The sequence below is a fragment of the Sminthopsis crassicaudata genome, chromosome 1, assembly GCF_048593235.1.
Source record: "Sminthopsis crassicaudata isolate SCR6 chromosome 1, ASM4859323v1, whole genome shotgun sequence".
Lineage (NCBI taxonomy): Eukaryota > Metazoa > Chordata > Mammalia > Dasyuromorphia > Dasyuridae > Sminthopsis > Sminthopsis crassicaudata.
Genome location: NC_133617.1, coordinates 586,765,785 through 586,909,963, shown reverse-complemented (window position 1 = coordinate 586,909,963; position 144,179 = coordinate 586,765,785). Strand labels below are relative to the sequence as shown.

The following is a 144,179-nucleotide window of genomic DNA, read 5'->3' as shown; positions in this document are numbered from 1 at the left end:
AGTGAGATCACTCTGTGAAATAATTCCCAGAAAGATGTTGGTCAAAACTTCATACCTGTTGGGGTGGGACTGGAGGAAGGAAATCTGGAAAGAAACACCACAGCAACTTGTCCCAGGAGAAGAGTTAAGCTTGTTATCTAGGAAGGAAGTACACATCCCCATATCAGTGCCCCGAGGCAATACCCTGTTTGACGTAACTTATGACTCTGGAAATAACGTTGGATAAAGCATCAGATTGAACAGCGTTATTCTGGTTCTTGCTCTTTCCCTAATATCCTTGAGTAAAGTACAACAAATTCTAAGTCTCAGTTTCTCCACTGATAAAATGGAGGGAATATCTGTAAGTTTTCTGACAGCTCTATGACTCAATAGCACTGATTTTTTTCTTCCTGTTTGGTGCCACAGATAGCCTGACACATAGTAGGTCCTTAATAAATGCTGGTTGATTAAGTGGTTGATTGATTATAACAAAGTAGGTCCTTACAACTCAAAATTATAGTCAGGCTTAACATCCCTTTTGTAAATGGTACCTAGAAAGTACTATAGACCTTACATCTCAGTAACTCCTCTATGATATAACCATACATTATGCCATTTCTCCCCACCCTCCCTGCCCCACGAAATTCTTGGAAGAGTTTTCCAGAAGACAAAAGACCAATCCTGAGCCATGTGGCAAAGATCCAGTAATCTTGTAACCTTGAAACATCACAATTCAAATCAATGGAAAAATATTTAGTAAATGCCTACTATGTGCAAGACCCTGTGTTTGGTGCAAAGGATACAAAAGCAGAAAGAAAATTGTCTTGACCCTCTACAAAGACTATACTGTCTACTGGGCATTACAATATGTACAGAAATAAATAAGACACAAAATAGAAGGTGGTAGGACAAAGGAGAAATCAAATGAAGTCCTACAGGAATATTTGAAGAAAAAGGAAATGTTGCTGTCATGGAATCAAGGAAGGCTGAACTGGGGAAGTTATATCTGACTGAAGCCACAAAGAAAACAATGTCACGCCTTCAAAAAAATTATTAGATTTAGATTCTGAGAACCTGAGTTCAAATCACAAACTCTGCTCTCTATTACCCCATAAATTAAGTCTCAGTTTCTTTATCTATAAAATGTAGTTAAACTAAATAATCTCCTGATAATAAACCAGCCCTGCATTCCTGGTATAAATCCCCCTTGGTCATAATGTATTATCCTGCTGATAAGTCACTGGAATCTCTTTGCTAATATGTTATTTAAAATTTTTGCATCAATATTCATTAAGAAGATTGGTTTGTAATTTTCTTTTTCTGTTTTGGCTCTTCTTGGTTTAGGTATTAGTACCATATTTCTGTCATAGAAGGAAGTTTGATATGTTTTGGAAGACATTTATTAAAGGAATCTAAGTCATGTTTTATGCTATTGAATTAAATGCTCTTTTTATCATCAACAAACAAGAAATACAATAGGATCTTGTATTCTCTTTTCCTTTTGGTCAATTGTATGAAGGTCAAGAAGTGGTCTTCTGTGGAATACAGGAGAATTATGATGTTAAAAAGATGGGATTGAAAGGCCTCATTTCTAAAATATATAGAAAATTGGTTCAAATTTGTAACTGATAAATGGTCAAAGGATATGAACAGACAATTTTCAGGAAAAGAAACTAAAATGATTTCTAGTCATGTAAAAAATGTTCTAAATCACTACTGATCAAAAAATGTAAATTAAGACAACTCTGAGGTACTACTACATATCTCTCAGATTGGCTAAGATGACAAGAAAAGATAATGATAAATGTTGGAAGGAATGTAGGAAAACTGGAACATTAATACATTGTAGGTGGAGTTGTGAACCATTCTGGATCCAACCATTCTGGAGGGCAATTTGGAACTATGCCCAGAATGCTATCAAACTGTGTATACTCTTTGATCCAGCAATGTCTCTATTGGACCTGTATCTCAAAGAGATCATAAAAAAGGGAAAAGGACCCACATATGCAAAAATATTTGTAGTAGCCCTTTTTGTAGTGGCAAGGAACTGGAAACTGATGCATGCCCAACAATTGGAGAATAGCTGAATAAGTTATGATATATGAATGTTATGGAATATTATTGTTCTATGAGAAATGATGAGCAACTTAATTTCAGAAAAACCTATACAGACTTCCATGAATTGATGCTAAGTGAGTAGAACCAAGAGAACATTGTACATAGTAACAAGATTGTGATGGTAGTACATAGTAACATATGTGATGACCTACTGTGATGGACTTGACTCTTTCCAACAATGAGGTGATTAAAAAAATTTTTCTAATAGATTTGTGATGAAAAATGCTATCTGCTTCCAGAAAGATGACCATGGAGAGACTGAATGTGGATTACAACATAGTTTTTTCACTTTTTTATTGTTGTTTGCTTGCTGCCTTCTGGGTTTTTTCTCAATTTTAATCTGTTTTTTCTTGTGCAGCATGATAAATGTGGAAATATGTATAGAAGAATTGAACATGTTTAACATATATTGGATTACTTGCCAAGGGAGTGGGGAAATGGAGGGAGAAAAATTTGGAACACAAGGTTTTACAAAGATGTCTTTGCATGTATTTTGAAAATAAAAAGCTATTATTTAAAAAAAATAAACAATTTGCCTTAAATTTTTTTTAACTTAAAAAATTTAAAAAATAAAACCAATTCTTAAGTTTTATTAATTAGTTTTCTTAGTTTCAATTTTACTAATCTCTCCTTTAAGTTTCATAATTTTTAATTTAGTATTTAATTAGGGGTTTTTAATTTGTTCTTTTTCTAGTTGTTTTAGTTGCATACCCAATTCATTGATCTCCTGTTTCTCTATTTTATTCATGTAACTATTTAGATATATGAAATTTCTCCTAAGAACTGCTTTGGTTGCATCTCTTAGGTTCTGGTATGTTGTCTCATTCTCTCGAATGAAATTATGGGTTGTTTCTATGAGTTGATGTTTGACCCATTGACTATTTTTTTTTTGAGACAATTGGAGTCAAGTGACTTGCCCAGGGTCATATAGCTAGGAAGTATTAAGTATCTGAGGCCAGATTTGAACTCAGATCCTCCTGATTTCAGGGCTGGTGTTCTATCCCTGGCACCATCTAGCTGCCCTATCCACTCACTATTTAAAATTAGATTATTTAATTTCCAATTGGTTGTTAATATATCTTTCCCTGACCCTTCATTTTAATTTTTATTGTGACTTGGTCTGAAAAGGAAACATTTTACTATTTCTGTCTTTTTACATCTAATTGTGAGATTTTTATGCCCTAATATATAGCCAATTTTTTTGTAGGTGCCATGTACTGCTTAGGAAAAAAATGTATTCCTTTCTGTTCCTATTCAATTTTCTCCAGTGATCTATCAATTCTAGGATTTTATTAACTCCGTAGTTTCTTTCTTGCTTATTTTGTGATTAGATTTGTCTAATTCTGAGAGGGGAAGATTGAAATCCCCCACTAATATAGTTTTGCTATCTATTTCTTCCTGTAACTTGCTTAATATCTTCTCTAAAAATATAGATGCTCTACTAGTGGGTGCATAAACATTTAGTTTATGGTACCCTTTAACAAGATGTAGTTTCTTTCCTTATCTCTTTCATTTAGATCTACTTTTATTTTTGCTTTATCTGACCTCAGAATTGCTACTCCTGCTTTTTTTGCTTCATCTGAAGCATAATAAATTCTGCTCCAGTCTTTTACCTTTACTCTGTAAGTAAAGCAAAACTCTGTTTCAAATGCGTTTCTTGTAAACAACATATTGTAGAATTCAGTTTTTTAATCCACCCTACTACTTGCTTTCATTTTATGGGAGAGTTCATCCCATTCATATTCGCAGTTATGATTACCAGCTCTGTATTTCCTTCCATCCTGTTTTCTTCCCTGTATATACTTTTGTTCTCTCTTTCCACCCTATCCCTCCTTAGTAGTGTTTTGTTTTTAGCCTACCCTACTCACTACCTGCCTTATCTTCTATTACCCCCTACCTTTTTCTCCTAGTGTTTCTGCTCTTCCTTTTATCCAGCTCCTCCCTTTTCTTTCCCCTTCCTTCTCCTACTTCTATATAGGATAAGATACATCCAACTGAATCATTAATTATTCCCTTCCTGAGCCAAAACTGATAAAATTAAGCTTAAGACAATGTTCATTCTCCTCTCTTTCCCCCCTCTTTTGTAATAGGTCTTTTGTGCCTCTTAATGTGATCTAATTCATCCTATTATACCTCCCCTGTTCCTCTTCTTCCAGTACAATCCCTTTTCTGTCCTTAATGGTTTTTTCCTTGATATCATCACATCAGAGTAAATTCACAACATACCCTCCATTCATGTGATGCCCCCTTTAACTGCTCCCAAACTATATACAGTTCTTAGGAGTTATAGATATCATTTTCCCATCTAGAGATGTAAACAGTTTAACCTTTAAATAAATATATATCCCCCCCCAATTTATCATCCTAAGATTCTCTTGAGTCCTATGTTTGAAGATCAAATTTTCTGTTTATTTCTGTTTTGTTTTTTTTTCAAAAGAAATTATTAAGTCTCTTATTTCTTTGCATGGTTGGATATTTCCATCTCCTCCCCTGAAAAATAATGCTCAATCCAGCTGGGTAGTTAATTCTTGGTTGTAACCTCTGGTCCTCTGCCTTCTAGAATATGGTGTTCCAGATACTTGATACTTTATTGTTGACACTGCCAGATCCTGGGTAATCCTGATTGTTTCTCCTTGATACCTGAATTACTTTTGTTTGGCAGCTTGCAATATTTTTTCCTTGAGACTATAGTTCTGGAGTTTTGCAACAATGTTCCTTGGGGTTTTCTTTGTGGGATCTCTTTCCAGAGCTGATCAATTGATTCTTTTAATGACTATTTTCCCCTCTAGTTCTAATATATTAGGATAATTTTTCTTGATGCTTTCTTGAAAGAATCAGGCTCTTTTTTGGTCATGGCCTTCAGGTAGCCCAATCTTTTTAAAATTATTTTTCCTGGATCCATTTTCTAGGTTGACTGTTTTTCCAATGAGGTATTTTACATTTTCTTCCATTTTTTTTTTAGTTTGTTTGACTGATCCTTGATGTCTCATAGAATAATTAGCTTCCATTTGCCCCATTGTAGTTTTTTAATGTGTGATTTTCTTCAGTTATATTTTGTATCTCTTTTTCCATTTGATTAATTCTACTTTTCAAAGTATTGCTTTCTTTAATAGATTTTTTTTTTTTTGCATTTGGTCTATTGTGTTTTTTTAAGAAATTGATTTCTTCAGTGGGGTTTTTTTGTTTTGTTTTGTTTTGTTTTTTGCATTTGGCCAATTGTATTTTTAAATGAATTGTCTTCCTTTTCCAAGCTGTTGATTCTTTCTTGCATATCTTTCATTTCTTTTCTCATTTTTTTCTTCTACCTTTCTTATTTAAAATCTTTTATGAACACTACCATCTAGCCTCTTTGATATTGGAAACCAATCTTTGAGATTTTTCTCTGTGGATATTTTGTCCTCTTCTGAGTTGGTATTTTGATCTTCCCTGTCACCATGGTAGCTTTCTATGGTCAAGATGCTTTTCTGTTTCTTGCTCATTTTCTTTCCTTTTCTTTTTGTATTTCCCTTTTTGTGACTTTTAAGTTGAGCTCTGTTCCTGGGATAAAGTGGGTGCTGTCCCAAGCTTCTTGTGCAGCACTGTGTTTTGGCTTTGAGCACAGGGGTCCCTTATGTCTTTAGGGGGTAGCTTTACCTACCTTTCCAGGAAACAGCCTGGTTTTCTAGAATTTGTTTCTGGGTTGGTACTGGAGGCTAACCCATTGATCTGCTCTACTACTGAATCGAGACTGAGGTCTCAATTGTTGATTTGCTGTAAGTAAGACCCTCTCATTGGCTTTGTCAGACTCCATCTGAGCTGGGTTGAACACTCTTTTCACCACAATGAGGCTGATCTTTCTTGAAGTGCTTCCAATCTATCTTAAGCCAGAGAGTGGTTTCATTCTGTCAGATTCTATCTAGAGGCTTAGTTTCATGTGGCTTTTTGAGGGAAACTGGGAGAACTCAAGCAGCTTCCTGGCTTCATTCCATCATCTTAGCTCTGCCCTTGGAACTCCCTAAACTAAATAATCTCAAAGTTCCTTTCTAGCTCTAAATTCATGATCCTATAAAATATTCTCAGCCTTCCTAATGAGCTAGGTGGTTCAGTGAATAGAGTGCCAGTCCTGGAGTCAGGAAGATATGAGTTCAAATTTGGTCTCATAATTATTAACTGTGCAATCCCAGGCAAGTCACTTAATATCTGCTCCAGTTTCATCAGTTGTAAAATGATGATGATAATAGTACCTTCCTCCCAAGGTTGTTGTGAGGATCAAGTGAGATAATATTTGTAAAGCACTTAGCACAATGCCTATAGGCATTTTATAAATGCTTATTCCAACCAGCCAGCCCTGATGGACGACAAAGGACCAGTTGTCTTATTCATCTCTTCCACAAGTGGTAAGAAGTGGTTAAATGAAAGATTTCCCATGCATTTAGAGAAAGAAACTGGACCCACTGAAAAGAAACATGTAAATCTTAGCACCTGATTAATTGCTCACTGTGCTGTCATTTTTGAGGTTGTGTAAAGTTTATGTACATTACTTATGTTGGTCATGTTATTGTTGTCGAGTTATTCAGTATTTGTAATGTTCCTGACCACAAATAGCCTGTAAGAAATACAAGCTGGAGTGAATAATCTCTTTGTTTTAGATATGGGCACATTGTTGATGAGGGGGGAAGTCTTCTTAGATTGAGAGCTTTGAAGATAGAAAGTTGTAAACATTCCCTTACTAGCCAGCCACATCACTCCACGCCAGTATTGGGTGACACTCCTCTTAGCAGATCAAAATACAGACTAAGCCAGCAACTATTATTGATTAACTAATCACATGTCCCAGGGAAGGAAGTTTGGGGGTGCTGTGCTTATAAACATTAAGCTAGAAATAGCCTCAATCTTTTGCTCCACACAATAGATTGGCCAAGAAACCCAAACAGCAGGTGGGTCACCTGTAAACACAGAACAACCTTCTCCCAGGTAACAGGCCACTCCCTTGGACCAGGGTTGTATCTACCAAAACAACCAAGAAAGACAGTCAATTCAGTCACAATTCAGATCAATTCAATCTCCAAAACAGACAAACAAGTTGTTCATATCACTCTGGAGAGCTCTGTTCTTCACATTTATGACATTATGTCAACATAGGTTGAGGCTGGGTCTGTGCCATTAGGGCCACAAAACCATACAAAGCATCCCTGTGGGTTTCATATTGATTTAGGAAACCACATGTTATCATTATTTATGTTGTATTGTATTTTAATTTATTTTGTTAGGTTTTCCTCAATTACATTTTAATCTAATTCAGGCTTCATTGTAAGTTTTTAACACTTCTGGTCTACACATACAAATCTTCCATTTAATTCAGACTAAAAACCACACATGTGCTACCCAGAGGCTAAAAATGTCCTGTGCCTCAAAAGGAAAAGAGAGACAAGGTGCCCTTGATGGTGACATCAAGCAAAGACAAGAAAGACGCCTGTCCCAGCTCAAGAGTTTCTTTGTCACATAAATGATCATGGACACTGTGAGACTATTTTGTTCCATGCATAACTTAAAAATCAATCCCAGCAGCAGAGAGAAACAGAGAGACAGAGGGAGACAAAGACAGAGATGAAGATAGAGACAGAGAACAGGGAGAGGAAGAGAGTGAGTGAGAGAGGGAAAAAGGAAGGAAGGAAGGAAGGAAAGAAAAAGAAAGAAAGGAAAGATGGGAGGGGGAATAAGAGACAGGCAGGCAGGCAGAGACAGACGCACAGAAGAAGGCTCAGGGAATACTAACAAAGAAAGCATGACTTTGGTGGTAAAGACCATTGTCATGGAAAAGACTAGACTCCTAGAGCTCTAAGGAGACTCAGCACAGAACAAACTGCCCAGAACACACAAATAATTAATATCCTGAATGAAAACAAGATTGGGATGCTTTTGGTAAGGAGGAACTTTATGTAGCCAACTTCCAAATATTTTCTTTTCCCTCCCCTACCTCCTAACCATGGTACAGTACAAATTGTCATTTTATAGTCCCTTTGAAATGCCAAGTGTTTTCTACTACTTTAATTCCAAGTGTTGCATAAGACAATGATTTCCAGAAGGCTTTCACAGGAGTAAGGTCTATTTGTCCCTTTTCTGCTTATCAATACTCAACATGATACTTATTGCATTAAAAAAAAGACAGTATTCTTTTGAAGCTAAATAGTATTGACAAGAGAATGCCCAGTAAGGAAACTCTTTCTACCAATGACAATTTATGCTCTTAGAGGGCTGTCCAGGATGCTAAGTTCAGTGACTTTCCTGGAGTTATACAACCTGTATGTCTTAGAGACAGGATTTGCATCCAGGTCTTCTTGATTCCAAGCTCAGTGCCCTATCCACTATACCATACCACTTAAGTGAGAAAACTTCCTTCCCATCTTTCTATAGAGAACTCAGGGTAGAGGAAAAAAACTCAAAGAGAATGGGGGCATATGTAGGATGTATGATATGTAAGATAAGAGCCAATATATGTGAAGTTGGAGTACTTTGAAGCAGAGCCATAACAAAGATTTCTAGTACCTGGGGGCAAATTCAGTCAACCAGGGGTGGTAGAATTAGGATGATAAAATGAATGTTCTGTTGTATAGTTTAGATGGACAGAGAGATAGAGATCAGCGGAGCTGAAGATATATAAGAGCTGGGAGGTCAGGGTAATCTAAGAGGGGAGGAGTCAGAGAGAAAACTGGGCCAGATACTGGACTTACTGGAGAAAAAGTATGACCTTGAGGGTCTCGCAGAAACAAGGGTCTAGTCGGGGAAATATGAACTTTAAAGAAGAAGAAATAGTTGTTGAATAACAGTGGCAAAAGAAAAGTCTGAAGATATTAACAAAGACCAAGGAATATGTCATATCTGACTTTTTGGTCCTGCATGTAATGAGTATGAGGATATGAACAGACAGCCTCAGAGAGGAGGAAGAGGAGGAGGAGGAGGAAGAGAAGGAGAAGAAGAGAAGGAAGAAGAGAAGGAAGAAAGAAAAAAGAAAGAAGAAAAAAGCACAAGAAGAAGAAATTTTCTTGAGATCAAATCATGCCTCAGACTCTTCCTTGTTATGTGATCCTGTGCAAGTCTCTTAAGTTTTTTGGCCTCAATTTATTCATCTATAAAATGAATTAGAGAAGAAAATAGTAAACCACTCCAGTATCTTTGCCAAGAAAACTCCAAAGGGTGTTGTAAAGAGTCAGACATGATTGAAACAACTGAATACCACAGATATCAAAATTTTTCTTAGGGGAAAAAAAGTCACAGACTCCAGGTTAAGAACTTCAGAACTAGTGAGATAACATCCCAGAGCCTGTAAAAAGGAATGGGACAGTGAGAGAGCTGAAGAGGAAGAGATTATGCCCCCAGTACATCAGCAACTGGAGCCAAGCTCTAACTGCCCTGTGCTAGTTCTGACCCCACTTACAAGTCAAATTGGTATCATGACTATATAAGCATAATAGAAAAAAGATTAGTTGGCATGTCATTTTGCTAATTTATTTTCCTTAAGAGAAAAGAGTAAAACTATTATAAGGGGGTAATTATGAAAACAATTTGGTATTGGCTAAGAAATAGAGTGGTAGATCAGTGGAACAGATGAGGTACAAGTTACATTATAATAAACAACCATAATAATCTAGTATAAGATAAACCCAAAAATCTAAGCTTTTGGAACAAAAATTCATTTGACAAGAACAGCTGACAAAACTAGAAAACAATATAGCAGAAAACAGGCTTAAACTAACATCTCACAACCTCTACCAAGAAAAGGTCAAAATGGATATATGATTTAAAAATAAATAATTACATCATAAGTAAATTGAGAGGTCATGCAACAATTTCTGTCTGATTAATGGATAAGGAAAAAATTAGAAACACAGAAAATATAGGGAACACTAAAAAATGTAAAATTGATAATTTTGATTATATAAAATGAAAACTTCTTTGCCCAAACAAAAGCAATGCAATAAAAATTATAAGGAAAGCAGAAAACTGGGGGAAATTTTGCGATTAGTATCTGATAAAGGCCTCATTTCTCAACTATATGGAGAACTTAGTCAAATTTATAAAACAAAAATACAAGAACATGAACAGGCAATTTTGAGACAAAGAAATCAAAATTATTTAGACATATGAAAAAATGCTCTAAATCACTATTAATCAGAGAAGTGCAAATTAAGACAACTCTGAGCACCTCCCACTGACTAAATGACTCAGACTGACTAAATGACAAAAAAAAAAAAAAGAAAAATGTTGGCTGTGAGAAGTAATATGGGAAAATTGGGATAATAATGAGCTATTGATGGAGTTGTGAACTGATCCAACCATTGTGGAAAGCAACTTGGAATTATGCCCAAAGGACTATAAAATTGCATACCCTTTGATTCAGTAAAATCATGGGTAGGTCTATTTCCCAAAGACATACAAAAAAGGGGGAAAGGACCTATTTGAACAAAAATATTTATAACAACTCTTTTTATGGTGGCTAAGAATTAGAAATCAAAGGGATGCTCATCAGTTTTGGAACGTCTAACAAGTTGTGGTATATGATTGTAATGGAATATTATTGTGCTACAAGAAATGATGAGCTCATTGCTTTTAGAAAAACACGGATAGACTTGCATGAAATAATGAAGGGTGAAATGAACAGAACAAGAAGAACATATTGTAATAGCAATATTTTTTAAGAACAATATTGAATAACTAAGTCATTTTGACTACTATAAACACCTAAATTAACTATAAAGGACCCATGAAGGAAGATGTTAGCTTCATCCAGAGAAAGAACTGAAATATAGAAATATGTATAGAATTATTTTATATGTGTATATATTTATATTTTGTATATAATTGTAGTCATCTCTAGGTCAGGAGAAGGGAAGAAAAAAGAAAAAAAGTTACATGATAACTTTATTATATATTTTAAAGGAATAGTAAGTTGTACATAATGAATTTGCAGTTTCATGTGTAGCCATCTTTCTTATTCTACTTTGTTATGGAAATGCTTGTTTTATTTCATAAATTTAAAATAAACAATTTTTAAAGAAAACCATTGAAGAAAATTGAGAAAGGAGAAAGCATTAGCAACTGGGAAAAGAGCAAGACCTTGAAACAAGATCAGTATTCTAGGAAACAAAAGTCAGGAAAGCATTCAACCCACCAGAGTGGAGACACTTTCTGGAATGGCAACTGCTTACTAATTTTTACTTTGGGAATAGCCATGGAACTTTATTTTATATCTTTGGAAATACACTGAGTCCCAAAATGCCAGTTATCAGAGTAGTCTTGCTACTGAAAAGAGTAACGCCCAACTATTGAATGGAATTCAACATGAGAAGATAAAGAATCATATGTTACTGCCATGGAATTCAAGTTATTCCACCATTGTCATTTTAGCTAAGTCTAGTTCTCATCACCAACCTTTTGAGTGATAATCCTCCCTCTTTAATTTTGTAACCGCATGTATGTTATCGTCATGAGTCTTCTGCTCAGTGATCGTGCCTACACAAGCATACCTTCAAGTTTAGGTAAGCTAGATCAAATGCCAACACCCTAAACCATCTGCTCCCTCAGGTCCCTCATTGTGTTGGGACATCTCCACCGGAATTTAAGCCATTTGATTAACCTCCCTAACCCACCTCACCTGGTTAATCATATCACATTATTAGTGGGGTTCTTCAGACTCATCCATCTATTGAGTTAAATAGAGAGAGCAAGGTGAGTGGAGAAATTGAGAAAGTGAGAAATTGAGTCTGTAAAGAATGACTTACTAAGAGCTTTCTTTATAATTCTCTAAAATTGTAATCATACTATCTTATTTGCATTTCTTACATGAAAAGTATTGAATATGAATGTTTTCTTCTAGGCTAAAATTGAGTTGATATCTCGAAAATTGCAAAGAAGAATAGAAAACATCAGGTTACTCGGAATAACTTGCCAAAAGTATCCACTTTACAATGGGAAGTGATTGAGAAATCTGAATCAAAACTCCTGACTTATTTTTGTAAGAATATTCTGGAAGCAGCTAGGTGAAATAGTGGATAAAATGGTGGGCTATGAGTTAGGAAGATCTAAGTTCAAATCCAGCCCCAAATACTTACTGGATGTGTCTCAGAGCATGTCGCAACTTATGTCTCTTCACAGGTGGTGAGAATCAAATGAGATAATAATTTGTAGACCATTTAGTACAGTGCTCAGTATTTAAATGCTTGTTTCCTTTCCATCTTAATGTCATAACTCTCCTCAAAATGGCCCAGTACCTTAGTCTCACCTCAGATCTCTGTTTCAATAATCATAGCATTATACCAATTATTTCTTTTTTTTTTCCCTGAGGCTGGGGTTAAGTGACTTGCCCAGGGTCACACAGCTAGGAAGTGTTAAGTGTCTGAGACCACATTTGAACTCGGGTCCTCCTGAATTCAAGGCTGGTGCTCTATCCACTGTGCCACTAGCTGCCCCCCCCCCCAATTATTTCCAATTCAGAAACTGTCAAATGCTGTTATTATTATTATTTTAACAATGGCTCTGCCTTTGCTTCAACTGAGTTAAGAATTTGTGAATAAGCAAATAATTAAGCTGAGTAATGGTTCACATCAGTGAGGATATCCTGAAGCAGATACCGGAAAGACTTTGGTGCTCAAGACTAGCCAGACTTCTTGTGGATCAACAAGTGACTTGTTCCTTTTCCACAACAGCAATCAGCCTTGCTGAACTAATGGACTGTTATCTTATTATTCCCCCCAACCAGCTCTATCCAAATCTTTGAGAATTTATAAAACAACAAGAATATATTTTGGATGCTGTGATAGAAATAATATCTACTCAGTCTTGTGGATTTAGTTATATTTTCCTAAAAGGTAGAGAAACTATCTTGACTTGTTCCAAGTGGCTGATAAGGCTTCCTGGTTGTCTAGTTACTAAAATGGCCAGTTCATGGAAAGTCGGTGCCATATCTTTGAATTAGTACACACTTCTGACCATTTATGCTTCCCTATGGGGACCAGAACTCTATTATTCTTTCTAAATAGCTTTTCCATATTTTTGATTACCCAATAAAGAAAGATGACTTTTGGACATAGATATAATTAATCTCCTCCAGCCCTTCATTATTCTGTCCACAGTGAAGGGTCAGCCATGGCTTCAGGTTCTTTCCCCTCAGAGGGTCCCATACACTGCAGAGAAATAGCTCAGATGCCATTCCTTTCTGTCACCATGGTTTAAACAATTCCATTGCACTGTCAAGAGTCTGTATTTTTTATTCAAACTCAACTTTACCTCTACAAAGGATAATATTTAGTAGGAATTTGGGATGTGGATCAAAGTGGAGACCTGCTACTATAATTGTAGTTGTAAGGTACATGCCAAAGAGCACATAGGCTGGAGTAGCTTGGCCACATTGGTTGAAAAAGAATCCCCCAAATTTGGAAATATCAGAATCATCAAGCATCTCAAAGCTTAATAAATGCTGACTTGATTAGAAGTATCTTTTCTGGGGTAGTAGTTCTTGATCTCTTTTCTATTCTGGATCCTTTTGGCAGCATGGTAAACCTATGAACCCTTTCTCAGAAGTTTTTAAATGCACAAAATTAAATGCATAAAGGAAACCAATTACATGGAAACACAGCTGTCATCATAAATATTCTTATATAGTGAACATACATATATATGTGCATGTGTATGTATATGTACATATATACCCCATATAAACTTTTCTTGGCAAAGATTGATCATTCCCTCTGATTCCTTAGTGCTAACTCTATATGTAAGGCTAACTTCCTCTCCTTTGCTTTTTTAATTGATTGCCAACCCAACATTCTACCCATTATCAAATGCTCCAATTTAGAGGAAGAAGAGAAAGAGACTCTTCTTTTCTTTATTCTGCTTCTGGACTTTTCCACCATAACTCACACCTTCTCACAGAGGAATATCTCTCTACCATATTGACCCCTTTCTTTCATTTTTGAGTTCCTTGGTGGGCTTCCATTTTAGGAAATGGCCCAGGATAGCCAGGCTTCTTTCCCTTGTCTAAGCTTTTCCCTTTCCAGATTGTGCCCTCTCCATACTTCCCTTTTTCCGTTCCCTTTTTTTGTGTTGTCTTCCCATCATTAGAGTGGAAGTTCCTTGAGGGCAGGAACTAATTTTTTTCTTATAGTTGTATCCCCAGTGCTTAGTATAGTAATATACACTTAAACTGTTTGTTCTCAGACTCCCTGACTTATTGACAAGGATAAGGGGAAGATAATAAAACCAGATGGTGAATGAACAAATCCCAAAACTTGGAGGAGGAAAAAATCTTAAAGAAGGTCAAAGGAAGTCTTTGCCTTCACATCATGAGGGCAACTTTTGAGTGGAATAATCAAAAAAGTATTAACATACATAAATGTTCCTTCTTTATTGCCACAGATATAGAAACAGGCTCATAACCACATTTCTTTATTACTAGAAAGAAATACATAATGGAAGGTATAGTGGAAAGAACTTTGGAATCAGAGGATCTAGATTCAATTCCTACTTCTGATGCCTATTCCCTGTGTAAGCCTAGGCAAGTCACTTGGGCAAATCATTTAATATCCCTGGACTTCAGTTTCCACATTTAAAAAATAAAAGGGTCAAATTAAATGGCCTCTGAGATTCTCTTCCATCTTCAGATTCATGAACGTATCAGAACCTAAAGATGGCTGAAAGATGGAGGGCAGAAAAGATTTTCCCACTGGGATATTATAGGGAGGCTATTAACAATTTAGCATTTCTAGTTCATGTGAAGAGGTTATTTCCATTTGCTAAAGAGAAGTGCAGAGCTGGTATTTTCTAAGACTGATTCTCCCTCCACAGGGTGGGGAACTATATTTCCTAAACTCCCATAGAACAAACAGCCAATGTGTGCTTATGATGAAGAAACAGACTGGATTGCAGCAGGTAAACCTTCTTTTTCTCATCACTAAAAAGACAGATATTTGGCAAACCATCTGTTGGATCCTAAGATTTCCATTTTTCTTGCTTTAAACAGAAAATGAAGGTCATGATCCTGGATACAAACTAGTCTTAGCTGGTAAAAGAAAGGCAAGTAGCCAATATAAATATTATAGCAAAGAATTGAACCAGAGAGGGAGGGGAAAAATGAGAAAAAGATTAGCACCCCTTCACCCCCAAGAAAAGCTTTCTAAAAATGAAATTCTTTGCCAAGGAAAGCTATACATGCAATACCTCAATTTAATCAGGTTGAATTTGGCCTCTAACATATATATATATATATATATATATATATATATATATACCAACTCCCAATATACCTCTGTGCAAATCGGAGAAAAGAAACTCTTTGTAGAGCCAACTGAAATAAAGCACAGTATTGTCTTAAAAAGGCAACACTCATGGGTCCCACCCTTCCAGGTGGTAGTCATGAGTAGTAGTAATCACCTACAGCCTGGAAATCCTCTTCCTTCACCTGTAAAGGCTGCACCACCAATCCTCATTTGATTCTTAGAGGACATAACTCAGCCTTTGAGAGAACTAGATCTTTGGTGCCAAAAAGCTGAAATGCAATTTGTCATATTGTCAAACTCAGACATGCAGTTTTGCCTTATGTGAGACCAACTTGAGACTTTTCCTAAACTTCTCACCACACATAACATTGAACTAGCAAAACATTTTAGTATCTTTTTTCCCTCACAGACTTTTTCTAAAGGGAAAGTATCAGCCTAACTAATGGAAAAAAGTGTTTTAATCTTTTGAATTATTAAGAATTGGAATGGTTCACCTGAAAGACATGGCATTCCACCATTAAAAAAGTTTAGGCAAGGTGAAGGTGACCAATCATTTTTCAGGAGTGTTGTAGAAGTTGTTAAACATTAGATTGGGGATTGGACTACATAACTTTGAAAGTCTCTTTCAATTTTAAGGATTTAGGATTTGGGGGATGGAGATGGAAAGAAACCTAATAGTGTTGGAGAAATTTAGAACTGGAAGAGAAACCTTAGACTTGGGCTAGTCCAGAGATTGGCAAATGGCCAAATACAGCTGTCCCTACTTTTGTACAATCTGGCCAGCTGTGGATGGTTTTTACATTTGAAAATACAATAAAATGAAATACATATATATAATAGAAATGTATAACAAATAATAGTAAATATAATAATATAAATATATAATTAAATAAAAAGGTTTTATTTTAAAATGTGAAAAACCATTCTTAGCTTACCAGGCTATATAAAAACAGGCAATGGGCTGGATTTAGCCAATAGGACATAGTTTGCAGACCTTTATCTAATCCAATGTCCTCATTTTACAGGTGAGAAAACTAGAACAATAGAGATAACAATACAAACATAATTATTTGAATGAAGATTTTACCTTTGCATGGAATTGATCATTTTTCTATCAAATACAAATAATTACCAGCCCTGAAGTCAGGAGGACCCGAGTTCAAATCTGGTCTCAGACACTTAACACTTCCTAGCTGTGTGACCCTGGGCAAGTCACTTAACTCCAGCCTCAGGAAAAAAAATACAAATAATTTATGGTATGAAAATAATGCATTATTACTATTATTCATGTAATTATACCTCTCTCTGATAATTCTTTATATCATTCAAGTATATTCAAGGGAAGTAATTCCCCTCAATTATTCTGAGAATGATGCTTTGAAACTTTCTTCACCCAAATCCTATGGGACCTTACCTATTTTCCTAAAATCCTTTCTTTTCTCTTCACTTTTTTCTCTCTTCTTTCCTGTTTTCCTCCATATGTTTCTTTAATTTCAATCTTCCATTTTTTTCACAAATGGCAGAGTGGAAAAAGCCCTTTCTGGTTGAAGTGTCCAAAGGCTTAGATTTGACTTCCTGTTCCACCATAGGCTGCCTTTGTGAGGTAGATTCCTGCTTTTACCAATAAAATGAGTATGTTGAACTTTAACACCTTTGTCCCTTTCTAAACCTTAAATCACTGGTCCTATGATCGAAGGTCTTTTCCATCTCAATGTCTCCAGGTTTTTGACTGTTTTCTCCTTTAAACTCTCTTCTCTTAACCGTTTGGTTCAGGATAAATGTCCATCTCAGCTGTTGTCCAGAGAATTTTACATTACTTTCTAAGCTAAGCAATCTGCTAAAGCTTCTCCCATTCTAAAGATAAATGCATCCTACTCTTTTTCTTTTAGCTCTTTTGTCCATCACCTTCATTTGGCTTCAATCTTACATGTAGTTTAATTTTAAATGTTTGGTAGATTTCATTGTGAAAGATCCCGTTTCAGAAACAAAACTGCTGGGGTGTGGGGGTGAGTGGTAGGAGGGGGATTTAGCGAATGGCTGTTTAAGGGGTAATAAAATAATAATGTGCTAAGTGACCCCCTAGTGGTTAAATGTGTTAATGCACTTTTTTGAGCCCTGCTTGGAGAAAGAAGGAGCGTTATGACATAGCTTAGAGCAAAACCTCTTAAACTGTGGGATCGCAAGTCCAGATAGTCTTGTAATGTGGGGGTCATAAAAAATTTGGCAACAGTAAAAAGTTTCTGAATATTCTACATCCTACAATATTAAATATTCTTCCAAAATTTAATTTGTTATGTAAAAATATCCATCTCATTAGCATGCAAATTTCTTTCCTCTTTAATAAATGGTAAAATTATATATATATATATATATATATATATATATATATATATATATATATATATATATATATATATATATATATATATATATATATATATATACCAAAGAACTGTTTTAAAATAAATTTCCTACATAAATATTGCACATATTTAACAAATATTAGATTACCTGCTGTCTAGAAAGGAAGTAGGGGAGAAGGGAGGGAGAAAAATATGGAATACAAAGTTTTGCAAGGGTGACTATGCATCTATTTTGAAAATAAAAAATTATTATTTAAAAATAAAATAAATTTCTTTATGATTTATTATAGTATTTTTTTTGTTTACCTATATCATATACCTGGAGACATATAAAATTTTCTCAGGTGAAAAGAAGTCACGAATGAAAAAAGTAGAATACACAGATAGACAAGGAGCATTTATTAAAAGCAGAAGAAAAGGAATAAGCACCTACTATGTTCTGATCACTGTGATAAGTGCTTTCATTTGATCCACAGAAAAATGCTTTGAGTTAGGTACTCATATAAACCCCTTTTTACTGTTAAGGAAACTGAGGCAAAAGTTAAGATACTTTCCCAGGAATACCCAGCTAGTAAATATCTAAGGTTGAATTTGAACTCAGTTCTTTTTTTTAAGAGGTTGTACAATATATGTAAAAAGACTTGAAGAAACCTAGGGTCATTTGAGATGTGGCAACAGCCCAAGAGTTCCCCATATACCATTGTCCCTAAACAGTATAAATTCAAGGTAACTTTAAAAAAAATTATAACCAAACCCTAAAACATATTAAGTTAGGTCAAGAATCTAAAACTATTACCACCTTGACATAATTACTTCCCATTTCCAAGTTGACTGGAACTAATAATAATAGCCATAAACTGGAACTAACAATAATATTTAAAATAATATATAGCCTTTATATGGTGTCTACAATGTGCCGAACACTGTGCTAAGATCTTTACAAATATTACTTCCTGTGATCTTTACAACAACCCTGGGAGGTAGATGCTATTATTGTCTTTATTTTATAATTGAAAAAAATTGAGACAAACAAAAAGGTTGTGATTTGTCCGAGATCAAACAGCTAGCAAGGGAACTTAGGGAAATGAATTCTCCCTCTGAAATCCAAAATTATCTTTGTTGTACAATTTGGGGCTTTTCTCATCAGAGTTTTTCAAGTAATGCTAGAAAGATTCTGAGACACGTTGGCAGTTTTTTGGTCTTTACCATTGGGGTGATCAAAGCAAAAAGTCCTTGCATAGCTTCAGCTTTCATTTGTGAAAGCCACTAGGGCCAGAACTAAAGTCTCATCTTTCTGAGTTCAAATTAGGTTTCTAGCTATGTGACCCTGAATTAATTATATTACTCTGTTTACCTCAATTGCCTCATTTGTTAAATAAGCTGGAGAAGGAAATGGCAAACCATTCCAGTATCTTAGCCAAGAAAACCCCAAATGGGTAAAACAAACAAACAAACAAAAACAAACATTGAAATTTCAACTAAACTGCAACATGAGGTTAGATCTCTGAAAATCAGGAAGAGGAACTACCTGATAGTCTCAGAATTTGAGTCAAACTCAGGAAATTGAAACCCTCTTCCTAAAGTTGTCTACTCAACATCCAGCCCATCAAACTACTTCCCTTCAAGAGATAAGGTAGCAGAGTAAAGGGAGATCCAACCCAAAGTCAAGAAGAACAGAATTCAAGTCTTGCTTCTAAGACACATTGACTGGGTGACCCTGAACAAGCAAATTAAATTTTCAGTGTCCCCTGGCAACTCTCTAAAATTGTACATTGAAGAGAGAGTACCAGGTCTGAATTGTATGAGAGATTTGCTTGCTGAGACCTCCCTAGATCAAAGAAATCAGAAATTTCTCTCCCACAAAAAACAAACAAACAAAAAAACAAAAAAACCCTCTTTTTCACTTACTCCATTTACAGCCAACTAGACTATTCTCCCTTCCTATGAATAGACCCATGCCTGCACCTTGACTCATGTCATAATGTAAAGCTAGAACAGGTAGCTCCTCTGTTCTCCATCCCTTCTGGTAAAAGTCAATGCCCTTCTTTAGATCCAAGTCAGGTCCCATTTCCTCTATGAAGTCTTTGTCTCCAACCAAATGTGCTCTCTCTGTCTTCAAATTCTCATGGCTCTTTTCTTTAAACCTCTCTTTTATATTTATCAAACTTGATCTTCTATTTTACTTATTTCTGTTTTTGCCCCTAGCCATTCACCTGCAAGTTTCATTAGATTATTGTTGTTCATCCTTAATTGTTGAAGAGAACCACTCGCATCCAGGGATTGGTCTTCACTTGTGAGTGAATTGGATTTAAATGAGACAAGTCATCAGCCACACTCTTTGTAAGCTGTATGAGAACAAAGACCATGTTTTATTTATCCCTACATTTCCCCTCTATTAGCCTCCCCCTTTCCTTTCTCCTTTCTCCTCCTACTTTCTTGTAGGGTGAGACAAGTTTTTCTGTGAAGCTAAATATGTCTGATATTCTCTCTTTGAGCCAAATCTGTTGAGAATAAGATTCACACAATGTTCATCCCCTAGCCCTACATTTCCAAGTACTTAGCAAAGTTCCTCTCATCTATGAGGCATTTAATAACTGTTAAATTCAAAATAGGAACTTTTTTGTTGTCCACTCACTCTAGTTTGAAAGGAAAAAGCAAAAAAGAGAGGAGACTGGTTTGGATTTCTCTTAGCTGTTCAAAAAACCTTAATAATGCTCTATTACTCCATAGAGAAGGGAAAAAGTCTCTCAGTCATCCCTGTTCTAAATTTTCCCCAGTGCCTGAGATCGGCACTGTAACTTGGAATCACAGATTCATAGGTGTTGGGAAAGACTTTAGAAATCATTTAGTCTTCAATATGCACCTAAGGCAATAATCCAACTAAAATATCAGGATGATATCTGGTAATCCAGCTTCTGCCTGAATGCCCCCAATAATAAGTGAATCTTATTCCTTTGTTTGCACTTTATGTCGCTTTTAAAAGTTATGTTCCTCTGAGCCAAAACTTTTCTCCCTGTAATTGACCCTAGTTCTCTCTGGAGGTACAGAACAAGTGGGCTGTCTTTTCCAGATTAAAGCCCTTCAAATAATGGACAACAGCTATCATGTCTCTATTTGACTTTTTTTCCAAGTTAGATATCCATAGATTGAACAAGTCTTTTTTTTTCCCCTTCTGTTTCAAAAGCTCTTTTCAAAAAGCTATCAAGGAGTGAAATGATACCCCTACATAGAGCAGGAAAATCACCATCCTCATGTAGCCACTAACCCTATTGTTATCGCTACCTACATTGAGCCTACATACAGCAGATCTTTTTTGTTCCTGTTCCACCTTAGGCATAGTATCATTCTGTCCCCTCCTTGCCAAAGAGTGTTTGTTTGTTTGGGTTTGGGAAAAGTGTTTTGGATTTTGTTGTTGTTGTTGTTGTTGTTGTTGTTATTTTGCAAAGGAATCAAGGTTAAGTGGCTTGCCCAGGCTCACACAGCTAGTAAGTTTCTGAGTTCATTTGAACTCAAAGTCCTGACTCCACGCTGATTCTCCATCCTCTGGGCTGGGGCTGCTTTCCATCTCTCTTCGTCCTCCCCACCAGTGCCATACTGTGCGGCCTCCCACCAAAACAATCTCGTCCTTTAAAACTGGCAGATACGTCCCCAAAGGGAAAACTGACTAGTGAGTTTCAGTTTAGAGATTGACACTTAAAATGAACAGAAATATAGGTATAGAAAGAAATGGGAAGACAAAATAGGAAAGCATGAGGTAATCCTTGATAGCAAAATACAAGTGGGTCTATTTTTCCATCCCAAAATGTCCTCAAGAACAGCCTGGTCCAGTGGAAAGAGGAATCGAATAGAACAAGAGGACCTGGTTTATTGTTTACTATATCTTTGGTCTTGAGCAAATTAGGTGGGATTTCTGAGCCTAGGTTTTCTTATCTGTAATAAGAAAGTTAAGCTAGATTACAATATCTTCTAGGTTTAAATCTGGGTCCCCATCTTCCTTTATTTACCCTCCTTCCTATGGAATCTCTACTCCACAAACCCCTTCAAAATGGTGTCCTCAAATTTCTTCCCTTTCTTATATTATTATTAATAATAATAACAATAATTACATGTATATAGTACCTACTATATGTTTGGCTTTCTGCTAAATATTTGTTAGAAATCTTACTTAATTTGATCCTCTCAACAGCCCGGGAAGGTAGTTAAGATTATTATCCTCATTTCACAATTGGGAAAACTGAGGCAGACAGAGTTGATTTGTCCAAGGTGACACAATTACTAAATACCTGAGACTGGATTTGAATTCAGATATTCCTGATTCCAGGCCCAGTACTTTAGCTACTGGGCCATCAACTACATATATTAAAAACCTCTTGAAAAAAAAGAACAAATTTCTTTATATTGAAGAATAAAATAATGGTTAAGGGCTTGATGTGTTATTCTCCCAAGTGTCTTTCCCTTGAAACAGAGGAGGAAGCATTAAATCAAAGTCATGAATCTCAAGTGATATAATTTAAGGGATCAGTCAGCCAGCTTCAGAAGCAATCTGTTGATCAGAATGACTTTTAGACAACCCTGAAATCCTATCTTAAGAGGCAGTCACTTACTCAATTCGATCATAAGGCTCACTGAGTACCATCAAATAGTCCAGGTCCCTCCTCCTCTGAAGAATTCTTTCTGTTGGAGGTCACTCACAGGTGTTTAAGGCACATGGCCAAAGAGAAGACTGAGAAATAGAAAATATACTTGGAGTATCTGGACTTAGCTATTGGACTCCTGGAAAAGAGATCTTTTTCCAAAGGAGACTTATAAGACAAACACTGTGCCTCTGGTTACTGAGTTTCTATTGTTTATAATTTTAAAATATATTTTATGTAAATATAATAGGTAAATAAATATAATAGGTAAATATATTTATAAGTAAACATAAATATGTTTATATATACTTACATTTATATTGCATCAATTAAGCATTACTATATCAATATATATGTTAAATCTAATAAATACATATAATTGAAACTGTTCATAACCATATTCATTTATAATTATATCAATAATCAATTATAATATATAAAAACAATCATAATCAATTGTGTTATATGATAATTATAATTGCTATTGTTTATCAATAACTAATTGATAAATTATAAATGTATTAAATTACACCATTTTTTATTTCTGCAGTATGAAATAATGATGGTAGAGGCTATACCTTCTAATAAGAATTCTTACATGTTTAAGTTAGCTCAAGATCAAAATAAATTATCTCCAGCATTTAAGAAAGGACAACCTGATGACACATATCCAAACAAAGCATTCATGAGCTAAATAACCAACACAGGCAAACAGAACACACTCTACTCTTGGATCAGTATCCAGGTACAATCCCTTTTGTACTCTGGAGTATCCTTTTTCTTCCCAATATCCCAAAGGCCTTGTCGTTTCATGTATCAGGGAAGAAGCCAAATTTCAAATAAGGACAAGAACAAATTCCTCTCCAGTTGGCATGAAGGTACAATCCCACAGTTAATGGCTAAGTCTGGAATATCAGGCATTATCCACTGCTTCAGTTAGGAAGCCAGGTTCCAGGGCCATTGGTCTGTTTCCAAATGGTGATTCCCTCCCTCTGTTCCTACATATTGTCTTATATCCTGTTCTCCTCATAAGGGAGGATATACATGCCTACTATCTAAACCTAACCTTGGTTGGACATGGTTAGTTGGATACTGCCCAACTAATTGATTATATGTTTATTTATAATCACTTTTTTTTTCCTGAGAAGTAGCTGAAACTTCATTTTTAAATGCCCTGTGGTCATAGAACCTATTTCGCCCTAAGAGACACACCAGAGGAAGCAGATGGACCCCTATCAAGGGAGAGACTAAAACATCCATGTCCTTAATTAAGCCCTAGGATTCATATGCCATAGGTCAGTGCTTCTGGGTCAAATGATATTCTATGCACACATGGGGCTGCTCGACTACATTGCTTCCTGCTGGCCCAGATTCCTACTGACATCCTCCTACGTTCAAATGTCTGTAGGATTAATTGCCTCTAGGTCTCATACTCACTTCTACTACAATATTACTTTTAACATTAACTTTAAATTTTTAAAATATGTTTAATGTAAATACAGATATTGGCTGCAAGGGTTGCCTAAACACTCTCTTTCCTCTTCAAAGAGGAATCACTCTCTAGTAGGAGATTTAGTCTGAAATATTTTCCAGCCATAACAGATTTGCCCAAACCCATTCATTTGGGTTTTTTCTTTCATTTGGGAGGGGAAGAGGCAGGCAGGCATGGGAAGATGAAGCACAAGAAAGCTAACTGACTCACAGGAAGGAATCTGATAAAGTGGAAAGAGCTCAGAGAAGGATCTTAAGAGGCCTGGATCCTAAGTTCCCCTATGCTACTTATAAATTGTGGGACTTCAGCTTTCTGGGTCTCGGTTCCTTATGAAATGAGGGGACTGGACCAGATGACACAAAAAGCCCTTTACAGCTCTGAAACTCTAGATAAATTTTGGTCCTATGTTCCCCAATCTGATTCATCAATCAGCAATAACTTACAAAATAAAAAATGAATTTAATTTTTTAAATTGATATAAAGTACCTACTATGTGCCAAGCATTCTGCAAGACATTGGAGGGCTGCAAATGAAAAAAAATTTAACAATCCTTACTCACCACCCAACTTTCTGGATGATCTAATTTATTATCCCCCTCCCCCCCCCAAAAAAATCTTTTGCTGGTTCTCTCCTTACAAAAGACTGCAGTGTGCACAATCCAACCGTTTTCACTATATTACCAAGCCATACAGTCTGAAACCCCATTCACATAGTTTCCCTGTGGGTGTCTAACACACACAGAGAAGGAAATCACACATTGTGGATCCCCCAGCTACAGCCCAACAGCCTAGAAGAAAGCATGGCAAGAATACAAGTAAAACCTTGATGGGACCTGAGAGAGCTACCCTGATACTCAAACTGGGGCGCGAATCCCCCTCCCAACTGGCTAATTGACTCAGCTGGCTGATGATTTTACAACCCCAAAAGAGGTTCTCTAATTGCAAGAATGAAAAGTGCCAAACTGATTTTAAACCTCAGGGCAGACGGGCTCAGTGCCGCCAGGAGAGTATTTGGGGAAAGAGCTATTTTAAAAGAGAGCTCCTATGGGTATAAGGATACTTTTCCGTCTAGACTCCTAGGAACACCTGTTGTTCACTCATCCTACCCCGGGCCCAACCCCACCCCACCCCCTCCTTAGAGCAGCTTGGCCAAGGCACCCCAGGCTGCCAGAGAGTGTCTCACAGAGAACATGTGAACAGCATATGGGAGGGGGGAGGGGAGGCAGGCAGGAACAGGGGCACCACAGGGAAGGGCCACTGTCCAGTATTTTCATTCTCCTCCTTCCACTCAGCTTCTCAAGCCTTATAACTCACCTAAGGACAGAGGAAGAGTGCAATAGAAAAATAAACCTATCACCTTACTATGCAAAGAGCATCTCAAACAATTCACATCCTTAATCAAGGATTTCTAAGAAAGATAGTATCTTCTTGCTGAGTTTAAGATACCTTTGGACCTGTTTTTTATTTTATTCAATCAATATAGAGAATAGACAAATAATTAAATAACAAGCAAATAAATACATGGGCAAATAAACAAATGATGAATGAATAGAATCAATATAGAGAAACTCCTTGTGTCCCAATATGCCATTCTCTTTCTCAGTGAGTTCCAGCAGCCACTTATTATGTCTACTATCAATTCTTAACTCCTCTGGTTGATATTTCTATTAGATGGTGAAGTCCTTGATAATAGAGCCTTCCTTTTTATCCCTAATACCTAGTACAGTGCCTGAAACACAGGAGGTGATTAATAAATGTTTATCAATTGGCTGTCTGATCTCGATAATCCTCTTCTTACTTTTCTAGTCTTCTTATATATTATTCCCTTCAAACAGCTCTCTATCCAGCTACATTGACCTACTGGCTTTTCCTTGAATAAGACATGCATGTCTGTTATACCTCATGTCTGGAATATTTTAGCTCTTCACCTCAATATCAGAGTTTCAAACTTCAAATCTCAGCTCAAATCCTACCTTCCACAGGGACCTTTCCCAATTCTACCAGCTTCTAGCACCTTTCCCTTCAAGTTACCTTTCATCTGCTTTGTATAAATCTTGCACGTTCTGCCATGTTTCCCCTCTGTTAGAATGTAGGCTCTCTGAGGGTAGGGATTCTTTGGGGTACCTTGTGCGTGTTATCCATATTTTAATCATGTTTCAGTCATGTCTGATTCTTTGTAATCCTTGGGTTTCCTTGGCAAAGATATAGGAATGGTTTGCCATTTCCTGCTCCAGCTCATTTTACATTTGGGGAAACTGAGTCAAACAATTTTAAGTGATCTGCACAGGATCACATAGCAAATAAGTGTCAGAGACCAGGTTTGAACTCAGATCTTTCTGACTCTGGGCTTGACACTCTAGACCTGTTGCCATCTACCTGTGGATAGCCAGTGCTTAATAAATGTTTGTTGACTAAACTGATTGATTTTTCAAAGTGCCATGTGCTTTCAGCAAAAACTTATAGCCTTAGGAACAATGAGCAAAGGAAATATAAATAAAAAACAATCATGGGAAAGTAAATTTCAAAGGCGTCTTGGAGAATATTTTGTGGAATCAAAAGATTTCAGAGTTGTAATGAAGGGGGCTTATGACATTAAAGTCTTCAGAATCAGCAGCATATTGAGAAGGCAATAAAGGTTCTCTAGCCTGAGCTCTTCCCCAAAATGGAGGCACAAAGAGGAAGTAACCAATGGAAAAAGAGGGCTGGCATAGGGAAGGGATGTTCTGGGGTGAAAAGTAACAAGGGAAGATGTTTGCAACCCTAGGCACTGAAGGATGTTCTAAGCTGAGACTGACTGAAATAAAACTGAAATAAGAAGTCTGAGGAAAAAGAAACAGAATTAGATTGAATTATCATTTTTTTGGGCAGTAGATGGGACAGTGGATAGAGTGCCAGACCTGGAATCAGACTCTTCTTCCCAAATTCAAATCTGGTCTCAGACAATTACTAACCATGTGATCCTGGCCAAGTTGCTTTACCCTGTTTGTCTCAGTTTCCCCATGTGTAAGATGAGCTGGAGAAGGAAATGGCAATCCAGTATCTTTGCCAAGAAAACCCCAAATGGGGTCATAATGAGTCAGACACATGTGAACAATCAATCACTTCTTTAATCTTGGAAGCTATATCTCTGAAGTCTAATCATATTAACATTTTTGACTGCCTATTAAGATTGAAATCTAAAGTCTTAAAATCTTTTCAAAGATACTATTGTCTAACCATTCAATTTTCTAACTTGTATTATAAGCAAAGTCGATTTATTGAACCCAATATTGAATTTTATCTTTTTAAAGATATTGCCCAGTATTCTTAAGTGTCAAGATTGTTTGGAATCCTGATTTTATTATTCACTGTTTTAGCTATCCCTATCTAAGTTGGTGTCATCTGCAAATTTTATAAAAATGTTTCTATTCAAATCAATGAGAAAAAATGTAAACAGCCCAGATTCCTGGGATGCTTCACTAGAAAACATTTTTCATGGTGCCACAGAATCATTAATGAGTATTCTGAGTGACTAGAAGGTTGAAGGTATCCTTAAAAGAAAAAAAAAAAAAGATGTTCAGAAGAAGAGTAAGTAGAGAGTTGCTATGGGGGAGGAATAATGCATTCTGTTTGACATATTGAGTTTGACATGCCTACAGAAAATCTAGTTTGAAATGTTTAATAGGTAGTTCATGACATGATACTAGTACTCAAGGGAAAAATGAGAGTTAGACATATAGATAAGAGAATCATCTGTATAGCAATGATAATCGGAATGATGGGAGCTGATGAGGTCACCAAAGAAAAGAGTAAAGAAAGACAAAAGAACTCAGTGCAGGACCTTGAGATATATCTGATGACCAGGGTCAGCACATAGATAATAATACATACAACAGAAGAAACTAAGAAAGATCAGTCAAGCAGATAAGAGAACTAAGTAAAAACAGTTTTAGAAAAACCCAAAGGGAAGAGAATATTCAGGAGGATAGAGCAATTGACAGTGCCAAATGATGCAGTTAGGTCAAGAAGAATAATCTTGGGTAATGGTCTCCAGATTTGAACATTAAAATATTATTTATTTCTTTAAATAGAATAATTGAATGAAGAAGTCTAAAACTAGAATGCAAAGGGCTGAAAAGAAAGTAGGAGAAGAAGTAGACATAACAAAAGTAATTTTCCCCCAAGGGGTTTGGTTGTGAAAAGGTAGAAATATATAGGAAAATACCTTAAAAGAGACTGGAAGACTAAACGATGGTCTTGGTTTTGGAGATTTTTTTTAAAGCGAGGAAGAGATGGATTTCTAGAATATGGAGAAGGAGACAGTTGATAAAACTTAAAGATTAGAGAGAAAAAGTATGACTGTGGAGACAAGAAAAGGAAAGAAGCAATACAACAATAAATCTGTATCCCCAAAAGATCAAAAAGGGGGGATGTACAAAAATGTTTATAGCAAGTCTTTTTATGATGGTAACAAATTGGAAATTGAAGTGATGCCCAATGATTGGGCAATGGCTAACCCAGTTGTGACATAAGATTGCAATGGGATACTATTGTGGGAAATGACAATCAAGAAGCTCTCAGAAAAATTGGAAAGACATAGTAACTGATGCGAAGTGAAGTGAGCAAAACCAGGAGAATATTATACAAAATAACAACAATATTGTAACAATAATCAACTCTGAATGACTTAGTTTATACAATGATCTAAGACAATTCCAAAGGACTTATGATGAAAAATGGTATCCATTTCCAGAGAAAGAACCAATGGAAAAGAAGCAGTTAGGTGGCTCAGTGGATAGAGCACCAGCCCTGAAGTTGAGAGGATCTGAGTTCAAATCTGGTGTCGGACACTTAACATTTCCTAACTATGTGATCTTGGGCAAGTCACTTAATCCCAATTGCCTCAACAACAAAAAAGGAACTGATGGAGTGAATGTAGATTGAAGGATACTTTTTTCTTAATTTTTCTTGGGGGGGGTTATGTTTTTTTATACCATTAATAGAACTTAACCCCAATTACCTCAACAACAAAAAAAAAAAAGAACTGATGGAGTGAATGCAGATTGAAGCATACTTTTTTCTTAATTTTCTTTATTTTTCTTGTGGGAGAGAGAGGTTGTCTGTGTTTTCTTTTACAACATGACTAATATAGAAATTAAAGAAGAAGAAATAGGAGAATGTGATTAAGAGCACATTTAGAAAAGTTGACCTTGTTAAAAAGGAAAACCCATTAAAGATTCAAATAAAAAAAAATAAATGGTTAAGGATGGTTTTTAAGGAATCTTAAGATGGAATTGTCATTAAAACAAGTTGAGAAGTCATTAGCTGCTTAACTTTAGCAGAGTTCCAACAGATGACTGCATAATTAAAGTACTCTGTCACTACTATATTATGTCTCAATGTTTAGTTATTGATCTCTTCCCTGAATTCTTCATCTATTTTCTTTTTATGTCCAAGTATTCTGTGTTATACTATAAGGAAGAAGTTATTTGTCCCTTCATTTATCTTCCCTCAAATATTCTGAATTATACTCCTTCCTTAGGTTCCCAAATTTTATCACATGAGTAAGTATACTTTCTTAGTTTCTAATGTTATTCTACTACCTTTTTCTTATAAATAAGATTTAAGTTCCAACTATGCTTTCTAATCAAGAACCTCATTCACCAACTTTTAATGGTACCTAGAAAGCCAAATTTTCATCCTTGAGTTAAAATCTTTCTTATTGCTAAATCTTTGTGCATTTGTAAATAGTTATCTAAGGTAATGTGTTTTATGATTGCCTCTTTTCTTCAATTTTCTTCAATTTTCTTCCTATGAGCTTTCTCAACAGATTGTGTTTCTAAATAACTAATTCATCTGGCCAACTTATAATTTCTCTTATCATGCATAGATGGATATGGATATGTACAGCTATAAATATGTATTGTGTATACTTAATATATTACATGCATACATACATATATGTATACAAAGGAAAATGTGTATATGTGTACCCATATGTACATGTGTGTATAGTCTGATCCCTTTTTTTCTTAGCTTAAATCTCCTTTGATTTGCAAGATAATGATCTTTGTTAGATGTATTCCATCTCTGATCAGGATCCTGTCCTATGTTTAAAATCATTTTTGAGAAATCCAATTTCTATTTTCAGATACCACTTTCTCAAATAATATTTTCTTTTCTGTATCCCTTGCCTTCAATAGGCAACAATGAGGAAAATACAGCTTGTGCCATTATATGGTCTTTACTTTCTTGTCCAAGACTTTGTTATCTTTGACAATACTTTTTTATATTTCTTCTGGCAGGATCCTTTCTACACACTTGAATAATCAGAAGTGAGCAGGGAGTCATCTGTTCTGATAAATTTGGGGAGGATCTGTTATGTCCTGTATACTTATTCCAGGAAGATAACCACCCTTTCCATTTTGGGAGTCAGGTCAAAAAATAGCTGCCTTGGTTCCCATCAACAGGGAGTCACCAACCATCAGTACTCTTCTTCCTCTTACTGGATGATCTCCCACCTGACAGCACCTGTTCATCTGCATTATTATTCCTTGAAGGACAAGCAGCTGCTTCCTCCTCAATGCATTCAGCTCCCTCCTCCTCAGAAACATTTGTTTCTTAGCTCTGTGTTCAGTGAGCTTTTTAAGTAATTTTCTTCTAACCTTCAATTTCCTAAAACAGATCAAAATTCCTCTCTTACCTAACAGATCCTTTTTTCTACTTGGTATTCACAATAAAGACTTCCTTTGGGAGTATTTTTGGGGCTTTGGTTTGTTTGGGTCTTTTTTTAGAAACACTTCATTGCCCCTGAAAACCTGGTGAGGCATTCCTAGTGTTCCTGCCCTTTCTCTCCTAGGTATGCATGCACTTTGAATATAAGTAGCAAGTCTTTTAATTTTATAAATGAGGAAACCAAGGCCCAGACCAATGAAAGGCTTTGTCCAAGCTAACACAGCTGCTCAGAAGACAAAGACAGAACTGGAACACAACTCATCTAAATCTCAGCCCTCGATTCAGTTCACTGAACCAAATGGTCAACATAGTACCAATAAATTGTGTTTCATATGATAGGAAAGGGAGAGGAGCACAGTGGTATAGTGGGGAAAGTACTGGCTCACAGGAAAAAGGGATCTGGTTTCTGATCTACACTGTCACGTAATAATAATAGCTAATATTTATTTATAACACACTACTATGTGCCAGGTCCTATGCTAAATGCTTTACAAATACTTTCACATTTGATCCTCATAACTACTCAGGGAGGTAGGTGCTAATGTATGATTTCCATTTAATATAGTAAAGGAAACTGAGCCAAATAAAAACCAAGATAGAAATTAAAGTACCCAGGGTCACACATATAATAAGTGTTTAAGGCTGTATTCGAACTTAAATCTTCCTGATTCCAAGTTTCAAGCTTTATCCACTCTGCCAAAAAGCTGCCTTCATTTAATTCTCCACTTCATTTTCAAAGACATTTAAAGACCTGGATAACTGAAAAAGTTATATATAAACCAGTCCTGTAACATTAATGTGAAAAACAACTGATGGAGAGTTTGTATATCGCACTGCTCCCTTGAGGTATTAAACATACCAGAAAGTAGTCTCCAATTCATTGGGTGAGACCTCTATAACAAACTTACGGAGAGACATGAGAAAGAATTGCATAAGAGGAAATGAGGAGGATTTCTAATTTGCTTCAGTGAAAGGAGTATTTATTTGAAAGAGATCAGTGGTTTCAACCAAATTAAACTGAATTTCCATCCTTGGAAAATACTATGGCACTAGGATGGGAGGTAAATCCCAAGAATGTCATCAAAGAATACTGGGGGTATGGGTGGTATTTATTGATTGAAGATCAAGGGTACTTGGGGTCAGAAGGCCAGGATTGAAATACTGCTTCTGACATCTACTACAAATATTACACTGGGCAAGTTCCTTTATACCTGTGAGTCTTTAGTTTTTGTTGGTTTTTTTTTATTTGTAAAACAAAGTGGTTATAATTGGGGTGAAATGAGATAATAAATCACCTCACAAACCTTAAACCTTAGCAAATACCATCATTGTTGTTGTTGCTATTATATTATTATTATTATTATTTGTTACTGATGCCTTTGAGGTTTGGCATCAAATGATGAGACTGATGTTCAGGCATCAAATGTCAGGGTTAAGTCATGTGAAGAATTCACAATAGCTTTTCTCTTTGGCGAAAGGTAAGTAGATTTAGGAGAAGAGGTACAGACAAAATGAAAAGATCAAATAGACACCAGGAATGAGAAATATAAAATAGATTTGGGAAAGCAATTTAAATTTAGGATGTTCTCTTTCTACTTTAACCTGCCCTGTGTTCACAATCCTGTCACTAGAGCAATATTTTTTTTTCAGTGAGGGCCCAAGAAAAGAAATGTGATTTTACAACATAGATAAGAAAACATAGAAGCCAAGCTGTGACTCGAATTGGGACTCTCAACTGTGCCACAGGCTTCTTTTTGTTGTTGTTATTGATGTGCATCAGTCTATATCATGTGACTCCTAGATTCATTACTTTTCCCATTTATAAAATAAAAATGATAATCTGGACCTACTCTTGGGCAAACTAATTACAATCAAGCAATCTGAATAGCAATGTCTATGGAAATGTTTACTGTTGATTTATTATACTGCTAATAACTTATTGTGATGATTATTGAAATGTAGATTGATATTAACATTTAGTGTGCCATCTAAGCCACCCAAGTGATTATCATGGATTAATTATTTGAGCAATAACAGCAATTCATCATCATCATTATCATCATACTTAAATGGTAATGATTTCTAATACATGATCATCTGTATTCTCCACATAATAAGAGTATCACTAACCTATTATGGTGGAGATAATAACTAATAATAGAATCATAATTATTCCTAATTGTGGCTCATTATTGGTATCAAGATCTCCAACTCCCCCAAATCATCAAAACTTAGACTAAAGAAAACCTTCTGGAAGTCTAGGAGGGATAAGTGGCTGCATTCAACTATTCCATAAAAGCAGAACACTCTACATTTGATTGTATGTCTCTGAATAAAATTGAATTTGCCCTTTGGGGGTAATTCAGATGCTGCTTGTCCAGCCTCTGTCAATCATCCCTCACTGATGTTTGTAGCCTAGGATTCAGTTCTTCATTTCAGTTGTCAGGGAATTTTCTTCATGGAAAGGAAGCACATTAAAATACCAAATTACAGTATTTACATATTTCGTGCTTTTACCAACCATGTTCCCATAGCAACAACATCTATTTGCTCCCTGCCTTATTCTGAGTTATTTTCCTTCGTGAGCCATGTTTTCTCAGTGAAACAAACATTTTGCCCTCCTAAGTGACTGTTTTTCTGTTTGTTATTTCTTTTCTACCAGATTCATTTCCTGGTTGCATCTTCTCTGTGATAACTTTATCCATCTAAGGAGTGGTCACTGATGGACTTCTCTTAGGCAGGAGTTAGGAGCCTCTTGGATTTAGTGACTTATTTCTATGCTTTTCCCTTCTCACGCAGTTTCATGGGAGAGCAAAAGAGTTTTGAGATTGAGAAAAAGGGAGGTGAGCATAGACTCAAGAGCTCTTGGCTGTTTGCTGAAAGTCTACCCTCTAAGTAGAAACTTGCCTAAGAGTAGTTTAACAAATGGAAACATGGCAAACCATCACATGTACTTCAAACAATCACATGTACTTTCTCATTCTAAGTCAGACAAGCACTTCTGACAAAGACTCTCCCCTTAGTGACCAGGAAATAAGACTGGCTCTCCTCTGTGTTCCAAAGAAGTCCCTGGGATTGAGAACCTACTTCTAGATAAAAAGCATTCATTCAAACCAAGATTTGGAACCTAGTTTAGTAATTTGTTATGTTAGAATTTTGGCTCTTGCAACAAAAAGTCTCTGCTTTAGTAGAGTGGAGCCTAGTTCTCCTAAACAGAAGAAGTTGCACCTTCAAACTTCTCAAGTCTCCATACTCAAGGGCCAGTGAAGCAATATTGAACAGTAATCGTGGGGGATCAGCAGGGAACAACAAACAAGTTTCCAGCTGGGACAGAGATTACACACAATTTAAGATCACTAGGAAGAGAGCCTGATGTGACAGTTTCACCAGAAGACAACAGCAGTGATACAGCCCTGACATGAGTCTTGATCATATTTGTTCTCTATATGTTTGTTCTTCCCCTCATGTCTTTTTATGTATAAAAATCCATTAAAATTCTACATTTAAAAATATATGTATTAAAAATAGAATTTCAAACTATATGACAAAAAAGGATGTTTATATGTGGGTACTCCCACATTTATAGGAGAACTGTTGTATTGCTACTTTTCTTGTGCTATTTCAATAAATGTCTTTATTGGAAGACTTGGAAGACTAGCTTATTTATTTTATTATTATTTATTTGTTTGAGCTGATGGCATTCCACTTGCTAATAGGATCCCACTTCCCCAGTGTAAGAGAACTGAGCAGACAAAAAGACTACAGGAGGGAGGCTTTGAACCACAGTTTCAGGATAGTCCTTACTCACACCCAGATGAACCTAGTGCATAGTCTCTCAAGAATAGACAAGAGACACCAGGGTACCTGAAAACCAGCTGTTCTCAACATCTGACTCAGTATCTTCCCTTCCTTCCAGTAACAGTAACAGAAAGAATTGTATTCCCCTATATTACAAGACCCAAATAAATGCTGGGTCTCTATACAATCAGGGAAATTACCTCAAATTTCATCTCAAAAACAAGCAATAGAAATTGAAAGAAGAGTTAAAAGAGAAGAGAAGAGTTTTCCCATACATATCACCAGAAAAACTTAGGGAATTCTACAGAGCTCAGAGGTACCCAGGTATGAGATTGGACTGGGTTCATTCCTGAGTAGCCCATTTCTAATGAGAGTGGGCTTCTTTTTCTTTACACTTTTTGTTTCTTAACAGATCACCACCCTAGCATCCGGGGCACCATGCTAATTAGAGCTCACAAAGTGTAGGAATTCCCCCAAAGGGGAACATAATAAAGGTACAAGGTGTATAGTATGACAAAGGCAGGGGGGCAAGTAATTTATTCCTACTCACAAAAAGAAATGTTAAGCATAAAGGATCTGTGTGTATATTAAAAGAATAATTAGAAAAGAATTAAGAAATTTGACTTATAACACCCTTACACTGAGTTGGTAGTGGAATATTTACGCCTTGTCAAATCACCATTTCATGAGATATCAGGCAGAGTTCACTTTCTTCTGGTGCTACTCCCTGCTTTCAGATGATCATCCTCCCCTGCAGCAGCCTTGTCCGCCACAAAAATATCCTATTCTCAATCCCACTTTTCCTGTTCCCTTTTATGTCTTTTCTTTCTTCATTAAAACACAAGTTCCTTGAATTTTCTTGTATTTGTGTTCTTTATCATTTAGCGCACTGCCTAGCACACAGTAAGCACCAATATATGTTCTATTTTTTGACCTATTTATCTACTTACCTACCCATCTATGTCTGCATGACCAGCTATTTAAAGCAATTTTGCATCATTGCTAATCAAGCAATTTACATGTTACTTCAGCTGGACATTGTAAAATAGCCCAAAATGAGTAAATCTCCTTTCTTGTGACTTCCTTCTGAAGAAGCTTCCTTTGCTACCAGCCTTCTCCTAGCAACCACAATAGTAATCATTCAATCCAGTGGACATTGTCCCCACTGCTCTCTTTGGACCTTTGGTCCTCTTGAGCTTTCAGAGTCACCTAGTCAAAGAAAGGAAAATTTCAAAAGCAGTGTATTCCAATCCAGGCTCGGGCTTGCTAATTCAGGATGTGTGCTCAGGATTGCAGAGAGGCTAGGTGGGGGCTAGAAGCAATCATTCTCCCTACTTCTCTCCTGACTGAAAACATGGTCCCAAACAGCTCACGGGCTTCACAGCCAGAAAAGGAGACACTAAAGTGTGGGTCACCCCTACTGTGATCTTAAGTCATCAGTTCATTCAGCTCAATAATTAAATAGAGGGCTCCGTGCTAGCATGAAAAAAAAAAAAAAAGCATCAGAGACTCTCATGGAGGGAAGCAGACCCTCAAACTCTAAAATAGTTGACCAGAAGCATTCAAGAATATTTGTGAATAAGCCTCACAAGAATAAGATTCCGAGCTTCAAGGGACTTCAGAAACCCTGATCTAATTTCTTCACTGTACAAATAAGGAACCTTGGATCATTTCAGAGATCACACAACAAATAGCATCAGAGGCAAGATAAAAAGTCCATGTGCCGTGACTCCATAATCAGAATTTTGGCATGCCCACAGTGATTGCTCACTTTTTGACTTGTGACTACTCTAGGGAAATTCTCTGCACAGAATCACACATATACCTTGTCCCTAAATCTCAGGATCCAAACAAATGCCTGTAAAATTCTGCCATTAGTACAGAGGGCTACAATCCTAGGATTTAGTGTATAGAAGGAAAAAAAGAAAGAAAGAAAAAGAAACAGAGAGGATGTATGGAAAAAACCCAAGAGAGTTCCCCAAGGCAGAGGGGAAAGAGAAGACCCAAATTGAAATCCTAACTCTGATGCTTATCCCCTGCGTGAATTTGGGAAAGTCATTGTATTTTCCTGGCCTTCAGTTTTCTTATCTGTAAAATGAAAGAGTTAATAGCCTAAGGTAGTGCCTGCCAGCCCTAAATCAGCATTGATGCTAGGAATTAAAACCCAGGCAGCAGAGGGCTGATTTGCTGTTCTATCTTAGCTATAGATAACATTACTGCCCACATATCCTGAACAAGATGGGGAAAAACCTGCCTCCTAACAAGCTGGAGCTGTTTCACCGGGCTCTTCATTTTCAGAGTATAAAGATGAGCCCCACTGCTCTGTAGAATTTAAGACTTCATTCCCTCTAAGATCCCCAGCATGAGAAATAGCCACGCCTAAAGGATATGACAAGATGAGGACTTGGTTAGTTACAATCCAGTGCAGAGGAAAGCTACTAAAAAGATTAATCACTCCCAACCAGTAGGTTGGGGAAAGATATTTCTTTGAAGCTTTGAAGGATGAGAGATGAAGCACCAAGGGAGAGCTGGGTTAATAGAAAGATGGACTTCCACTGCCTTTGGCCAGGCCAAAGGAGAGAAGGGTAATTTGATAGTGATTTATATTCATTTGTCCACTTGGTTCAGGCGACTTTCATGAGAAATCTCTTGTCACATACTCTATATTACATTCCCTTTTCACAGGTGTAAATAAAGAAAATGGTTTGGAAACTAGATGAGGTTTCCCCAATTTACAGAGATTGATGGAAAGTAACTCAGCATGTTCATTCAAACCATATAGAATATGATGCTACAGATGTTGTTTCTCTTTCCAAATTATTTTAAAACTAGAAAAGAATAAACTACTGATAAAAGGAGAAAGAAGGATTCCATTTTTTTAAATTTTCCTGCCTTATAATACTTATATATGCTGGACATTGTGACGTATTCCTGTAATCAAGCTGAGGAATTAGTAGCTGATTAGTTGTTTACACAAAGTCTTGTACCAGAATGACAGATCCCTGGGAGTGTGAGGTCACCAGTCTATCTAAGGAGGGGCAAATCAGCCAAATTAGACATGGAACATTTCAAAGATTCTCTGCCAATCAATGGTGAGATCAGGCCTCTGAATGACTACTGCACTTCCAGTCTGGGTGATATAAGGAAAGCTAATCTCAAAAATTAATAAAGTAAGAAATATGATGTAGATGTAAGACTCTGAGGTTGGGGGAGGGGGAGATGGTTTAGGTGGAAAAGGGGGGCATTTTTAGTCAGATAGCCAGGAAGTGGTCATTTTATTTTGCTGTCTATACCACAATAGGACTCCTGTCTTTGTGCTATACCACTAGCATTAATGGCTTAAATGGTATTTCTGAATATCTCTTTGGCCCCCGCACATCTGAAAATCAATTCCTGGGACAGAGAAGTTACTGGCTAGCAAATCACCAAGAGTGGACATTTGGACACAGTAACCATGTTTTCCAAACTAAGCAATGGGACACAGAGAATATTATTGTGTTCTGCAAAGCTTCGTTTAAAATACTTTCTTTTCTTGTAGTCACGGTATCCTGTTGCCAGGCACACATACACAGCCCCTTATTTCTTCCCTGGCATCCTCATCCTTCCAACCAATCAAATGCATGCATTCACTCATGCTCACCCAGAAACAGCAAGCCAATGAGTGCATCCCCATCCTATGGCACAAAGCAACGTAGTACATCAGGTTCTGAACCAGCATAATCTGTCTCGTGTGGTCTTTGGAGGCATGCAACGACTATTTTTTATAGTGCAGTAGTAGATCATGGCAAAGATAACCCTATCTCAGACAGCTAAAATTACAATTGCTCACCAAGCCCCTTCAGATTTAAATCTTTCATCTGCTGTCCACTGCAATTCATATCCATATTATGACAGCCACAGTCACTTTCTGAGTACCAAATAAGTGACAGGAGAGGGGAAATGTTCCTTTCCTCTAGAATTGTGTGTGGACTTTATGCAAAGAAAAAAAGACTCAGTTAAGTAATAAATACTATCAGCAATGGAAACATTAGGAGCAATCAATAAGTGTGTTTTGTAAAGGTGAGAGACTACAGCTCTGAAGAACCTCTAACTGTCTAGGATGTCTTTTCTCATCTGCCTTGGCAGAGGCAGGTCATGCCAAGGCGTGCCCTTTTCCAGAAGGCATACCAGTAACCACAACTGGAACGGGAAAATCCTCCCACAGCTGCATCGCTGCAGGCTCTCTTCTCCCCCCACATTCGTATGTTTTGGTCACACCTCTTTTCAGGGCGATGTAGTCAGCTCAGTTCTCACCCTGGGGCAGCCACAAGGGTACCCTTGCATTTGGTCATGACAGCTGACTTCCCCTTCACAGGACAGAGAAGAATAGAGAACAACATGTACTCTTGCTTCCATGTCTTTGATCCAAACTCAGGATTCAGGAAAGCATCACTAAGTATACTGGGCATAACTATAAAGTTATAAGTTCCCCAAGTTGGCTGTTCCCCAAGCCACCGGGGAACATTAGACCCTTAATTTTATGACTATGTAGTCACACTGAATCTGCATCCTTTCACAGAAATATATTACAAAAAATAGAAACTCTTTTGTTCCATCATGGATGAGAAAACTACTATCTTAACAGCTTTCTCTACAGGATTTTATCAACTTGCTCAAAAGTCTGGCTTCTTCCCCTGAACTTCTTTTCACTGAAATAACCTCAGCCAAACAAAGGACTTAGTGAAAATGTTTCAGGTTTCATCAAAAGGGGCAATATCTGAAACAGACATAGACAAATAGCATCCAGACTCACAGGTTTACATACAGAATGGCCAGATATTCATAATTTTTCTCATTTATCCTTTGCTTTTGGACTGTATTCCTCCTGTCTAATTACTATATTTCAGAGTCTGATTTCTTTCACCTTCTATCATCAGTCAGAAACAATGCTACCTAAGCCATCACCTACCACTGAAGTCTCACCTGTTCCTTATCTCTTTCTGAAGGAGTCAGAGAGTTATGTCCTACTCCAATGGACTCAATACCTAAATGCCTTCCAGAGAATTATTTCTCTTGACTTTTTGATAACCCCTATTACATGCCTTCTTTCCTGAATGGGTACATCTCTATTCCTTGAAGTTTCTCATCTTTTTCATTTTCAATAATTTCTTAGATTTCTATTCTTTGGCCAAACCTCCCTGCAGCTACATATGTTTCAAAATTTTCCTTTTATTTTCAATTTACTCTGGTATTCTTAGCTTTGGGGCTTTTAGAACATTTTTCATGCTCTCATCTTCCCTCTGCTTCCCTTCCAGCTACTCCTGGGTCTCATTTTTCATGGCCTACCCTTTGCCCATTTCCAAAACAAATTTACTTTCTGAACCATAGAAGGTCCTAATGAGATAAATAGCTCCTGTAATCTTTTTATGTCTGCCCCAAGTCAAAGAATCAAGAATGATAGAGAGCTAAAAGGGACTCAAGTAACCACCTAATCGATTCATTTATTATACAAGTTAGGAAACTGAGGCCCAAAGAGATAAAACAATTTGCCCCAAATCAAATGCCTGTTATCTAAAACATGTGTACTTGCAATTTAATAGTTCTCACTCTCTTCCTTATAAGACTGAAGAAATGCAAAGGAAATTTTTCTCTTATTATTGGTGGAAATTATTCATTATTATTATCGTGAATTTTAAGTGACAAATTACATATAATTACACATATATAATTATACGTAATCAATTATATAAAAAGTATCATAAACTGAGGCAACGAGGTTGTTCAATGGATAGGGTACCAGACCTGAAAACAGGAAGACTCATACTTCAAAATTCATATCTAGTCTCAGACTGGCTATGTGACTCTAAAGAAGTCACTTAACCCTGTTTGCCTCAGTTGCCTCAACTGTAAACTGAGCTGGAGAAGGAAATGGCAAGCTACTATAGTATGTTTGCCTAGAAAACCCCAAAAGGGAGGGTCCACAAAAAGTTGGACATGACTGAAAAATTATTCAAAAACAACAAAAAAATTATTATAAAGTAAAAGTTATCTTCTACTGAGGAGAATTGTATAGTGTATAGAGAGCATTGAACTTGGATTTGAATCTCACGACAGATACTGTGTGACTACAAATAAGTCACTTTTCCTTTATTAAAATGTTTTATGAGTCTGTTTCCTCACCTATAAAATGGAGATAATAATAGCACCCACTTAAAGAGTTGCTGTAAAGATCAAATGAGATCATCTTTATAAAGTGTTTTACAAACCTTAAAGCACTATATAAAGTCACCCTGATTCTTCTGTTGTGAACTCTAGTGATAACAAAATGCAAAATATTCCCAGGCATCTGATTATATTAATGAAAACCTGGTGGAGTGATAAAAGTGGTAATCCCAACTGGATTAACTTACCTTCATTTACTACATGATTTGATAGTCATCTCTGTTTTGTTAATAAACTAAGCACTAAATACATTTCTCAGAAAGGCAATAAAAAACTAGAGGACGGTTCAGTAGGATCTAGGACTTATGACTCATAAGAAGTGGTGATCTTATGCAGGCTGTTCTAGGACCAGGGGTATAGAGATCCTAGGATACTAGCATTTGCCATAGTTGTAACAGACTCAAGATAATAGTTTAGAATCACAGATAGGAATTGTGGGACTTGTGCTGGAAAGACTTACATGAAATGATGCAAAATGAAGTGAGCAGAACCAGAAAAAGATTATATACAGTGATAGCAATATTGTATAATGATGATCTGTGAATGAATTTAGCTATTCTTAGCAACAATAATCAACTTTTAATGACTTAGTTATACATGATCTTAGACAATCCCAAAGGACTTATTTTGAAAAATGCTATCCACCTCCAGAGAAAGAACTAATGGAGTCTGAATGCACATGGAAGCATACTATTTTTAACTTTATTTTTCTTGTTTTATTTCATTTGGGAGAAAGGGAATCTGTGTTTTCTTTAACAAAATAGCTAATAAACAATTGGACAGACTATATATTGGCTGCTACACAATGATGTCAATTTAGTTCTCTCCAATAACAATGGACAACATCCAGCCAACTAATATAAAATTATGTTTTGCATAACTGCACACTTATAATCTATATCTTCTCAAAGAGGGAAAAGACAGGGATTTTAGGACTCAATTTAAAAAAAAATCTTAAAATTGTTTTTACACATAATTGGAAAAAATAAAATAGAAAAATTTTCATTAAGAAAAAAAAACAGAATTGTGGGGTTTAGAAGTAGAAGGACTTTAGAAGTTTAACCCCCTCATTTTATAGATCATAGACCTAGAACCAGGGTCAGAGATCATCCACCACCTTCACTTTACAGATGAGGAAACTTCAGTCCAAAGAAATGAAGTAATTTGTCTAAGGTTACATGGCGTCAGAGAACACATTTAGACCCAGGTTCTCTGACTTCAGAGCCAGTGTTCTTCTATTTGGATTGAGACCCAAGAGTGAGAAGATTTATAAAAGGATTCATGAATAATAAGTGGTAGATCTGGGATACTAATCCAGATCATCCAGATCCCAAATCCAATGTATTTTTCACTATGCCACTATACCGTAAACCTTGGATTATATCAAGCCAAGAAAGACAAGAAAGGTGACTTAATAACGTCAATATAGGATGTGCTGATGCCCCAGAGTGAATGATGGGGAGCTCAAGGATATGTTGGAGCCAACTCAGACTAGCTTGTAAAAGCTAATTGCTAAATTTTCAATATAAACATTTACATCTCAGAAATTAACCAAAGCTACAAATTAGGGCTTGGTTTATTATTTTATTGATTGAATTTAAGAAAGTGATAAAGAAAAATGTTGATAATGCAGATTAAAATCAACAGTGTGCATTAGGTACATCTTTTATTTTTAGAGCTAATTGTTAGACATTTACTAGCACATCCCGGGTCAAATATGATGACCCCCAAGAAGCCAGAGATAAAGATAGAGCTTCCAAGGATCCAAAAGTAGCGACTTCTAGAAGGGGCAAAGGAAATGATTCCATGAGTATTCCAAGGCAAGTTGAAATTTAAAAGTTATTTAACTATGCATGCTCTTTGACTCAATTATAGAGCTACTTGGCCAATAATAGAAAGAGGTCAAACAAAGAAGAAAAGTATCTATCTATACAAAAATATTTATAGCATCTCCTTTTATAGAAGCCAACAACTGTATTAAGGGACTGTCCTCCAATTATGGAATGGATAAATAAATTTGGGCATATGATTTAATAGATATTGTGCCATAAAAATAATAAATGGCAGTTTTAGAGAAAAATGAAAAGACCTCTGTGAACTGATACAGAGTGAACTAAACAAAACTAGGAGAAGAATTTATGGGGCAGGGGGCAATTGTGAACCTGCAAAAGACTTCAAAACACTGATTTATAAATCACAAGTCCAGAGAAATGATGATGAAACATGCTAGTCACCTCCTGCAAAAGAGGAGATGGACTAAAAATGAAGAATGAAACACATTTTTGAACAAGGATGATGTGGGAATTTATTTTGTTGGACTATGCATATTTATTTGGAGAATATTTTCAAATTGTTTGATGGTGAAAAAGTGGGCAGGGAAGATAATAAATGCCTACACAATTAATTCATTATTTATTCATATATTAATTTCACAAGTATTTATAATTTCTCCATTCCATCTAATTCTATCCCCACCCCTTCTGTCCCATTGAACAATTTTCTTTATTTAAGACAAACAAACTCAGGAAAAGAATCTTTAGTGGCTTAAATAAAAACATATTTCAATCAATGGAATTATATTTTGAAAGAAAATAATAAAACTAATCTCAGAGGATCTGATATTCCCTTTAGCCCCCAGACCTACCTACTCATAGCAGTCAATCCTATTTTACTTCAGGCTAGGAACATGAATACCTTTATCTAACTTCTAAACCAGAAGGTGATAATCAAAGAAAATAAGAATGGGAGCTTAGTGTCTCCAAAACTGTACCAGTCAAGCTAGTCTATAACAAAATTTTGCTTACCTTGGATTAAAAGATGGGAGCTCAGCAGAGCTCTTCCTGACTTTCTTTTTTTTTCCTCACAAAAGGACTAACTCAATTTAATTTAGTAAACATTGTTTGCCCAGGACAAGAACAAAGGCCAAAATACATCCAAAAAAAAAAAAAAGAGGAAGAAGGCTAATAGCTTTCAGGATCATGCCCACTTATGTTTCATTTACTATATATAATAAAAATATATAAAATTAATTTATAATTTCTTCTAAGTTTATATGTTTCTATCTTAATTTATTTTAAATATATCTCCTTATAGCTACTAGCAATAAGGATAACATTTAAACTCATATTTATACACATATTGAACTCATATTTACTCATACTTACATAGTGAGTGGCAACATAGTGAATATATAAAGAACTTCTCATAAAGACTCCTGGATTCCAAATTCACCACTGGTGTATTTCAGCTATGTGATCCTGAGCATGTCACTTAACTTAATAGATTTAATTTTCGAAGCTCGTAAAATGCAGAATAATTGCTAATCTATTTTAGGAAAGTGTTTCTTCTTTGGAAATTCTTTATAACAATGAAATTACAGATCCAGATCTTCCTGCCCAAAATGGTGAATATAATACTTCAAAATACACAAAGAACTCTCCTTAAACCTATTCCATGAAGTCAATAATGCCAATGTTATAATTTACAGAAAACTAACTATGTCTAAAAGGGAGGGAGCTAATGAAACAAGATCATATAGCCAGTTAGTTAGAGCAAGATTCAAATCCAAGTCTTTAGACTCCAAATCCAGACAACCTGAAGAAAGGCTGCGTATTTATTGCACAAAGAGAAGAGGCTAAGAATGAAGTTGGAAAACTTAATTAGAAAACAAAACAAGTGAAAGAACAGGTAAAATAATACCTGAAACTCAAGAAAAAAAATCTAAAATTTTACAAAGTGCTTTGCAGACAAGATCTCATTTTATCCTCAAAATAATCCTCTGAGGTAGATATGTTGCAGATGAAATTCCTATTTTACTACTGAGGAAATTGAGTCTCAGAAACTGAGGGATTTGGCCAGAATCACTCTATTCATAAGTGTCAGAGACAGGATTTGAATCCAGTTCTTTCTGACTCCAGCTCCAACATGATTTCTACAAAGCTTGTGAGGCATCTGAAGACAGCCCAAAACCAAGGTGGGTTTCTAGAGGATAGCTCTTGTGGCATCACAGATTATTTGTCAGTTGAGTTCAACTAGACTGTCATAAGGGATACCTTTTCATAATCTGTGGCAAAAAAATTAATAATAAACTCTATGTAGAGAATCCTCAGATTCTATTTCTAGGTTCAACCTGTCCCCTGAACTCCTGGCAAACCTTTAAAACTTGCTATGACCCATGCTTATCCACATACTCTAATGTCACTTCAGACTCAATATGTCCAAAATTGAGCTGATCATCTTTCCCCAAAATGTGATCCTCCTTCTGGCTACTTCTCTCTCTTTTTGTCTCTGTCTCTGTCTCTGTCTCTGTCTCTGTCTCTGTCTCTGTCTCTCTCTCTCTCTCTCTCTCTCTCTCTCTCTCTCTCTCTCTCTCTCACACACACACACACACACACACACACACACACACACACACACAGAGTTCAGTTCTCTTTAATTCTTCCCACTCTCTGATCCAAATTCCTACCTAGTCTTTAATTACTGAATGGTTGTTGCTATAAAGAACTGAGAAAGACCTACCTTGAAAAAGTCAAGTCACTGCATCTAGGGCCATCACCAGTTGCACTGACCTATGTCTCTGCATAGACTCTGATGACTCTGGAGGATATAATGAAGCTGGTAACTTTGCACAACTTTCTCTCACTTAAATCCAATTCATTTGCTAATCAAGACATCACTTTCCTGATGTCATTAGTCCTCTAAGAGAATAAAGAACAAACAACAACAAAAACCATTCCCTCATCTTCTATGTCTTTCCTAGTCTCTAAATTTTCTTGATACTGCCTCCATAATACCTCTCCTTTTCAGTTTCATTGCTATAATTTAAGTTCAGACCATCATTTCCTCTTCTTGGAACTAGTGCAAGAAATCCTTTTTTTCTTTGTCTTTATTATTTCTTCCTTCTCTCAATCTAATCCTTCATTGTTAGGTATAATACATAACTTCACTACTCAAAAATCATCAATGGCTTTCTGTGGCCCACAAAGTAACAGATTTTTCTTTTAGTTTGATATTCTAAGTCCTTCAAATCCACTTTGCAGTTTTCTTTTGCCCTGCCTCAGGTACTCTGTAAAATTTGATCCTTCACCCCTCCTTCTGACACTTGCTATGCTACCCTGCCTTCAAAATTTTGTTCATCCCATTCCTTATCTATGGAATATTGCTTGATAATTTCCCTAATTCTCTTCCTCTGAAGTGCAACCCATGCTTGTTAGACCCAGATAAAATATATAATCTTCTATGAATGCTTCCTTGAGCTTCAAAATTATCCCTCTCTAACTCTATTGCCATTTGACAACACTCAGAACTTAGCAATTCCTTTCTAAAATCTTATCTTATTTTTGTTTATCTTCTTTCTCATTCCTTTCTGAACATATCTTTTCCCTTCTTCTCCTGCCCAATGAGCTTTCCCTTGTTTAAAAAAAAAAAAAAAGGATTGAAAAGAACAGTTTGACAAAGCCAACCAAAACACTAACCACATCCAACAATATTACATATGCATTATATATACTATACTTACATTATATATACTATACTTACATTATACTTATATATATACTATACTTATAATCTCTGAAATAAAGGAAGAGAGACACAATTTCTCAAACCTTATGCATATGGTGTTGATCATTATGATTACACTACTTTTAGTCTCATTTTTCTTCTTTCCATTTTTTGTTATTGTCATTCTATATATCACTTTCTTCTTCATCAGTTCATATAAGCCTTTCTCCATGGCAGTCTCATTTCTATTATACTCATTTCTTTTCATGTATTATCTCTTCTACTGGATTTTAACTCCTTAAAGAGAAAGAAACTTTTCTTATTATGCCTTCTTGACTTTTCTTCTTTATTTCTAATGGAAGAGAGAAAAAAAAAACTAAGAAGATGCTCTTGAGATCCATTTCAATCAGAAAATCCATAGGCCAAATATCAACACAAAAAGTTTCCTTTTATTACTTAATTTCTTTATATCATATTTCTTTCATTATTACCACAACTCATAGAGAGCAGAAATATCCCCCAAGAGGTCTGAATATTCGTTGATAATACACAGATAAGACTATACCACTAAGATCAAATCCCACAGAAGGAAAGCAGAAGGGACTAAACAAACTCTCACTTGCCCTAAAGAAAAGACAGAAACATCAATCAATCAACAAGCATATATGAAGCCCCTACTCTAAGCCAACTAATGTGCTCTAGGTTGGGGATACAAGTACAAAAAATGAAATTATCCCTATGCACAAGATCATTTATGATTTAACATAATGGTATCTATGGGAAAACTTGACTGGTTCTGGACCTGGTCTTAATCTATTATTATTGACAAGATTCTATGACTTCTGGCAAGGACATTTGAGAAAACAGGAAAGGTCTCAGAAGTGTTTGTTGAGGTCCCAGATGCTGCTGGCAATGGGAAGCATCATCAACATTTCCCAGTCCTTTCATTGTTTTTCTTCCTAAAACCTCAAAAAACCTGCAGTACAGTCCAACACTCAAGAATTCCCCAGGATCACACACACACACACACACACACACACACACACACACACACACACACACTCCATTGGGTTGTTTTGTTCTCCCTTCTTCTGACACACCATTCTGTCACAACAAACAGTACAGTGGGCCAACCTAAATGCAGTTCAGGCTTTGTTTCATTGCTCACTGGCATCTTGGTGTCTTCCCATGAGCTAATAGTCTTTTGAAAATCAAAGGTACTTAATACACATTTTCTGTTTTTTTGTTGTCTGCGTTAATGTTGTTGGTTGAATCCCAGAAATTACTACATGACCAGAATAATCAAGCAATATATAACCAACTTGGCTTTCTCAGATGTTCTGGGTATACATTATTTTTATGAGCTTCATCATTTAAAATATTAATCTTGTCTAATATGCTCCACAGATTAATTCTACTCTGAATCCAGCCAATTTATATTACAGTAGCTATAATCCCATAGCATTTTGCTTAACAAATGGATTTGGATAGATGTAGACTTCAGCTTTTTTAACTGCGGTTCACAACCCCATATTAGGTCTCATAAGTAAATGTGGGGGATCATGAAATATGATTTATTACTAGTAAATGTTTGATCTGTATACCTACATATATATATATATATATATATGTATATATTCACATACACACATACACACACACACACACACACACACACACACACACACACACACACACCTAGGATCATGTAAAAATCTCTGAGGCAAAAAGGATCACCAGTTTAAAAAGTTTAAGAAGCCCTAGTACAGATTGAATATCTGTTGAGCAGCTATCTGATACAGGGTATAGAGCTTTAAGCCTGGAGCCAGGAAGTCTGAATTCAAACCCAGCCTCAAATACTTACTAGCTGTGTGACCCTGTGCAAATCACTTCACCCTGTTTGCCTCAGTTTCCTCATCTATAAAATGAGCTGGAAAAGGAAACTCCAGTTTCTTTGCCAAGAAAAAGTTAAATAGAATCACAAAGAGTTGGATACAACTGAACAATAGACTGTACACAGGGATATGTCTCCAGACTCATAAGCCAATGTTATCATAAACCAATAACTGGTTACCCTGCGATCATTTTTCTTGCTGTCAAGATGTCAGAGTCCAGCATGAAGAGCCACAAGTCAGCTCATTTAAATAGTTCTTGGTTTTAGGCTTTTGTTAAATTATACGTACATAAGTGTTACATGTATAATGTGTGGGGTAGGGGGTGATTTCACTCACTTCATAATCATCTCCTTTGCACTTGTTACATTGGATCTAATCCCAGATACATTTGTGTTTTGTCTTACTACAGTGGAGGATGCATACCTAATAAAGGGCAGTCTCCATGTCAGAGTTGAACTGAATTATACATATGGTGTTTTATATACATACACACACATATGCAATATCCTAATGTAGGACTAGCTTGTAGTGAAGCATTTTACTTTAAGAAAACAAAGAAAGACTATAAAAACAATTACTTACTTTAAATTTATGGTTGGAAGGATGATGCTTGAGTCCTAAATGTGAACTTATTTCCTGCATCTCTATGTCTCACTTTTCTCTCTGACTAGTTCTTTATCCACTGTACCAGGTTGGCACTCACTATGTAACACACTATGCAGCAAACATGAACTTAAAATATCATTATTATGATAGATCTCCAAAATGCAGCACGCTCAGGAATGGGCCCAGTGGTAGTATAACATATGTAGAAATGGTTCTGTTTGGTTCTGATTGGAAAGGACTATGTCTGAAGCATGTGACTCTTGATGTTTTTGAGACAGAATATCAAGAATACCAGACTACACCTTGGAGTAAGTTAAGGAAAGTACCATAAAGTTCTATTGAACATCTCACTTTGACCTGATTTCTTTTCCCCCATGCAGGAATGCATGTTATTTATGTTACTTGAATAATTAAGATAGGAAGGGGAGTTAAAAGAAAGGAGAGAAATAAAGTATGTTTCACTTAGGAAACAAAAACTTTACCCTGAAAACCCTTAGAGTGAAATGATAAAAATGTAATACCCAAAACAGAGTTGTCACTTGAGTAAAAACTGACCAAAACAAGAGCAGCAATAAATTGAAAAGCTCACACATTCTTCTACATGAAATTTTTTAGCATAATTATTTTAGATAGTAGCATAAAATAAAACCTTAAAACCTTAGAGAGCTGCAAATCTTAAGGAGCTACATGAATGGCAGTTATTATTGTTACTGTTATTATTATAAATTATAAATTTTTTGGAAACAGATACTGAAGTTTCTAGCTCTTCCACTTTTCCTTTCCTAGGTGTTATTCAGGCAAGGAATCTTACATTTCTTCCTATGTTCTGCTTTATAGACTCTATTCTACAAGAAACACAGTATCATTTATTTTTCAGTTCTGGACACAAATCTTTATGTGGTACTTGTCTTTATGCTCCTTTATGAAATGATAATGATAATGATGGTAATAATGGTCACAGTGGTGACCATAATTTCATTGATGAGACCAAGCCACTCACCTTGCAAGCTTGCCTTTATCTTGCTTTAGAATTTTTAGTCTCCTTTGCTGGATCTTAGATCTTCATGTTTAAACTTTTATATTTATTGTGGGCCTTATAGCTCTTTTGTTTTCCCTTTCCTTCATTTTCCAAAAATACTTTGTGTTCAATGACTCACCATTGGATTGCTTCTGTGGCTTGCATAGCCATTCAATTGAATATTCTCTCTTAATTTAGAGCTGTTTTCATTCAGGCTGCTTCTAATTTTGCTGAAGGACCTGTATGTGGCCTGCAATTAATTTATTTTTAAAACATTTTCTTTCTTTCCTTCTGTCTTCTTCTTGAATTACTCAATCTGATATCTATCAGCTTATACTCTGAGTCAAATGTTGCTCTAGCAAAAAGAAAATAACATTTTTGCGTGTTTTCTTTACTTTGCAGACTTACTTTATTAATAATTATAACATAGCCATGTTATTGTCATATTGTTGTTGTTCAGTCATGTCTGAAACTTCGTGATCCTATTTGGGGTTTTCTTGATGAAGAGACTGAAGTAATTTGCTATTCTTTGTCTAGTTCATTTTGCAATTGAAGAAACTGAGGCAAACAGGGTGAAATGACTTGCTCAAGGTCACATAGCTAGTAAGTGTTTGAGGCCAGATTTCAACTCAGGTCTTCTTCACTCCATGCCCTGGCATTCTATCTATTGAGCCATACTATTAATCATATTAAAAGACAGATACATTCAGGACCACCACAGTGTCATACATTCAAGTTCATTCTGAAGTGATCGTTAATTCTACCACCACTATCCCAAGAAGTAATAATAATTTAGGATACAGACCAAAGATAACATTTAGCTCCTGGTGTGAAAAATAAGAATCTTTCATATTACTATTATCAGAATTTACTATTTGTTTTTACTACTTGGTTCATCTTGTGTGGACCTCTGAATGAAGGGTGCTGAGATTAGGACCTGAATTTGTCACCCCATTTCATCCCATTTCCTGGTATTTTCAGTGTTTGGTATCTTGCCATCTTCTACATTTTCCCTTTCTGTACATTGTGTCAAGATTCTAAGCTTGAGAGGGTTCTTTCCCTTCTTCTCATCCTTTCTCCCTTTCATGAATATGCCCACCATTTCTGGAAAGAAGATAGGAAGGAAGGAAGGAAGGAAGGAAGGAAGGAAGGAAGGAAGGAAGGAAGGAAGGAAGGAAGGAAGGAAGGAAGGAAGGAAGGAAGGAAGGAAGGAAGGAAGGAAGGAAGGAAGGAAGGAAGGAAGGAAGGAAGGAAGGAAGGAAGGAAGGAAGGAAGGAAGGGGAAAGTGGAAGGAGGGAAGAAAAGAGAGTGACAGGGGAGGAATAGAGAAAGGAGGAAAGAGATAAGAGAGAGGAGGAAGAATAAGAATACAAGGAGAAAATGAATAAGTATTATAATACCATGTCTAGCTTCAGAGAAGAAATAGGAAAATTCACTTTTCTCCCTTCTTTAGAATACTGTATGCACTCTCAGATTTGACTGATGCATTCTATTATTTAGGAAACTAATTTTTTTCTCCTTTTTGTTCTTTCTTACAGGGATGTAAGGGAGGGATGTAGTTAGAAATGAAAATAATTTAAAAACAAAAATCAATAATATTTAAAATCAAACACACATTTTTAAAAATGGGACTGAATAAATTGAGTTTTCTCTACAATCCAATGAAAAAGTTAGGTAAGATGTGAAAAAGTCTGAGGTTTTTTTTGTTTTTCTTTTATGGGGTGTTTAGAGTACCTGTTTGCAAAATTTGGGTTGTGTTTAGACACAGATACTATAAAATCTGCTGCTCCTCGATTGTCATTTGTGACTCCCAAAAAATTTCCATTTAGTTTCTTATGCTGACCTGTGATACAACAAAACTGAGATGGAGAAAGTCAAGATGTGAAAGAGATAAATGTATATTACAGCAATTGGAATATAAAAAAAATTCTAATTCTTAAAAAAAAACTTTAAAGAATGGGTAGAATAATGGTGAGCCAGGAGTCTAGGAAAATTTGTCTTTGAGTTCAAATCTGGCCTCAGATTATCTGCGTGATTCTGGGCAAATCATTTCACCCTTCTTGCCTCAGTTTCCATATATATATTGAGCTGGATAAGAAAATAACAAACTATTCCTGTGTCTTTGTCAAGAAAATTCCAGATGGGGTCATGAAGAGTTGGACACTATTAAACAACAACAGAAAATGGGTAGGAATTCTTACTCAAAGAAAAAGCCACTTTCCTCATGATTAATAATAATTCACACTTATATAGATCTTTATAGTGAATAAAACACTTTCAATCATTCAATCAACAAGTACTTATTAAACCCCTACTATGTGCCAGGGACATGTTAAGTGCCTGTGACACAAAGGTAAAGAAGAAAATTGACCCTTCTTTTAAGGATCTTATATTCTATTAATGACTATCTTCAGAAGAATCTCCTAAGACAGAAAAAAAGATCATTATCCCCAGTTCACAAGAGAACTCAGAGTAATTCTGAGTACCCACAATCCCACAGCTGGCAAACTGACTCAAACCCAGGTCTTCTAATTCTAATTCTAAATTCTGTTCTGCCACATAATACCACACTGCTTCTCCATAGGAAAGTCAGGGAGATGACGAGAGTCCTCCTCAAGGAGATGTGAAAAGAACTGCCTAAAATTTAAGTATAGGATAACAAAGGGTGAGTTTTTTAGGGGGAAAAAAAAAGTTAAATTGATCAGGAATTAGAGCATGCTGCAGACTGTTTAAAAGCAGTGAAGTCATTAGAAAAGTCTGTAAAGGTTTTATTTTTTTACTTGATATTTTCCACCAACACTAAATTTGAAGTTTTCTTCATCTATAAACATTGACACATTCTAGAATGAAAGAAAGAAAGGTCATATTTTTGTAAGAAGCAGTAAAATTCATGCAAATCCTTCCCACACGCTTCAATATGAGGATTTCTCAGATCTTATTCAACAATGAAAGCCTAAAATTCAAGTAAGTGGAAGGAAAGTTTTAGAGAAAACAGCAAGGTGAGAGAGGTATATAGATCTCTTTAGATAATTGGATTTTGTCTTTGTGTCCTTGGGTCTGATCTGCTTCTATCCCCATCAAAGTATAATAGGAGAGACTACCAACTAATGAAACAGAGGAAAGTTTCTGAAAAACATTAAGATGAAACAAGGTTCACAGATATAATTAGATAATTGGATCTTTGTGTCTGTGTACTTCTGTCTATTACTTGAACTCCACCAACCAAAAAAGGTCTGGAAAACTTAGTGTCCAGGATGATAAAGGAAGGTACCTGGATATTAGCAGCAAAGTAAAATATGAAATACAGAATCCCACTGTATCTGTTTCAATTGTCTTGTATTACAAAAAGGGAGTCACAGTGGTTAGCCAAGAAAGAGAGCACTGTTGTCTTTTTCTAATAAATAATATTTTCCCCAATTACATGTAAAAACAATTTGTCTTGTTAACATTTAATTTTTAAAATTTTTGAATTTCTAATTTTCTCCCACCTTCTCTCCCCTCCTCCCTCCCTTAGATGGTAAGGAATTTGATATAGGTTTTATATATATGCAATCATGAAAAATATATTTCTATATTAGTTTGTGTTGTTTAAAAAGAAAGGAAAAAATGAAAAAATAAATAAAGTGAAAAATAGCATGTTTTTATCTGCATTCAGAGTCTATCAGGTCTTTCTCTGGAGGTGGATAGCATTTTTCATCATGATTACTTTAGGGCTCTCTTGGATCAGTGTATTACTGAGAAGAGCTAAATCATTCATCAATGATCATCATATAGTATTGCTATTACTGTGTAAAACGTTCTCCTGGTTCTTCTCTTTGCATCATTCATGCAAGTCTTTCCAGGCTTTCTGAAATCAACCTGCTTGATATTTCTTCTAGAACAATAGTATTTCATTACTGTTATATACTACAACTTGTGGGGTTTTTTAAATTATTATAGCTTTTTATTTACAAGATATATACATGGGTAATTTTTCAGCATTGATAATTGTAAAACCTTTTGTTCCAACTTTTCCCCTCCTTCCCTCCACCCCTTCCCCCAGATGGCAGGTTGATCAATATATGTTAAATATACCACAACTTGTTTAGTCATTCCCCAACTGATGAGCATCCTCTCAATTTCCAATTCTTTGCCACCACAAAAAATAGCTGCAATAAGTATTTTTATACAATTAGCTCCCCCCCCCTCACACACACTTTAAAAAAAAATTTCTTTGGGATACAGACCTAATGGTGGTATTGCCGAATCAAATGATATGTGCAGTTTTGTGCCCTTTCGGTGCAGTTCCAAATAGAAAGCTGCTTTCAAAAGGAAATGGGCCACAAAACTTGTTATCAATTCTATTATCTATTTTCACTGGTTTTCGGTGGCTGTTCCCATGTCTAGAATTCCCTTCTTCTTCATCTCTACCTCTTGTCTTCCTTCAAGACCTAGCAAAAATCCTACCTTCTATAAGAAGCCTTTCTTCATTTCCCTTATTACTAGTGTCTTCACTCTGTTAATTATCTTCAATTTATCCCATCTCTATCTTATATAAAGTTGTTTGCATGTTGTCTCTTCCATTAAATTGTGAGTTCCTTGAGGACACTAACTGCCTTTTTCTTTATTTGTGTTTTCAGCACTTAACACAGTATCTGGGCACATAGTAGGAGTTTAATAAATATTTGCTTATTTGACTTCAAAAATGTATGGGAGTCAAGGAGAATTTGTCTGTGATCTGCAGAAATTCTGCTATGCTTGTGTTTCTGCCAATACTATGTAACATCCATGTATATACAAAGCACAAGTTGAGGTCTGTCTTAAAGGAGAAAGTGAAAGAGCTTCCAGAATCCAGCAAGCTTCTTGTGCTCCTTGTAATAAATGGTAACATGGATCCAAAGTGCTGGGCACTAATGATGATAATAATGATAAAGATAATGATGATTGGTGTTTATATAGCACTCACTATGTGCCAAGCGCTGTGCTAAGTGCTTTACAAATATTATGTAATTTGCTACTCACAACAACCTTGGGGGATAAATGCTATTATTATACTATTACACAATTGGGTAAACTGAAACAAACAGGGTTTAATGACTTGTGCAGCTTGTAAGTATCTAAAGCTGGAATTAAATTCAAGCCTTCCTGACTTCAAATCTGATGCTCCATCCATTGTCCCACCTAGAGCTATTTTAATGATGCAAAAACAATCCCCAACCTCAAAGAACTTGTATGGAGGATTGGGGGGGGAAGGGGGGAGGGATTATAATGGGATGGATAATAAATATACATATAAGCATATGTAAGATATATACAAAATAAATTAAAAGTGATTTTGTTTGGAGAGTTTGGAAGATTGATTTTTTTTTTAGGAAATTAGGATTAAGTAATTTATAGTGCCGAGGATACACAGCTAGTAAGTGTTAACCATCTGAGGTCACATTTGAACTCACCATTGCATCATCTAGTTACCCCTATAAAGTAATTTTGCATGGCTAAAACCCAGGGGAATCAAGAAATATCTCTTCTCCCTTCCTGATGCTGTTCCTGACTTCTAGGACTTGAATATCATGCTATGTCATACTGGAACTTCACTCTGTAAAGCCTCCTAACCCTAGGACAATCTCCTATCTCTACTGCCTGCTCATAGAATTTCCTTCTATTAGACTTGCCTTTTTATCAAAGCCATTGAAGAATTCTTTCCAGAGCCTCCAATTTGCTGAAGGAAGAACCCAGAACAATCTACCTTCATTCTATTTCTAGCCTTGGTCCTGACCCTTGCAGCAGGTACTTTTACTCTCCCATCCACAGCAGCTATGTCAAAGTTGTATATGTGAGCACATGAGGGGAGATGGGGCAATATCCCCAACCTAGAAAAAGCAAGAATAATATATAATAATATAGATATATAGATAGATACACACTCCACATCTGGAAGTCTTTTAAAGAGCTTTTAAAATGGCTCTTAGAAAGACATGAATCAATATTTCTGTAGTAAGAACTAAAAAGAAAAACTTTGTTCTAAAGAGTAAGAATTCTACGTTTACAAATGTGTCATACAAAAGAATTTATTTCCCAGGACACTAAATTCTTATAGATTAGGCATCAAAACCTTGCTTCTGGAACAGGTTAATAAATAAATTTTCTGGTGTGTGCCCAGACATGTGAGTTCATTTGTATAGAGAACTGATGAAAAAATTCCCTCTATCAGTACAGACTAGCAAGTATTTGACAACTTTAAAAATTAGAAAGTTGCCTACAAGACTAAATTAAGTGACTTTCCCAGGATATCAAAGATAGGACCTGAACACAAGTACTCCCTTTGTACACTGTGACACTTATCTGTCAAAGTGATTTTGCTTAAGCACAGGTCTGATCATGGCATTTCAGAAATCATGCTAGTCGCTCCTTTCCACTGTGAGGGTCACATCTGAGCTCTTCTGTGTTGTACTGAAGGCACTTTACAAATTAATTCCAACCAACTTTACCAGACTCATTATTATGCATGACTTCCCAGATTCACATATTGTATACTTTGGACAAAGTGACCTTTTTGATGTTCCTCACACACCACACTCTACCTTCCCATCTCTGCTTTTATACAGCCTGTCCCTCATGCAGAGGACACATTCTCTCCTTATCTCACATCTTAAAGAATTCAGTTTATTTCAAAACTCAGATTTCAGGTCTTTTCTGCTCTTTCCAGCTGTTAGTATTGTCCTCCCCCCTCACAAAAAAATCTTATATTTATGCATTTATTTGTACATGTCATATATACACATACCTCTGTAATTTTGTCTCCCCCAATAGGATAAGAGTTTGATGATGATTGATACTGCTTCTTTTTAATCTTTGTGTCTCCCATACCTAGTACAGCATCTGACACATAATAAATTCTTAATAAATGATCGTTTATTGATGGTTGGATTCCCGATTTTGAGTCCTCATCTCTTTCCACTATGACATGCTACCTTTCAATGAGTTTAAACATATATATACATATTTGTCTTGGGAAAATAAAAAAGGGTTATATTTTATAGGTAATTCATCTTTGAAATTTTCTTCCTAAGCTCTCATTTCACCTCTTTGAGCATGCATATTCGGACCCATCTACATACTTCTTCCATTTGTATTTAGACACTTTGGATGTCCCCTATACATAGTTATTCCCTGAATATTTTCAATGGTTTTCTTTTCTATTTTGTGATATAGTTTTTCCCCAGATATTTGATTGGCTGTCTCTTTGCAGTTTCCCAGGCCAAGAACTTTAAGCACAGTCATAGAGAAAGAATAGCAGTTACAGGATAAAGCTACAACCAGGGTCTCCTTAACAACAAGACTAGTCTCCTATCGCAGAACCATGATACCAAATCTCCATTCCAAAATTGATGACCAAAATATAGATAGATAGATAGATAGATAGATAGATAGATAGATAGATAGATAGATGGATGGATGGATGGATGGATGGATGGATGGATGGATGGATGAATGAATGGATGGATGGATGAAAAGATAATTAAATAGATAAAAGTCTAATATATACAAAACCTCAGTAGTGGTGCAGGCAGCTGGAAACCATGCTATACCATATATCATTTCTCTAGGACTTCTCATTTTCAGAACGTTGACTCTAGAATTACTGTAGTCATAGTGTTTAATGTCCCTGTAGGATGATTCTGGCATTTTATTTAAATTGGCCTAAAACTAGGAAAGTACAACTGACTTAGAGGTGAATTGTAATGCCTCAAATAACTTACATGAAAATATTAAACATTATGTATATATATATATATGTGTGTGTGTGTGTGTGTGTGTGTGTGTGTGTGTGTGTGTGTGCTATATGCATATTTACATTGGGTATTAAAAGTTTTCTTTCTCCCTCTATATTGTTTCACTTCATAGTCAAATGAATTCCAAGAGATTCCGGTTTTTTTCCTATGCAGATGATTCTCATCCGTAAAACACAAATTTTGAAGTAGATGGCCTCTAAACAGACAATTCTCTGTCCCCTGCCTTGATCAGATTGCAATTGCAGCTCCAAACTCTCAAACTTAAAAGATCCACAAACCTCAGCATCCCTATTAGTAGGGACAACAGGTGTTCATCACCATGCCCAGTTCACTATCCCAATTTAAATGGCATTTATTTTTATAGTGACCTGACCTAACCTTTTTTTCTTTCTTCCAAAACATACAAATTTACACACACACACACACACACACACACACACACACACACACACACACACACACACACAAACATATTTCCACTCAAAGAGACCTCTTTGTTTTCATAATAAAAAATAATGCTCACAGAGTTGGAAGCAGAGTTGGGAAGTTTGTTGTTCTCCATTAATCACGCACTAGGACATCAGGTATCAAAACAACTAAGGGAGAAAAGTACATTCAAATCCCAGTGAAATAAATGCAATTTCTGGCACTAAGAGCAGGGAGAGCTTCCTGAGGGGTAACCTGGCTGCTCTTCTAAGGAAAACAAAATGTTTCTCTTTAAAAGGTTAATGGGAATAATCTCTTGAGAGGAAGAAAATTATCATTCTGCCATTGACTAGGTGAAGAGTTTGGGGGAGGGCTGGAACCTTTAGCATTGAGCTAACGGGAAGCAGTAAACCTCTTGGATATTCCACAGCAAGGCCACCCTGTTGCTGAAAAGAGCCTAGCAACCTATTCAGTTGATGAGAGATTAAGAAAGAGTGGATGATTCATTCTAAACAAGAATAATCCTCCAAGCATATGAATATATATCATAATTTGTCTGTTGTGGCTAACTTGATCTGTACCATAGCCAACACTGCTATTTGGTCACTCTCAACAGTAACCCTGCCTGGAAATGCCCATCCCTTCTCTTCCACTAATCCAAGCCCCACCTTTACCCTCAGCTCAAGTCTTCCCTACTCAGATTACTGACAGTAGCCCTGTGATTAGAGCTGTCCCGTCTTTCAACACTCCAGGAGGCAATTCATCTGGTCCTGGAGTTCTGAACTCATTTAGGACAAGTAGGCAGTTTCTTTTTTTTTCCGTTCTTTCTTTTTTTCCCCTGAAGCAATTGGGGTTAAGTGACTTGCCCAGGGTCACACAGCTAGGAAGTATTAAGTGGCTATGTATAAGTTACTATATAAGATCAGATTTGAACTTAGGTCCTCCTGACTTCAGGGCTGGTGCTCTATCCACTATACCAACTAGCTGAACCGAGTAGGCACTTATTGATCTTTCACCTATCTTCATCTTTAGGGTATTTTTTTAAATTTATGGAATAAAACAAGCATTTTCAGAACAATGCAATTTTTAAAAAATATGACTACATATGAATTTAAACAAAGTTATCATGCAAATTAATATCCTTTTTTCTTTTTATTTTTTCCCTCTTTTTGTTTGTTTGCTTATTCTTAACTACATCTGTTCAATTCTGTCCCAGTGGAAATATCATTCTTTGTGATAGAAAAGACAAATGGGAAATGAGAGTCCAGTAGTTCTGCTTCCTCTTTGTCCATTAACATCGTGATATGCACCTTTAGACACATAAAGAATAAGGCTAAACTGGTGATCACTGACATGGGAACTTCCAGATCAAAAAATTCCCTCTACCAGTATAGGTCAGTACATTCTCTTCAGCTTAGTCTTAGAGAGATGCCTAGAACACAGAGCAGGTATGTCACAGGATCATATTACCAGTAAGCAGGTTATCAATGATAAAATTTGAACTCAAATCTTCCTCACTTTGTCATCAACTCTCTATAATAATCACTAGCACTTATTTAGCACTTACTATGTGCCAGGTATTAGGTTAATGACAATTATTATCTCATTTTACCTTCACACTTTACCAGGAAGGTAGGTACTATTATGATTCCCTTTTATGGATAATTAAGCCAGATACAGGTTAAGTGACTTGCCCATGATCACATGGCTGCTAAATGTCTACTGAGACCAGATTTAAAATCCAGTCCTCTTAACTTCAATTTCAGAGCTCTAAACACTGTACCACCAGATGGGTCTACCTTTATTCAGAGGATCATTGTTCTATAGCTCAAAGGAACCTTCCAGGCCACTTAATAAATAACAAACCAATTCTTTCCTTGTTCTCCTTGCCTCAACAAAACTCTATGGATGCTTTTATCATCTTCTACAAGCTCCTTCTAGAATATACCCTTCCTGTCTTTTTTAAAAAATAAACCTGTGCAAATTCTTTATGTTAATCTTTGACTATATACCTCAGCTTTAATCAATCAACTAATCAGCAAGTATTTATTAGGCAGTCTTGTATTAGGTTCTAGGGGTATAAATTCAAAGAATGAAATAATCTTTCTTTGAGGTAAATGACATCCTTCTCTCTTGTCCTCATAAATCTGAGCTCAGTGGAATGTTTTTTGGCTTGCTTAATGGTTTTGTTATGGTTGTTGTAGTTGTTGATGTTTGGTCTCCTTATCTCATCCAGTTTGGAAATACTAAAGTACTTGTGGGACAAAGACCACGGCTGATCAATACAGCAACTTTGACCTGATCCATTTCCAAATTAGTTGTGTTCATTCCTCCTTAGGCACCTAATGACCCCCCTACTTCCAGGGTCTCAAAATACCAGTGCCAGACTTAGTATTGACACTCAATCAAATTTAATCTCCAAGTTTAATAAGGCACCAGACAGCATTTTTAAGGGCAAGGATTACCAACATGCTCAACTTTTGCACTTTAATTAAATCCTTCCCCTTTTTCTTTTTTATTGGTATCACCTAGTATCATTTCAACAGAACTTCATCCTTTCGAGTTCCCTATCCCTTTTGAACTTCCTTATTTCCTGGAATCTCTGTCCTTGATAGTCAAGTTTATTATCTCCCAACTTTTAAAAATAAATTGTTCAGTTATTCAACTGTATCTGACTTTTTGTGACTGATTCTTCATGAACACAGTATGTCAAGCTCTTCTGTTCATCTTTATTCCTTAAACTCTATCCAAGTTTTTGCTCATTGTTTCCAGGACACTTTCTATCTATCTCATCCTCTGTCATCCCTTTTTCCTTTTGCCTTCAATCTTTCCCGAAATCACAGTTGGCTGTTTTTTGGGTTTTTTTTGGTTTTTGTTTTTGTTTTTTTCCCCAGTGACTTCCATCTTCTCATTATGTGACCAAAGTATTTAAGCTTCAGCATCAATATTTGACCTTTCAGTGAATAGTTTGAAATCATTTCTTTAAATATTGACTGATTTAATCTCCTTACTGTCCAAGAGACTCTCAAAAGTTTTATCTAAAACCGCAATTCAAAATTGTTGATCCTGTGGTGCTCAGTTTTCCATAGCTCAATTCTCACAGCCATACATTGCTTCTGGAAAACCCATTGCTTTGACTATACAGACCTTTGTCAGAAAGTTGATATCTGCTTTTCAGTATGCCATGCAGATTTGCCATAGCTTTCCTTCCAAGGAGCAAGAGTTCTTTAAATTTCATGGTTGCACTCACTGTCTGCAATAATCTTTGGGCCCAAGAATATAAAATCCGACACTGCTTCCAATTCTTCTCCCTCTGTTTGCCAGGAAGTGATGGGACCAATTGCCAAGATCTTAGTTGTCAGATTGTTTTGTTATTGTTGAATTGATTATATTTTTGTCAAAGCCATGTATGTACAGTAGAGATTGATGGTTCTTTTCTGCTCTACTGGGTACATGGAAATATCCATTTCATTTTGTTTCAGTTTTGAATTTTTTTTAAATTTTTTTTAAATGTCTTTCTAGGATTCCCCAGGACCTATAACATAAAAGCAGATTCCTGATCCTGATATTCACAGCCTTCCTCAATCTAGATCCCCACCAGCTCTTCTTTTATCTTTCCCAAAGCCTCTTCATACCTTATATACTGCATCCCACCTGACCACACATAGAGCCATCCAATATCTTCTTTACTTTTGTGACATGCTCAGGCAGAAGAATGGCTCTTCCCTTCTCTACACCAGCCTTACTACTGCCACAGTAACCTTCTTCAGGGGTCCTTCTTGGACCACCCAGATGGGAAAGACCTTTCATGTTGGACTTTTTTAATATTAAGCTTCAAGCCAACTTTGACACTCTTCTCTTTTACCTTCATCAAAAGGCTCCTTAATTCTTCTTCACCTTCTGCTATCAAAGTGATACTTGCATAACTCAGATTGTTAACATTTGCCTGGACAATTTTAATTTCAGCTTTTGATTCATCCAGCCTCACATTTCCTATGATGCACTCTATGTATAAGTTAAATAAACTAACAACATACAGCCTTTGTCATATTCCTTTTTCTATCTTAAATCAATCAGTTATTCATGTTTAGTTCTAATTCTTGACCTTCTTGACCTACAAATTCCTTAGGAGATAAGTAAGATGATGTGATATTTCCAACTCTTTGAGAACTTGCTTTAGTGTAGTCAATGAAGCCAAAGGACTTTTTTTTTCCTGGAACTCCATTGCTTTCTCCATGATCTAGCAATTTTGGCAATTTGGTCTCTAATTCCTCTGACTCTTTAAAAACCAGCTTGTTCTTCTGGTAGTTCTTGGTTCATATATTACTGAAGCCTAGCTTGCAGAAACTTAAGCACAATCTTGCTGTGTGTGAAATGGACACAGCTGTTTGGTAATTTGAACTTTCTTTGGCATTGCCCTTCTTTAGGATTGGGATTTAATCGATCTTTTCCAGTCCGGTGACCGTTGTTGAGTTTTCCAAATTAGCTAACATATTGAGTACAGCATTTAAACAGCATTATCTTTTAAGATTTTAAATAATTCAACTGAAATTCTATCATTTTTGCTAGCTTTAATGTTAGCAATGATTCCAAAGGCTCTTTTTACTTCATTCTCAAGGATGTCTGGTTCTAGATCAGTAATCTCATCATGAATATTGGTGATGTTAAGATCTTACTTATATAGTTCTTTTTTATATTCTTGATATCTCTTCTTAATTTCATGTGTTTCTGTTCTATTTTCTTTTCTAGCATTTTTGTGTTCTATTATGCCCACTTTTGCAGAAAGCCTTCCCTTAATATTTCTAATTGTTTAAGACATCTCTTTTTTCTTTCTTATATTGCTGTTTTCTCCTATTTCTCTGTATTACTTATTTAAGAAAACATTCTTATCTCTCCTTCCTATTCTCCAGAATTCTGCATTCAGTTCGATATCACTTTCTCTTTTTCCTTCTTTCCTTAGCTATTCATAAAGTCTCATCAAACAGGCATTTTGATTTCTTGCTCCTCTATTTCTTTTGTGATTTTTAAAAATTTTATTTTTCTCAATACTATTTTATTTTTCCAATTATATGTAAAGATAGTTTTCAACATTCATTTTTGTAAGTGTTTGAGTTTCAAATTTTTTCTCCCTTTCTCTCTTACCTTCCCCTTCCTCAAGACAGCAAGCAAACTGATACAGAGTATGTGAAAGGAAGAATTCATTGGGAAATAGAGGTGACGTAAAAACAACAAAAATATCAGCAAGGTTTTATTTGAAAAAAATCAAAGGCAGCCCATATGCTTCACTTATAGTACTGATGTAGAGGAAAAAAAGGTTAGTACTATTAGAATGGATATATATCAATGAGAGAATTAAGCTGTGTCAATACACCAGGTCATAATGTTTAGGATACCCTAGATTATTTATTGGGTAATTGGAGATATTCCACCGTGGAACTATAGAGTAATAATTATAAGATTGCCATGGCAAAGAAAGATAAGAAAAATATAGCCTCATCTATTGAATTTTAGCACATATCCCAAGAAATTTCCAATGCCCCTGCCACAATTCAGTGGCTCATGGAAAAAAGAGATGGATCATTTGAACTACTTAGAGATTTTGATTTATCCATATGATCTCACTACATTTGGAAACATGTTGAAAGAACATGAGGAAAGGGTATTAAATCATCTAGAGGCAGCTGGGCTAAACTGTCAATTGACCAGTAAAGATGCTACAAGCTTCTGTTGAGTATTATGAAAGTCATATAGACTCTCAACAAGAAGTACTGACTGTCATAAAATAAAATGATTGTCACCTGGCAATATCTTAAGGAATTGAGAAATATTCTGGGATTTGGCATGTATTATTGGAAAGTTATGAAGAACCATGATATCCTTTCCAAGTTTCTCAATGATTTCACCTGCAAATATATGGTCAAGATGAATCATAAATAGATGAGCTCTTTATGTTGGACCACAAGGTCCAACCTGGACTAGACCCATCCCCTGGCAGCTTTTGGAGATTATCAGAACAAAAAAAATGCCATAAATTTTAAAATGCCTTTAAAACTTTGGTTAGCTGCCTCACAAATATCATTTATGAGGTTTTTGCCCACCTGACAGGACCTTTCTGCTGACATTGATATTGGATCATTTGCATAGAAACACTAGAAAATAACAGCATCTGTCCACAGGGAACTAATTGAAAGTGAGATCTATCATCTCATCTCCCTGTTGGATTTCTTGTTTTGGAAAAGAGGAATATATTTGAAAAATTCCAAAACTGCATATACAGAACTCAGTGTTAACAATAGACAGACACTGGCCTATGTTCTGACAGTGTCTCAGATACCAATAATCAGAGGTAGGTAGCACCCCTGGCCAGTTATGAAATCAACCAGGGAAAGCCAAGCTTGGTGTAAAAAGAAATACATGTGATGGGTACCAGGCAATAGAGACTACAAAGACTCCAACAGAAGGGACAAAGTCAAGGTGCAATAAGGAGAGTCCTGGACTCCTAATTTAATCTGGTCAGAAAAGTTTTCTCATTTGAGAGGGAAAAAGTAGATATAAACATTTTTAAATGACAGATGATTCTATTAGAGAAAATGTTTCAGAACAGTTTGTTCAACTTAAGGATAGTATAAGCCCTAAATGATGTGGTCACTTAGATCAAATCACTGAATCACTTGCTTGATAAGTATTTATTAAAGTACTATGTGTCAGGTACCAAAGATGCAAAAACAAAAGAGAAATATATCCTGCCCTAAAAAAATATTCATTAATTATATCTAGTCTGTGGGGAAAATTGTTTTCTTGACATTTCTGCATGTTTCTTGACATTTCTTTATCTCTCAAAAGACTAGAATAGATAACTAGGATCCTGAGTATTTAGTGAAGTAGTCAAGTAGACCTGTGGTGGAAGAAGGGCAAGGTGTGGAAGTGTGCTTATATCCACTGATAATATGTATATTTTTTTATTATATATATATATATTTTATAATATTATCCCTTGTATTCATTTTTCCAATTTACCCCCCCTCCCTCTATTCCCTCCCCCCGACGACAGGCAATACCATACATTTTACATGTGTTACAATATAGTCTAGGTACAATACATGTGTGCGAATATCATTTTCTTGTTGCACAATAAACATTAGAATCCGAAGGTACATGCAACCTGGGCAGACAGATATTAGTGCTAACAATTTTCATTCCCCTCCCAGTGTTTCTTCTCTGGGTGCAGCTACCTCTGTCCATCATTGATCAACTGGAAGTGAGTTGGATCTTCTTTATGTTGAAGATTTCCACTTCCATCAGAATACATCCTCATACAGTATTGTTGTTGAAGTGTACAGTGATCTTCTGGTTCTGCTCATTTCACTCAGCATCAGTTGATTTAAGTCTCTCCAGGCCTCTCTATATTCCTCCTGCTGGTCATTTCTTACCGAGCAATAATATTCCATAACCTTCATATACCACAATTTACCCAACCATTCTCCAACTGATGGACATCCATTCATCCTCCAGTTTCTAGCTACAACAAAAAGAGCTGCCACAAACATTTTGGCACATATATGTCTCTTTCCGCTCTTTAGTATTTCTTTGGGATATAATCCCAGTAGTAGCGCTGCTGGGTCAAAGGGTATGCACAGTTTGATAACTTTTTGGGCATAATTCCAGATTGCTCTCCAGAATGGCTGAATTCTTTCACAACTCCACCAGCAATGTATTAGTGTCCCAGTTTCCCCACATCCCCTCCAACATTTGTCATTATTTGTTCCTGTCATCTTAGCCAATCTGACAGGTGTGTAGTGGTATCTCAGAGTGGTCTTAATTTGCATTTCTCTGATCAGTAGTGATTTGGAACACTCTTTCATGTGAGTGGATATAGTTTCAATTTCTTCCTCTGAGAATTGTCTGTTCATATCCTTTGACCATTTATCAATTGGAGAATGGTTCGGTTTCTTATAAATTAGGGTCAGTTCTCTATATATTTTGGAAATGAGACCTTTGTCAGAACCTTTGTTTTTAAAAATATTTTCCCAATTTGTTACTTCCCTTCTAATCTTGTTTGCATTAGTATTATTTGTACAGAAACTTTTTAGTTTGATGTAATCAAAATCTTCTATTTTGTGATCAATAATGATCTCTAGTTCTCCTCTGGTCATAAATTCCTTCCTCCTCCACAAGTCTGAGAGGTAGATTATCCTCTGTTCCTCTAATCTATTTATTATCTCCCTCTTTATGCCTAAATCATGGACCCATTTTGATCTTATCTTGGTATATGGTGTTAAGTGTGGATCCTGATAATATGTATATTAACAATAAACAAAAGAAGGAAGAGTTGTTTATATGGTCTTTGAGGCCTTGACAAAACTAACCCAGCCCTTCACACAGAAGAACATAGCCAAGAGAGGACCATAAATAGTAGATTTTTTTTTTTTAAGCTTCAGGCCATGACCCAGATTGAACAATTTCCCAGGTTTATAATCTCAACATTTCCTCAATTTCTCACCCTCTCTCATCCTAATTATCAAATTAATTGCCAAATCTTATCATTTCTACTTTGCCAAAATCTTCCCAATCTGATCCCTTCTCTCCACTCAGCTATCAAACAGTATCATCTCTTACCCAGATTAATTTGGTCCCCCTGTTTCAAGGTTCTTCCCATTCCAATCCATCTGCAAAAAAGTTTTCCTTAAGTAACTTATCCAACCATATTACTCATCCACTCAACCAATTCAAGTAGCTTCTTATCTTTAAAATTAAATATGAACTATGCTACTTACCTTTTAAAATCCTTCACAAACTGGTTCCCCACTACTTTCCATATTTCCCCTCCTATGCTATATGATGTCAAAATATTCTGTTCATCATGCACAACCCTAAAGCTACCATCTCCATAACCATGTATTGGCAATCTCATAAGTCCAAAATGCACTCCCTCTTTGCCTCAACCTCATGGAATCCCTCTCTTACTCCAAGACATACTTCAATCATTATCTTCAATACCTTCAATAGCCCCAACAATTAGTGCACTTTCTCTGAAGAAAACTTGTATTTAACTACTTTGGGTATACTTGTATTTGTTCACTTTATATTTATGCTGCATATATTTTCATATGAACCTGTTGCTTTTCCTTTAGATTGTAAGCTCATTCAGAGGGAGATTGGACTTAAATGTAAAAAATATTTATAGTAGTTCTATTTGTGGTGGCAAATAATTGGAAAGTGAGGGGATATCCATCAATTGAAGAATGGCTAAATAAGTTGTGGGACTATTGTACTATATGCTTTCAACAAAATCTGGAAAGATTTATATGAATTGATACAAAGTGAATCAGGAGAACTGTGTACACAGTAACAGTAATACTGTAATGACAATCAATTGTAAAAGAGTTTTTACAATTTTAAGTGTAAAAAGCTACTTTTGAGCAATACAACCAAGACAATTCTGAAAATCTCATAGTGAAAAATGCAATCCACCTACAGAGAGACATCTGATGAAGATTAAAATATATTTTTTTCAGGGGCAGCTAAGTGACGCAGTAGATAGAGCATCAGCCCTGAATTCAGGAGGACCAGAGTTCAAATCTGGGCTCAGACACATAATACTTCCTAGCTGTGTGACCCTGGGCAAGTCACTTGACCCCAGCCTCAGGGAAAAAAAAAGAAAGAAATATATTTTTTCACTTTCTTTTGCTTTTTTTTTGTTTTGTTTTGTTTTGTTTTTTTTGCAAAACAGTTAATATTAAAATATGTTTTGTATAATTTCACATTATAATTGATATTCCATTTCTTATGTATCCAATATAGAAAGAGACAGTAAAGAGAGAATTAGAACTCAACAATATTTTTGACAGAAAATGATATATTTCATTTTCCACAGTTACATGTAAAATAATTTTTTTACATTTGTTTTTAAAACTTTAAGTTCAAGATTCTCTCTCTTCTGCCTTCTCCATCGCACCTTTGAGAAGGTGCATATGAAGTTATGCAAAACATTTCCATAAAAGTCATGTGGTGAAAAAAAAATAATTCCCCCCCAAAAAAAAAACTTAAGAAAAAAGAAAAGAAAAAGAAAAACGGTATTCTTCAATCTTTATTCAGACACAATCAGTTCTTTCTCTGGGTATAGATACCATTCAAAAATATTTTTAAATGAATGTTAATTTTTTTTTTTAATAGAGACTAAGGATTGTTTCTTTGTTTTTTTTTTTTTTTTTTTTTTTTTTTTTTTTTGGTGCACAATGCCTGAGACATAGAAATGTTTCTTGTTTAATTAATTGATGACTGGACTATTGGCAGGGCCCAAAATTTCAGGATGAAGTTCTATGTATTAGTAATATAGCACTAGTTAGTTAGTAGTTAGTAATGACACTAACCAAGCAAAAGGGAAAAGATAATCAAAGAAACCTGCTTCAGTATCCTGAACACACACCACAATCATGAGAATAGAAGAAGCTAGAAGTTTGACATGGAGTACTATATTAAACTATGAGTAATATTATCCTGTGTGAGAGAGGGCAATAAGTACTGCCCATCAAATACAATTTGATTGTAGTTGACAACCACCTAATTATGAGAACCCTCCACAGTGATTTTTAGACACCTTGACCAATAGCAAACTGTGGATTAAGTGAGGAGTACTTAATTACTGATCCCAAACAGCAGCAAATGTATAGAGAAATTACAAGAACTGTATGCAATGTATTTAAAAGGACAATGCTATGAACTTTAATTGTTTACCAGGAAAGAAAAGCACAGCAAACCTCTCCAATCCACATTCGATCCACCTCCCCCCCAAAATCTTCCCAAACACAAGTTTAAAGATGTCACTTCCCAGCTCAAAAACTGTCAGTGACTCCCAAATGCTTCTAGGATTAAATAAAAACTCCCCTGATTATTTGTTAAAGCCCTTCACAATCTTACTCCAGACAACTTTTCCTCTCTCCTTTATTAGTCTATATCACAGTCAAAGGGTTCCTACTTGCTGCTCCTCACACTTGGCTTCTCATCTCCTTCTTCCACATAGCTGTATAGGTTATCCGCCAGATCTGGATTATACTCCTCCCTCACCTCTAACCTCTAAGATGTTTTGTTTCTTTTAATAGTATAGGGTATCTTACCTTACCCTTAGTCATTAGTGTCTTTTTCTTCCTCAAATTTTCTTACATTTACTTATCTGATTATATGTTATATCCCCCAATAGAATGGGGTCCTTGAAGCCATTTGTGTTTTGATGTCTACAGCCACCTATGTGCCTTGCACATAATAAGTACTTAGATTCTCTTTTCATTGGATTGAACCTTTTTATTAGCTTTGTCAAGATGGAAAAGTCATATTCAATTATTATTTGCCTATCTAGTCCTTTTTGTATTTCAGTTAGCTTTTTCTTTAACTACTAGAAGATATGCCTATCCAGTGCATGTGTAATGTTGTTTTATTCTGTAGTGGTTTAAGCATAATGTCATTTCTCTGTTTCTTTTGACAATCTATTTTTTGTTTTTGTCTTATCTGAAATTGTGATTTCAATTCCTACTTTTAATTTGGATGAAGTATAAAACAAAAGATAGATATTCTATTTTCTATTTTGTGATGTCTCCATTTTATGGTCAAATTTAGAACATCAATATTTAAAGCTATAATTTTTAGGGTGATATTCCTCCTATCAGATATCTTTAAATTATCTTTTTATTAAAAAAATCACCACTAAATAGCTGCAGCTTATTTTCCTTGAAAGTATCCAATTCTTGTCTCAATCGTTATTCACAGATCCAATATCCTGACCAAAGTACTACTCTCTATCCCTGACCTTGTTTTTACTTCAAATTCTATAATTTTATTTACACTTCTCTTGCCCAGCCCAGATAAAACTATAGATCAAGAGTTCACCTGTCTTCACCATCCCTCAGACCTTTCTTTGAATAACCATTCTTCTAGTGTCACAATTCCCCCCCCCCAAAAAAAAGCTCAAATATATTTATTTCTTCCCCTCGTTTATGACCTTCTTGAAGATATTTTTGTATGATCACCATTTTGGGGATTAGCCAATGTGTCTTCTTTCTGTTCTTTCAAATAAGGTGAAACCTGAAAGGAACAATTGTATTGTTTCCACTTTGCCATATATGGCACTTAAATTATCACCAAGTCATTGTTTTATAGATTTATGGATTTATTTATTTTTATCAAATTTCTTTTTGTTTACTGTATTTGCATAGAAATATCTAGTAGATAGAATAGTGAGCTAATAAGTCAGAAAGACCTAATTTCAAATTTACTCATTACATGACATTGGGCAAGTCACTTAAATTTTTTCAACCTCAGATTCCTCACCTATAAAATGGAAATAATAATAGTACTTACCTCTCAAGTTTGTTATAAAGATCAAATGAGATAACTTTATGTAAAGTGCTTTTTTATGTCAACCTTAAAGTGCTATGTAAATATTAGTTATTATTATTGTTATATTATTAACTGGATTTTCATTAAAGGAAAAATTAAAAACTTGTAATCTTCTGAAGTTTCATTTTGTCATATATCCTCAATTTTGGGGGATATGCTATTTTATTTTTGTTGTATATTATATTCAAGAGTGTTAAATTTGAATCACTCTTCCTTAATATATAAAATTTCTCTTCAATTTTAATTGTAAAATTCTTTAAAATGGAAGCTCAAAAATTTATTAATTACATTTCTGGAAAAAGTAAACTTAGAATTCCTATGTAATAATGCTTTGTGGATTCTCTCAATCTTTATTTTGTTCTCTTTTCCCAAATCTTCTGGGCAGTTTTCTCTTGCGAGTTCCTAAAATTATAGCATTTAACACTCTTTATTTCATCATTTTTCTCCTGAAAGTTCAATAATTATGCTTTATCTGACCATATTCTGTCTTCAAACACAACTGTTTTTATTTGTTCTTCCTTTTGTTCTTCCAATTTTGAAGTTCTTTTTAAATTGCACTATTTGTTGTTCTATCTCAATGCTTTTATATTCTCTCTCTGTCAATTCTCCTTTTTAAATGCCCACTACTTAATTAAGATTTTTTTCCTCCTAATCTAAGCTATCAATTTTCTAGTGTGTCTTTCAGATTATTCTTTAAAAACTTTAATTTCAAGGGCAGCTAGTTGGCATAGTCAGGAGGACCTGAGTTCCACTTTGGTCTCAGGCCTTTAACACTTCCTAGCTGTGTGACCCTGGGCAAGTCATTTAACCCCAATTGCCTCACCAAAAAAAAAAAAAAAAAAATTAATTAAACAAACAAATGAATGAATGAATAACTAGAAACTCTAATTTTTTTTTTTTTTACTCTTCACATGTTTTTTTAAAATAATTTCTAACCCATAATAAAGTTTCTTATGTTGATTGTCCCAGTCTCATTTCTTGGAGCCTACTTGTTTTTCATTATTGTTAGTCTTTATTCTAGTGATTTTTCTTCATTTTATTTCATTCAAAACTATTTTTTCACATTTTACTTTTATTCGTTGAATAAGGGGCTCTTTTTGGTTAACTCAGGTTAAATCAATCTGTTCTTCATTTTCATCAGGAGGATTCCTTTATCCTTATTTTAGTCATTTTTTTTCTTTTACTATATGTGCTGCATTTATTGTTGTTTTGAGGTGAGGAAAGAGACCTTCACCATGACCACTCAATTATCTTGTCAAAAAGTCTTCATCCTTTCATCGCATAAGATCACCTAGTTCTTTTTCTATGCTTACTTTGTTTTTTGCTAGCATAAAATCTTACTGATCTAAAGGTATTGTTTTAATTTAAATGCATTGATTGAATGTGTATTAATTAGTTTATACATTTCTTTATCTCTTCACCATTGCTGCCTGTACTAAACTAAAAAGTCACTAGAGAGCAAGAACTATATCTGTTTAATTCATTCACTTTGATTCTTGCCACTCTAGTACTAAAGCCCCTAAGTATTTACACACACACACACACACACACACACACACCATTTGATGGTTGTGATAGCAGTGATAGTAGTACCTCACATTCTCAACAACAAATTTCATTTGTTTTCACCTGAAAATCATAATTAGAACATTTCATTGCAAGATTCCAAGATCTTTGTATTCCTCCAGCAAAAGAACTACTATCTTTATTTTACATATTTGAAAATTGATTTTCTATGCTCTTGGCATTTTCCATGTCCCACAAAATTGTTCGCTAAAACCCAACCCAATACACATATCTCTGAAAAAAAAAAAAAAAATGGTGCTCTCAAGCCTGCAATGTGGTACAGTAAATTTGAAAGTACTCTTAATAATAATAAGGATCAACATTGACTTTAATGGTTCTCAAATCTATCACGTAATTTCATTAACCACCCAACACAGATGCAAGCAGGGTGATGTCATACTTTTTCCTCCTAGCTCTGAAACCTGAGTCAGGCGCCAGAGATGGAAACCAGTTTTACTGACTCTAATTGGATTAAAGCTTCTGGCAGCTGCTGATCAATAGGTGGGAGCTGTAGAAATCCAAAAAGACACAGTTGTGGGCTTTCTTCAGTTGACACAGCTAACCTTTTAGCAGAAACAAAGTTCATGCTCCTATATTTGTTGCAAGTAAAATAAAGCTAAACCGTTTTCTTTTCGATTTGTCCCTGTGACCCTAGCCAAAATGGAAGACTAGGGCTATCACTTATAAAAAAAAGTATTGCATCACTCCTAGTTGAATCTGCTTTCCCAAAAATTTGTTCAGCAATTTCAATGCTATCTCAAGGAGGAAAAATATCATAATTGCAGTAAAATGGCAGGAATCCTTTTTTTTTTTTTTTTTTTTTTTTTGCCTGCAACTGTGTGATCTTTTCTGAGTCCCAAGTGGTTTTTTATTATTATTATTAATTTATGGAATAAAATAAGCATTTCTATCGCATAGTATAATAATCCAAAAAGATAGTTGCACAAGAAACTGCACATATAATATGCACAACTATTTCTTTTATATACATATATATTCATTTAATTGTAATGTCTCTGAGGCTCAATTACCCACTAACCAATGAGTTTAAAGCTAATTCCCACAGGCAGGATCAAGTCTCTTCTCTAAGATGGAATCACTCTAAAGCTTCTGATAGCTGCTGATTATAGGGTCAGAGGCTGGAAAGGACTTTAGAAATCACGTGATCATAGACCCAGACTAGTCCAATCTTCCCCCCATTTTACAGATGAGGAACCCCAAATCCATTATGAGTCACATAAGTAGTAAGTGACAAGAACTCAAACTTTACCATACATTCAGCAGGAAAGTCAGCACTGCACCTCATTGTCTCTTTCTAATAAGACTTTTTAGGAGAAAAGTTATTTCTAATATGTAAGAGTTTACACAAGAGTCCAGCTCAATGACTTTACAGATGAGGGTACTCTAAGAGCAGACCAAAATGACTTACCCCCAAAAACACACAAGAAGCAGCTAGAAGATAAATGATTTAAACCTATGTCCTCTGACTCTAAAGCTGGTACACTTTCTATTCCACAGCATTTACCTCTTACTACACAACACAGTCTTAACCTTCCTCAGCTTGATAATTTCACCAAAGAAACAAGATGCACATATCATCTCTTGACTGCTTTAACAAGGATTTTTCAACAGCGTGATAAGATGCAATGACCTCATCACTGGAATGTTGCAGAGACAAAATCAATGCTACTTAAAGACCCCGGCAATCAATTAAGGCACTCACCAGATATTCTGAAAGTCAAAGCAGGTCCTGTAAAACATTGATTCACCTAGGGAGTTCATTAAAGATCCATAGCAGTATTTTCCTAATGCAAATGGAGTTGTTTCTTTTTTTTTTTTTTTTTTTTTTTTTTTTTTAATATGGAATCCCGATGAGATCAGTCCTATATGTCTTCCTGTGGCTGGGATGCATTTTTATTGGCTGGATTTCCTCAGTGCCATTACCTAATATAGTTGGTCATTCATACTTCACCCTTGTTTCACCCTTCTCTGTTGACATATAACCTCGCCTATACAACACCAATGACATACTCTATTCCAAAATAAATCCTTGAAAAGGTATAAACAAATTTTCTTTCAATGCCCATGAATCTTACATTTAGGGATTCAGTTTGCAGAATGATGAAATTGAGACCCAGAGAGACTAAATAATTTAAGAAAGGTCAGATGGTGAAATGAGATTTGAATTCTGATCTTGTGATTCTAAATTCAGCACTCTCTCCATTGTCCTGAGTTGCCTCTAAATAATAAGTGTCTCATTCCATGTGATGTGATAGTGCATTGTTCTCTTGGGAGAGAGGATGCTGGACAAAATAATTCCCTAGGTTCTCTTTCAATTCTAATACTCCATGAATGATGACTTATGACGTGTTCTTCCCACCTGTGCCCTGACTCTGAGATTGCAATCACTGTCCCTACAAACAGATATGGCCCACATGCATTAGAGGTATGAGTGGAAGTACTGTCTTTCTTTTATAGGCTGTGCTATGTTCCTTGTCCCTCTTAGAAACAATTTATCCAAGCTCTTTTCTGGCTGCTGAATGGCCAAAATGCAGCCCTCATTCAGTCTAGACATCAAATAAGCCTGATTTGAGAAGGAAAACAGAGAGAGATTGTTCTCTCCTGACTAACCAAGAGAAGAATCCCTAACACATTCATGGACCCAAAAGAGAAGAATTCAATAATTACTCCCTAGATTTTTTTTGTCCTTGAGGATATAGCATAAATATACTCAGACAATAAGCATTTATTAAGCACCTACTATATGTCAGGACCTGTATTTAAGGCTAAGAATTCAAAGATAGGCAAAAAAACAGTACCAATCCTAGAGGAACCCACTAATCCAAAATATAGTAAAAGACTTAGGTCTTTACACCATATTATATGAGATATGGCCAAAGAACTGACTTAAAAAAAAATAAAACATTCATTTGTTTGAAAGGGAGCCAAGTGAAAAGCAGAGGGATGAAATATTTAAACCCAGAACTAAAAACTAGAAGCAATGGGCAGAAGTTGACATTGAAATTTTAGTCTTAACTGCTTTGCCTTTCTTTGTATCCCTAGCTGTTAACACAGGGCCTGGCACATAATAAGCACATAATAAATGCTTGCTGAATTAATTTGACTTGATGTTAAGAAAAAGAAGCAAAAATCAAAACTAAACAAGAGTAGAAATGGACTTCCCAGTGAATTCATCTCAAAGAACTCTCCAAGTTGAGGCTGGATAGTTGTTTTGGTGAGGTGGAAGCAGAGGAAGGAAAGCTGTAAAGGGAATTCTTGTATAAATAAGAGTTAGATGAGATGAATTTCCATCAATCTTACTTTGGGATTCTGTGTCTCTCTCAAGTCAGATTTACCTCTCTTCTCCCCCCATCACAGAGATCATATCTAAATTTCAGGGGCAAAAAACCAGTTTTCTCCTTTGGGAATCTTTATTTCAAAAATTCCTTCTCCATCTTGGTTCACAGTCACTTTGGTTCTTTTGTCTTCCAACACACAAACAACTGCTCAGGTGATCCCTTATTTGGCTAATGTGAAAAGATCAGGAAGTATTCCATTATTTAGCATTCTGTCTCTGAGCATGCATTCAGAGGCAGAGGCAGTGATTGGTTCCCTGGAGTGACAGAAATAAGCCTATAGACATAATCAGACATAATTCCCCTGCATCAGACACAGCATGCCAATGGTCTCTGTTTCCCATAGAATAGTTTGTATATCATAATCATCATATATCATCAACCTCAGTCCAATACTGGAAAACATGTATTTAATGCAATACATCTGCCAGACTAAACCACACAGATAGGCAAAGAAAGTCTTTGTTCAGTAAAGGATTATGATGCCTTAGGGCTCACAGACCAGGAGACCCAGAGAGTCAAGTAAACAGGACCCACATCTTATGTTAGCAAGGATAGACAGGCTCTGCAGGATTCTCAGCTGGTAGCAGAGATAATTACATTCATAGCTTGAACACTGTGTGTGGGTAATTAATAATCTATAAATGTCTTGAATGAGTGCACATATTGAGTTATTCCATCATTAAAAACAGTGGCACAACTAATGCCGTTCTGTTGTGGGGTTCATTAACTGGACAAAGTGTCAAGTCAGGTTGGATTTAGTTTTTCATTTCTTCTATTTGCTCTTATTTTCCTTCTTCTATTGTTCATAAATAGAATGGCAATTATTGGGTGTATTTCTCATTTATTTTACTGGAAGAGCAGAAATTAGTCGCAGGCACTCCTCTAGCCAGATGTGCAAAGAATAAAGTATTTGGCAATTAAATGGTGAATTTGGGGATTAAAGTACTTTAATAAACACTGTGAGGGAGGGCCTGTGATTTTATTGTCATAGAGAATAGGGAAGGGAGTTCCTCTACTATTGGAGATTAGTTTATGCTACAGCTGGTAGCTATGAAAAATTGCTTGTCCCTCTGAAAAGTTAAAGAGGGTCCCTCAGCCAAGGTGTGTCTAGAGGCAAGACCTGACCCCTGTTTTTCCAAACTCTAACTCTGACTCTCTATCCATAATACCACAGCTTCTTCTCAAAGTTCTATACTAGTGTTCTTAATTCATTATTCGGTCTGCCCTGGGTAGATCTAACCTCAAAGTCACCTCCAGGCTAAAGAAATGAAGATATGATGCATTACTCAAAACAAAGATGCTAAATTCCCAACATGACATGGTGAGCTGCCAAGATACCATGTTTTTATGGTTTGGGCAGCAAATATCTCAAATAAAGTGCTATAAATCCCAGTTTCATCTAAGAATGATGTGTATTTATATAACATCTATGGGTTCAAACAGTCAGACTACTAGAAAATTATATCAAACTTCACTCTGTTGTTTGAATTATCTCTTACCATGAGGAACACAAGCTTATTCTATGGAAAGGGTTGTTTTGTTTCTTAAGTTGAGAAGAAAATAAATTTTAAAAAAAAGAAAACAATGGCATATAATACCCATGCTGAGTATATTCTTAAGTCGAACTATAGATCTAAACCCACAATTTAACAAATATGGAGTGCCTACTGTGTACAAAACATTATACAAAGCTGTGGGTCAAATTGGAAATGTACATGAGATATGACACATCTCTAAGCAAAAAACAGGTAATAATGATTCCTTACTATATAGTGATATTTTGCATTTAAAACCTATTTTAATTTTAATATCTCAAATTATTGAAACAAAATAGGAAGATATCTAGCAGATTAAATCTCATGGGACCATGAATGGTTAACTGAAAGGATCAGGGTTCTAAGAATTCTGAAAGTTGCTGTCAAGTGACCAAATTAATCAACCACCAAGCATTTATTACAAACTGCTATCTACCAGCCACTGTGCTAGATATTGGGAATAAAAATAGTCCCTTGCCCTCAAGAATCTTACATTCTAAAGAAAGTCTAATCTTAGTCACATCTTTCATTACAGCCTCTCCCTTTATCTTCACTCTAACCATGTAAAAATATTGTTGGTTCCCAGGCAACAAACATCACATTGACAGACAAACATGACACTTTTAAAACACACACACACACACACACACACACACACACACACACACCATAATTCCTGTGACCATTGTTACTACTGGGAAGACTGTTGCCAAATCTCAAAAACAAGTCTTGAAATGATCCTGTCCCAATGTTATGTTCAAATTCAATTTCTTCTCATTATCACAGACTCACAGGAGCTAAAGGCTGTTTAATGAAAATTAATGCCTTGGGGCAGCTAGGTGGTGCAGTGGATAGAGCACCAGCCCTGAATTCAGGAAGTCCAGAGTTCAAATTTAGTGAACAATAAAATTCCCTTTTGCCATGCAGACTTTTCAGGTTTGCAAATTCTTTTGCATTGGACCTGCCAACTAGAGGGGATTCCCCACCCCAATTCTCACATCTCTTCATTATCACTAGCCTCATCATTTGCACCTCATCAACATGAGACTGCCACCAAGGAAACACAGTGTTTCTTCGGAAATGGTTCCTTATCCTAATGTATCTCACAAACCCAACCACTCAGGTTCAATAATAACAACTTCCATCCAAGGAACCCCATAATGTGTGAAAGTCCAAGGGAAGGAAGAAAACAAATATTTATCAAGTGCTCTTCATGTGCCAGACACTGTACTAAGCACTTTACAAATATCGCATTTGATCCTCACAAAACCCTTGGGAAGATAGGGTCCTCATTTTATAGACAAGAGCAACCAAAATGCAAAAGAAGCAGGATTTTGTGGTTGTCCTCATCCCCAACAGCATACAATGTTGAATTAACAAAATATAGTATCTCATACAAAAAGAGACTCAATAGATATTTATGAATTCATGAATAAATCTTTTCAGAATATGCTCAGAAACTGATATAGACTTCTTCATTTTACTAAACCACTTCAGTTTCTACACTATATTTATTTAAATGTCAAATGTTCATCCATGTAAAAAATTATATTTCCCCAATAAGATCCACTAGGGCAAGAACCGGTTTTTCTTTTCATTTTCGCTATGAATTCTGTTACCTAACACAGTGATTTATCCAAAGTGATGCTTATTAGATTGAATTGAATTCCACTAAAGCACCTTGAGGACAGGAGAAAAGTTTGTTTTATCTTTATAATTTACCTATCCTCACCCTTAAATGACATAAAGCCCATAAAACAGTGCCTTTTGACATAAAAAGGCTCAACAAATGTTTACTGATTTGTGTTGAATTAAATTGAATCAAATCAAACTGAACTGAAATTGAGCTGAATTATAAGATTTAATGATCAGCTTTCTCCGCTTTACATGTTTCAATATTTTTATTTTCTCTAATTACATGTAAAATAATTTTACATTTGTTTTTAAAACTTTGAGTTCCAAATTCCCTCCCTTCCTCCCCAGCCCCCATTGAAAAGACATATATGAAGTTATGCAAATAATTCCCTTAAGTCATGTTGCAAAAAAAAAAAAAAAAAACCTTCAAGAAAAAAGAAAGAAAAAAAATATGCTTCAGGCTGTATTCAGACACAATCAGTTCTTTCTCTGAGTATGAATAGCATTTTTCCTAAGTCCTTCAGCATAGTCTTGGATCATTGTATTGCTGAGAATAGGCAGAATCATTCACAGCTATAATGTGTTTTCTGAATATCAGTTGCTCAAACAGTGTGAATGCAATATTTTGTGGGATTCTGGGCTATATAGAGGGCAGTGGAAAGCAAGCTGATATATGAGAAAAGAAAATAGATCTCCATTAGATTTCCATAAAAGTATAAATACTACCCCCCTTAAGCAATCCATGTATTATAAATAGGAGCTAATACAGAAGAGAGGGAATTTTTGCTAGAAATTTGCCTGACTTTTACGTTTTTGCTTGGAGATCCAGGAGTAAAATTCACCCTTTCTGAGGTCAGAATAAATATCCAATCACAAATTTTCAACCCATATGAGTCTTGGGAACCAAGAAACAGGAACTGTGCTAATGGAATCTGACATACAGAAACTACAAAGGATCCAGTCTTGGAATGAGTGAGTCCTCTAAGGCTTTCTCTTACAGAAGACTGTGGAGTCTTCCCTTTTCACTGGTAAATTCAGGGTTTTGTTTTTTTGTTTTTTGGGTTTTTTTTTTTTAAGTATTTTAACTTTTCCATCAAATTGACCAGCTGCTTGGCTGAATCAGCCAGTGATTTGGCTGACAGTGGCTTGTTGCAATGTCTTGTTAGAACCACCTAAAGTGGATAGAGTCAAGCCAAAATTTAACATAACAATCCCCTTTCTTTTCTTATCCAATCCCTATTGTGGGCATAGGAGAAAGACTCTGGGGAATTCACTGGTGGCTGACACCCTTATAATTTGGCCCTTGGAATCCAGTGGAGGTACTACTTTCAAATAGACACAAAAAACTCATATCCTTGAGTGAGAATTGGAAAATTCCACATGGGAAGGGGGCAGCCTCCCTTGGCCATGTCCTCAAGGTTTGGTTTTGTTTTAACAAATTCATGACAAAAACTAATAATAATGTGGCAAGTAAGAGAGCCAACTCCCAGAGGAAAAAATTTAAAAGATCCAGAATGTAAGCATGAGAAGCACATGGCATAGTGGATAAAAAGCTCTTTCATGATGGGAAAACCTGGGTTCAAGTGATGATTCTGATACTTAATGACTATGCAATGAAGGGCAAGTCATTTTCCAGTGCTTTGCCCCCCTCCTCCCCTTTCTAGAATTATCAGGTATAGGGCAAGTGCCAATGTGTATCAATAGAGAGACTCTTATCAACAAAAGTTCACTATTACTGGGTCTTAAGGTCCTCCAAACTCTCAAACTCTTTGGTTCTGTGATAGGGAAAGAGATTGAATTTGAGGGTAGCATGAGAGCAGGAGCAAGTCAAGGCTTATTTGTGTGGTTTGGCAGCATAGTCACCCCAACCTCAAGCAGATCTAATCAGAGGCAGTCTCCAGCGATAAACCCACAGCTATTAGAATAGTCCCTTGAGAAAGCTTGTCTCTTAGCACAAACCTGCTTGGGGCAGATGGAGACGCAAGATCTCCTTTGGCTTTGTAAGGCATTCCATTATGCTTTTGGAAGCAGAGATCTGGGCTAGATTTATGACTGGAATAGATTCTTCACAAGTAAAGATAACCCTTCATTTGACATTTCCTCACTTGGTTGTTTTTCCATATTGTTCACACCAAGCCTTGCAATTTGATTTATTTTTTACCATAAACGCGCCTGTGCATTTGCTGTTTTGATGATTATCTCTGACTTACAGCTGAGTTGGCATTTTCAGCAGAGGCCCTCATTTCTAGCAGCTTATAAATTTTGTGAACAAATTACTTTTTTTATTTATCAGTCTTTTCCTCAGCCCAGCAGTGAATTTTTTGGAAAATTGGACAAAAATCCACCTGGGTGACTTTTCCAGATGAGACATTCTAATGAAGAAAGGTGCATTCTTTGATAAAACATGTCAGTGTGATGCCTCTTTCCTTTAAAAAAAAAATATTACTTTATTTTTTTTTAAATGAATGAAATGTTAGGAATATATTTTAATGCAAGACCTATGTGGTATTTCTTCAAAATTAGAAGAATTATTTTGCCAGCATTCCATCTGTTCTGATATGTAGCCTCTATGCTGGAATATTTTCAAATTCAAATCCAGGCAAAATTCCCCAACTAACCATCTCATGAAGGGGCGGGAGGAGGTCACTATAATATCCTAACTGAGATTTGACTCAGCTAGCAAGGAAAAAAAAAAAAAAAAAAAAAAAACCTCTGGCTTCCACATTCCTTATCAATAAGCAACATTGCACAGAGACTTCAGATGACAGTCAGCTCGTGATTAGCTATGGTAATATGGGACAAGGACATGTTAACAACCAGTGAAACTGACTGGCCAAGTAGATGTGAGAAATAGGGAAAAGGAGGCAGCAATAGGACAAAGCAGAAGAAAATTAAGCCAAGGACTTTTATAATCAGTCCCCTAATTGGATTAACAGACCTTGACAACAGCATGAAAGAAAGGTGGTATTGAGGCCATGGAGCCAGGGAGCTCTGTGCTATTTCCAAGCCTGCCATGATTGGGTAAATCATAATATCTCCCCCACCTTTCAAATTCCCCCTTTAGCCTTCAGCCCTGCTCTTGCTATAAAAATGGTGGCAGAAGCTAAAAAAAAATTCTATGAAAACTTCATTTCATCTATTCACACAATGTGTATCTTTGGAGTAGGGGCCAAGAATGATCATTTCCAGATGACCAGAGTTACACAGTGATTTAACCGTATGATGAAATTGAACAAATCTTCCAAGGCCTTTCTGCACATAAAAAATCAGTTATTTAACAGTCATAAACCTAGAACTCTCAAATATTTGAGATTGCAGTGAATCTTCAGTCAACTAAAAACACGAAGCTACACTTATACCTTTAGTGGCAACAATAACGAAGTAGCCAGGCTTTAATGGCAACTAGGTAGCAAAGTAGGTGGAGTGCCAGGTTTAGAGTTGAGAAAACCTGAATTCAAGTCTTACCTCACACACCAACTACCTGTGTGACCCATAGGCAAATCATTTAACCTTAGTGCTCTAGGTGGTACTGTGAATAAAGGGATGATGGCTCTGGCATCAGGAGGACCTGAATTCAAATCTAGCCTCAGATACTGAGTAGCTGTATGATCCTGGACACTTGCCCTGGGCACTTAACTCTGTTTGCCTCAGGTTCCTCATCTGTAAAATAAGCTGAAGAAGGAAATGGCAAACCACTCCAGTATCTTTGCCAAGAAAACTCCAAATGGGGTTATGAACAATCAGACATGTCTGAAAAACAACAGAACAACTGCTTCAATTCCCTCAACTGTAAAATAAGGAAATAACACCACCTCACAAAGTTGTTGTGAAATCAAATGATATAATATTTGCAAAGTACTTAGCACAGTACCTGGCACATGATAGAAACTTAATAAATGTTTTTCCCCTCGTCTTTTTACTTTTAATAGGACATACTGATAATGTTCTAAGTGACATTTGGCTCCAACTACAGGATCCTTAACCTGGAGTCTGTGAACTTTTAAAAATACTTTTATGATTGTTTCAACATATTTGAATACAATTAGTTTCCTTTGTGATCTTGCATATTTTTTACTTAAAATCATTTTTAAAAAGTATTTAAAATCATCATTCTGAGGCTTCACCAGACTGCAAAATGAATATTTGATAAAAAAAAATTAAGAAATTTAAGAAAATTAAGATAAATGAGCTAGAGAGTAGCATTATAGGATTGTAAATTTAAGGTTGGAATGGCTTTCTAACTCTAATCATCTCATTTTCCAAATGAGGAAACTTAGGCTACATGACTTGCTCAAATTATACAGCTTTGTAAGTAAAGAAATGATTTGAACCCAGTGTTTCCTGACTACAAATTCATCCCTTTATCCATTGTAAAACATGAGGAAATGAGAATGTTTTGAATGCCAACAAAAATTCAAAGGATGCTAATTAGAACAGAAAAGACTATGATGTTACTGAAGATAAAAAAACAACTTAGGACAAAGCTGCTTCAGCTTTTCACTCACTAATTAATTATGTAAAAAAATATCCCAGTAATGCTGCCTAAGAAGTTTTACTGTTACATAGCTAGACTCTATTTTTATGGGAGAAAAAAAAATCAAATGTCAGTACATAAAACTTATATCAGAAACACTTGTCAAGAAAGTAAATTATAAGTTATGTCCTCAGGTAAAAAGAGATTCCAATATCCCACAGAGATTCCAATATCCCAAACTATTGACATTCAGAGTATAGAATAATAACTTCTATAGTGACCTTTAGGCACTTTTATCTATTTTATCTACTTAGAATTCTTTGTCTACTAAGGCAGAGATATGTATTATACATATTAGAAAGATTTCTAAAAAAAAAAAAAAGTGTTGAAACAAAAAAAAGGTTAAATCATTAACCTTCAGTTATGCAAAAAATTCTGTCATTCAGAAAACCTCATTCCACAACTATGCCAGATGGTGTTACTGTACTGTTATAGGACCTATAAATGTTATATGCTAAATATTCTTCATGGAAAAAAAATACTGTGTGTGTGTATGTGTAAGCAGACTAGGAAGATTGAAATGTCTATATGACCAATGCCTCCATATATTTGGGCTCAATTCACAGATTTATGGCATTTCCAAAGGCAGTTGTTTCAGCTGGGACAAGATAATGATTAATAACTTTGAAAAATTAATTTAAAGATAAAGAGACTATAGAATTTTTCTGATTATAATGTTTATGTAGTAAAATAAAGCAATTTATGTGCCAGCTATCCTGTATAAATTAATTACTTCATTAACCTTAACCATGTCAACCTTGGTACATTTACAGAGTTGCATACAAGAGGCAACAACACTTAATGTGTAAGCATCTACACTGTTGTTCTTTTAATTCTCTTAGGCTTAGGAGGAATCATTTTGCTATTTCACACCCCAAAGGGCATTAGTTATTCTCCTCAATGGAGGCAAAAGATACAGACAGAATAACCTTAAAACCTTAGAAGGCTATGATCACTGACATTTCAGGTCAGGCATTCAACTGTTCCACCATTTTTTTTAAGTCTTTATTTTAAAGGAAACATTTCATTGGTTTGGAATGGAATAAAGAAAGAAGAGAGAAGAAATTAGAAAGGAAAAATTATTAAAACAAAGCACTGGATATAAAGCTGCAGAGAACTTTAGAGATCACCAAGGCACAGCTAGGAAGGACCTTAGACCCTTTACTTTCTTGAACAAGTTTCTGATATAAGTTTTAATGTCTTGACATTTGATTTTTTTTTCCTCACAAAAGTGGACCTTGAGAGGAGAAGGGGAAGCATCAAGTCCAATTCTCTCTCTCTCAATGAATTTAAGGCACTTGTTCACTGTCATACAGATAAATGTCAGAGGCAGGATATAAATACTGACACAACTGTATGACAATAAACCCTGTTTAGCCTCCCTCTTTAATTTATTAATTTTGTTTCAATAATATAGTTCCCTATTTTATTTTTCATTAAAGAAATTCCCCCCCATTCCCTCTAACCCATAATTCACTTATTTCTCACATAGAATATTTTGAAAATTTCCTATCATCATATGTAATATGTCCTTTCAATAACAAGTCAGGATCTGCAGAATTCTAGCTTATTAGCCTCACAATCAGACTCCTTCATTTGTTCAATCCAATTTAGATTCTCAGAAAATGTCTGCTGTTTACCTGTCTCTTCCCTTTTTTCTTTTCAATTTTAATTTATTTCATTGTGGATGGCTTTTGGAAGTCTTTTCATTGAGCTCAGGGGCTATATACAAACACATAGAGACACACACATGTGCATGATTGGTTTGAAATTTTTTAATTAATCAGCTATCATTTTAAGCATTTGATTGATTCCATGAAAAAACATCAAACTTATTTTTCAATTATATTACTAATAATTACTGCAATATTTTCATGCTTGCAAAACCCTTTCCTTATTTTAATTTAGTCTCAAAAAAAAAGTGTTGTTATCTTCATTTTATAGATAAGAAGACTAAGTCTGAGGGACCTGAAATGACTTGCTCAGTCACATGGCTAGTAAATATTAGTATTAGGATTTGAACTCAGCTCCTTCCTGATACTAAGCCTAGTACTCTATATAGTACACCGTGGTGCCTTAACTGGTTTGGAATAATAGTTTGAAGTCACCTGGATAAGAATTTCTGCTGTGCCTGTGGAGAAAGTCTTCCAATGATTTAGCCTAGTGTGGAGAAAGTCTTCCAATGAGATATTCATTTCAATCAATCAATAATTGATCAATTATATTTAATGTGACACAAATCACTGGATATAAAGCTGCAGGAATCATCAAGCTGTATTTAGTATAAAGGCCAAATGTTCCAAGTTGAGATGAAAGTGTCCATCAAGCCAGACCATCCTTTTTCTCTGATTGAACTCAAGCACTTCTCAACATTCTGAAAGGGGTAGCATTAACCCAGAGGACCTGGGTTTAGATTCTATCTCTGATGTTGAGTCCCTGGCAAGTCATTTAACTTCCTGGTCGTTAATTCAGATCCCTCATATGCAAAATGAGGGAAAGATCCCAGTGTCCTAGACCTTCATAAATTTGTGCTTCTGTGGACTATGGAAGGTTAAGAATAGGGACTGGACCTGTAGTTCTCCTGATATAGAGAAAATCTACATAAGGAAACTCCCTCTATTAATATAGGTCAGCACATTCTCTGCAATGTCTACAAAAGTCACTTAATTCTAAAGAAATAAATTGCAGAGAATGCCCAGAGTTGCCCAGAGTACACAAAGCCAAGATTTATCAGGAGCAGAACCTGAACTCAGATCTTCTAGGCTTCAAGGCTGGTTCTATTATTTGTGAATGGCAAAATAATAAATCAGAAAATGGCATCATCTAACAACATGGACTCCTGAGATTTGGGATGATCTGTAAATGGAGAAATTCTTCCAGTGGGAAAGGCATTTCAACCAATCAAGAATCATCTTTTTCTTTTTTTTTTTTTTCCCTTTTTTCTGAGGCTGGGATTAAGTGACTTGCCCAGGGTCACACAGCTAGGAAGTGTTAAGTGTCTGAGACCACATTTAAACTCAGGTCCTCCTGAATTCAGGGCTGGTGCTCTGTCCACTGCGCCACCTAGCTGCCCCAATCAATCTTTTTCTACGTGGATTCATACAGATCAAAAAATTATATAGTTTTAGAAAGGAAAAGACCTCAGTGGCCATCTAGTCCAATTCTCATTTACAGAAAAAATAACTGAGTCACAAAGAAGTTAAATGACTGATCAAGGCCACAGAAGTGACAAGTAATCAAGGCAGAATTTGAATGCAGATCCTCTACCCACTTGGGCAGTAAAATGGCACAGCTGATAGAATGCTTTGTTGTATTTGTCCAGAGTTTGTTCAAAATATACATACCTGAAGCCCATCAAAAATTCTGAGTTCTTACAATAATCCTCAAATAATTTCTCTTTTTTTTCTTCTGTAAGGATCTCCTCAGACTGTAATCAGTCTAAAAAGAAGATAATCATTATTGAACACATCTAGATCCTATTGTATAATAAAAAGATAGTATGGAGTGTGGGTCAACTAGTGTCTGATATAGAATTTGAACACAGGCTTCCTGATTCCAGGACCATTATTTTATTCATTACTAGTGGTGACAAATTCAAATAGAAATAGATCCCTACCAATGACATATTGACTCAGAAAACTTCAATTTAACATTATCTAGATAATATTTTATTTTCCAATTACATGCAAAGATAGTTGACCTTTGCAAAACCTAGTGTTACAAATTTTTCTCCTTTTCTCCCTCCCCTCCCCAAGACAGCAAACAATCTAATATACATTAAACGTGTCCAATTCTTCTAAACATTTTTCCATATTTGTTTTGCTGTGCAAGAAAAATCAGATCAAAAGGGGAAAAACAGGAGAAAGAAAAAAAAGGCAACAATAATAATGACAACAAAAGGTGAAAATACCATGCTTTGATTCACATTTAATCTCCATAGTTCTCTCTTTAGATGTGGATGGCACATTCCATCAAAAGTATCTAGATTATGTTATATTTTAATTTATTTTATTAAGCCTTTTCCAATTACATTTTAATCTGGATCAGCTCCCACTTGAGAATTCTTTAGGCTTCTTAAATTTGACATCTCCATACTATGCATGCAACCTGACTGCCTACTTCCCCAAGCTTTATAATGAGAATAATAATGCAAGCCTACTTCTTAGATTTATTGTGAGGTTCAAATGAGATGATAGATGTAAAAACCATTTTGTAAATTTTGAAATGTTATACAAGTCATCATTGCCACCAGCCAAGGTTAGTATTTTGGAAAGTTGATTACTAATTCAGAAAAAGGAATAAATGAATGACATCAGCTCAAATTGTCAAAGAGGGATGGCTTCATGAAATGTGTGGCTTGAACTTGTCCATTGAAAATAGGTTTTATGACAAGGAAGAAATGCACTCCAGAATGTAGGAACAACATGAGTAAAGGTGTGCTAGTAGAAATTAGAATGGCAAATGCCAGGTACAGTGACATAATCTCCTCAAGTGAGATCAAGGATATATTGGAGGAGTGGTGGAAAATAAGATTTTATGAGCAAGGTAGAATCAGATATATGAGGATTTGAAAGAGTTTAGCAATATATTATATTCAATATACAGCTGTTAGAGGTAATTAGCACTCGAGTGACTTAGTAAAAGGAGATCATATTTTAGAAAGATTAGTATGGCAGTATATAAGAGATTACAGAGAGAGGATGCAGAGAGATAAAGACCAAGTAAGAACTACAAGAGCCAAACATGAATCAATGAATAATGCCCAAAATAGTAAAACTCTGCAAGTTTTAAAAGGGATTAAATGTTGAATGAATACTGATTAAGAATCTGGAATATGTTAGTGGCCATGAAAATGAAGAGGAATCATTTAAAAGGTAGAAAGGATTAGACTTGGTAATAGTTTACATATAAAATATGAGAGGGGAAAATAAAGAGAATAGTCAAAGACATTTCTAAGATAAAATACAGACTCCTCTGCATGGCAATTAAAACCTTTCCTAATTTGGTTTTAGCCTATTTTCCCAATGTTTCCTTCCAGTCAATTTAATACACTTCTTGTTTCTAATACACAATGTTCCATCTTTCACTTTTGCTCAGACTGTGTCCCAGAAGGCACTTTCTCTTAACTTCTACCTCAAAGAATCCTCAGTTCCCTCAGTGTAAATGTCAACCTCTACATGAGAATTTTCTTGACACTACCATGCTACTACTCCCACCTAGAAATTATGTTGCACTTACTTTGTATATATTTGGAACTAATGTGTGTGTATGCCTATGTGCACAAGGTTTTTCACTTGATAGAAGGCAAACTTCTGAAGGTAAAAACTGATTTTTTTTTACTTTATATTTCCATTACCCAGCACATAGCAGGCACTTAATAAATGCTTATTGACTGATTGATTGACGATGCCCAGGTTTCAAGCCTGGAAGATTAATAGAATTGTGGTCTTTACTATTGATAGAAATGAGACTAGCAATGAGATAGAAATGAGACTAGAAAAAGAATCTAGGGAAGGAGACATTTGTAATTTTGATTTTTCAAGATTATGAAGATCCATAAATTGAAGCAATAAAGTGTCACCAAATACTTGAAGGGATTTATGGTCTTATCAATGTGGATGTTTCAGAGGAGAAGATGATGAGCTCAATTTTGCACATGGTAAGTTTAACATTAAGGCAGACATCCAAGCAAAGATTTCCAATAAGCAATTGAAATATGGCACAAGTGCACAAATTGTGGAAGAAGATATGAATCTGGAAGACAACCACATGGAAGCAATAGGTGAAGTCTCAGTTAATATCCAAGATACAAGGTCCTTCTTTTAAAATTTAAAATTCCCACTAATCTTATACAGTTTGGGATATTTCAAGCAAAGGACGAAACCCCATCTTGAAAAGCAATCCAATTTCTCAATGTGAAAGTTAAACCCTATAACCATGGGCCAATAATTGTGGGATCCAGCCTCTTACTTGGCTTCATACATGTTTCAACCTGAAACAGGAACTCACCATAAGGTACTTGGATGACTCAGAAGAAATAAAGGCCTTCAACTTCTGTTCAGGGTCAGCTAGAACAAACCCAAAGCCCTAGTGTAAAAGGTACTTGAGATGAAAGAGATAGCTCATTACACAAATGCTTTTATTCATCCATTGTTCTCAAACAGGAGAGATGATATCAGGAGAGTAATGTCTTGACTTGCCAGTGAATTGGATTTAAGTGAGGTAGAACTGAGCAAAGTCATCAACTTTACTTTCTCCTCCAGTTATAAGAGTCTAGTGGCAAGTTGGAAGTCAAGATGACTGTCAATGGCCCCAGATGCTGTGGTAGCTTGACCTTTTTAATCTAAGGTCTTTACTGGTCTCACTTTGTCTGAGACTATACCCATTCACTAATTAAAGAATTGAGGCAAAAGATGACTTAGCTTGCAAAAAGAATCAATCTGGGAAGGGAAGACTGAGGGTTTATTTACTCATTTTAAAAGTAATTTATTTGTTAATTTGATTTGGTTCTTTAAGAAAAACAAAAGCCATTCCCAAGAGAAATTTAACACAAGTCCTAAGTAGAAGTTAAGTACATATAATACAATGAAAAAGAGAACTAAGAGAATGGGAAAAGATTCTTTGGTGGAAGAAAACTCATGACATGTCGGTTTTCTCCTGCTGAGTATTTGTGTAACCTCTTGTGCTATGAGAGCTTTTTCCATTTCAAAGGCTAATCTCATTAACCCTGCTTTCATTGGACTGTCCTTTACAAATTACATCCAGGGCAATGGCTTACTTCCCTCCCCAGCAGGCCAGCCATTCTTTTTACTGCTGCTGAGTATTGGATCTCATAATTGAAAGATCCCATCCATGCAAGCTGCCTATGGAGCTATTCTTTCTTAATGACAGTTTGAGTATAGCCTAATCTCTCGAGGTTTGGAAAGATATTCCAAATAATAATAGTATTAAGCTTAGAACTGAGAAATTTTTTGGATTTCTAACAAAAAACTATACTTTTTTTTTTTTTTTTTTTTTTTTTTTTTTTTTTTTTTTTTAGTTTCCTTAGTTCTTTTTCTGGATGCAGATGGTATTTTCTGTCCAAAGTTTATTGGGATTATTTTGGATCACTAAACCAAGTTTTTCATAGTTGGTCACTGCACTTTCTTGTTGTTATTATGTACAATGTATTCCTGGTTCTGTTTGTTTCACTCAGCATCAGTTCGTGTAAATCTTTCCAGGTCTTTCTAAAATCAGCTTGTTCATCATTTTTTATAGAACAATAATATTCCATTAGCTTCATATATCACAACTTGTTCAACCATTCCCCAATTGATAGGCATCTACTCATTTCTACTGCATTTCTTTGCTGCCACAAAAAGAGCTGCTATAAACATTTTTGCACATGTGGATCCTTTTCCCTCTTTTAAGATTTCCTTGGGATACAGACCCAGTATTGACATTACTGGCTCAAAGGACATGCACAGTTTTATAACCCTTTAGTCATATCTCCAAATTATTCTCCAGAAGGTTAGATTATTTCACAACTCCACCAACAATGCATGAGTGTTCCAGTTTTACCACATTCCTTCCAACATTTATCATTATCGTTTCCTGTCAGCCAATCTGAGAGGTGTGAGGTGATGCCTCAGACTTGTTTTAATTTGCATTTCTCTAATCAAGAGTGATTTAGAGCATTTTTTCATATAACTATAAATGGCTTTAATTTCATCATCTGAAAATTGTTCATAACCTTTGACTATTTGTCAGTTGGAGAATGACTTGTATTCTTACAAATTTGACAGAGTTCTTTACATATTTTAGAAATGAAACCTTTATCAGAAACACTGGCTGTAAAGGTTTTTTTCCCTAGTTTTGTACTTCTCTTTTAATCTTGTTTCTGTTGGTTTTGTTTGTGTAAATACTTTTTAATGTAATGTAACCAAAATTGTCCATTTTATCTTTTTTTTATTAATTTAATAGTTTTTATTTACCAGAAATTTGCATGGGTAATTTTACAACATTGACAATTGCCAAATCTTTTGTTCTAATTTTTCCCCTCCTCCCCCCCATGGCAGGTTGACCAATACATGTTCAATATGTTAAAGTATAAATTAAATACAATATATGTATACATGTCCAAACAGTTGTTTTGCTGTACAAAAAGAATCGGACTTTGAAATTGTGTACAATTAGCCTGTGAAGAAAATCCAAAATGCAGGTGGACAAAAATAGAGGGATTGGGAATTCTATGTAGTGGTTCATAGTCATCTCCCAGAGTTCTTTCACTGGGTGTAGCTGGTTCAGTTCATTACTGCTCTATTGGAACTGATTTGGTTCATCTCAATGGAAAATGGCCATATCCATCAGAATTGATCATCATGCAGTATTGTTGTTGATGTATACAACGATCTCCTGGTTCTGGTCATTTCACTCAGCATCAGTTCATGTAAGTCACTCCAGGCCTTTCTGAAATCATTCTGCTGGTCATTTCTTACAGAACAATAATATTCCATAATATTCATATACCACCGTTTATTCAGCCATTCTCCAATTGATGGGCAGCCACTCAGTTTCCAGTTTCTGGTCACTACAAAGAGGGCTGCCACAAACATTCTTGCACATACAGGTCCCTTTCCCTTCTTTAAGATCTCTTTGGGATATAAGCCCAGTAGTAACACTGCTGGGTCAAAGGATGTGCACATTTTGATAACTTTTTGAGCATAGTTCCAAATTGCTCTCCAGAATGGCTGGATGTATTCACAATTCTACCAACAATGTATTAGTGTTCCTGTTTTCCCACATCCCCTCCAACATTCTGCATTATCTTTCCCTGTCATTCTAGCCAATCTAACAGGTGTATAGTGGTATCTTAAAGTTGTCTTATTTTGCATTTCTCTGATTAATAATGACTTGGAGCATCTTTTCATATGATTAGAAATAGGTTCAATTTCTTCATCTGAGAATTGCATTTTATCTTTCATAAAGTTTTCTAGTTCTTCTTTGGTCATAGATTCCTCTCTTCTTCAAATATTGATAGTTAAATTATCCCTTACTCTCCTAATTTATTTATGATATCCTTTATGTCTAAATCATATACCATTTTGACCTTATTTTGGTATGGGAGTGAGATGCACATCTATACCAAGTTTCTAACATATTATGTTCCAGATTTCCCAACAATTTTTGTCAAATATGGGTTTTATCAATACTATTATAAGTCTTGATTATTGTGTCACGTGTACCTAATCTATTCCGCTGATCTACTGCTCTATTTCTTAGCCAGTACTAAATGATTTTGATGACTGCTACTTTATAATATAGTTTTAGGTTTGGTACTGCTAAGCCACCATTCTTTGTAATTTTTTTTTTTGTCAATAATTCCCTTGATATTCTTGACCTTTTTTTCTTCCAGATGAATTTTGTTATTATTTTTTATAGTTCTATAAAATAATTTTTGGCTGCCTGGTATGGCACTGAAAAAGTAGATCAATTTAATTAGAATTTTTATTTTTATTATATTAGCCTGGCCTATCCATGAGCAATTGATATTTTTCCAATTGTTTAGAACTGATTTTATTTGTATGAGAAGTGTTTTATAATTGTGCTTATATAGTTCTTGGATTTGTCTTATCAGGTAGATTATCTAGTATTTTATTTTGAATACAGTTATTTTAAATCTCTTGCTGAAGGACTTTGTCAGTAATATATAGAAATGCTGATGACTTGCATGGATTTGTTTTATATCCTACAACTTTGCTAAAGCTGTTAATTGTTTCCAGTAGGTTTTTGGATGATTTTCTAGGATTTTTTAAAGTATATCATATCATCTGCAAAGAGTGATAGTTTTATTTCTTCATTGCCTATTCTAATTCCTTTAATTTCTTTTTCTTTTCTTAGTGCTAAAACCAACATTTCTAGTTCAATGTTGAATAATAATGGTGATAATGAGCATCTTTGTTTCATACCTGATCTTATTGGGAATGCATCCAGCCTCTCTCCATTATAAACAATACTTGCTATTGGTTTTAAATAGATACTGCTTGCTATTTTAAGGAAAGATCTCTTCCCTATGCTCTCTAATGTTTTTAATAGGAATGGGTGCTGTATTTTGTCAAAAGCTTTTTCTGCATTTATTGAGAGTATCCTATGATTTCTGTTGGTTTTGTTATTGCTATGGTTGATTATGATAATAGTTTTCCCGATATTGAACCAACCCTGAATTCTTAGTATAAATCCCACTTGGTCATAACTATTAAGTTGCTGATAAATTGCTGTAATCTCTTTGCTAATATTTTATTTAAATTTTTTACATCCATATTCATTAAGGAGATTGGTCTGTAATTTCCTTTTTTTGTTTTGACTCTTCCTGGTTTAGGTTATCAGTACCATATTTCTGTCATAGAAGGAATTTGACAAGACTCCTTCTTTACCTGTTTTTCCAAATAGTTTGCATAGTATTGGAATTGATTGTTCTTTAAATATTTGGTAGAATTCACTTGTGAATTCATCTGGCCCTGAAGATTTTTTCTTAGGGAATTTATTAATGGCTTGTTCAATTTTTTTCTAAAATAGGACTATTTAAATAATTTATTTCCCCTTCAGTTAATCTGGGCAATTTATATTTTTTTGTAAATATTCATCCACTTTGGTCAGACTTGCTGCTATACAGTTGGTCAAAATAGTTCCTAATTATTATTTTAAATTTCTTTGTCATTGGTGAAAAGTTCACCCTCTTCATTTTTGATGCTGGTGATTTGGGTTTTTTCTTTCTTTTTTCTAATCAAATTAACCAAAATTTATCTATTTTATTGTGTTTTTTTTTTCCATAAAATCAACTCTTAATTTTATTCATTAGTTCAATAGTTTTCTTAGTTTCAATTTTATCAATCTCTCCTTTGAGTTTCAGAATTTCTAATTTGGTATTTAATTGGAGGTTTTTAATTTGTCCTTATCTGGCTTTTTTAGTTGCGTGCCCAATTCATTGATCTCTTCTTTCTTTATTTTATTCATATAGCTATTTAGAGATTTGAAATTTTCCCTAAGAAGGACTTTGGTTGTGACAGGGGAACACTGAAACTGTTATGACTTTGGAGTAAATGCCTGAGAACTCTTTGAAAGGGAGAAACTCTTTGAATTTTCCTGGGAGAGACCCACCCCAGGGAATCAAGATAAAGTGGTTTCATTCTATTATTTGGGTAGGACTAGTAGAGTTTAAGACCACTTCTACTTAGCTGGAACTGGAGATCTAGATTTCTATTAACCTCTATTGAGTTGGAGATTAGTCTGGGACTACTCATACAATTGGAAATGTTCTATTCAATTCAAACGTTTCAGTCTGATTTCAACTCAAACTGCCCTTAGCCCTGACAAAAGTATAAAAAGAGGCATCTTGGGGCACTTCCTTGCAGAGGGACAAAAGCAGGAACATGCCATGCCAAGGAAGTTCTCCCTCTTCTTGGCATAGCTGTCTGTAAGGACCCTCTGCCTGCTGTGAAAAGACTCCCTCTTCTCAGTGTTAACACACCTCTTTATCCCTTCTGCCAAGATTCTCTGCTAGGAACTTTATCTTTCTCTGTCAGGACCTTGCCACCGAGGAAGTCAGTCTTCCTAGCAAAGGCTGACTTTTCAGTTCCAACAATAAACTTTTTGCCAGTCTAATTTTTCAGGTTCATAAATTTTTTTATGAAAGACCTGTGCTGACCAGAAGAGGTTCCCATAGCTCTCTGCCCTGCGCCGAATCTCATCAGTTGCATACCATAGGTTTTGGTAAATTGTCTCATTATTGTCATTCTCCTTGTGGATGTTTCTGTGATTGGTTGTTTGCTCACTCATTTTTTAGAATTAGATTATTTAATTTCCAATTGGTTTTCAGTCTATTTTTCCCTGTATTGAATATAATTTTTATTGCACTGTGCTCTGAAAAGAAAGCATTTACTATTTCTTCCTTTCTGCATTTGATTATGAGATTTTTATGCCCTAATACACAGTCAGTTTTTGTGAAGGTGCCATGTAGACCCTCAGACTTTTTGATCCGAACAGAAACAACTGCTATTTACACTCACTCTGTCATCAAAACTCAAAGGATGAGCAAGTGAGACTTGAGCCTATTATTGGCCAATCAGTGAAAGCCAGATTGTTTTGAGTTTAAAGACATAGTCTTGTAGCTTCATTTGAATTACAATAGTCTTTAACTGTACTGCAACAAAATAGTTAATTGTCCCAGTTTGGTGGGGGGGAAGAGGAGGGGGGAGAGGGAAATCTAATGATAGGATAGAGGGAAAAAAAAATCTAGCTCTCAAACTCCAAAATACTTGCAAACAACAATAAGCTATCAAAATTTATGTTTGCACAGAGCAGCCACAGATAAGACTATGACTCCTCACATTACACAAATGACAGAGATGGCCAAAAAAAATTCTAATGTAATTCTAGAAACAATGAGAAAGTCTAATGATGTGTTTAATACTTTCCTTTCCCCTTCATTTCTGTTCTCTTCCTCAAAAATGAATAGAGAAAGAAAAGAAACATTCATTTTTTTCAATTTTAATGTTTAATAACTTCAGAAGGATAGATGCTCTAAACTTTTTAAACATTTTATTTATTTTTAACATTTTTTTGTTAAATTTTGCACTTCAAATTTTCTCCCTTCTTCCCACACACTGAGAAAGCAAGCATATGATATCAAATATACATATGGCAAATATATATATAGACATATGTAACATATATGTAATATTGCAAAAAAAAAAGTTCATATCAGCCATATTTCTAAGAAAAGCAAGAAAAGTAAAGAAAATGAAAAGTAAAGAAAAAAAAAAGTATACTTCAATTTGTACTCAGAGTTCATCAATTTTCTCCCTAGAAGTGAACAGAATTTTTTCTTCATGAGTCCTTTGAAATTGTCTTGGATCATTATATTGACCAGAGCTACTGTCATGAAAACATTGCTATGATTATGCACAATGATTACCTGTTCTCACTTCACTTTGCATCAATTTATAAAGTTCTTGTTATGTTTTTCTTAGACTTCCCCCTTCATCAATAGTACAATAATTCATCACAATCATATGCCACAATTCATTCAACTATTGCTCAACTGATGAGCATCCCTTTATTTTTAATTCTTTGACACCAAAAAAAGAACTGTTATAAATATTTTTGCCTTTGCACATAATTCCAGATTGTTCTCCAGGAGGGTCAGACCACTTCACTTCCATCAACAACTCATTCAGTTTCTCTCATTCCCTCCAACATTTATCATATCTGATAGGTGTGAATGGTACTTTAGAATTGTTTTAATTTGCTTTTCTCTAATCAATAGTGATTTAAAGTATTTTTTCTTATGATTCTAAATAGATTTAATTTCTTTCTCTTAAAACTGCCTTTTTATATTCTTTAATCATTTATCATTTGAGGAATAGCTCTTATTTTTGTAAATTTATCTCATTTCTATATTCATCATATTTTGCTCCTGATTTTTATTTTAAGTCTGTGTGCCTTTCAGTTTCACACTTTAATAAACAAATTATTGTTAGATTCTGGTTACTAATCTGTTCTTTTAATTGCATTCATTTTTGAGCTCATGCCATTCAGATTCACAGTTATGATTACTGTGTTTCCCTCCATCCCATTTTATTTTTTTGTATATTTTATATTTTGTATATTTTTTAAGTTTACACGTGGCTGTTCTTGAGTATGCTACTGGTTATTAAACTATAGATTCAAGAAATCATGGCCAGAGACCTTTGAAGGCCTCAGAGGAGGCAACCCGGGTAGAGTTGACACTGCAAAGTCAGTGGTCAAAGGTACTCTGTTGGGCCTTAGACAGACTGCTAATAGTAACTGCCAGGAGGGCATATCTCTCTGCCTTTCTCCTTCCCTCTCCCTTTCTTTCTTTGTCCTTGATTTTGTCTCTCAAAAGTCTACTTTGTTTCTAATTACTCCCTGTCTTAATCTACCCTCCCTTTTATCACCACCCCCCTTTCTCTAATCCCCTTCCTCTTCTATTTCTTTATCAGGTAATTTGCATTTCTATATGAAACTGTATTTGGTCTTGGATGTATGTGCATACTCTTCCTCTTTGAAGTAATTCTGATGAGTGAGGTTCAAGCACTCACTCAATCCATTGTAAAAGCTTCTCATTTTATGCCTGCTTTATGAAGGAACATTTCTCCCATTCTAACTCTCCTTTATCCATGCACTCCTCTTTCTCCCCACTTCATCTTTTTGGGTGGAAAGGAGATCATTCCAACATAATCAACTGACAGCCTTGTTTTCTACCTATGTAAATTCCCTTTAATTGCCCTAATAATTATAAAAGGTATAGCTAGCTACAAAAGGAGTAATAAAGACAATACAACTACAAATCACTAAACAACAAACAACAAAATAATAATAAAGTTCTTAAGAGTTACATATATCATCTTCCCATATAGGGATATAAACAGTTTAACTTTATTGAGCTCCTTATAATTACTTTTTCATGTTTACCATTTATGTTTCTCTTGAGTCTTCCCTCAGAAATGCTAGGAAATCTTCTATTTCATTAAATATCCATTTTCTCCTTAAAAGATTATACTCAGTTTTGCTAGGTATGTTCTTCTTGGTTGTAATTCTAGCTTCTTTGATTTCCAGTATGTCAGGGGTGGGAAACTTTTTTTCTGCCAATGGCCATTTGGATATTTATAACATCATTCAAGAGCCATACAAAATTATCAACTTAAAGAACTCAAACAGTGGAAGGTTGTTGTATCTAGCATGCAGCTCATCATTGCCTACTGTTTCCTTAGCAAATGATTTCCTGGGCCTTATACAGGTTGCAGGCCTGATGTTCCCCTCCCTACAGTATGTCATATTCCAAAGCTCTCAATCCCTTTAACATGGAAGCTACTAAATTTTGTGTGATATTGACTGTGGTTTCTTGATGTTTGAATTATTACTTTTTTGGCTGCTTACAATGTTTTTTAGCCTAGCTCTGGAATTTGACTTTTAATATTGCTGGGTGTTTTGTTTTGTGTCCTCTTTTAGGAGGTGATTAATGGATTCTTTCCATTTTTATTTTTCCCTTTGGATCTGAAACATCATGAATTTTCCTTGATAATTTCTTGAAATATGATGTCTAGGCTCTTACTTTGAACATGGCTTTCAGGTAATCCAATAATTTCTGAAATTATTTCTTCTTGATCTATTGTCCAGGTCAGTTGTTTTTCCAATGAAATATTTCCCATTTTCTTCTATTTTTTCCTTCTTTTGACTTTGTTTTATTATTTCTAGATGTCTTATAGAGTCATTAGCTCTCATTTGACCAATTTTAATGTTTAAGGAATTTTTCTCTAGTGAAATGTTGTACCTCTTTGCTGACTTAGACAAGAGAACAGCTGCTGTCCATAGTGCTGTTTATTATGATAAATCTCTTTCTTAAGTCTCAAGTAGGGCCCTCATGGGAAAAACATTAAAACAGTAAAAAGATTTGCATTTTGTGTTTTCTTTTCCATGTCTTTTCATCAAACTGCCATAGAACATCCAACCATGTGGTTGGTAGACTTCCTCTGGTGCCTTTAATACCTCAAAGACATCAGTGGGATGCTGTTGCTGTTCAGTTGTTACCTTTCATTCTAATTATATGATTTCCCCATCTCCTTTACCAGCGATGTATCTCATAGATAACGTTCTTTTAGGCCATTTCTGACTGGCAGCATGTTATAGAGCATAAAGTTCATAGGACTCAGAGTCAGAAAGACATGAATTCAAATTCCACTTCTAAGATTTATTCTTCTCTAAAATTCAAGCAGGTTTCTATAAATCAAAGACGATTGAGAGCTTGCCCATTCCAACAAAATCACAGGTTTGCCATGGTTTTTTAAGACACAGCATTCTAGATATATGCCATTAGTGATAATATGCTAATCCTGTTTTGTCCTACAATTCATTGTACCATTGATCTTTAGGTTATTAATCATTTTGAGTCTCCCAACATTAAAAAGTTCCATAAATTGATTCCATGCAGCAGCACTAGCAGACTACTCAAATGTGTTTGCAATGTTATCAACATGAATTTTTATTTCAACAATAAAGGCAAAAAAACCATGTATGCCTACTGACAGCATCCATGTGAGAATGCTATCAATAGCTTCTTATAAGTTTGCCACAAGAGATCTACCCAACATTTTGGAGGTCTTCCTCACTTTGTCTCAATATTTCAAAGACAGTAGTGGAGACATGGGCTCTCCATTGTCTATCTCTCTTACTGTGTGACCAGCCCCTCGTCTATATATTTTACATGATATCCATTATTCCAGTTCTTCTGTAAAGTTGCTTATTTGCTTTGTGTGTGTTGGAACTTGCTCATACCCACCATATGCCTAAGTGACATTTACCTTTAATTTGGAGACTATAATGACCATGACTTATAGTCATAAAGCAATTATAATAGAATGCTATTATTTTTCAAATGGGCCTTTGTTTCTAAAAAGAGTTCAATTCATTAAAAAACCTACAATTTCCCAAAAATAATCTAGTATCTTTCTCTTTTTTGTTCTGGACCTAATTTACCACATGGAATTTGTACAAAAGACTTACATGAATTGATACTGAGTGAACAGCACCAGGAAAACATTGTACACAACAATAGCAAGATTATGCAATGATGAATTTCTAAAGAACATGGCTCTTTTCAACAGTGAGGTGATTCAGGCCAATTCCAGTGGTCTTGTAATGAAGAAAGCCATATATACCCAGAGAGAGGACTGTGGGGACTGAGTATAGATCATAGCATAGTATTTTCATTTTTGTTGTTGCTTGCTTGCATTTTGTTTTCTTTTTCATTTTTTCCCTTTTTTGATCTGATTTTTCTTGTGCACCATGATAATTATTGAAATATGTATAGAAGAATTGCACAGGTTTAACATATTGGATTACTTTCCATATAGGGGAGGAGTTAGGGGAAAGGAAGGAAAAACATTGCAACACAAGGTTTTGCAAAGGTGAATGTTGAAAATCATCTATGCATATATTTTGAAAATAAACAGCTTTAGCCAAAAGAATAAAAAATTTTAAAAATAGGAGTCAACGACTCCAGCTTCTGGGGAAAAGACTCACAATTTGACAAAAATTGCTAGGAAAATTGGAAAATAATGTAGCAGAAATAAAGCATGGATCAACATCTAACACCCTTTAACAAGATAAGATTGAAATGAGTTCATGATTTTGACTAAGATATTAACAGACACTTTTCAGATGAAGAAATTAAAACCATTTCTACTCATATGAAAAAATGCTTTAAACCACTATTGCTCAGAAAAAAGTAAATTAAGACAACTCTGAGGTACCACTCCACATCTCTCAGATTGGCTAAGATGATATTAAGATAATGACAAATGTTGGAGGGGAATGTAGAAAAATTGGGATCCTAATACATTGTTGGTGGAGTTGTGAACTGATCCAACTATTCTGGAGAGCAATTTGGAACTATGCCATCAAACTGTGTATATCCTTTGATTCAGCAGTCTCTCTACAGGATCTATATCCCAAAGAGATCATAAAAAAGGAAAAAGGATCCACATGTGCAAAAATGTTTGTAGCAGCTTTTTTGTAGTGGTCAGAAACTAGAAATTGAGTGGGTATCCCTTAGTTGGGGAATGGATAAATAAGTTTTGGCATGTGAATGTTATGAAAAATTATTGTTCCTCTAAGAAATGATCAGCAGGATGATTTTAGAAAGGTCTGGAGAGACTTACATGAACTGATAATAAATGAAGTAGCTGGAACCAAGAAAACATTGTACACAGTGGCAACAAAATTATGTGATGGTCAACTCTGATGGATGTAGCTCTTTTCAATAATGAGGTGATTCAGGACCATTCTAATGAACTGTGAGGACTGAATGTGGATCACAGCATAGTATTTGCACCATTTTGTTGTCATTTGCTTGCTTTTTTTCCTCATTTTTTTCCTTTTTGAACTGATTTTTCTTGTGTAACATAAATAATTATGGAAATGTCTAGAAGAATTGCACAAGTTTAACATATATTGACTTGCTTGCTATCTAGGGAAGGGAGGTAAGGGGAAGAAAGGGAGTGAATGTTGAAAACTATCTTTGCATATATTTTGAAAATTAAAAGCTATTACAATTTTTAAAAATTAAAAAACTCTTAAAAAGATACATAGGAATAGGGACCAGATCTGTGACTTCAGTGGTAATGAAAATTCTTAGGCAAGTAAATCCAATTTATCAAAAAAAAAATCATATTTTGCAGCATGAAATATCTTGGAATTATTAAAAGCCCAATTAGTGTTTTTAATGGGAAGTACTGGTTTTGGAGTCAGAAGACCTGAATTCAAATCTTGTCTGTCATTTAATAACTGTAAAACCTTGGAAAGGTCACCATACCTCCTTGGGCCCCTTATGTATAAGATGATCTACTAGCAAAGTGCAAATTCTGTGACAACAGAAGATAAAAAAATAGCATCATAAGACAAATATATTCAAATCTGGTCCTATTCACTAAATCCAACCATACCAGCTAAGTATCTTCATTTCCGATTGAACCTTACCCTGGACAAGGAGCAAGTTGTGCTCATTCAAAAAGGAGCCAATAGGTAATGGAATGATTTTATCAAAAGAAAGATAGATTTTTTTTAAGTGTCCAAAGGAAACTCACAAGTATTTTGTATATGCTCATAGCCAAGTTACCTTCAGTATAACATAATGAATAACCTTTCCATCCAGCTGTGATTAGAACATGTGGTTCTATAATTTTTTAAGTGGTTGGGAAAGGTTGACCTCCCTAATAATGCAAACAAAATTTTGGACAATGAACCATGGATGTCAATTTTCCCATTTTAGGAAGGTTTATAGAGCTAATGGTATGAGTTAGAGAAGAGTTAAGGTGTTCCTATCTAGAATAAAGAGACAGGGCAATTAACCAAGGAGAGGCAGGGTGCAAGCTCTCTCTATATGAATATAGACTCCAGAACAAATCACATTATTTTCCCCAGACACCTGTCGTTCCAGAGAACATTAAGGACAGACTTATAAGGCAATATACAAGCTTGAGGGACTAGGGGGTACCTACACAGGAGATACCTGGACATTGCTTTGATGATGGATAAATGGAAAGAAATATGAGCTGCTTATAAAGGAACACTACTGTAGGGGACCATCCTAGGTCACTGCTTAATTGTCACTCCTTCCTCTTCTCAAATACTAGATCAGGAAAATCACTCCAGTTCAGGAAACAACCTAAAAACTATTCCAGAATCTCTCTCTTCCCTCAATACACAGCTCAACCACCACCTTTTGCTTGTAATCTCTTCCTGACTTCCTTAAAATCTCATCTAAAATCCTACATTTTACATGAAGCTTCCCCAACCACTCTTAATTCTAATCCCTTCCTTTTGTTGATAATGTCATTTATTTTATCTAGCTATTTATACAGCTTCCTTTATATATATATATTTCTTTGCAAATTGTCTCTCCCATATGATTGTAAGCTCTCTGAGTGAAGGGGTTGTCTTTTGTCTCTTTTTGTATCCCCAGTACTTAACTACCTTGTATTTAACTTCTTTTTATTTGAATTAATTCACATTATATTTATGTCATAAGTTGTGCTCCCCTCTCCCCCATAAAAATTCTTATAAACAAGGATTGTTTCATTCTTGGAATTGGATTCCCAGCTCTAGCACAATACTTGGAACAGTAGAAAATTAATAAGTATTTAATTACTTCTATGTCAAGGAGATTTACAAGAGTTTACAGTTCCTCAGAGATCCCACAGAGACTGAACTTTTAGGGATAATCAGGCTCTTTCATTTTCACATGGCTGGTACCAGGATTGAGACTTGAAATGATGGGGGTCCTACATGTACTCTATGTGGGATATTAGCCACAGGGAATTTACCTTCCTATTTCCCAAACTTCAACATTCCTGGGATACAGTGTAAGGACATGTTAGGAAAAATCTGACAAATGCCAGGGCTATATTTAAGAGTAAAAAAAAATTTGGTGGGAATACTGAAGAGAAGGGAAAGTTTTTCTCTGGTAACAATGTAGAAACATTGTCTAACTTTCTCTGGTTACTCTTGAAGCCCAAAATTACTTGCAGGGCAGCTTTGATATACCACACTGCATTTTCTCCAGAAATCTCAACCTATTCTCCTATATTGGTAAAATGTTATAATTTATTTTAATTGCACTTGAAAGGACATCAGAAATTGTTTTCCTTTCCACAGGGTTATTTTTAGTAGCCTTAAACACTTTGGTTTCATAGCATCCTTCCATAACACGTCACAATTTTATCCCCTAGAATTTAGAAGTCATCCTGGATCTCCTCTCACAAGGGATAATGGAAAACAAGGCCAGTATCTCACATCTGGAAACTTCATCTTGTAGCCCAGCCCAAAGGGCTAAAAGGAAGGAAAATGAACACACTGTGGCTGTGAGAAAATTAAGTAGAGGGTATAGTAGGAAACTTGCTAACCTATGCAGCATCAGAAAGCAAGTGTATGAAATCATGAAAGTGGCAAATCTTCCCCATCCCCAGGGATGACTGAAAGGAGAGTCGTAAAAGGAATGGCCATCATTCCCCCAAAAATCAGGAAGTGAAGATGGTCGAGAGCAGGGATAGGGGAAAGATATCTGGAAGCCCAACAAAAGGCATTAATATAAAAGAGAATGGAGAATAAAACAAACGTGACCAAAGCAAGAGTACTCCCTCCCCCCCCCCCCCAGTTGGCACTAATATTAAGTAGGTACAATTGTCCTTGTTGTCTTTCAGGATCTTTTCCTCTTCCCTAATCCCTCCTCAATAATCCATTCCTACCATTTGCAGCTGGTTTTAACTGGTAACTAGACTTAATCGTTAAAAACTTATATAATAGGATTCTCTGAAAGATCAAAAAAAAGCTTTAAGAAGTCTCAGAGAAATGAAGATAAAATGACCAAATGACATGCCCTGGAATACATATGTGGGGAAGCAAGGAGCCCTACTTGGCTCTCCTCAGATCCTACTGGCTAATCACTACCCTTGATAAATCCAGCTTTTGACCCATTACAGGCTCCTAGTTTCTTTGAAAGAGGGACCGAGAATTCTGTACCCTCAGCTAGCAACTGACTTAAGAATTCATGGTTTTGTTCAGGTACATCTTTCCTCTATCATGAAATGCAAAACCTTTTTGCTGCTTTATATTTAATCATCATGGAGTGCTAAAAATTAACTTATAGTACCCAAATAGGGCTAGTACTCCAAAAAAATGCATGAACTCACAACCTTTCCTAGCCTAAAAGAACCATTTTTACTCCACAGGCATAGCTTCTGAGAATCCAGCATCACTTCCAGGCAAAGGAGTGTTGGATCCAGCTCAAAATGGCCCTTGAGATCTAAATGTCAAATTTCCAGTGTGAGCATTTACAACCCAGAAATCAGCCAACACTAAAAATAAGTTTGCATTTATTGTTTTGTTGATTATCTAGACTCAAAGAAATGATAGGGGAAATATTAATAAAGCATATAAAACTTAAAAGTATGTCACAAGCATATTTTTTTCTGGAAAGCCAGTTGTTAAACATTTACTAGCATACCACTATAGACCACAAGGCTGTAATGAAGTAAGGCATCAGAGTCATCTCATCACTGAGTTCACAAATGCTCATTTAGCAACAAGTCTATAGGGGCAGCCTTATATAAAAGAAGCTAAGTGGCCCAATGGATAGATTGCTAGACTTAGAGTCAGGAAGACTGAATTAAAATCCTGACTCAGACACTTACTTATTAGCTGCGTGACCCTGGACAAGTCACTTAACCTTGTTTGCCTCAGTTTCCTCATCTCATAAAATGAGGATAATAATAATAATAATAACACTATCCTTATCATGTTGCTGTAAGTCTCAAATTAGAAAACATTATGTAAAATGCTTTGCAAATTTAAAAATACTACATAAATGCAGGCTATTATTCTGGACTGTTTCTGAAAATACAAAGGAATAAATGAAATATTTTCTTCCCTTAAGGAGTTTACATTCTATTGGAGGAAAACAAGATGTATTCATTAAAAAACAAAGAAAACAATTCAAAATAAATGCAAGGAAATTTTGAGAAGGAAAGGAAAGCTTATGATAATCCTAGGCAACACACATGGCATACTTTCTCACTCCCACCCTCAAGACAAGAAATAACCATTTTCTCACCTAGTTTACTTAGATGAAAGTAAATCTGCTAGGTACATAAAGGTACTTCAACCAACCAAATTAAAGGATGATCATTGCAGGGTTAGAGATGCTACTATTATGTTACCATAATAAATGCTTTTTGAGTCATATATTCATCCATTCGTATATTTATTTATATAATTATCCATTCATCAAAATTATTCCTGCAAATGTTGCCATCTTCTTTTATTGCACATCCCCAAATGCAAATATTATTTGTAGCTGAGATGCTCTATCAGAAAAAGTACTTCCACTGCTATCTCTCAGGTTCATCATCTCTAACACTTTATCTTTCACAATCTAGCTACCTTGGGCCCCTTATTGGCTATATTAATTAAATAGGTTATATTTATTGATTATTACCATTATTATGCATATTGCTTAATGTGTATAATATATTAACATATACAAAATATTATGTAAATATTAATGATTATTACATAACATATTTGCATGGTCAGTAAGGGAATTTGTTTTGCTTTGCTTTTGCATGTTTGCTACAAAATCTTTTTTTTTTTTTTTTGGATGAGGCAATTGGGGTTAATGACTTGCCCAGGGTCACAAAGCAAGGAAGTGTTAAGTGTCTGAGGCTGGATCTGAATTAAATTCTCCTGACTTCAGGGCCAGTGCTCAATCCACTGCACCATCTAGCTGCCCCACTACAAGGTTTTATAGATGGATAGATGGATGGATGGGTAGACAGACAGATGGATAGCCCTATATATAGGTAGCTATAATATAGATAACTATATTATATATGGCATGTTTATTGATTATTACTATGTTAATCATCAATAAATATTGCTATTAATTATTAATAATTACAACTATATCAATCTATCCAATGTATTAGTATACATACATATTTAATATGGTCTATAAGGGAATTTACTCTGCTTGGCTTTTGCATATTTATTTCAAGGTCTTTATAGATGGATGGATGGACAGACATAGAAAGAGAGAGAGATAAGTATATCTCTTTCTGCACTTTGAGTCTACTACAGGAGATGGATAGAATGCTTCATCATTGGTCTTGGAGCATCATGGTGGGTCATAAGAGTTCTTGTGGCTTTCAAAGTTGTTTATTTTTATTTTTATTTATTTTTTATTTTATTTTTATAGTGGTGTGATGACATAAATTGTCCTAGTTCTACATATGAAATACTCTGAACAAAGTGGTATATACATGCCAGTTCATCTTCTATTCTCTCTTTAACCTAGTAAGAAAAAAAAATGTGGTCAATAGAGGCAGAAAGTCAGTTCAATTTTTGGAGCTCACACACACATATACAACCTTCTATCTAGGCTATATGCCCATTCCTCACTAATACAAGAACTTGCTCTCTTTTTTACCCAGGTGATTCCTCAGGCTTCTCCCTACCCCATCTTCACCACCAGTTTTTCCAGTTCATGATCTCCATTCTTCCTTCCCTGGCAGCAGGCCTTGAGGGCTTCTCTTCAGAGCACTCAGGCATGGTCTAGGGTACACAAACAGGCTTTCTCTCTGGCCAAGTAACCGCAACATGAACTCTACAAAGATGGACAAAACAAAGCATGGCAAAAGCTAACCTAGGTGACTCATGGTATTTTGTTCCAATTGGTTCCAGGTCACTTCTGACTGATTTCTCCTCCCTTCAAAAAAAGGCTCATTAAAATTGGGATATAAACACCCATTCCTTGACCTGGAATAGGCTGTGTTTTGTTTTGGATGTCAGAAGTGACTATTTAATTACTCTAAGAAAACAGATGTTATCATTTCTAACTGATTGGGGGGGAAAGGGCAAAAAAACAGCCAAGTCAACCATTAACATGCTGTTGGAAGATCTATTACTTCTATAAAAAGCATCCAAGCCATTCCCCAGTTGACAAATGGTTAAAGTACATGAACAGACATTTTTCAGAAGAAGAAATCAAAGCTATCTATAGTCATATAAAAACTGTTCTAAATCACTATTGATCAGAGAAAAGCAAATTAAAACAACTCTGAGATAAACACCTCACACCCATCAGAAATGACAAATGATGGAGAGGAATTGTTGATGGAATAGTGAAGTGGTCCAGCCATTCTGAAGAACATTCTCATGCCAAAAGGGCTATAAAATTGTGCATGCCTTTTGACCCAGCAATACCCCTATTAGATCTACATCCCAAGGAGATCAAAGTAAAGGAAAAGAACTTGCATGTACAAAAAAATTTATAGCAGCCCTATTTGTTGCAGTAAAGAATTGGAAATTTAGGGGATGCCCATCAGTTGGGGAATGACTGAACAATTATGGCATATGATGGTGATGGAATACTATTGTACTATGAGAAATGATGAAGGGGATAGTTTCAGAAATTTTCAGAAAAAAATGGTAAGAACTATATGAATTGATATAAAATGAAGTGAGAAGAACTGGGTGATCATTATGCATAGTAATGGCAATGTTGTAATGATGATCAACTGTGAAACAGTGAAAAAATGTTATCCACCTCCAGAGAGAGAACTGATGAACTCTGAGTGCAAATTCAAATATAATTTTCTCACTTTATTTTTGCTTTGTTTTGCAATATGACTAATATAGAGATATGTTTTAATGACTTCATATGCTTTAAAAAAACATCCATAATCGGGGGAGGGGGAAAGAGCTACCAAAATGCTCTGTTAGTTCCATACTCTTAAAAGTAAAAGAAATATTCCTACTTCCTGTCACTTTCATCAGATTCCTTCCTATCTTTTAAAAAAAAAAAGCATGTTTAGCAGTATGTGAAACATTACACACTTGTGGTTTCCCACCTTTCCAATGAAAGGGGGGTGCATTTTCTCATCTAAAAGAGTTCATGCTTAGGAAATGATCCTGGCAGCATTTAGCTAGGCTTGCTCTGAAATGCAAACTTAATAAGGTCCTTAATTAGAAATATAAAAGGAAAAAAAGAATTCAAGACTTGAGACCTTATGGGTCTTCTAGTCTAATCCACTGCCTTATAAAGAAACTCTCTAATTTGATACTCCAGAGCCAGCTGGTAGTGCAATGGATAGAGTGCTGGGTCTTGAGTCAGGGAAGACTTTAGTTCAAACCCGATCTTCCATCCTTATTACCTATGTGATCCTCAGTCAGCTATCTACCTCAGTTTCCTCAGCTGTAAATTGGGGATCATAAAGTACCTACCTTGCAGAGTTGTTGAGAATCAAATGACATAATATTTGGTAAAAGTGATTAACACAGTATCTGACACAAAAGTAGATATTTAACAGTTTATCCCCTTTCTTCCTCTCCTTGTTCCAGAACATCCCCACAAGAGGTGGTCCACCTGAGTCTGTCAGGGCAGGCTGCACTGGGGGGGCGGAGTTTGAGGGGGGGGATTGCTTGGTCCAAAGTCAGGGAGTTAGTTCTGGGGGACGGTGGCTTCGTCTTACCCAGTGCAGCTCGAGCAGAGCCCTTCTTAGTGTGATTTCTTAATTATTATGGTTTTAAAATTATGAGTGACAAGATCCTGCTTTTCTTGCTTCCTAGTAGAAACCTGGCTGAGCCACTCAACTGTAAGTTTCTCCTTGGTTACCACATATAGGCTGGGCCTCAGTTGCCCCGTGTGTTAGCAGATTCTGCTCTGCCTTAATGTTCGGGGCAAGACGTGGCGTTGCTATGAAGTTGACTGAATGTTAATTTTTCAGTAATGAGGAGCTGCCAGCCTCAGTAATGTGAAATTCTCTGCTTCCAAGACAGCCCATTAACAAAAGCAAGAACTTTTAGAAAACTCTTCTTTTAGTTGAGCCAGAGGCTATCTCAATAACTTCCACCCAGTGCTTAATTTGACACTCAAGAGCAACAAAGGATAACTCTAACTTCCAGATGAGAGCACTTAAATGAGTAGCAACAGCTAGCATTTATATTGTACTTTACCCACATTATCTCATTTAATTCTCACAGTAACCTTATGAGATCAGTGCTATTATTATCTCCATCTTACAAGTCCAGAAACTGAAAATGAAAAATTAAATAAGTTTCCCAGAGCCACACAGCTAATTAAATAACTGAGGCAGGATTAGAATTCAGAATTCCTGCTTCCAAGTCCAACATTCTGTATACTGTACCATCTAGCTCACTACAAAAACCTGAAGACAGCTGCCTCTTAGACTATGTATAGTTACTAGGTCCTTTCTAAGTCCTATCTTCTCCAAGATAATTACATTACATTATTTCAACCATCTCTCATATAATATTGATTCTGAGGCACCTTAGCTATATTCTGGACAATTCCAGGCTGTCAGAATCCCTCCTGAAATGTGATCCTCAGAACTGGACACAGTACTCTAGGTGTGTTTTAAAGTATAGTCTCAGTAGGACCAGGAGATCATTATATACTTCAACAACAATACTATATGATGATCAATTCTGATGGACGTGGCCCTCTTCAACAATGAGATGAACCAAATCAGTTCCAATAGAGCAGTAGTGAACTGAACCAGCTACACTCAGCAAAAGAACTCTGGGAGATGACTATGAACCACTACATAGCATTTCCACTCCCTCTGTTTTTGTCTGCCTATATTTTTGATTTCCTTCACAGGTAGTTGTACACTGTTTCAAAGTCCAGTTTTTTTTTTGTGCAGCAAAATAACTGTTTGGACATGTATACATAAATTGTATTTAACTTATACTTTAACATATTTAACATGTATTGGTCAACTTGCCATCTCGGGGAAGGGATGGGGGGAAGGAGGGGAACAGTTGAAATAAAAAGTTTTGCAATTGTCAATGCTGGAAAATTACCTATGCATAAAATTTTTGTAAAAATTAATTAAATTAATTAATTGATTAATTAAAAAAAATAAAGTATAGTCTCAGTCAATAAGATGACACGCATCCTTGCTAAAGCTAAGTTTTCTACTTAATCCCATTTTTGCCTCCTCCTGGCCCCTATTCTCCTCATCTCACTAAGAACCTTGTTCCATTAATTATTTTTTCTCCAAATTATTCCATTTCCTCTCTCATCTGGCTCTTTCCCCTCCTCCTCTACCCTAAAATAAAAGCTAGATCCTGATACCCTAAAAGTGATCATTCTAATTTATCCTCCCATCAATTCTTAACTTCTAGAAAGAATATTATACAGACAGTATAGACTTCAAGGACATTATACTCTTAGCCTACTAAATACAAAAGAACTAGATTAAAATATATAATTAGGAAATATATTACAAAATAAATAAAAATGTAACACAACATAGGTAATGTTAATTGGTGGTTTTCTGAGTCAATATACTCCCAACTGGGAGCTGTTTCTATTTGAATTTGATACCCCTGCTCTACACTATCTTTTGTTTTGATTTGATTTTTATTTATTACCATGTGAAATGAGAAACATGAATAATAAATATTGCTTTATTGGATTTTTAAGAAACAGAGAGACAAAGACAGAGAGACAGAGACAGAGAGAGTTTATATAAATGTGATCATAACCAGTCTCTCAAAAAAAATTCAAAAGAATTTGAAACTCAAAACTTTTAAAAAACACATATATTAAAATTATTTTAACATGTAATTGGAGGAAAATAAGATATATATATTTGAGAGAGAGAAACAGAAAAAGAGAATAAATCTTGAGCAAGTAATGAGAGACAGGTCAGGTGAGACTTTTTATGATAACCATCTGGGACAGCTTGCCTCTGCCCTTTGCCAATTTATTCAAGAGTGTTACCTTTCAAACTCCTGAGAGAAACCCACTTTTTTTTTTAACTATGAGTTCTTCTTCTTTCTGAGTCTGGTCCATTACTGTAATTAAAAACCTGCCTCTCTGATACAAGATATATGGACCCTCTATTTACTCATTCATTAATTCCTTAACTTCTTACAATCTGAGACCACCATTCTGCTGAAAATTCTCTCCAAGTTCACCAAGGACCCCTTAATTACTAGATACAATTGCTTATTATTGATCATCATCCTATTCCTTGGCCTTCCTGAATATTTGACATTGTTGCCCCTACCACTTATCTCTTAATACTCTTTCACCCCTTAGTATCCTTGATATTAATCTCTCATAATTATCTTTCTCCATATCCTTAGAGGCAGCTGTTGGTTCAATGCTTAGAGAACTGGACTTGGGGTCAGGAAAACCTCACTTTAAATCTGGCCTCTGATACTTAACTATCTGTATAACCCTAAGAAAAAAAATCACATAAATCTCTATTTCAGTTTCCTCAACTGTAAAATTCGGATAACACTTGCCTCCCAGAGTTACTGTGAAGATCAAATTAGATAAAATTTGTAAAGTACTTAGCATAGTATCTGGCACATAGTAGTTATTTCATATATTCTTGTTTCCTTCCTTCCTTCCTTCCTTCCTTCCTTTATCAAGGAAGGTGAGTGAACTTAAGTCTTTATTCTTTTCCCTCTCGTTTCCTCTATTTTCACTCTATCTTTTGTGAACCTCATCCATCCTAATGATTTCAATTATTACCTTTAGGTAGATAAATCCCAAACTTAGTGGTATCCAGGCCCTAGTTCTCTTAAGCTCAAATCTCATATTTCCAACTACATCTCTATCTGAATGCCTCATAAGCATCTCAAACTCAACATATCCAAAATTAAACTCCTCTTCTTTCCTCAATCTGCCCTTCTTCACTATTTCCATTGATTCTACCATCATCCCTTATGCCATTTAGGCTAGAAACCTTGAAGTCTTTCATTCTCATTCTCTAGAACTAATTCTTGTTTAGTTGGTTTCCAGTCATGTGTGGCTCTTCCACATTTGAGATTTTCTTGGCAAAAATGCTAGAATAGTTTGTCATTTTCTCCTCCAGCTCATCTTAGAGATGAGTAACTGGGACAAACAGGACAATGATTTTTCCTGAATCATACAACTAGTAAGTGTCTGAGGCCAGACTTCTACTCAGGAAGAAGTCTTCCTAATTCTAGGTCTAACGCTCTATCCACTGCTTCATCTCTCTATCTAACATCCCACCAGTTACCAAATTACCAAATAATTTTTATTCTGTCTCACGCTTCTACCCCTTCCTTTCCATTCGTGTAAATTTAAAACCTCATCACATCTTACCTAAACTACCATAATAGCTTTCTATTCTATATTTTTATTCAGCCCCAATCAGAAATTCCAATGGCTCCGTACTACTTATAGGATAAAATAAACATTTCTTACCTTGGCATTTAAGACCCTTCCCCTTTTTGGATCCAACTTATCTTTTCAGAATTATTTCATCATTTTCTTCCAGACAGTTCTGTGTTCCAGCCAAATATACTGCAATGCATTCACCTTATTTCATCCTACCTATTCCCACCTCCAACCATGTCGACATTTCCCATACCTGGAAAGGACTCCCTCCATATATCATATATCATGGACAAAATCCTTTTCTTTCTTCAAGTACTTGTTCAGGTATGTACTGACTTCATGACATTGTCACTGATGCCTTCATCTCTCACTCCAATGATCTCTTCCCATTAAGATTTCTAATAGACTTTTGTCTGGATTGATCCTTTGCTCTTGTTACTTTATATTAGATTTATTTACATGCATATCATATCACTTCTCTTAGGTTGTTAGCTCCTTGAAGGTAGAGACTGTATTGTTTTGGGGGCAAGGTGAAGTTCTTTGTAACACAGGACTATTCTTTAGGACCTCACACCTCTTACCTAGGCATGTGGATACCTACATATTATCTGGGTTGGCTTCCTTACTATACTTTGCTTTCATCCTGGCAGATCTAGGTTCCCAGAGTAAAATGTCCGTCACTTAGTTATGTTCAGGTTCTCTTGGATTAGGTAAATTAGATAAATCTTTTGTTAAACACTTAGTATGGCCAAGCTAAGATAGTTTCTGCCCTCAAGGAGCTTGCATTACAATAGGAGAAAGACAACACATAAAAGGGGAATCAAAAGGATGGAGGTAGAGTTAGATGAAAAAATAGGAGAATAAGGAGACATGAACTTGACTGGCAAGGGTTTTTTTCAAATGGAGTTTCCAAGGAGGAATTCAACTCTTTATAATGAAAGCATCTTTAATTGTTTAGGGGTAAAAAGGATAGTTGGACCAAAGTGGAGATTCTAGACTGTCAGAGGCTAATCCAGATTAGGAAATCCCAGGATTCTGAAGGTAACCCTATTGAAAGGAAATAGACTCTCTTGAGCCCCCTCTAATGCATTTCTATTTACACAACTAGTCACTCACAATAACGACACTTTGAAATCTTAAAAATATTCATTTATGGAGGCAGCTAGGTGGCGCAGTGGATAGAGCACCAGCCTTGAATTCAGGAAGACCCGAGTTCAAATTTGATCTCAGACACTTAACACTTCCTAGCTGTGTGACCCTGGGCAAGTCACTTAACCCAAGCCTCAGGGGAAAAACAAACAAACAAAAAATATTCATTTTACTTAACAATAAGATAAAAGAAATAACAATTTTATAGGTCCTCAAATTTTAAAGCAAATGTATAAATGACAAATGTATCACAACAAAACTCAGGCACACTCCCTACTAATGCCTTCTGTATCTGTTGGGAAGAAAAAACACATACAAGAATCTGGCAAGGATTCCATGTGCTCAGGGTAACTCACAACTCTGGATGACAGGCTCTGATATTACTGATCCATTAAGGAACATCTGTACCAACACAAAACTGTATCTGTTGGTCTTCATCACTCCTTAGCTAGACCAATCCTCTTCTCTTCTTTTCTCAAATGTAGCAGTTATAAGATCTTTCAAACTACAGTTGCACCTTAAAAAGCATTTGGCAGAAGCTACCTCTTAATTTAAAAAATACCCCTTAAAACAGAGAATTGTAATGGTCATTCAATGAATTATCTCTGGAGTATATAGACCAGATCAGCCAATTATTAAGCCTTGCTAGCATTCTTTATATAACCAAATACCAGCAATATCTGTTTTGTCTACTTTTCTCTCACAAACTAAAGCAGATAGAAACCAGATCCATGGGCACATCTGAGGGTCCTAATTCAATTTAGCTCTAGGTGACACTAAATGAAAATTGTTAGAACAAGAGATTTTATTGAGCCAATCAACCTTTTTGCCAGCAAATTGTTCCTGATACAAGTTGGTTTGTTTGTTTTCAAACAGGTTCAACAAACTGTTTCTTTCTTTTTCTGCCAGGTTTTTTAAACCTGGTCAGTCAACCTCAACTTCTTTCGCCTCTATCTTCCACAGTTTAAATTTAAAAACCTCTTGGCTCTTAGTGACCAATTTTCTCCTTAAAAGATAATAACTCACTAAATTTACCCTGTGAAGTCAAGAGTTGCTTTATTCATACCTCAGTTGCCAAATATTTAAGCAATTTCTTTTTTTAACTTCCTTAAGTCATAAAACAGTTATATTCATATGAACTGAAGGATCATAATGCCTTTGAGCTCTAAAGTTTGCAACCCAGTTCAATATCTTGCATTGTGTCCTTAAAGTTATATTTTTCAAACTCATAATTTTCCAGTTTTTAACAAATAAAAATTCTTTCTTTGCCTATTTAAAACACCAAACTGCTTACATGCAAACTGAGCATCATCCTACATTCTTCACAAGGGAATTTAAGTCTTTACATACATTACACAGTTCATTTTCTGAATTTTTTGAATTTTCATTCAAATTTTATATGAAATCTGAATTTCTTCATACACATATTTTAGTGCTTTTTATTCAACCAAAGGTCCTTTCATACCTATCTCAGACTCTAAATGTTCATCTATAACTGTGGCAAACCTAGAACCTTTATCAATTGATTTAAATAGTATTCGTTACACAAAAATATTTTTCTGCCTCTTTCAACACCAAACTTTTCTAGATGAAAAGGACTTTAAAAGAACAATGCTTTAAGTCACCTTATATCATAATCAAATACCTTTGTTGTCTATTTGCTTTGTTTTCTCAAGGGTTTTTTTGGTCTGAATTTTCTTGTACACATGACAAATACACAAATATGCTTAGAAGGATTGTACATGTTTAACCTATATCAGATTGCTGGCTGTCTTGGGGAGGGGATACAGAGGAAGGGAGGGAGAAAAAATTTGGAACACAACATCTTACATATACTTGAAAAAATAATATTTTTAAAAGGGAAAAATGCAAAAAAAAAATAAGATTGGGCATCACTTCCAAAGCTTAAATTATTTTTAGGGGTCCTAAGCTAAGCCTATCCCTAAAAGATCATCATTTTCTAGTACTCAAATCAATAAGTATTGATTATGGCACTGTTCTATGTCAGGCCCTGTCCTGAGTGCCAGAAAACAAATGCAAAGAACAATTCCTATTCTCTAAGAGAGTATATTCCAATTGCAGAGATGATGAATGTATGTGTATATAGTATAAATATAATAACAATAAATACAAAAGTTGAAAAGGAGGATACTAATAGTCAAGAGGATCAAAAAAAGGCTTTATGTAAAAAAGTGATGTTTGAATTTAATTTTTAGAGAGATTCTATGAAGCAGAGTTGAAGAGGGAAGGTGTTCCATGCATGGAAAATGGCCCATTAAAAAAAACACAAAGTGATAGAATTTTATCTATGAGGAACAGAAAAAAAAAAAAAAAAAAAAAAAGGCCAGCTTGTCTAAATCACATAGTATAGGGAAAATAATGTCTAATAAGACTGGAAAAAAAAAAGTTTGGGTAAAGTTGTGAAGTGTTTATAAACTAAATAAATGTAATGAAGTTATAAATGGCTTTTATTCTATTCTAGAGACAATAAGAAGCTATCTGGTACAGCTGTTTTGAGAGAGAGGTAACATAGATTTGTATTTAAGAAAACACACTTTGGCAGCTGTGTGTATGATGGACGAAAGTGGGGAGCAGATTGTAACAAAGGACCAAAGAGGAGGCTGTTGCAATAATTTAGCAGAGGGATGATGAAGACCTGCTCTAAAAGAGTAGCTGTGTGAATGAAAAGTCTAGTGTTGTGGAGGTAGAAACAGAAAGATTTAGCAATTAATTGGATATATGAGGTAACAGAGAGTGAGGAGTTACAGATAATGAGATGATTATAAACTTGGAAGACTGGAAAGATGGCATTTTTTTTCACAGAAATAAGATTCATTTAGCAGATTATTAGTAACTTTTGGGAGAGGAAAAAATGGGGATGATGAAGAGTTCCATTTTGGACATGTTGAGTTTCAGTGTATGGAATATCCATTTTGAAGCATCTGTTTTGAAGGCAAATGATAATATAAGATTAAAGTTTAGGGGAGAGACTGGGGTTGAATATACAGATCTGAGAATGATCTACAAAAAATAATAAAAAGTCATTGGAGCTGATGATGCTATCAAGAAAGTTAGAATAGAGAAGAGAAATGAATTCAAAAGAGAATTTGTCTTTACATATGTTCCATAGTTCATTTTCTGTCCAAAACCACTCAAATCTCATTTGAAATTTGCATTTCTTCATAACACATATTTTAGTGGTTTTTATTCAACCAAAGTTCCATTTATACTTATCTCAGACATTCACAGTTAAAAACTAATAAAAGAGACTGAAAAGGAACAGTAAGAGAGGAGGGAAATTAGGAGAGCCCCCAAAATCCAGAGAGGAGAGAATATTCAAGAGAAGAAAATGATCAGCTATATCAAATCTGGTAGAGAGGTCATGCAGAATTAGAACGGAGGGGGAAAAAAACATCAGATTTGGCAATTAACAGTACACACTAGTAACTTTGGAGAGAGCAATTTCAGCTGAGGAATGAGTTCAGAAGTCAATTTGTTGAGTCAGTTGAGCAATGATCGAGAGGATAGTAAGCAGAGACAGTATGGACAGCCTTTTCAAGATTTTGATGAAAGAAGGAGGTCGGATGGCAGGATCTAATAAAGTTTTTGTCTGTGTTTTTTAAGGATGGGGAGCTTTGGGCAGTAGAAATAGAAGCAGTAAATTGGGATAAATTGAAATTTTATTTATTTATTTATTTGTTTATTTATTTAAGTTGAAAGGCAGGATAGGAGGGAGAGAGGATGAGGGAAAGGAAAAAGAGGGGATGAAAATAATTAAGTTTGCAATCTGCTTGAGAAAAAGAGAGAGCTTTGACAAGCAGAGGAACTATTTCATCATGAGAGGCAGGGAAGAAGGAAGAAAGAAGGCAGAATGAAGACAAGGAGTTCTAAAAAAGAAGAAAATGGGAGAAGAGAGAGCTCAAAAATAATGACCAAATCACGATAAACCAAATGGGCTTTGGCCTTTTGAGAAACGTATATGTATACACAACCAGGGATTTATGTATACATACACACTCACATAATCTCTTTTGAGGGTCCATCAGTTAAGCGTAATTCTGGGAGAAAAATTATCAACAAAGGCAAACAACAAAACTATCATTAAGCTCTATAATTACTTTTTGCATGTGGAAATGTTTATTTAGCTCTTTTTAGTTTAAATTAGCTAATTTTCCATCCTAATGGAAACATTAGACTACTGTATCACATAGATCACATGTTACTGGGTTAAACAAAAATGTAATTTTAAAGGAAGCTGACAATATATACTAACCTTTAATGACAAAGTCAAAGACTGAAATTCTATGTGAATCCATGAACCCATTAAACTAGAATCATTTTCAATTATATGGGAAAACATCTACAATTTTTGTAGAAATTAGAAAGGGCATAAAATGGCATCAAAACTCAAAATTACTATAATTAAAACCAATAAGTTCTACAATCACATTTTAATAATAGTAAGGATAATAATAATGATAAACAGCTTGAAACTTATGCAGTAGCATAGAAATGAAAGTATTAAATAATATACTTTTTCCTTTTCTTTCTCAAAAACATTCTCACGTCTGCAGAGAAATAATTGATCATCACTGGTTTCTTTCTTTCAGGATACTGGACAAAAGTTGTCATCACATTGGAACTCCATGGAAACTCAGTCTAAGTATGTGGAGTGGGGGGAAGGAGGAAAGGAAGTATTTAGCAGTGCCTCATTTCCACCCACAAGCCACCTCCAAATTTCCAAAGCTGCCAGCAATCAATTGTATAGTTGGAGAACAATATTTTAAAAGAAGAGGAAGGGTCTAGAAAAGAAATTCCTTCTAATAGCCCCCTCCATTCCCATCTCCCACTCATGAACCCATGTTCCTGCTGGCCTGGGTATTGAATTGACTAGTTTCAAAGTCTAATACTGCCCCATTGTAGGAAGCAATTTTCTATGAATAAATCTATCTAAGGTAGTTGCTATTGGTTAGCCATAAAGATCTCATCTGACACCCTACACTTTCATTTTTTTTCTTTATTCTTATCATTGTAATCCATTTACTTATGGCACTAATATCCAAAAGCAAACTTCAGGGGTCATTAGTTTGCTCCTAAGTATTTTTAAGGGAAACAATTTTGTAGTAATATGGAGGTGCCTAGAGGCACTGAGAAATTAAGAGACTCGGATTATGTCAGAGGGAAAATTTAAATGCAGAACTTGATTTCTATCTAACTAGCTAGCTCTCTATCAGGCTGCCTTTCAAATTATATCATTACAGTATTAAGAATGATAGTACTTCAAGCTTCTTTTCTTCTGATAAAGTCAAGATGCCACAAATATGAAGTACTATTGTCATTTATCATCATCATTAATTAATGATAAGGTATTGTCTTGCTACAAAAAAAATTTAATAACATTAATCCAGCCAAGAATAGTAAGAGAATTCAAAATAAAGTTAAGACCAAACAATATTTATCTAAGCAACAAATTTAAGGAGCTGGTACAAAAGTAAACAGTCTTTTCATTCATTTATCTCTAGGTCTTTGTCAACACAATATCTCAAAGTAAGAACTTCATATGGCTATCTTGGCATTTGAAAATGCCAGAATTCCCTTATTTCCTAACTAGTCAATAGCTTCCAAGACTGTAATATATTTGGAAGTTCCCTCCCACTCATGAAGGTCAATCTAGCTTTCAAACAAATTATCATTTCATTCAAAAGTTCTTGTCCAAGTTTGGAGTCCTCCTCCCAGTGATGAAAATTTTCCGCCTTTGGCCATTTCCATTTTAAGGTGTTCAGGCCAGAAAAACAAGTTTCTCTGCTTCAAATCTTTTCCCCTCTCCATTTGACTTTCCATACAACTATCAAAGTGAAGCCTTAAGCTTAAAGTCTTTCTTAAAGACCACATTATTCCCCTACTTAAGTTATTGTTTGTCCTTTGATTTCACAGAGGTTCGATGACATTAGAGTGATGTTTTAGCTTTTCTGTGAGTTGCACAAAATCATCAGCCCTCTTCTAGAGTCATCAAAGTCCAGTGGCAGAACAAAAATCAGGATTTGTTGATGACTTAGGATGAAGTGGATGACCTTGGGATCTTAGAATAGAGAAGAGAAATTAATTCAAAGGGGAATTTGTCTTTACATATGTTCTATAGTTCATTTTCTGTCCAAAACCACTCAAATCTCATTTGAAATTTGCATTTCTTCATTTATTTTAGTGGTTTATAAATTTTATTTTAGTGGTTTTTATTCAACCATGTCTGACCACGCTGTAAAGGCTCCATAACACTTGTTTCAGCTGCCTTCATGGCTTTTGGAATAAAGTGTTCTCATCTATCCATTTTACCTGGATAAGTCTTCACATGCCTAGGGTAGACCTCTCCCTAACTCATCAAGGTGTTGGAGGTCTGTTGGTTACCTTCAACTGGTTTAGCCAATCTGACATGACAGTTTACCAGGGTATGGCCATTGAATATGCTACATGCTACAGCTTCTGGAAACCATAGGTGAGAGTTGTACACCAAAAGTGGATAAATAACCCTAAAAGGTATTCAGCAGTCCTCACACAAGAGGTGCTTGTCCTTTTAAACTTGCCATACACCCCTTAGTAAACTCCAATGACTTCTTATTGGTTCTAGAATGAAATATAAATTCCTCTATCATAACTTACCCTCAATCTGCCTTTTTAGGCTTTTTTATTCATTATTCCCCTTCCTTCACGCTACAATTCAGCCAAATTGGCTACTGGAATCAACAAGTATCATTATTACTATAATGAGTCAAGTACTAGGAATATGATAAAAGACAAAAACATCCCTTTGGAGAAGATACAAATAAATAACACTGAATGTAAAAGAAATATAGAGCATAAATAGTAAGTAATCTCAGAAAGAAGACTCAGGGAATTGGGATAGGGAGGAGATAGGAAGGGGGAGTGAGAAAATGGGTTCAAGGTAAGGAGGGCCTAATAAAGAAAGGGCTCTTGTTCTTTAAACACTCCAATCTATCTCCTACCTTTGCACTGGCCATTCTTTTTCTCCTTACTTCTGCCGCTTAGAATCCCTCTTTCTTTCAAAACTCAAGTCAAGGCTCACCTTCTACACGGGGCCTTTGCTGATCCTCCTAGCTCCTAGTGCCTGACTTCCCAAAATTACCTTGTAGATGCTTATTTACATACATGTTGTCTTCTCTGCTCAAAATTACATTTATTGTAGGCAGGACTTATTTGATTTTTGTTTTAGAATTCTCCAATACCTTGGTCAGTGTCTGGTAAAAAAAAAATTTTTTTTTAAGCTGTTGATTGGTAGATTGATTCTAGATCAATTGTCCTTTGAAATGGAATACTTTCCCTTAAGTCCAACAAGACAAATGCTCATGGAACTTGGTTGTTCTTGCTTTCAAATCCTTGCCTCAGGCAGCTCTGTGTTCCATATTTATCTACTTTCTTCTTAATTTCCAGGTCAGTAAGGTTCAAAAGCCAACTCATAACCTTGCTCCCTACAGGAGAACCATAACAAAATGGAGACTCTCTAGTCATATATGTCCCTCCTGCCTCCCCCTCAGTTATTTGCCACATGGCATTAGATGGGAAAGTTTATGTTCTAAGGTCAAGAATGTGAAGGCAAGACTTTCCCAATAAATAAGGATAGAAGTTGGCAGCCCTTGTTGGTTTATCTTCTCACCTTTTACAAAGAAGCCTTTCCCAATTTCCCACTACTACTATCTTCCCTTTGAGATCTACATCTACTTCTCATTTACTTTTACATGTTATCTCCCTGATCAGAATGTAAAATGTCTCAGAGCAGGAACAATGTTTTTGCCTCTTTTTGTATCCCCAGAAATTAGTGTGGTACCTAGTAGAGAAAGTGCTTAACAAATGTTGCCCAGCGATGGAATGGCAATCATTTCTTAATACTAACACCAAAAAGATGGTCTAAATTTACACACTACTTTCATTCCAAATGTTGCAGGTATAATTTAGAGTTTAAGCCAAATCCAATTATGTTGGACTCAACCACTCTCCCAATGTAGTCAATATAAGCTGTCCCAGGCAGAGAGCAGCCCTAGATTTTTATCTAATTTTTCACTAATTCTTATTGCAAAACCCCAGAACCCCCAGCTCTGTCTTCATTTCCTAGGCCCTGAGGGAAAAGTATCAAGAGGCCCACCCATATTTATATAAAGAACTGCACTGGCTTTAAAAATCTTTAGCAGCAATATCCTAAAAGGCCACAAAATGGGGATGTTGCGCCATGAAAGTAGATGACCTTTTTTCTTTGTAAAGTGAAATGTGACCCTCCACATTTTCCAGAGCAAAATATTAAGAATTTTCTCTTTAGAAAAAAAGGGGAGGGGGATTTCAAGAATACTTGTGCTTCGAAACTTTAAGTAGCAATTACACTCTTTCTATAACAGGGTGCTACAAATATTTACCTTTAAAAACTGAATGGACTATATTTTCTTTTTCCAAAAAAGAGGAATAATAATAATAGTAAATACTTACATAGTTCTCTAAGCATTGGCAAACATCAAGGCTGTGGATATATCTCTTTCCAGCCCCTATTCATTTCCCCTGTCTCTCACTTCCCTCCCTTACTAAGCTGTAATATAAATCTGACATGTACTCAGCAATATTTGAACAGTTTAAATTTATTTAGTCTATTTATTGAACAGAGTTTGATAGAGCCTCTTAATTTTAAAAGTGGATGAGTGAAATGGTTTTTATCTCTCTTTCCTCACCTAAAATAATTAATTAAATTGCTTTTTGCTTATGCATCCCTGAATTGATTTTGTCCTATGTATCAGTGACCTCCAACAGGCCACCTTCAAATAAAACTGAACAGCTACTCTAGAGTGTTATGGATTAGTTTGTGAATTTACTGCAAAATAAGTTGTTCCTTCTTTTTTAGAGGGATCAATGGCAATAGTCAATCCCACCCCTTCCAATATATATATTCCAACATATATTCCATATATATGTATGTATAATATTATATACATAAACACACATACATACATATACACATATATGTATGCATACAGATATACATCATATATATGTGAATTTATGTTTATATGTGTATACATATATCCAAAAACGCTAAAGTATTGATTATCTTAAGATATTCACTATCAATTTCACATCTGATCAGTCGGTCAGCATTGCTCCAATTACTTGACTTTGTTACTTCATGGTCCCCATGTATCAGTTTAGGTGATTACTTCATGTTAGCCATCTTGCTAGGTCTTCTATCACCATGCTGTAGAGATGCTGCTCAACAATTCTATTCTCATTTCCCCTGGCTCTTATCAATATTAGTTTTTTAGTTATATTTTTTTCAATTAGCAAAAAATTTTCTTTCTAATGCTTCCCATACCAACACTCTCCCAACGCCACTTGAGAACTAAAAAAAAAAAACTTGTTACACATTTTATGGTCAATCAAAAAAAATTCCACATTAGCCACATCCTCCCTCTCCCTCCAAAGAAATTGTCTCATTCTGCACTAAGTCCTTCACTTCTCTATCGGGAGGTGGGTAACATGTTTTATTTTAATCCCCTGGATTTGTGGTTGCTCATTACACTGATATGTTGTTTATTCTTTCAAATTGTTCTTCTGGTTCAGTTCACTGCAGTTTGCATCAGTTCATGTGAATCTTCCTAGGTTTCTCAAAAACCATTTGTTTCCCTCCCTTAAAACTATCTCTCTCTAATCCCCCCTTCCCTTTCCCTCCAATTTCCCAGTTGAATAAAATATTTCTGTCCTCAACTCTGTGAGTGTATATGTTTGGACCTATATTGTTCCTTTCTTCCTTTAACTGGTTTAAAGAAAAATAAAGTTGGAAAGTCAGTTGCTTTCCCTCTTCTCTTCTTCTATTTGTTTAGATGTCTACATGTGCATATAAGTAATTTTACCTGTGTAAAGATATGTAAGATAATTTTACCTAATAATTCCTTTCCTCTTCTCCTCTCTTCTATTTTCCCCTTAAGATTATTAAGACATAACAGTTTAATTAAGATTCTCTCTATGACTTTTCATGATGATGGGGCTCAGAAAGGAGATATGTCATCTCTCCATATTAGAATATAAGTAATTCATCTTTGTTAAGTTAGTCATCATTATGCATTCATGTTTGTCTTATTTGTTTCTTTTTACTCCTATGTTTGTACTTCAAAATTACTACATACCCCTAGTCATCAGGAATGCTGGAAAGACTTCTACTTCATTAAAGATGCATTTTCTCCCCTGTGGCACTATATTTAGTTCTGCTGAGTAGGTTATTCTTGGCTATGACACATATCCTTTGACTTTAACAATATTTTAGTCCAAATTCTTTGCTAGTTTATAGTGGTGGCTGCTAAATAATGGATAACTCTGACTGTGGCTAATTGATACTTGAATTATTTCTTTCTAATTGCTTGCAAATTTTTTCTTTGGCCTGGGAGCTCTAGATCTTAGCTATGATATTCTTGGGAATTTTCATTTTAGGATATCTTTCAGTGAGTGACTAGTAGATTATTCTTTTTCCCCTTTGCCTTCTAGTTCTAAGAAATATAGTGAAAATATTTGGAAGAGGGAGAGGGAGGAGAGAGTTCTTGAAATAAGATGTCTACACTCTTTTTTTTTTTTTGTCATGGTATTCAGATAGTCCAGTAATTCTTAACTGTTTTCTCCTAGATCTGTTTTCTAGATCAGTTGTTTTGCTATGAGATAGCTTATATTTTCTTCATTTTTTTAGCCTTTCAACAGTGTAGTAAAATTTCTTATTACCTCATGGAATCATTGGCTTTTATTTGGCCCATTGTAATCTTCAGAGAGCTTGTTATTTGGGCAAGGTTTTGTACATCTTGTTCCAAGCTGTCTTCTTTCCAAATCCTTCTTCCAGAGCTCTCATTTCTTTTCAATTTTTTTCCTCAAATGCTATCATTCTATTTACAAAAACATTTTTTAACGTTTTAAAAATTCACTTCAGCTCTTCTTAGAATTATAGTTATAGCATATGTGTCCAACTTTTTTTTCCTTTTGGGCTTTGTTTTTTAGATATTTCAAAGTCATTCTCTCATATATTTGTATCTTTGAGCATTCTGCCACAAAAACTAATTCTTTGTGGTAGGATTATTTTTTCCTTTGCCTAGTCTTCCAGCCTACTTTAGACTTGATATTGGGGCTGGACTCTACCATACTTCTGGGGTAAAGGTCTAAACTGGTCCTATTTTGGCTTGCTTGTGGTACTGGTGTTGAGTTATTTCAGGTTCCGTGACTCAGAACTCGGCAATAGGTGACAAAACTGCCACTTGGTCTCTGTTCACATCACAGTACCCCAGTATGAGCCTAGGACTTCCTCTTGCTCTAGTGCACAGTCTCACCCTTGATGCCAGAGTGTTCAAACTAATCCTGAGGGGCAGTAAACCTCCCTGTCTGCCTCTCTGTACCAACATGGGCCAGACAAAGGACTCAGTATGAATTTTTCTAGATTTCACCATCAGGATTCAGGCCTGTACATTTTTTACATCTGTTTAGAGGCATTTTGTGGGCAAGAACTCAGCTGTATTGCTGTCTACTACTCTGCTAGTCAACATGCTTTTATAAAATTTCATTATTTCCTAGGGTGTTAATACCTTTCTTTAGCTACATTCCTGTAATTTACATTTTTCATATTTTCTCTCTTATGCTACCTGCTTCTTTAATTCCTCCCTTAAAACATTCTGAAATCTTCTGTAGGCTATTCAATTTTCCTCTCATTCCAACTATGGTCACTCTGCTTTGCTATTCTTACTTTCTTATTTCATGGCATCTTATAAACTTAATGATTATGATTATAATGCATTTCTATATTTCTATCCCAGCATTTGCAAGGCCCATAAATTCCCTACACCAAAGAGATCATTTACTCTCTTAATGATCATGTTTTATTAGTGAGGAAATTTAGGCAAGGAGAGTTCAATATCAAAGACTTCTGAGCTAAAATGGTTCTTAGAAATACAGATCAAGTCCTACCATTTACTTTTAAATATAAGGAAATAGAAGCCCTGAGTGATTTGTCTCTTGTCATTTTGTTAGTCAAGCTTTTATCATTGAGTCCTTTCAATCAAGTCTGACTCTTCATGACCCCATTTAGAATTTTCTTGGCAAAGACATTGGAAGGGTTTTGGCCATTTCCTTCTCCAGCTCATTTTACAGATGAGGAAACTGAGGCAAACAGTGTTAAGGGCTTGCCCAGGATTACACGGCTAGGAAATGTCTGTGGTTGGATTTTAACTCAGAAAAATGAGTCTTCCTGACCCCAAGCCCAGAGCGCTGTGCATTGTGGGGCCACATTGCCGAGCTTCTCTCATTAGTCAAACACCACATATTTAAATCCATATCTTTGACTTCCTAGCTAATGCTCTCTCTATTACCATTACAACCTTTCTTTACTACTTTAAAAGTTAATCTGGGGCCTGATCCATTCATTGGAATGTGTGTTGGGAGAATGGGTCTAGAACTTATGTGTACCACATAAACAAGCTATATTCAGGATAAATACAAGGTCAATTGAAGCAGGGCAGAGAAGAAGGAAAGTGGGATAGAATTAGAAGCTAGGAAAGGCAATAAAGGCTTCAGTTAATAAATATTTATTACAAGGATATCACTTTTTTGTTTTTCCCAATGGAAAGGTGGGGGTGAGAAAGGGGGGAGAAAATCTATTTTTATTCTTTAAAAACAAATTATAGAAGAAAATAATATCCCAAATTTTAGAAGTACTTATTCTGCACTAGACAAGTGTTAAGTGCTAAAAATACAAAGACAGACAGAAAATATGGTTCCTACTCTCAAAGAACTCACATTCTAATGCAAACAATAAGATAGAGTATAAGTTCATGTAGAAAATAGCATGAGTAAAATTTTTAAGGAAAGAAGGAATTCCAAGAGGCAGAGGTAAGAGACAAGGCATTCCAGGAATGGAGGACAGCAAATGCAAAGATGTGGAGGTAGGAGATGGAAAAGGGTGTAGATATGGGAGTGGTATGGGTGTGGCCATCATTGTGCATGCATACATATATGAGCATGTTTCAATAAGGTCAGTTTAGCTGGACTACAAATAATAAGACAGAGAGTATTGTAAAATAAGAGTGTAAAAGAAAATTTCAATCATGTTGTATAGGACCTTAAATGCTGAACATAGAAAATAGAGACTTTTGCAGAGTTTCTGAGTTCCTATACTATTGGGAATTATGGGTGAGAAGCATAGATTTCTATATATTTCTGATTCTAGTGTGGCAAATGGCATTTGGATACCAGTGCAAATCTCTTTTGAAAGAGGGCTAGCTTCTATTAATGGCAGTGATTTGCAAAGGAACTATAACTCTGGATCTTAATGTTGCTTTGGATTATCTATATCACTGACAAAAATTGCACATCATTATAATTTGTAAATATAATTTAAGCCCTGGTATTTGTAAATAAATAAATCATGCTTAAAATATGGCTAATATCAGAAGCAAAAGCAACAAAGGGGCAAATACCTAGTAGGAAAGGATTCTGGTGGTGGCCAAAATTTAGAGTGTCCAGATGACTGCTAATTGTTAGCACTTCATTTTCTAAAAGAATGTATGAAAAGATCCTCTAGACTGGAACAATGTGAGGTCAGAGACTCACTATGAGGTCCCAGGAACAGATCAGTGGTACAGTGGATAAAGCACCAATGAGTTCAAGTCTAGAGTTTGACATTTACTAATGTGATCCTGAACAAGTCATTTAACCTTGATTGCCTACAAAATAAAATAAAAGTATTATGAGGTCCAAATATTTCTTTAAAGTGTCTCCCTCTAATGTCCTACTACAGAGCAAGGCTTATACTAATTGCTTAATGAAGAAATATTGATTGTTCTGACTTAACAAATCAAATTCAAATTGAACAGACTTTAAAATCCAGTTAATCTCCTCAATATGCTTTATAATCTCAGGAATGTATTCATATTCATCTATCTTAAATGTTTATAGAATTATGGAATCACTGTATTTAAGAGCTGGAAAGGATACCAGTTGCCATTTTATGCAAGTCATACTTAAAAAGGAATTACCACAGCAATGTCCTTTACAAGCTGTTATCTAGCCTTTGTTTTAATATCTTAAATGATAAAAACCTTATTTCTTCCAAAGGCAGTCCATGCCACTTTTCAACAGCTGCATTTGTTAGGAAGTTTTTTCCTGACATCAACTATAAACACAAAATCTTTATAACTTACTCTCTGCCCTGGTTCTTCCTTCTAGGACCAAACAGAATAAATATCTTACTTCCACATGAAAACCTTACAAAGTGTAAATACATGTTTCATGTACCCTCTGTATCTTCCTATATTCAAACTAAATATCCCCAATTCCTTAAAATGATCTTCAGATGACTCAGGCCACTCAGCTTCTTAGTTTACCAACCTTTCCTACTTACCAATATCCTTCTAAAATTGTGGAGCCCAGAATTGAACATGTTACTCCAAACATAATCTGATCAAGGCAGAATACAGAAAAGCATCACCCATTATTCCTGGAAGCTAGGACTCTCCTAATGCAACTCAAGATTGCATTTGTGTTGTTGGCCTTCACAACATACTGCTGTCTCTTACTGAGCCTGCATACCACCAAAATCCCCAGATCTTTTTCAGACAAATTGCTGTCTATGTTTTCCCCTATCTTGTGATACTGGTTTTTTAACCTGACTATAAGATTTTATATTTATCTCTATTGAATTTCATCTTATTGGATTCAACCCAATGATTTCATTGGGCTGAATGAAATATTCAACGCAATGATTCAGCCTGTCAAAGTCTTTTAGGATCTTGACAGTAATCCAGCATGTTAGATACGACCCCCAACTTTGTATTACATGTAGATTTGATAAGCATGCCATGCTTTTATCCAAGTTAATGATTTTTTAAAATGAGGAAAAAGAAAAGATCAGGGACTAGCAGAGATCCCTAAGTCACTCCACTAGAGACCTACTGCCAAGTAGACTTTGAACCATTAAAAATGATTCTTTTTTGACCCAGTCCCAAATCCATCTGATTCTATTTGGCTCGTCATCTGATTCTGTGGACTCATCCTGTGTATATCTCTCCCTCTTATCTACGAAAAAAATATGAGATGCTTAATAAACAATTTTTCTAAAATTCTAGGTAAAATACATCATGATATATTAATTTAGTTTTTCTCAACTATCTTCTCTCTCTCTCTCTTTTTTTTTCTGAGGCTGGGGTTAAGTGACTTGCCCAGGGTCACACAGCTGGGAAGTATTTAGTGTCCGAGACCAGATTTGAACTCAGATTCTCCTGACTTCAGGGTTGGTGTTCTATGCAGTGTACCATCTAGCTGCCCGGACTATCTTCTGAGAAAAGGAAGGGAGGAAGAGAGGGAAGGAAGGGAAAGAAAGGAGGAAAAAGAAGGGAGGGAAGGGAGTAAGAGAAGAAGGAAAAAGGAAAACACTATAGTAATAACAGGATGTACATCACATTTTAAGATTTACAAAGTTCTTTACATATGTTGACAAGTTAACAATTTTGTGAAGTAAATTCTATTATTATCCCCATTTTACAGATATGGAACCTGATTCACAGAGAGTATGTGATTTATCCAGAATCACACAAATTACGGATTTGAACTCAGGTGTTCCTGACTCTGAATCTAGTGCTCAGTCCATGTGCCATTTACTCAGCTATCAAGATAATTTCAAGCAATGTAATCTTTTTTCCTAAATTTCTTATCTGCCATCAATAACAGTAATGCTTTCTGAGAATTGAATATTTGAATAGGAGACCAAGATCATGGTTTATAGTTCATCCTTATTACAATATAGAGGGCAAATTGATGAGATAGGATATGCCATAATAGATGGTTGGCCAGCCTCAGAGTCAGCAAAACCTAGTTTCTTCTTCTATTTCTGACACACACTAGTTGTGTGACCTTGAGTAAGTCATGTAATATCACAGCATCCCTAGGAAATTCACTATATTTGGAGAGGAATTCATGTTGTATATCAGTATAGGAAATGTCCAAATAAAGAGAAATCCAAACCAAAGAATGTTGGAGAAAAGGGGAGGGGATCAGGAGTCAATACAACTTGGAAAAATGCATATATCATGAGTGGCCATTTTTGTCAATGACTTAGATAAAGGTTTTGATAAGTATGCTTATCAAAATGGCAGAAAACACAAGGCAGAAGCAGATGACTAATATATTGGACAGTAAAATTGGGATCCAAAAGATCTCAAGAGAGTAGAAAAGGCTAAGTGTAAAAAAATGACGATCAATAGAAAAAAAAAATGTCTAGGGTAGCTAGCTGGTAGATAGAGAGTGTAACCTGGAGTCAAAAGGTCCTGAGTTTAAATGTGACCTCAGACACTGAAGTTGATTGCTATCCTTCTATCTCTGGCATAAATGGTCCACATGAACATTTAGAGTGGAAAATCTGTAAATTTGCACATCTCATTTCTTTTGAGCTATTGCAATTCTGCTTCGGCCATAGAGCACACTTAGGCATGGCATACTGGGTGGTCCTTTGCCAATGTCTCCTATGTAACACGATCAATTCCTTACTAGCTGTGTGACCTTGTGACTAGAGGGAGAGACATAGTTGGAGAATGGTTTATATAAAAAAGAGTTAGACTTTTTACAAGAACTTTAAGATTAGTCTCTGCCAATAGTGTGTTTGGCAGCTAAAAAAAAAAAAAAAAAAAAGCAATCCTAAATTGTTAATATAATTATAGTGATCAGAAAGACCTTAGGCTAAATTAAAGCAAGGATAATATCTAGAAAAAAGGAAAGTGATAGTTCAACTATAATCTAAGATCACATTTGGAGAATTGTGCTCATTCCTGTGTAAGAGATTTTAGAATGATCACTGGCAAACTGAAACACATTCAGAAGAGAGCACAAGATGATGAGGAAATTAGAAAGCATGCCATATAAGAATTAGTTGAAGAAAATGAAGTTGAAAAAGTCAGGAAAATAGTCTTAGGAAGGACATTACAGCTGCCTTCAAATATTTGAAGAGACTTAATGTAGAAATGGGATAAAATTTGACTTTGCTTTACCCCAGAGAATAAAACTAAAAATAATAGATGAAAGCCAAGAGAAGTAGATTTTGCACATAATAAAAACTAATAGTTAGTTATTCAAAATAAAATGCATAACATCATAGGTCAGTGAGTTCGCCATCATTGGAGGTCTTTAAATAAAGTCTACTTATGAGAGATATCACAGAGTATAGTCAGCTTGTTCAGGTACTGGTTGGATTATACAAATTCTGAAGTCCCTTCCAAATATGAGATTCTGTGGTTTTATGGTCTTGACTAATATGAATCATTTCTCTCACTTTCTGTTTCTCATATTCCAAGCTTTGGAAATATATCTGGAAGCCAAGGAATTGATTATTCTTTGATTGAACAACCTCTTTCCTGTGGGTTTAGATGGAAAGTTTCTTTTGGCTATTCAGTTCAACAACCATGTAAATTCATCCTGACTTAAAATAACCAGCAGGGATTATGAAAAGGATAGCATCCATATTCTTCAAGTCAGGCTACAAAGGGAAAAAAAAAGAGAATTCTAAAATAGAATGGAAAATACAGAATGGTTGTCACTGACAGAAGGATTTCTGAATATATGTCATCCATATTCGTGCCTCTTTTCTTCACAGCCAAGAATTCTTAAATGATTTAAGATATGGACATTTCTGTTGAATTCAATGATATTTGCAAGAGATATAGATGGTCAAGAAAAAAAGAAAGTGAAGGGGCAGAGGCAAAAGTATAATAAAGAGTTCTAAACTTTTGGGTACCATAGACTCCTTGGGCCATCTACTGAAGCTCATGTACCCCTTCCTCAAAATATTTTTAAATGCCCAAAATAAAAATTACCCAAAAAACCCATTATATAAAAAATTTAAAAAGAATGTTTTTTTTAATTTCACACACACCAGGTTAAGAAACTCTGCTATAGAAGAAAAATAGGTGAAAACCATAAGTATAGATACTGCCTAAAGTAGTCTCTTTACTAGAAGAAAGAGTGCCTCCTAAGTGGAGAACTTTTTGTTTTTATTTAAATTCAACCAATATTGGGTTCTCTCTGGAACCCTGAATATATGTATTCCTAGTTTTATACTCTGGAGTAAATATGTGTATGTTTGTGCATGTGTATATATATATATGTGTGTGTGTGTGTGTGTGTGTATACATACACACATATATCTATACATATATATACATAGAGAGACATATTGATATACAGATAAATGCAGTGTACAAATATAAATATATACATATTTGAGTATATACGTACATTTTGTGTGTGTACAGAGAGAAGGGGAGAGAGAGAGGAAAGGGTGGGAAAGAGGCAATGGAGACAAAGATTTTTTAATAGTTCCTCTTCTTCAGGGCTTTAAATATTCATACTAAGAACCTTATTGGAAATTTCTTCTTGGGGAATTTAAGTATGACAACTATAGTAACCCTGTCTTCTCAGACTCCCCTCCTGGATATTTACCAATTTAAATAACCTCTTTTTTGAACTTGCCTTTGGAAGCCTCTGAACCCTTTCTCTGCTATCCTAGTGGTATTCAATTTAGAGAAGGAAGAGAGAAGGAAGAGCCAGAGTTCTGTACTCCAAAAGTGGCCAAAGCGGCTATATTTTTTTTATATTTTTTAACTTCCTAACCTGTCGTCCATTCCATCCTCTACCCCAGTCAGTCTTGTATGTCATGTATCCAATTATAAACAAAGAAAATGCAGCAGCCACTAAATCTTTGTCTGGCGTGATTAATGACAGCAGTAGTAGTGATGTAGGAAGAGGTTTTTATCTATTTAGAAAGACAGAAGACAAGCTCCCACTTCAGGAAGGGCTGAGGCACAAGACAGATAGGATCAGACTCTGGTCCCATATGGAAGTCCCACAAGTTATTTAGGCATGCTAAAAATCTTCCCCTAGGCAAATGTAAGTATCCCTAAGAACAGGAAGGACCATAAGCAGAGTACCATAATTTTATATTCATTTCCCTCAACCTAACCAAAAGAAACTGTTCAGATAAATTCTACTTGAACCTTGAAATTGGAGCTGTCGCTTATATCTTTTATATGTGAGGCTTCAAGACTTTGTGGAATATAGTCATGCTGCATATAGGGTGTCCATAACTCTATTTCACAATAATAAAATCTTATGATGATTTATATGAAGGAGTCCCCTTTTCCTCTCCAGTCTTTGTTTGATAATGCTCCAATGGTTTTAACTATTATCTCAAGGGCTCTTCTAAAATATTCTATTGTAGCCTTGAAAGCCAATTAACTTTAATTAATTCTACTTAAAAAACTAAGGATATGTTGTATTTATGGTATATATAAAGTCAGGTAGGTTTTACACTGGTCTTGGAAACGAAAGATCTAAATTAAAATTCTCCCTCAGACACTTAACAAGCTATGTGATCCAAATGTAAGTCATTTAATTTGTCAGCCTCTGTTGACCAATTATAAAATGAGAGGGATTAGACTCCATTGTTCCTAAAGTCCTTTGTAGACATATGATCTATATGTAATAAGGAGAAGATATCAAATCCAATTGTGACAAATATGACTTTACAACTATTGTTAAATTTTTTAAAAATACAGTTGGGAGGGAAGAAGAAGGAGATATTCTTGCAATAGTCTCCTTCTCTGGGTATATCCTAATATTTTGGAGATCTAAGTATATCCTTGTGTCTTGAATAACTAAGATTTCATGTATCTTTGCCCCCTTTTTCCCTGCCTCACCTGCTTAAATCCCGCCCCATCCCTTGATCTCTCACTCTATACTTATCTTAGGTTAGATGCCTTAAGTATAAGCCAAATGTCCCTGTAATAAAAACCTAATGTTCTGAGCATCATCAGCCTAGTCAGGCTTTTCTGCTGAAATTTCAACAATTCAAAAAAAAAAAAAAAAAAAAAAAAGCAACTGCAAAAGACGTGGTCACAGGATAACAAGGTTGGAAGTCACTCGTTTGGTAATTCCCTGTCTTCTCCTTATTTACTAATGTGTCCCTGTATTCTTATTTTCTGGCACTATTTCCTTCTAGTCCCTAGTGACCAGTAAAACAAAGGATTGAGTAGGATGATACATTCTTTTGGCAGGAACATTTCCCATGTTCATAAGCAAATCAGGAGGCTGAATTCTGGGGTCAGACAAAAAAGCAGCTGAGTAATTTTTACTGTCCACCATCCAAACCCCTGAAAACACCTGCTCTTATTCACAGCAGAGTAAAACAATGACCAAAACCAATTTTCATTTTTCTTTTCCCAGCATTATAATTGTTTGTAAATACCACTTTTTCTTTAATTACCCCTGCCTAAAAGAGAAATGAAAGCAATAGGAGAAAAATCCTAATGCAGCATTCCAATAGGATCTCAAAAGCCATGTACATGGTGTCTTATTAACTTCATCGTGGCAATGTATTATAAAATGTAAATTGCAGAAGAGGGGGCAGTAATTTGTTAATAAATATGTTAATTAGGTGGAGTAAATGCCACTCTGCATAAGGAAAAAAAAAAACCTCATTGATTGCAAACTCCATGCTTTGCAGATTTCAAAGGACAAAATGTAGTTAATAAAACTACCTTTATGTTTTATATTACTGCTCTTTAGCATAAAGGGCTAATAACCAATTTACATTAATGATGTGGGCACAAATGTAAATTAGACCCTTTTTTTGTTTATATTACTGAAGTGCAATTCTATTGCTAGATTCTTGAATTTGGCCACTTCATTAACTGCAAAGATCTGAGAACCAGATACAGTCACAGGGACTGCTTCAAGAAATTTTAATATAAAACAAATTACATTGTACTCCCTTGCTCAAGGTATGGACACTGCCAGGAGAGCTTTCTCTGGCTCCCATTCCTGCCTCTTTCTAATGTCAATTATTTTCCCCATTTATTTCTGTGAATTCCCAGGTTTTCAGGAGAGTTCACAATAATCTATCTGTGAAGAAAGGTGAAAACCGTTTTTTGCTGTCTAACAATTTCCCTGCTCCATCCTAACAGAAGCATGCTAGAGACAGCTTCCGTTTGGATTTGAACTTGGCTGGTTTTCTTGACAAGGGTTAGGGAAATTGCCCTAACTTAAATTATAGACTCTTCATCTCTAAAATGGCAGAGATCATATTCATGAAACCTACCTTACAAGGCTGTTGAAAAGATCAAAGTAAATTTTAAATCCTTGATCTAGAATAAACTTAGAGGCTCTCTCTTAATCCTTTCATTTTATAGATGAGAAATGGATTAACCAGGACAATTCTGGGAATTGCCTGGGGTTAATGAGGAGTGTGTCACAGGCGGTATTTGAACCTGAGCCTCCCAATCAAGTGTCCTAGCCAATAAAGTTAAAATACTATAAAAATAGCAGTTATCACTCTTATCATTACACAAAGAGACCATTGTACCATATGGACTGTAATAGACAGGGGGTAAGGTGGGGAGGAGAGAGAGATGGGTCTTGATAGTCTACTAAATCATGGATGTCTCCTGCTAGCCAAAGATCAAATGGAAATGTTGGCAAATTACAGGCGACACCCATTTGTGTTCCTTGATCCGAACTACCCCACAAGGGCTGGTTTTCCATTTCAGGCCTCATTCATCTGGGGCCGTTCATATTTACGGGGTCTTTCTTTCGTCATGCTGTGTGAACAGCTACTGTATATACTGAAAACCAATTTTACTGTGTTCTTTACCATGTCACCAGAGGTACAATAAATCCTCAACCTATTTCCAGTTTCATTATCCCTTGTTTGATGAGGATGGGAAGCATCTTTCCCCAATATATTTGTTTTTTAACTGTCAGATAAGAACAAGCATACTTCTTTTGGTGTTAACTGACATTCTAGCCTTTTTTTTTTTTTTTTTTTTTTTCTGAGAGAAGCTGAACCTGGCAGCTCCAAAGAGAGTAAATGATCAGATTTGGGATTGGGGCCTTCAGGAAAAGAGCCGTTCAGAGGGGAAATTAAGCTTTAAATTTAAAAAGCCCCTTCAGGCACTTCAATAACCAAATCCACTCCCATGCTCACTCTACCAAGAGCTTGAATACACATCTGTACAGTTTCATTTCCAAATTCTGTTTTGTAGCAAATAATAACAAATTTAGATAGTGAAGTCTTTGAAAATGAGGGTTTTGTTTTGTTTTGTTTTATTGCATTTTTTTGGTGGAGAAAATTATATTATTTCTTTATATTCTCAGTGCTTAGCACAGTTCCTATTTAACAAACGTTTGTTGATTTGACTTAAGTCTTGTCTTGACTTATATCCCTTCCCCCATTTTACATATGAGGAAATTGGGGTCCAAGAAGGTTAAGTTAATTTGGTCTAAAGTTAAACAGGTGGTATATCATAAATGGAGAAGAGAGATTCAAACTTGGGTTTTCTGAGCTCCCCATCCAGAGCTCTATATGATGTTGCTTCTCAGGATTTCAAGTACACTTAAAGGCAGTCTCTCCCATTGTTAGACAACACTAAGGGAAGCTGCATGGAAGGAGCAAGGAGACCTGACTTTGATCCCTAAATCTGTCGATAACCTCTGTGTGACTTTGGCTAATCATTCCAAGCCTTTTTAGAAAATTAAGGGAGTAAACAATAGTCTCTTCACAGTCCCCCTTTCTAGCTCTGATATTCTATGTATATATGTATGTAACTGTTAGAGAGAGTTTCTTTAAATTGAGCTGAGAGCGGAGGAAAACATTGTACACAGCAGCAGCAAGATTGTGTGATGATCAACTATGATAGAATTAGCTCTTCTCAGAAATACAGTGATCCAAGACAATTCCAATAAGTAATTCCAATTTTCAATGGAAAATGTCATCCACAGCCAGAGAGAGAACTATGGAGACTGAATTCAGATTGAAGCATACTAATTTCACCTTTTTTTTCTTTTGTTTTGTTTTTTTTTCTTTCTTTTTTATGATTTTCCCCTTTTGTTCTGATTTCTCTTTCTCAAAGTGACTCATATGGATATGTTTAAAAAATGGATGTGCTTGTTAATATGGGGAGGGGGAAATTAAGGTAGAGAGAAAGGGAGAAAAAGATTTCTCAAAATCTTCCAAAAATGAAAGTTGAAAACCATCTTTACATGTAATTGAAAAAACAATGTACTATTCAAGTAAAATTTAAAAATAAAATAAAATAAATTGAACTGAAACTCATACTCCATAACAACTGAGGACTCCAGGAGATGAGCTTGCCAGAGAGATGTACCTCCTAAGTTCATCAGAAGCCTCTAGTCCATGGCCTCTCCCTTTGACTATAAATAACTCTTCCCAGAACCTCTATTTAAAGAAGGCATCAAGCTAATCACCTCTCAATTTCTCACCAGCTACAGTCATGTGGACTTTTCCGTCATGGCCCTTCACCATATACCTTCTCTCTCCCACCAGCTTCCTTTTAGAATATAAACTCTTTGAGGGTAGGATCTGCCTTTCTTTTTCTGGTATTTGGGGGCAACTAGATGGCACAGTGGATAGAATGTCAAGTTTGAAGTCAGGAAGATTCAACTTCCTAAATTTAAATCTGGTCTCTAACAGTTAATAATTGTGTGATACTGTGCAAATCACTTAATTCTATTTGCCTGTTTCCTCATCTGTAAAATGAATTGGAGAAAAAATTGGCAAAACCATCCCAGTATCTTTGCCAAAAAAAAACCTAAATGGGGTCACAAAGATTCAGACACAACTGAAAAATGATTGAACAATAATTGTGTTGCCAATATTGAGCATAGAGCCCAGCACAGAGTAAGGACATAATAAATACTTGTTGACTGATTGATTGTCCCAAAAAAAGAATTGCTCTTTAAGGGACTTTGTATATACCACACCTTTCTGTGAAAGGATTTTGGGGACAAAAGTTTGTTTGCCCATTCTAGAAACTCAACCTAATGGTCTAATAAGAAGGGAATCTGCTCACTTTGCTTTTTTTTTTTTTTGGTCACTCAGTCCTGACAAAAGGTTATGTATTAAATTTCATTATTTTGAGAGGAAAGAGAATATTGGTGGCCTGCCAGTGGAGTTTGAGGAATGTACATGTCTGAGGAATAGATATGTGCATATAAATAGCCTTACTACACTTTCAAATATCAAATATAGATTAGTGTTGCACTGATTACTATATGTAACAAATATATTATGACATCTCTTTAAAGAATCCCATTAAGTAAATCCCATTGGGATAATATTTATAAAGAATTTAACAGTGCTTGGCACATATTAGGTGCTTAGTAAATGTTTTTTCTGAACTGGAAAAAACTTATAAGAACTGATTCATAATGAAGTGAACAGAACCAGAAGAACATTGTACACAGTAACAGTGATATTGTTCAATGAATAATTGTGAATAATTTAGCTCTTCTCAGCAATAAAATGATCCCAATCAATCATAAAGGACTTATGATAAAATATGCTATCTGCCTCCAGAGAAAGAACTGATATTGACTGAATAAAGACTGAAGGGTGCATTTTCTTTTTTCAAATCTTCTTATTCAAAATGGAGATGTTTTAAATTATTGCGAACATTCAGTCTATATCTCAATGCTTGCCATCTAAAGGAAGAGGGAAGAAAGGGATGGAGGGATAAAATTTGGAACTCAAAATTTTAAGTAAAAATGTTTTTTTTTTAATTTTTTATTTTAATGCTTTTTATTTTCCCTCTTCTTTGGTCATGTAGAGGGAGTTTTCAGCAGCCTTACATTTAGCTGACATTTTCAGAGCCTGGGGGAAAGGAAGAGTAATTATTGATGTGGTCCCTGCTAACTATCCAGCATAGCCACAGATATGGCCAGCAGAGCACATAACTCAGAGAGGGAGCTAGAAGGTCCCCAAGCCTACCAACTTATCTGAGATCAAGGACATGTGGAACTACTATGGAAAATGAAAAAGGGAACTTCACCATCAGATTCCTCTAGGCAGTACCTCCTCTGAAAAGCACACCATTCTCTGCTTGCTTTTGGTTAGAGAACACCATGAAGTTTTACCAACAAGGGGGGGGCTGCTCAAACTGTACCTAGGTCCACATTTTCCATAACAGTCAGTTCCCAAGTTGTACGATGTTGTCTGGCAGAGAGGCACCTACTCAGTATGATGCTCTATGTAATTAATGATAGAATTGTAGGAAGAGAGAGAGGTAGGGTGTTCCATTTGGAAAATATAATTCTCCTTATACTAGCAGAGCAGTCACTCTTCCAGAGAAACACGCATTCACACACAGATACTTCAAAAGATGCTTCATTATTTAAAATAAGAGAGGAACATTACAAATATTTTCATATATGTTTATATATTAATATATAGACATATGAAAGTATGTCTGTGTGTACATGCATGTATGTGTGAGCATATATACTATATACATATATACCTATAAAATAAATGCTCTTATATTTCAATATATGTTATATAAATATAAAATAAATAATCAATGGAAGATAAACCTAGGAAAAGTAAATGTAGGGACATAATGAGGAAAACACATATACATAAATGGAAAAACATATAGAAAATAATATAGAGAGAGACAAGGCATACTTTTAGAAGGATATTCGTGTAGGAAACATATATGGCTAGGTATACATAGCAGGACAACATATGACTACGATGCTACAGGACTCCCAGTCTTTTGATGATGTAATTGTACAGCTCCCACTAGACCTTTCTCTTCCTGGTCTCATGTAGCATGTAACTACTTTTAAATATCTGGTCTTTAGGTTTGTGGCAGCCCTCTTTGTAGTGGCCAGAAACTGGAAACTGATTGGATGTCCATCAATTGGAGAATGGTTGGGTAATTGTGGTACATGAATATTATGTTATTGTTCTGTAGGAAACGACCAGCAGGATGATTTCAGAAAGGCCTGGAGAGACTTACATGAACTGATGCTAAGTGAAATCAGCAGGACCAGGAGATCGTTGTATACTTCAACAACAATACTGTATGATGATCAATTCTGATGGATGTGGCCCTCTTCAACAATGACAGAAAAATGTGTCAATTCCCAGATTCTTATCTTGGGGAAATTTTTCCCTTCAAAAGAAGAATTTTGCATTAAGGGAATAAAATCTATTCAAACAACAAGCATTTATAAAGTACCTACCATGCACTATGTTCTAGCTATATAAACATAAAGAATAAAACAATCCCTTCTTGCATGGAGATTTGATTATAATAAGAAAGGCACAAACACACAAAGGATACATATAAAGATGAAATATAGATAGATAGATAGATAGATAGATAGATAGATAGATAGATAGATAGATGGATGCTGATTTCTTTTCCTCTTAGTTTTTTTTTTTTAATACTACATATGAGATGTCTCCCAGGAAGGAGAAGTGATACTTAGGAAACTGGAAATATGAAAAATAAAAGAGATCGATAAAAAATTATTTTAAAAAAGGAAGAAAGGGAGAGAAGGAGGCAAAGTAATAAATTTCAGGTTGCACTACAAGGCATTGCCTTCGAACTCTACAATTCTATATCACAGAGTCTGTGTTTCTTCATATTTAGCAGAGAACTAATCATTGTTCCATTGCTCTTACAAAGATAAAGAATAGTAGAATTTTAAAATTGGGAGGAATTCTACAACAACTTATCCAAAAAGAATACACACACACACACACACACACACACAAATATACAGCAGCAGCAGCAATAAATCTAAAAAGGAATCCATATTATATTATACCCAATAAGCTAGCCTTTGCTTTCATATCTCCAATGAAAGGGAAACCATTACCTCCTACAGCAGCCCATTTAACTTCTTTTTACAAATTTGTAATATGACTATAGGGTGCAGAGCTGCTCAGGAAGTAAAATGCTTCAAAATAAGGCAGAGTCCCTGACATTGAGGAAATAAAACTAAATACAAGTGAATGGTTAGTTAACAACCTATAGATATATTAGTGGAAATTATGGCAGGATAACAAATAATAAAAATGAGAAAATCAAATAAATATAGGAAGATTTGTATAAACAGATACAGAATAAAGGAATCAGAACCAAAAGAACAAAATACAGAATGGCTACAATAATGTAAATCAAAATTCTGAACAATCTAAGCAGTCTTGTTCCTAGAGAGCAGATAATTAAATATTTTTCTTCTTAGTAAAAAGAAGAGAGACAATGGGAGCAGAATACTTTGACATACATGATCATTCTATTGGTTGTCTCTAACTGTTTTTCTTTATTACAAGAAATAATACAATTCAAGGGGGAGATGGGCAAAGATATTCAGAAATTACTCTGGTTTAAAAATAAAAACCAATAACTTTCTTTTTAAAGAAAATCACTGCTGAAAGATATGGAATTTTTCATAGAAACCCCAGGTAGCTCATAGAATTCTGGACTGCATACAAATTGTTCAGAAACTAGCCACTGAATTCTGGCCAGACATTGACTCTATAATGATGTAAGAAACTCTGTAGGTCATGGTACCTCCATTATCTTACATCAATAGATAAGGTTAGCTAAAGGGTTTCCACTGACTACTTGGCCAGATCAGAGCCTCCTCCTCAGAATTTTTAAAGGACATGCTGTTTTCCAGCTGGTTCTAATTCCTCTAAGTGCACTCCTTTGCAGACAGTTGCATGCCTGAGTTTCCAGCTCTTGAATTCTTTTACTTCAAAAAACTGATTCCTCCATTCCTCTAACCCTCAATTAGTAACCAAAAGAACTAAATAAGTGCTCATTTTCTTTACTATAAAGAGACATTAAAGGGACCCAAGACCCCTCTATTTTATCCATGCTTTTCTTCATATCTTTCCTTAGGATTTCTAGTCTGTATAGCAAAGCAGCTAATGGTAAGATGGCTAGTGGGTATGAGAAAACTGCCAATTGCTTCATACCCATATAACTGGTAGGAATTTTTAAAAAATAATTATGGAAAGACAAGACGTGAATACACTATTGGTAGAACTTCTTATGATAAAAAAAAATTGTTCATAGCTTTTAATCCCGAGGTACCTCAACTAGCTAAGCATCTAGCCAAAAGAGGTCAAAGAAAGAAAGATCCTATATATAATAAAATATTCACTGTGGCATCTTTTTTGTGTTTAGCAAAAGAAAGAGGAAGGAAGGAAGGAGAAAGGAAGGAAGGAAGGAAGGAAGGAAGGAAGGAAGGAAGGAAGGAAGGAAGGAAGGAAGGAAGGAAGGAAGAAGGAAGGAAGGAAGGAAGGAAGGAAGGAAGGAAGGAAGGAAGGAAGGAAGGAAGGAAGGAAGGAAGGAAGGAAGGAAGGAAGGAAGGAAGGAAGGAAGGAAGGAAGGAAGGAAGGAAGGACGAGGGAAGGGAGGAACAAAGGAATAAAAGAGACATAAAGACAAATTGTGGTATGTGAATACAATAGAATATCAGTGTGCTAAAGAAAGGACAAATATGTTGAATTTAGAGTAACATATAAGGAATTATATGAACTGGTGCCAGATAAAATATCTAGAACCCAAAAACCTATTCCATATCTTTCACAGTACCTATAATAATGTAGACAAAAAGAACAACAAAACAAAACTGAATACTGTGTGATTAAACTGACCAAACTTGACTATGGAGAAGAATTGGGAAAATATATATCTGCCTTCTTTCATTGTAAAGATACGTTTGGATGTAGACTATTGTTTGTATCTGTATCAGATATAGTTGATATGCTTGGCTGGTTTTGCTAAAGTATTTTTTCTTTCTTTTATTTTAAATCTTTATTATAGAGGCAGCTAGGTAGTTCAGTGGATAGAGCACTAACCCTGAAGTCAAGAGGTCTGGTCTCAGACACTTAACACTTCCTAGCAGTGTGACCCTGGGTGAGTCACTTAACCCCAATTGCCTCAGGGAAAAAAAAACTTTATTATAAGAGAAGATTTGTTGAATAAAATAGGTAAGATGATTGTTGGGAATGAATATAATGTAAAAACAAAAATATATAAATAATTTTTAAGTTCAAGTAACATTGGGTACATTGTAAAAACATCAGAGAATTATGTTTTGTTTGTTATTAACAAAAAATTTTCCCCCTTTTTGTACATTGTGTTCATTGTATTTGCAAATTGAAGCAAAAGAATTGTCCAGTTTTCTGGGTGGGCATCATAGCCAATGAAGTGACATGCCTGTGGTATGAATGGATCCTCTTGGGTCACTAACACCGTTGTCACCAGGGGGTGTTCTTGCTTTTCTAAATATCCTGCTTGTTCCTTGGCATTTCCCATAACTAGAACAGTCCCCACAGAGTTGCTGATCAACCCCATTCTTCTACCTATTAAAAAAAGGTTTTTTGGTACAGACCTGTTACCTCCTTAAGGAGAACTCCCAGTGAAGAAACTTCCTTTATCAAAACAGATCAGCAATTTATAGTCTTAGAAAATTGTCTGGAGTCCTAAATAGACAAGGAACTTGTCCTGAGCTTACCCAGACAGTTGTAGAGATTGCCTGACCCACATCTTCCTGGTTCTAAAATCAGCAAGCCAGCCTAAGCTCCACACTGCCTTTCTTCATATAGTTCCTCAATACCTACCTCAACTATGACCACAGCAGAATTCAGTAATAACCAAACGTTTACTTGGTGCGATGACTTCCTTTCTCTTTTGCCACTTTCTTATAAACCCTAAATCTATTTTTCCCCTTTATTTTCTTCATCTATCATTACCCACTCATTCCTATGCAAGGTAGTCATTGTGGAAACAAAGGAAAAGTCATTTCATAAATTTCTCCATTCCAGATAAATAGGATGAAATCTTAAATATTTCTAGATTTTCCATTTCTGATCAAGACCCCTTCATTATTTAATTCATCTGTTCTGAATAGCTTGAAACAACAAATAAATGGGAAAAAAAACACATAGGTTTTCCTTTGTGAGCACATTTCTTCAATGATGTCATTTTGTGTGAATGGTTTAAAAAGTTGTTTAATTCACCATTTTTTCTTTATGAGGAATTTCAGCTACTGGAATTAATTTAATTGATCTTATAATTTTGTGACCTCAAGCACTGACTGCTTTGCCAACAAATTAAACAAACAAATGCGCACAGATGATTATGCACCAAGATCATCTATGACTCTCATTAGAATCTCTCTAGAAGGCATACATGTGTCTATGTGTCCTTTTTCTTAGACAACCCTCTCTTTTCACTGCTGTAAGATTAATCTGGGTTTAGAATTCACATTCAATAGGCACAGACTTAAAGAGGGTGGGTACAAGTTTATTACTGCTCAGAAACTTGATTCAAACAACAAAGGCATAAGGGAAGAAGAAACTTATAGAATAAGACCACTTATAGAATAACACCATTAACAAACACAATGGCCACCATAACAATAAAGACAATATAGTAAACAAACAGCATACATGATCACCATCCCGAGGAAATACTCACATCTGAATTTCTTGGGTGGAAGAATCCCTAGTCACAGCCATTTAGAGTCTCAGGATGGAAGAAATTTGCAGGAAAGCTGGACAGTCCTTCCTGGGTGATTCCTTTCTGGGAACAAAAGACATGGCTGAAACTCACTAAGATTCCTTACAACTGCTTTATACAATGGTCATTTAAGCTGCATTAAGACTTTTGGTTCACCTTAAACTACTTCTTTTCCATTTTTCCACTACAAACTAATACTTATATTTCATTTCTCACCACCTTTACTTAATTTATCGAACACTAAGTGGTGGCGCTGATCGGATGGGATCATCATCCCATTTGGGGTTTTTACAGCAAAGACATTGGAGTGGTTTGCCATTTCCTTCTCCAGCTCATTTTAAAATGAGGAAACTAAGGCAAATAAGGTTGAGTGACTTGCCCAGAATATCACAGCTAGAAAGAATCTGAAGACAAATTTTAACTCAGGAAGATGAATCTTCTTGATCCCCAACCTGGTACTCTATCTTCTATGTCCCCTACATACCTAACACATAAAACCAGTTCCCAGAAATGAGCTTCAACAGCATATATCCAGATATATTTTGTTGTATAACAAAATAATAAGGCCTATTTCCCAGCAATGTCTTATATTACAGCAAAAACA

At 35.4% G+C, this 144,179-nt stretch overlaps 1 long non-coding RNA gene across 1 annotated transcript; it reads left to right on the top strand.

The window, feature by feature from the left end:
- The first annotated feature begins 52,141 nt into the window (after positions 1-52,141).
- On the top strand, positions 52,142-118,491 carry LOC141551090 (uncharacterized). Its single transcript, XR_012484778.1, has 3 exons — positions 52,142-52,234; positions 62,926-63,081; positions 117,782-118,491. It is a non-coding gene; the product is annotated as an uncharacterized LOC141551090 (long non-coding RNA).
- The last annotated feature ends 25,688 nt before the right edge of the window (positions 118,492-144,179 follow it).